Raw genomic sequence first — 129,829 nt, forward strand, 5'->3', positions numbered from 1 at the left:
TGTTGGCGAGTGGGAGTAGCGATGTCGGGTGTTCCGTTGTTAGTGGGAGTAGCGATGTCGGGTGTTCCGTTGTTAGTGGGAGTAGCGATGTCGGGTGTTCTGTTGTTAGTGGGAGTAGCGATGTCGGGTGTTCCGTTGTTAGTGGGAGTAGCGGTGTCGGGTGTTCGGTTGTTAGTGGGAGTAGCGGTGTCGGGTGTTCCGTTGTTAGTGGGAGTAGCGGTGTCGGGTGTTCCGTTGTTAGTGGGAGTAGCGGTGTCGGGTGTTCCGTTGTTAGTGGGAGTAGCGGTGTCGGGTGTTCCGTTGTTAGTGGGAGTAGCGGTGGCAGGTGTTTTGTTGTTAGTGGGAGTAGCGGTGTCGGGTGTTCCGTTGTTAGTGGGAGTAGCGGTGTCGGGTGTTCCGTTGTTAGTGGGAGTAGCGGTGTCGGGTGTTCTGTTGTTAGTGGGAGTAGCGGTGTCGGGTGTTCCGTTGTTAGTGGGAGTAGTGGTGTCGGGTGTTCCGTTGTTAGTGGGAGTGGCGGTGTCGGGTGTTCTGTTGTTAGTGGGAGTAGCGGTGGCAGGTGTTTTGTTGTTAGTGGGAGTAGCGGTGTCGGGTGTTCCGTTGTTAGTGGGAGTAGCGGTGTCGGGTGTTCCGTTGTTAGTGGGAGTAGAGGTGCCGGGTGTTCCGTTGTTAGTGGGAGTAGTGGTGTCGGGTGTTCCGTTGTTAGTGGGAGTAGTGGTGTCGGGTGTTCCGTTGTTAGTGGGAGTAACGGTGCCGAGTGTTCCATTGTTAGTGGGCGTCTGTTTTAATAAATCCATTGAATGCATTTGGAAAGTATTGAGACCCCTTCACATTTTCCACATTTTATAACGTTTCGGCTTTATTCTAAAATGGATGAAATGTTTTTTTTTTACCCTTATCAATCTACACACAATACCCCATAATGACAAAGCCAAAACAGTTTTAAATGTTTTTCTCCAAGTGTATTAAAAATAAAAACTGAAATATCACATTTACATAAGTATCCAGAACCTTTTCAGCGATTACAGCCTCGAGTATTCTTGGGTATGACGCTACAAGCTTGGCACACCTGTATTTGGGGAGTTGCTTCCATTCTTCTCTGCAGATCCTCAAGCTATGTCAGCTTGGATGGGGAACGTCGCTGCACAGCTATTTTCCTCACTCTCCAGAGATGTTTGATCGTCTTCAAGTCCGGGCTCTGGCTGGGACACTCAAGGACATTCACCGTACACCATCGCAAATAAATACATTATTTATTTATGTATTATTTGTTTAGGCAGGTCCTAAGAAACCTTATACAACTAATCACATTTATTTTGAGTTTAGTTATGTTACTAGCATAGAGCTACATGGCAGCACCATGCAAATGAAATTCAACAGACAAGACACACTTACATTCCACTGCCCTGATCAAAGTCAACACCCACAACGCAACTTGAATGTCACAGGAATGTGTGGAACCGCTGTCACTTAAAACAAAAGTGAGATTTTGAGATTTTGTAGGTACTTGTATGTGCTTTAGAAACCTTAAAATCTGCTCTGTCTGATCATGTACAGATAAAAAAAGCAAAAATCTGACCTGGATGAAACTCGGATTTGAAAAAGTCACTTTTCTATTTTCTTTCCTAGCCTCACTCCGCTTTGTTAGATATCATGCACATTGATCTAACAAAGCTAGCAAACGTCCTCGCCAACTGCTTTTTTAATACAGATGTAGCATCTTAATTAAGCAATAAGGCACAAGAGGTGTGCTGTGTCGTGAATACACGTGTAGGCCTAAATGGCTTTTTTCGGCCCGATGCTTGAGGGCAAGTCAACCCATTTACCTGTGACTGTATTCAGGATACAGCACTGCCTCGCGTGCCTTATTGCTTTTATAAAGCTGTTACCAACATACAGTATTATAACAACAATGAATGACACATTTTCATTATCTTTATTTTGATAAGTAAACGCATCCAATTCAATTCATCCATCAAATGAAATAGTCAGGACAGAAATCTGGTCCGAGTTCTTTTGGTCATGTTTTTACAGACAATCTCTATTCGTTAAAGGTGCTACACATAGGGGGCATAGAGGCATTACTACATACTCTGATTCAATTCTAGGCTGTATCACAACCGGCTGTGATTGGGAGTCCCATAGGGCAGTACACAATTGTTCCAGCGTCATCCGGGGTAGGGTTTGGCCGTCACTGTAAATAAGAATTAACTCAGACGACACTGGGCAAATTGTGCGTCACCTCATGGGTCTCCCGGTCACAGCCAGTGACAGTGAGTCTCCTGGGTCTCAAACCAGCATCTGTATCAACACAGTTTGCACTGCAATGCAGTGTCTTGGACCGCTGCACCACAAGTTTTTAATGCTTATCAATTGCCTTGCACAAAGTATAAAATGCTAAAATACTACACAGATACTACACAGGACTCTTAAAGAATTTAATTTCAATGTTCATTGTATTTTTTGATCACAGAGACAATTAGAAAATATGGAAAAATAAATAATGAAATGTTTATTATATAAAGCAGCCCGTATAATCATCTGCCAGAGTGTAGCCCCAGTCGGCCTAAGCCCCAAGTAATACATTTTGGCCAGGAAACTCACACCGGAATCTGCCCGATCTCAATCCCAGCAGCCTAGCCATAAGTAATACTGCCGAAGGCGGACCCAGACTGGGGGCCACATGACTTTGGCCGAGTCTGACTTTCAGCGGAGGGCCTCGACTCTCAGCCGGAATCGGCCCAGATCCACTGTGCTAGCTGGGTTACTAATATCACTAGGATTATGCCTTTGGCTGCTGGACAATAAAATAACCTTGATTTGAAAACCAATACATGAGAAGAATGCTGATTTCAATGGCATATTAAGTGTTTATAAAATAATTCCCTCAACATTTCTATGGTTGTATTTTGTCTACGCTACTTTGAAATAAGGTAAGACATGCTGCATGACATGAAATAGAACGTCCAGGTTTTAAACAATTAAGAGTTAAAAAGTTAAAAATGTTGACCGCCTCCCCTCAGATTCAAGGTGGGTGATGTTTAGTGAGCAACAGGGCATGCACTGTCCTTCACTCTCCAGCCGTTTGGCCATTTGATCTGAACAAGCTGTGCTTTGAGTAGGCCTCTGTCGACAAAATCAAGCCTTTAGACATTAATGTTAATCACCATTCATTATATTTGTAAAACATGTCAGGCGTTTAGCCTATATTTATGTAATTAAAAACTCATCAAAATTTGGCTAACTTTTCAGCATCGGTTTGGACGGACATGAGGCTGTAGCCAATAGGCCTATGCTGTAACGATTGTCGTCGGGAGAAGGAGAAAAGGACCAAAGTGCAGCATGGTACGTATTCATAATAATTTTAATAAAGATGAATACTGAACAAAAACAACAAACCGACAAACGAACAGTTCTGTAAGGTGCAACAAAAACACTACAGAAAATAACTACCCACAACCCATAGTGGGAAAACAGGCTACCTAAGTATGGTTCTCAATCAGAGACAACGATTGCCAGCTGCCTCTGATTGGGAACCATACCAGGCCAAACACATAGAAATAGAAAACATAGAATGCCCACCCCAACTCACGCCCTGACCAAACTAAAATAGAGACATAAAAAAGGAACTAAGGTCAGGACGTGACATATGCATATCACCTACACTTTGTCATGTAGCCTAGGCTTTTTTATTTATGTACATTTATGAAAAATAGATTTGAATATTATTCCAATGTTGGCCTCTGATCCAATTCTGATCTGAGTAATTGTTTGATATTGTGATTTTTGTGTGATTTCTTTTTTTACTTAAATGTATATTCTTCTTGTCTGATTATAATTTTTGGGGACTTTTCCTAGACAAGAGGACAAGGTTGAGTCCTGAGGAAGGTGCAGTACTGCTTTTCTAGCAGCTTCCCAGTCCCAGCACCAAAACCAGAGGAGAGAGGGAAGAAACGGTGTCCCCAGCGACGGTGAGCTCCCTAGCAAAAGTGCGGCCCGGCAACGGTGAGCCCTCCAGCAACGGTGACCAGCCCAGCGACTGTGACCCCAGTAGCGGTGACCCCAACAATGGTGAACACAGCGGCGGTGACCAGCCCAACAATGGTGACCCCAGTGGCGGTGTCCACAGAAACGGTGACCCCAGCAATGGTGTCCCCAGCAACGGTGACCCAACAGCGATGACCCCATTGGCAGTGACCCCAGTGGCAGTGACCCTAGCGGCGGTGAGCCCAGCAGCGTGGGTCTCGATACAGGGCAAGGCCACCACCCTGCTGCCTGCGCCAAGGTCCTCACCCTCAACACCGGGCAGAACCACCACCCCGCTGCCAGCATTAAGGGCCTCACCCTCAACGCCGGTCAGAGCCGCCACTCCTCTTCTGGTACCAAGGGCCTCGACACAGGCACCACAGACCTGTGCTTCAGCCAGCCCAAGGTGAAGAGAAGAAGTAGTGTGCCCTCACTGAACCTTGTGTGTTCCTGAACAACCCCAGTCCATAGTGTCAGGAAAGAGCCAACCAGATACCGGCTGCATCCTGAGAAAGACTTCCATGACACACCCCACTCACCAAACTTAAAGTGGTTTTGTCATGCCCTTTTCAGCTCAGCCGGGTGAAAGGATATTTTAAATAAATGACTGGACATGAAAGAAGACAGTTTTGGGTCCTGAGTTCACTTATCTAAGAACTGTTGTATTGTTGCCTTACATATGTTGAATATTTGAACAAGATATTCAGGATTCACTAGTAATGTTTACTTACATATTGTTCTTATAGCTTTAACCGTTTACTCTACAAAGTGTTTTTAGAAAATGTTTTATTTGTTCCTGCCTTTTTCGGCACTGCTGGAGCAGGGCTACAGTGCGACCGATTTACTTGCATATGCGCCTAAAAATAGATATATGAAAAAAATCAAGTATGAGCACTTGCGAGTTGTGATTTTGCCATTTTGTTTCATAGCTGGTAGCTAATCACACAAAGAAACTACAGAGTCCTATACATCTCAGTCTCATGCAGCAATAGTGCTTGGGGCGCTGTGCCCACCGGGAGACCAGTACGAATAAAAAGTATGAGAATGTATGCACTCACTACTGTAAGTTACTCTGGATAAGAGCGTCTGCTAAATGACTCAAATGTAAAAAATGTGCTGAAAGATACATTTTTAGAAGTGCACAGGCATAGAAGTTAGTCGAACTTACCCGAAAGGGTACTAAAGTGTGACTTAGTCCTCGAGTTTTTGGGCTATTTACAGTTTTGTTCACACACTAGGTTGTTTTTCAATGTTAGCTAAGCTTTGCTCAACTGCTAGCAAAGAAGGTACTGTATGTCGGAGAAAAGAGAGCAATAGTAATGCTGTCTTTTTGTAGGCACTAACTACGCCATGGTTCATTGGACAAAGCCTATGGGGTTTTGTAGCGTTTTAAGATAAATGCCAAAAATAAGTTAGCTGGTAAACATGCATAGGAGATCATATACGTTTTGTTCTATGAGATATTCTTCATCAGCTTTCATTTTTTGTGAATTTTGAAGCATTTATGTAAAAAAAAAAAAAGCACAAGGCTTCATAATTGATTAAGGTAATGTTAACTGACTGATATTATGTCATAGAACAAAACATATAAGATCTCCTAAGCCTGTGTTAACCCCAGACCTTATTTTCAGCATTTATCCCAAAAACCTATTATTTCCCCCATTCATTTCCCTCATAGGAATGGCTGAACGAACCAGCGGTAACTAATTTCCGGGTTTTAGGACTACAAGCTGGTTAGCTCTGTATCATCTCTCAAAGACAGACATCTCTGAGGCCCACCATTACCATGGTAACAGCCAGCCCCTTAAAGGGGCAGCTGAACATTGTTGTGTCACCTAAATTCACTTTATTGAGAATGGAACACTCCAAAACCTTTTAATTAACTTTTAGTCATTTATCATAAAAACACTCTTCCTCAAATACTTTCATTGTGCTCCAAAATGTCTTTGTGTGCTACTAATTTATTTGACTTAGGAGCACATATGAAAGTCAGCATAGAGCCCTCTGGAGGGGATAGTGTTGTGAATGCAGTTCTGCTCTTTTATGCCCCGCCTACTGGGTGGATTGATTGGCAGTGGTGTTGGCCAATCATCTGTCAGCCCCACATTGCCATGCTCTGTAACTGACAGTTTGCCTTCAGTTTTGTTGTATGGCCCCAGTATGGACACTGTGCTGTGTGATCTGTGCTGAAGCTCAACAGTAACTAAATGTGAAATTTGACTGTAATTAACATCCTAAAACAAGACATAAGGTTGTCATAGACCAGGGTTCCCCAACTGCCGGCCCGCGCTTTTATTTGGCCCTCCATGTTTTCTGAGCAAAAAAGTATATATTTTTATTTTCATTGTTGGACATAAAAGACTGTAAAAACAACAGGAAATCAGCGATTTTAATTTTAAAAATCTGTTCTCAAGTATAATAGAGAGACACGTGATAATATACAAATGTATGCAAGGTTTGATATGATTATGTTTTAGTCAAACATTCTGTTTGGGCTACTTGCGGTCAATTTGCAGTCTACAAATGATTTGTAATTGTGTTCCAGCCCCCCAAACATCCGCTCAACAAAAAAATCTGCCCACGGCTGAATCTAGTTGATGATCCCTGTTGTAGACCTTCCCACACATAAGGTCTGTGTAGATACAAGAGAATAGGCAGCTACAGTACTCTAACGATAGTTAGTTCAGCTTGCTAACTGTTAGCTAATGGTCATCTGGAGACTGAAGAGCCTATCTACACTAAGTGGACAAGACCAGCAAATCTCCAAACATGACAATAGCTAGGCGAGACCACCACATCACAGTCATTGTAAGTACATTTTTCCTCAATAAAGAAGTTACCAGCAAAGTCAGTGCCAGTAGAAAAAGTGCAAGGTTGTTGGTTTTTTTTGGAGGGGGGGGGGGGGGGGGGGGGGGGGGGGGGGGGGGGGGGAGACTGTTACGTCTTATTTAACATACTCTTTGAAGATGTAGGGCTTCAGACGTTTTTGGAAGATATGCAGGGACTCTTCTGTTCTAGCATCAGGGGGAAGCTGGTTCCACCTTTGGGGTGCCAGGACAGAGAAGAGTTTTCACTGGGCTGAAGCTGATCTCCCATAGCGGTGGGACAGCCAAAAGATCAGAGATGGCAGAACGGAGTGCTCAGGTTGGGATGTAGGGTTTGAGCATTGCCTGAAGGTAGGGAGGCGCAGTTCCACTTGTTGCTCCGTGGGCAAGCACCATGGTCTTGTCGTGGACGCGAGCTTCGACTGGAAGCCAGTGGAGTGGATGGAGGAGCGGGTGACATGGGAGAACTTGGGAAGGTTGAACACCAGACGGGCTGCGGCGTTCTGGATAGGTTGCAGGTTGAGTTTGATGGCATAAGCGGTGAGTCCAGCCCACAGAGAGTTACAGTAGTCCAGATGGGATATGACAAGTGCCCAGATTAGGACCTGCGCCACTTCCTGTGTGAGGAAAGGTCGTACTCTACGGATGTTGTAGAGGTCTTCCTATGAGGTCCAGAGCCTGCTGGTTTTCTGTTCTACCTGATAATTAATCAGTCCCTGATTAAAGGGGAACCATTTTAAAAAGCAGTGGAACTGGCTTCGAGGCCCAGAGTTGAGTTTGAGGGTTGAAGAGCATGAACCTGCAGGAGCGAGTCACTATTTTGATGTTTGCGGAGAACGACAGCGTCACGTCAGGATTCTTTGATGAAGGTGCTGCTGCCTCCAGATGTGGAGGTTCTGCTTTTTCTCCTGGCAGGTGATCTAAGGGTGGGACTGACCTCAATTTCAGGGCTGGTCAACATCAGGAAGAGAAAATCATAATTCCGTCCTCTGAATGGAGGCCTGTCAGCGGGGGCACAGAGAGGATCTGAGGCATGGAACACTTTTGTTTGTTAAGAGTGTGGTTATTAGGATAAGGAGTCCCATAAACAGTAATCCTCAAAGCAGTGAGGATAAGTGAAAACAATTACACAACTGAATGAATGTTATACAAGCTCTACTGTGTTGGAAGCTCACATTATCTGAGATGAAGGCAAAGTTACCTGGAAGTAGCCTAACATTCACTGCATGCAGTACTTGAACATTTCAGCAAGTATATTGAAAAATCAAGAGAACGACAGTCCCCATTCCCAATGTCTCTGTGTGTGATGTGAATTTGACTGATAAATCAATAATCCAATCAAAATCCAAATCATATCAAACTTAATTTGTCACATGCGCCGAATACAGTGTAGATTTTACCGTGAAATGCTTACTTACAAGCCCTTAACCAACAGTGCAGTTCAAGAAGAAGAAAATATATACCAAGTAGGCTAAAATAAAAATAAAATCATAAAAAGTAACACAATAAGAATAACAATAACAAAGCTATATACAGGGGGCACCGGGACCGAGTCAGTGTGAAGGGGTACAGGCTAGCTGAGGTAATCTGTACATGTAGGTGGGGGTGAAGTGACTATGCAAAGGTAACAAACAAACAGCGAGTAGCAGCAGTGTACAAGAGGGGGGGTGTCAATGTAAATTGTCCGGTGGCGATTTTTATGAATTGTTCAGCAGTCTAATGGCTTGGGGGTAGAAGCTGTTAAGGAGCCTTTTGGTACTAGACTTGGCACTCCGGTATGCTTGACCGTGCGGTAGCAGAGAAAACAGTCTATAACTTGGCTGACTGGAGTCTCTGACAATTTTATGGGCTTTCCTCTGACACCGCCTAGTATATAGGTCCTGGATGGCAGGAAGCTTGGCCCCAGTGATGTACAGGGTCATTCGCACTACCCTCTGTAGCGCCTTGCGGTCACATGCCGAGCAGTTACCATACCAGGCGATGATGCAACCGGTCAGGATGCTCTCGATGGTGCAGCTGTAGAACTTTGAGGATCTGGGGGCCCATGCCAAATCTTTTCAGTCTCCTGAGGGGGAAAATGTTTTGTTGTGACCTCTTCACGACTGTCTTGGTATGTTTGGACCATGATAGTTTGTTGGTGATGTGGACACCAAGGAACTTGAAATTCTCGACCCGCTCCACTACAGCCCAGTCGATGTTAATTGAGGCCTGTTTGGCCCACCTTTTCCTGTAGTTCACGATCAGCTCCTTTGTCTTGTTCACATTGAGGGAGAGATTGTTGTCCTGGCACCACACTGCCAGTTCTCTGATCTCCTCCCTATTGGCCGTCTCATTGTTGTCGGTGATCGGGCCTACCACTGTTATGTCGTCAGCAAACGTAATGATGGTGTTGGAGTCGTGTTTGGCCACGCAGTCGTGGGTGAACAGGGAATACAGGAAGGGACTAAGTATGCGAACTGGGGCGGTTCGCAAATTGGAGTGGGTCTATAGTATCCGGGAGGATGCTGTTGATGTGAGCCATGTCCAGCCTTTCAAAGCACTTCATGGCTACCGACGCGAGTGCTAGAGGGCGGTAACCATTTAGCCAGGTTACCTTCACTTCCTTGGGCACAGGGACCATGCAGGTCTGCTTGAAACATGTAGGTATTACAGACTCCGTCAGGGAGAGGTTGAGAATGTCAGTGAAGACACTTGACAGTTGGTCCGCGCATGCTTTGAGTACACGTCCTGCTAATCCATCTGGCCCAGGGGTTTTGTGAATATTGATCCGTTTAAAGGTCTTGCTCACATCGGCTACCGAGAGCGTTATCACACAGTCATCCAGAACAGCTGGTGCTTGTGTGCATGCTTCAGTGTTGCTTGCCTCGAGGCGAGCATATAAGGCATTTAGCTCGTCTGGTAGGCTCGCGTCACTGGACAGCTCTCGTCTGGGTTTCCCTTTGTAGTCCGTAATAGTTTTCAAGCCCTGCCACATCCGACGAGCATCAGAGCCGGTGTAGTAGGATTCAATCTTAATCCTGTATTGACACTTTTCTTGTTTGATGGTTCATCTGAGGGCATAGTGGGATTTCTTATAAGCGTCCGGATTAGTCTCCCGCTCCTTGAAAGCGGCAGCTCTAGCCTTTAGCTCGATGTGGATGTTGCCTGTAATCCATGGCTTCTGGTTGAGATGTGTATGTACAGTCACTGTGGGGACGAAGTCATCTATGCATTTATTTATGAAGCCAGTGACTGAGGTGGTGTATTCCTCAATGCCACTGGATGAATCCCGGAACATATTCCAGTCTGTGCTAGCAAAACAGTCCTGTAGTGTAGCATCCACGTCATCTGACCAGTTCCCTATTGAGTGAAATTACATAATGCCATTTCACTTTCAGATCGACTGAAAACAATGAACAAACAAGTTATTTTCTTCAGTTCAAAACAATGTGTGAATATCCTATGAACAAAACATACTGGCATAAGGAGTGCCCAATATACTGCCAACCAGACTCATAACAAAGAGCCTGGACTATCCTAATTTCGTGTTTCAAGGAGCTAATTACTGTTGAAGCCAAGGTCTTCCATTCACGTCACAGAGAGGACTTCCTAGTTCTAAATCCCCATCTATGAGAAGCTGATTGAAATATCTAATAAACCAAACATAAAAAGAGTTGAGGGGGAGGAAGAGCAGCTGGATGAGAGTTCTGAGAGAACGTCCTCAAGCTGCAGGTTCCTGTTACACTTTCAGCATCTGGTCTTTTTTGTCTTTTGGTCTAAAGAATATACTGTTAAAACAACGAACAAAACCAAGAGAAGAAGAAATGATCTTTAATTAGACCTTTTCCTTTTCTAACCACCACTTCATCTTGAAGTGTATGGTCAGAAGAAAGAGGTCCACAGGCCTTCATAAGAATGACATTTTACATTTACATTTTAGTAATTTAGTAGACACCTTTATCAAAAGCGATTTACAGTAAGTGCATTAAACTGAAGATAGCTAGGTGAGACAACCACATCACAGTACATTGTTCCTCAATACAGAAGTTATAGAGCAGATTCAGTGCTAATAGGAAAAGACAAGTGTACGCCTTTTAAAGGGAAAGGGGGGATACCTAGTCAGATGTCCAACAATCTATTCAATTGAAATGTTTCTTCCGCATTTAGGTGGATAAAACTGAGATGTCTTTAAGATGCTCTTTGACGAGGTAGGGTTTCAGTTGTTTTCGGAAGATGGGAACGGACTCTGCTGTCCTAGCTTCAGTGGGTGGATTCTCATGCTCTGAATGCAGAGTTGATAGCTATGTGGTCACGAAAATATTCAGACTCTAATCGAATGTTCATTTAATTCCCCCATTTGTTATACACAGTTCAAAGAGCAGGTTCTCAAACTCTCCCACACAATGGGAAACCTGCAGCCTTTTGGAAGACAACTCTCATCCCATTTTTATATCCCGTGGCCAACCATAATAAACAGATATGAGGGTCTGTTTGAATCAGGTTGAGACAAAACTCAAACCATGTTTCCTAACATATCTAAACATCCACACCCTGGCTCCATTCTCTGTTTTGTCTTCAAAGGTGCCGACTAGGTCTGGTGTGGGGTTATGGGTCCTGGAACCAGGTCCTTATTGCCTGCCCATGGGGAACAATGCACAGCACAACCATTCATTTATAGGGGACCTTTCTAACAACCCAGATCATTGTGACATCATGGTTGTTGCTACTGCAGATTTTACTGGCTTCTGAGCATTACTCAAGTAGAGACCAGCATGTCCCATAACAGACTTAACACCCCATTCCATATAAGCATTTTAATACCACCAGCAAGTCAAAATACTAAAACACAGGCATAGTGTACTCATTTCTTTAATATATTCATCTTTAAAATCTTCTATATAAACACTTGTCAGCAGTGGCTTCCTGGTTGTACGGCTGGACTGGGCCAATCAAGCACCTGGTACAACAGGCCTGTTGGGAGAGGAGCCCCAATCTAGCCCTTGAACCACAGACCCTCAATAGCAGTTTTCCTTCCGGCCCATGGGGCAGGAATGTGGCCACCAATTGATAAAAGAAATACAACATTTACGACAGCACAACAAACGTAGAACACTCCTCTAGCTCCAGGAAAACACCTGCTACGTGGCAAACAAAGCAAGGGGAAGCACTGTCAAGTTTCCATCTCAGGTGTTTTACCCAAAAGGCTCAGAATTGTGGGCCATGGCTCCAGCGGACCTGCTCTGACTTGGGCCCAATACCAGGCCACAGGAAGCTGGCATTTATACCAAACAAAAATATAAACACAACATATAAAGTGTTAGTTTCATGAGCTGAAATAAAAGATCCCAGAAATTTTCCATATGCACAAAAAGCATATTTCTCTCATATTTTGAGCACAAATTTGTTTATATTCCTGTTAGTGAGCATTTCTCATTTGCCAAGATAATCCATCCACCTGACAGGTGTGGCATATCAAGAAGCTGATTAAACAGCATGATCTTTACAAAGGTGCACCTTGTGCTGGGGAAAATAACTCTAAACAACTGCACTCTAAAATGTGCAGTTGTGTCACACAACACAATGCCACAGATGTCTCAAGTTTTTAGGGAGCGTGCAATTGGCATGCTGACTGCAGGAATGTCCACCAGCGCTGTTACCAGAGAATTGAATGTTAATTTCTCTACCATTAGCCACCTCCAACATAATTTTTTAAAATTTGGCACAGTATGCCCAACCGGCCTCACAACCACATGTAACCAGGACCTCCACATCCGGCTTCTTCACCTGTGGGATCATCTGAGGGAGTGCTGAGGAGTATTTCAGTCTGTTACGTCAATTGACCTATTTCCTTATATGAACTGTAACTCAGTAAAACTGTTGAAAATGTTCAGTTTAGATTTTTGTTCAGCACACATAACAATGGCTAACTGTGAACACCTCACAAAGAAACTGTCTTGATGCAGAGGTTGTTGATCCTGCTCACCCCAAGTCTTTAGTGTCACACTCCTGATGGAAACAATGATACTAGAGCTTACATCAACATAAAAACACTGGCAACACAATGGTGTAGGGCAAGTTAAGTGGAAGTTCCGCATAAGTCCCATTTATGTAAAACATGTACATCGATCTGGATCATTGTGTATGCTAAGTTTGACACGTTTAAAACAGTCACTGGTGGCATATACATGAAAATACAGCAGTTCACCATTGATGACAGATTAATCAAGACTAATGATCATGATTTAAAGTACAGTCATTACAGTTAAATCACATTCCAGTTACCATTTAGTATTTATAATTTGAAAACAAAAATACAGTTAAGTGAAAGGAAACATCCCACTGGAGATTAAAAAGGCAGAACATAACTAAAACAGATCAGGACAAATAGGAGGCAGAAAATAGGTCCCTTACCACAGTTACAGCAAAAAAAAAGTGAATCTCTGTCCTACCATCACTTACCCATAAAAATGCCCACATCAAACCAACACCTAAAATGTACAACTGTTTCGTAACCCCATTCAAATCCTCCCTGTACCCAAACATTGTTCCCCTAACCCATGGTGTGAAAAGGGGTCACCTTCAATTTCATAGGTAACGCAGTGAAACAGGCATAAGTGTCAAGTAGGTATGGAGGGCTGGAGTCTTGAACAGTGCTTTTCAGTTTTCAGAACATGTTATTGTCAAGCTACTTCTCTGCAATTGACCTATTGGGGAGAGGGCCAGGCCGTACAGAGAACAGTTTGTACAGGGACATTGTTATTGAAAAAAAAAATATATATATATATATATATATATATACACACACAAAAGACAACCGTCCTCTCACTTAATGCTTTATAGAACAATACCAAAGCTCCCTCTGTCTGCTCTCCCTTTCATTCCCTGTTCATAGAACAAACCAATCAATCATTTTCTCCTCCAATCTTTTTAGCACCCACTTCAAAGCTCTTCACTTTCTCTGAACATTGCACATACAGTGAGCTCCAAAAGCATTGGGACAGTGACAATTTGTTGTTGTTTTGTTGTTGTTTTTGGCTCTGTACTCCAGCACTTTGGATTTGAAATGATACAATGACTATGAGGTTACCTTTAATTTGATAGTATTGTCATCCATATCTAGTGAACGGTTTAGAAATGACAGCACTTTTTGTATACCCCCCCCCAATTTTAGGCGACTAAAAGTATTGGGACAAATTCACATATGTGTACTAAACTAGTAATTGGTCCCATAGTCATAGCACGCAATGAATACATCAAGCTCGTGACTACACATTTCTTGGATGCATTTGCTGTTTGTTTTGGTTGTTTCAGATTTTGTGCCCATTAGAAATAAATGGTAATTCATTGTCATTTTGGAGTCACTTATTGTAAATAAAAATAGAATATGTTTCTAAACACTTCTACATTCATGTGGATGCTACCACGATTATGTATAATACTGAATGAATCGTGAATAATGATGAGCGAGAAAGTTACAGACCCACAAATATCATACCCAAGACATGCTAAACTCACCATTACAATAACAGGGTATGATATGTGCATCTGTAACTGAAGTAGAGCCAAAACGACAACAACAAAAAATGTGTCACTGTCCCAATACTTTGAGCTCACAGTACATAAGACCCCCCTCTATTTTTCCCAGTCACTCTCTGACCAAGATGTCTTATTTAAAGATCTTTGAAGAAAACAGTGAAGCACTGCAAGGCACACCCATCAAACTGCAACGAGAAGTAGGCCAATGGAAAATAGGCAGCACGATACACGTGTGTGTAAGTATGTGGGTACCCCTTCAATTAGTGAATTTGGCTATTACAGCCACACCTGTGGCTGGCAGGTGTATGAAAGAAAGAAAAGAGAGTGACACAGCCATGCAAACTCCATAGACAAACATTGGCATTAGAATGGCCTTACTGAAGAGCTCAGTAACTTTCAACAGGGCATCGACATTGGATGCCACCTTTCCAACATTTTTTATTTATTTAACTAGGCAAGTCCTTCCCAAATTGTGCGCCACCCTATGGGACTCCCAATCACGACGGTTGTGATACAACCTGGAATTGAACTAGGGTCTGTAGTGACGCCTCTATCACTGAGAAACAATGCCTTACACCGCTGCGCCACTTGGGAGCCCCCAAAAACTCAGTTCATCAAATGTCTGCCCTGTTAGAGCTGTCCCGGTCAAATGTAAGTGCTGTTATTGTGAAGTGGAAACGTCTAGGAGCAACAACGGCTAAGTCGCGAAGTGGTAGACACACACGCCTAAGATCACCATGCGCCATGCCAAGCGTCGGCTGGAGTGGTCTACAGCTCGCCGCCATTGGACTCTGGAGCAGTGGAAATGCGTTCTCTGGAGTGATGAATCAAGCTTCACCATCTGGCAGGCCTACGGGCGAATCTGGGTTTGGTGGACGCCAGGAGAACGCTACCTGCCTGACTGCATAGTGCCAACTGTAAAGTTTGGTGGAGGAGGAATAATGGTCTGGGGCTGTTTTTCATGGTTCGGGCTAGGCCTCTTAGTTCTAGTGATGGGAAAACTTAACGCTACAGTATACAATGACATTCTAGACGATTCTGTGGTTCGAACTTGGTGGCAAAAGTTTGGGGAAGGCCCTTTCCTGTTTCAGTGTGTAAGAACTTGACTGGCCTGCACAGAGCCCTGACCTCAACCCCATCGAACATCCTTTGGGATGAATTGGAACGCTGACTGCGAGCCAGGCCTAACTAATTCTCTTGTTGCTCAATTCCCCACAGCAATGCCCCAACATCTAGTGGAAAGCCTTCCCAGAAGAGTGGAGGCTGTTATAGCAGCAAAGGGGGGGACTAACTCCATATCAATGCCCATGAGCTTGGAATGAGATGTTCGACAAGCAGGTGTCCACATACTTTTGGTCATATAGTGCATGTATTACAATTGCTATAATATCACTTATCATGGTTGTGTGTCAACACAGGGAATAGCAATGCTTATTTTACCGTAAACAACCTATTGGAATGCTATTAAAGCATAACATTAAGTTCAGGTATGTTTTCAAGTTGATACATGTAGTTGGTCCCACTGTAATCCCTGTCCAGCTACCTAGATATTTTGCATTTATGGATGGTTCCGCTGTAAACTTTAAAATCATCTCCAAATTATTGCAATAACAAGGTCTGAACAAATAGCAGTTTTCAGAGTGCAGTCGAAGCTAAACAGTCTCAAGAAATGACATACAACTATCAGGAGAATGATTCCTGTCGGTGTGCTGCTAGTGCTTCTAAAAGGCAAGTCAAATCCTTCTGACCTCCACCAATAAATAAATACAGAACCAACATGCTAATGATGTACATGTGACACCCTCTCTAAACTCTCCCACGGCTCCTGGATCAGAAATTGGCAAACAATCTACCAACTGACTGCCTGTTAAAAACCTGCGAGGGGCATAATATTGTCAATATTAATTAAACCAGCAGGCTCCAACATAACAGACACTGCAGTGAGCTATTGATCTATGAAAACAAAGGTGACCGTGTGTGTGAGTATTATGCATAACATGGAAGGCACTATGGTAGAGTCCTTTTTAGTACAACAGAAGAATTTGATTACAAGAGGAAAATAATCTTAGACACATGTAAAAAAAAAAAAAAAAAAGGTCAATATTTGCTATAGAATTCAACATATTAGTTGTAACAAATGCCCTGGTTTCCCTGTGCTTATAAGGCATAATGAAGCTGTACATCCTACACATTACTTTTACATCCAAGTTAAAGATACTGAGATGCACATTCTAGTCTACTCAAGACTATGTATTAAAATCCATCAAATCACCTAAAAACATATTGAGCAACAATCATGTGTGCAGTTTGGAGCCTGAGCTAGGCCTAAATAGAATGAACTAAACCTCTTCGCTTATATGCTGTAAACAAATTTAGAGCTTAAACCTTCAAACTAAACCCCCATTCATATATGATGCCCCTTCACCTCAAATACTTTGTCAAGTAAGAAAAAAATGACTGTAGAAGTACTCTTTCCACAAGAGGGTGATATTCATAATCTTTAGTTTACATAATAAGTGTTGATAGTACTTCAAATTATTCCTGCAGCATCAATCATTTGTTTCTGGATGCATGTAAAGTTTGACTGTTAATAAGGAGTGAATAAATAAGATTTACAACTTATAAACATTAAGAGGATTCATAAAAATCTCCAACCAGATTCACCTAAGACACATGATTTTCAAAAATATGTTAGCGTCGACTACAGCAATATACCTGCCATGTGTTGATGACTTTCAATTATTGACAGAACAGCAGACAGTGAGACAGATGTAAAAAAAACAAAAGAACATTTAAAAGCCTATAGATCATTGGTATTCTAACTTTCAGGGGGGACCAACCCTTTCTTTCGTAATCCTTTCGAGACCCCCCCACCCCAGAGCTAATGACATAACCTTAAAACAGAAACATTTCGATTTTTACATCAACAAATAAAAATGTAATGAATTTAAGTTTCTCTTATTAAAATTAAAAGAAACCATTAAATACATTTACTCAAAATAGTATTTTTCAAATTCTTTCTCAAAAACATTTGTATAATGTCAAATAAAATGATCTGTACTCTCAATTTGCTTACTTTTAATATTGGGGGGGGGGGGGACCCACAGCAGTTCCCACACAACCCAACTAACTAGAGGTCACAACCCTGACTTTGAATACCACAGCTTAGATGGTGACATTGGAATGCTAAAATCCCTGTCATTTAAGCGAAATCATTGAGTGCTTTCTGAATGCATAAGGCATTTGGAAAGAAGATGCCAGCAGTATGACTTCTGTAGAGTAAAAAAAAAAAAAAAAGGCTTCCTAGGGTAATTGCATAATTTTGGTTTGAAGGGTCCGAGTGAGTTAGTGTGTACCGGTCAGTGGCCTGTGTGTGGACCTTTTGCAGGTGGCTCCTGCTGCAGGAAGGGGGTGAACGAGGATCGCACAGTGCGGCCCCTCAGGGGCTGCTGCACGCGGAAGTTGTTGACCATGCTCTTCTGCACCTCCTCCTCTGCCGAGGTGAAGAGAAGGCTCCGGAACACTGCCAGCTGAGAAAGGGACAATGTGTTACGCAGACCTGAAACTACAGAGTTAAAATACCAAGGTGTAAACCGCTGGTAATGCCATTGATGTTCCCTCCCTGTTCTCCACTAGCAAACAAACACATACAAATCCACACTAACCTGGTCATGGCTGACTTCCATGTGCTGCTTCATGATAATCCAGGTCACTGCCTCAGTCAGAGGAGGAGTGGTAAGTGACCCTGCATACGTCCAGTAATCGTCAATGTTAGCAGGCAGTAGGCAGGCTGGGTCAAACCTAGTGAACTCAACAACACTGTCCTAGGGAGTGAAAACGGAAAGAGGAAAGGGTTACATGGTGCTGCCAACCATGTAATAATAATTATTATTATTGGCATTCCCCATCCATAATAACCTGATAGTAGTGGCATGTAATTTGACTCATGGCCACTAGATGGCAGTTAGTTGACCATCTTCCCATCTCTGATCATATTTCAGAATTGTTCTTTTGTGTAATAATTCTGTGGGAGGTAACAAATGGTGTTCTACCCTCTACCACTCCTGTATAGCTCCTACACTGTCGTCACTCTCCCCCTCACATACTATTGCCATACAAATGTCACATGTGCTCCACCTGAGACTTGTCCAGATTGCCCAACAGTACATGGACTATTTTTGTTCTTACACTTGGGCGGCCTTCTCAGAAACTCAGAGGCATATACCACCTGCTTGAAATGTGCTCTTTGAAACCTTGGTTTAAAAAAAAGAAAAAAAATCAACTTCATGATTTAAGTGGCCAATCATTGAACTCACCTTGTGTCTGACAGCAGGTAGGGCATCCACTAGTTTCTGCAGTCCCTCGTGTCTCTTCCCTATCTGAGGAGTAAAATAATCTGTGTCTGAGCACTGAGTCCATCGCTCAGGCATGGGGTGTGTGTGTGTGTGTGTGTGTGTGTGTGTGTGTGGTCAAGTGTGTATATGACAGTAGTGGTGGTGGGTTGCATATTGAAGGGATGCATCAATAGCTATGTTAACGAAGAGCAATAAATGACCTTGAGGAAGACTCCGATAACAGCCAGTCCATTCTCCTCCATCACAGCTTCCTCAAACCGCCTGTACTTATTAGAGTTCCAGTGGACCATGTGGAGCTAGGAACAGAAAAGACAGAGGATATGTAAATCAAAGTGTGCTTATCCCCACACCCAGAGTCAGGTTGTAGACTTTTTTTGACATATGTCATGATATACTGATTGCATTCAAATGCAATGTGTCACAAATGATATCTGTTGCTGAATAACGATGAACCTAATTCATGTTTAATATCATTCTCAAGATAAACAACAGCCAAAAAGCAGAAGTAAAACAAATTTGGGATCATATTCTGAACTTCAAAATACACCCCAAAATACCCATCCTTAACTGACAGGAATCAGTATCTATTAAACCAAACTGAGCATTGTCTGACCCCGAGGTCACATGTATCTCCTCTTTGTTTCACTCTTTCAGTTCCCAACAATGGCCCACAGTCACACTGGGATCAGGGGAGGTTTACATAAAGAAAAAAGGAGTTACAAACCAATAAATACTCAGACTGTGGTGTGCTCCTATTAGGCACACAGGGAGTTGTGTTGTAATCGTAACTTCAGCCTCTCTACACCTGGGGAATGTTGAGAACCCTGACATGGTCAGATTCTCACAGCCATTAACGACAGCTTGGCATGGCACCCTCCCCCAGACAGATAGTAGTACAGTAGTACTTCCTCTATTGTGTAAGTGTGCTTTAGGTGAGTGGAATAATATGAAAATAGATAACAAAAGGTGGGTCATGAGGATTGACCAGAATGCAGTTCACGCAGAGAATTCTGCTTCTATATGTAGAGGTTTCCAACAGCACAATACCCCACTGTCACAAAAATTCCATGCCAATATAGTCATGGATTGGCTGGGACAGCACTATGCCCTGATGTCTAAAAGCAGTCCTTCCACCATTCCATAGTCTCCTGAAGACTACAGCTCTACTAGACTTGACATGTTAGGAGGTTTTTCAAATTGCTTAGAGGCATTCAACAAAATTGACATTTAAAATACAACACACTAACTCTCAAGGAAGAGGATGTGCGGTAGCTACCTCAGCAGGGAAGAGGCGGCGGTCCACGGTATGCTCGGAACCCCACGCGTTGCTCTCCCCCCAATGGAAGTGGAACTGACACAGCCGGAAGTTATCTTCCAGAGGACCCCCTTTAAGTACTGAGTGAGGGATGGAGAAGAATAAATAGATCATTCGGTGTTATATTAGAGAGCCAAGCATGGGAAACAGTAGCTAGTACATAAATAACAGCTGAGTGGGGGTTAAAAAACATGATTGTATAAACATACATGCTAAAACATAAACAAGTATCCTCTGTCTCTTCACACACACAGGCAGATTATTAGTATTTATTTTTTTACACAATAAGCCTATTGTATAATTGGAATGAAAATATGTATAAAGTATATTATTAAAGCAGTGAAACAAAATATACATTTTGAAATAACATTCAATTGAAAATGAGAAATGTCTAAACAATACATTTCAAGACAGAGTGATGTTGAGAAATAAGACTAGGGCAGGGATACTTAAAAAGCTAATCAGTCACATTCCACGTGGTGGGCATTCTGGTTTTAATGAGGCATATTGCAGAGCAGAGAGTCCTTACTGGATTTGTCGGTGGTGTCGTCGTACTCAACCAGGAATGAGTACCCGTTGTTCCATATCTGTGAGCACGTCCCGGGGTCGTAATCCGGGGTCAGCGGCTTAAGGTGCGGATCAAAAACGCTCTTACGCACCCGAATATCGATAGGAGATTGTCTGTTACCCCCTGGAGCAACGAGTGGTCCCTGCCACATTGGATGCACTAGAGTCAAAGGATGAGAGAGGATTTCAATCTAGGCTGACAGTAACATTTGTGATGAATAAAGCCCAACCAGGAAATACAGGGCACATGTGTAAATCACATTTGGTCCTATTGCTTAGCCCACTAAAACAAAGACAAATGCTGACACTTACTTTTCATTGTGTACTCTCCAGCTTCCTGCATTATTATTTAGCTATTATAGTCAAAATGCCAAACATAAAATACGATTAAAATGTCTTACAGTATACCAGCAATTCAACAGACTTCGAGTTAGACCAGTAAGCCTCCTCCCTACATCCCATTTAAAGAAATGAGTAAAGCAGAGGAGGAATGAGACACTTGGGTTATTCCTCATGAAACTAGGCCAAAAAAAAAAAAACATGATTTGGCAGATTTTCACAACATTTAATATACAGAACAGTCCTTTGGAGGAAGGTTTGTTGACATATATTTAACATTTGTAATAAAGCACAATTGAGAAATAATTAATGAAAATGTGCATATTTATAACATTTTTGTCCTTACCCAGGCCTCCTTTAAGACTCCATAATTTATCTGTAGGTGCTACAAAGCAAACACTGGTATCATATGATTGTTTTCCCCACTTGCTCAGTAAGAGTAATAGCAGTAGTATTTTGATTTCAATAAAAGTCCTACATTAAATGTATACATATTGAAAAATCGAAACATGAATATAGAAAATACACCAGTTAAGACTTGGCACATTTTTTCAATATAGGGGGGGGGGGGGTCCTGGTTTCGTGAGGAATCACCCACTTCCTTCCTCTTACTCGTACTCAAAGGAAATTGCAGAATAAGTCAAATGTGGGTAGGTTACAGAAACTGACTCACGGAATGTATTGGCAGCCCAACAGGTCTTCTCCACAGAAGGAGAGACAGAAGTCGTTCAGTTCTGAACGCAAAGTTGATTAAATCTGCATTTTCTGGCATTACAATAAATCTACTAGGACCTCCTATATCTGTACAATGGTCCGTTGGAAAAGGTATTTTAAATGGGAACAATTATTTTTAAATGAACCTTTTTGCTACTGTAGCCATGGCTCTAATGTGCGTCGCTGCTGTGTAACCTGCAGTTTTAAATTGGGAACACCAATGCGACAACAAAAATGTATTTTTATTATAATTGTTGTAACAAGGCTTCGCTGTACCGTTGTTTCCTGAGCGCAGATTCGTTAGCTTCATGCTTGCACCCTTACTACAGCGAACACGGTTGTTTCCTACTAGCACACAGTTCAAAAGATCGGACTCATTAACCAGGGCAACGTTTCTTTTTCTTCCTGTCGAGGATTGGAAGTCGCATTTTACATTCCTAAAAACTGTCACCGGCCGTTAACCATTCGTTTTAAACCTTGTTTAGTCATGTTTGTCACTTGACTAACTAGCTAGCTAACAACCTGGTAACATTACCAGGATATACATTTTTCTAGGGCATAACGTGTTCCAGATTTAACTAGAATTCCTATAGGGCTGCTATATCTCAATAAATGCTATGTTGTGCTCCTAACCTTTTAAAGTTGTGAGCACCAGTGCTAACAATGCATTTACATTTAGAGCCCAGACTGTACCGGATTAAAATAAAAAGACTATTCTTACTACCATTTGTTTTTAATGCAGCCTAGTTTCCCATCATGTGTAATATAAATTGTGACAATGAAGATCATAAAATGTCTGAATTTAAAAAAAAGCTTACTTCCTGTACTGAAATGAGCTATGGATTTTTGTATAATGCACTCTTCATAATCCTCTATAGCTCATGTATAGACAATGTGTTCTAATTCTGTGGCCCAGTGGATCGCAGGGAGATACATCTGCCAAAGGTTTCTCAGTGAGGTATGCAGGGTCATGGGTAGTAAAAATAGGTTGAACACCAGTAGGACTCTTATAGCAGACATTAACATTGTGGTTCTCACCATAAAAATCAACCATGTTCATTATCTTCATCACGATTTGAGGCATAATGCCGATTACAGGACCTCCATGTGTTTCTCAGAAACATGACTGCTTTTTCTGTGCCCTAAACTGACTAATTTGCTCTTTTTACCATTTAATCCATAGAATGGTCCTTTAGAGCAAGGTTTCCCAAACTCGGTCCTGGGTCATCGTGAATCAGCTGTGTAGTGCTAGGGCAAAAACCAAAACGTGCACCCCGGGGTAAACAATTAATCAAAGTTGTTATATTGAGGACATTTTGGCCTTCTGGAGTCTTAAGGCCTGCGTAATGTTTGATCTGTAGGTGCTACAAAGCAAACTTTGATGTCAAATTAAGCTTTACCACTTGCTCTGTAATATGAGTAGTATTTTTCAGTAATAGTTCTTACATTCATTTATGAAGATTGAAAAATATAAAACATGAATATTGAAAATAACATTTTTGATTAAGCAAATATTTCAATACATTGTTGATATACTCTACGGCGGGGATCATCAACTAGATTCAGCCGTGGGACAATTTCTCTTGAGCAGATGGTCAGGAACATAATTACAAATCATTTGTAGAATGCAAAATTGACCGCAAGAAGCCCAAACAGATATAATATTTGACTAAAACAATTTAAAAGCATGCTTACATTTGTATATGATCACCTCTCTATTATGTTTGGGAATACTTTGGAACAGATTTTTTCCCCCAAGTATAATAATGTTCTATCACTTGGAGCCAGTTTGCTGCCATTTTACAGTTGTTTACATTTACACAAGGAGGGGCAAATACATTTAAAAACATTTATTTGTATTGTTTAAATCACCCGAAGGATAAATTCCCAGAGAGGGAAACTTGCTCTATGGCCATATCAAAGTTCCAGAGAGGGATATTTGCTACTTTTAGGAGTTATGATCATATTTTAATGCATGACCAACAGAGTGAATGTGAAAATGGATTTCCCTCTGAAGGTGATTTACAGGATGTCCAATTACACAAGTAAAAGAAGGGCTGTGAATGGTTACATTGCCTACTATACCAATTTCACTCCGAAATGGGCCATCACTTTGGAACTACCAGAGACTCCACTCTGGAACTTTGTTATGCCCATAGTAGAGTATATAATGGTTCAACAACATATAGAAAAATATGAATATAAACATTTATTTTAATATTTTTCTATATTCAATGAATGTAAGAAAATCCTCATCGAAATCAAAAAACCACTCATATTTCAGAGCAATCGGTAAAGGTTCATATGACACTGATTTTTGCTTTGTAGCACCTACATATGAAACATTATGGAGTCTTTAAAGGACTGAGTGAGGCCGAAATGTAATAAATATGCCAACTTTGATTCCTTATTTCACAATGAATAATGCTTTTAGATACAAATGTCAAATATGTCAACAATCCTTCCTCCAAAAAGGACCACTGTATGGATTAAATGTGGTCAAAATGCCCTAAATCATGGTGTATCTTTGGCCTGGTTTCGTGAGGAATCCCTCTTTTGAGAGCCCAAGCGTAGCTTCCCTGGAAGGAAAACGTTTTTACTTCCACTTTATTTTCCCAATGGATGTACCCCAAAAGAATGTATGGGTTTCCCACTTTATTTTCCCAATGGATGTACCCCAAAAGAATGTATGGGTTTCCCACTTTATTTTCCCAATGGATGTACCCCAAAAGAATGTATGGGTTTCCCACTTTATTTTCCCAATGGATGTACCCCAAAAGAATGTATGGGTTTCCCTGGGACTGAAGAAATTAAAACATAAAATGCAACTCAGTGGGGCAGCAGTTCTTGACAAACATCATTTTACAGTTGAAGTCGTAAGTTTACATACACCTAGGTTGGAGTCATTAAAACTCGTTTTTCAACTACTTCACAAATGTCTTGTTAACAAACTATAGTTTTGGCAAATCGGTTAGGACATCTACTTTGTGCATGGCAAGTAATTTTTCCAGTAATTATTTACAGGTTATTTCACTGTATCACAATTCCAGTGGGTCAGAAGTTTGCATATACCAAGTTACCTGTGCCTGTCAACAACTTGGAAAATTCCAGAAAATGATGTCATGGCTTTAGAAGCTTCGGATAAGCTAATTGACTTCATTTGAGTCAATTGGAAGTGTAGCTGTATTTCAAGGCCTACCTTCAAACTCAGTGCCTCTTTGCTTGACAGCATGGGAAAATCAAGAGATATCAGCCAATACCTCAGAAAAAACATGTAGACCTCCACAAGTCTGTTTCATCCTTGGGAGCAATTTCCAAACGCCTGAAGGTAGGTACCATGTTCATCTGTACAAACAATAGTACGCAAGTATAAATACCATGGGACCACGCAGCCATCATACCGCTCAAGGAGACGCATTCTGTCTCCTAGAGATGAAAGTACTTTGGTGCGAAAAGTGCAAATCAATCCCAGAACAGCAGCAAAGGACCTTGTGAAGATGCTGGAGGAAACGGGTACAAAAGTATCTATATCCACAGTAAAACGAGTCCTACATCGACATAACCTGAAAAGGCCGCTCAGCAAGGGAGAAGCCACTGCTCCAAAACCGCCATAAAAAAGCTAGACTACAGTTTGCAACTGCACATGGGGTCAAAGATGGTACTTTTGAGAAATGTCCTCTGGTCTGATGAAACAAAAATAGAACTGTTTGTCCATAATGACCATTATAGAAGAAAAGGGGGATGCTTGCAAGCCGAAGAACACCATCCCAACCGTGAAGCACAGGTGTGGCCGCATCATGTTGTGGGGGTGCTTTGCTGCAGGAGGGACTGGTGCACTTCAAAGTAGATGGCATCATGAGGCTGTAAAATTATGTTGATATATTGAAGCAACAGCTCAAGACTTCAGTCAGGAAGTTAAAGCTTGGTCGCAAATGGGTCTTCCAAATGGACCATGACCCCAAGCAAACTTCCAAAGTTGTGGCAAAATGGCTTAAGGACAACAAAGTTAAGGTATTGGAGTGGCCATCACAAAGCCCTGACCTCAATCCTAACGAAAATTTGTGGGCAGAACTGAAAAAACGTGTGCGAGCAAGGAGGCCAACAAACATGACTCAGTTAAAACCAGCTTCCTCAGGAGGAATAGGCTAAAATTCACCCAACTTATTGTGGGAAGCTTGTGGAAGGCTACCTGAAACATTTGACCCAAGTTAAAAATTTAAAAGGTAATGCTTCCAAATACACTCAATTAGTATGTAAACTTCTGACCCACTGGGAATGTGATGAAAGAAATAAAAGCTGAAATAAATCACTCTTCTATTATTATTATTTCACATTCTTAAAATAAAGTGGGCATTGACAGGGCATTTTTACTAGGATTAAATGTCAGGAATTGTGAAAAACTGAGTTTAAATGTCAAACACATCAAACTTCAACTGTATATGATGGCACTGGCAGGCTCAGTCTGCAAGGCCTTACGAATGTGGAAAGCTGACTTTCCGCTGTTTACTTGTCATGAAAAGGCTTTTTTTATTTTTCCCCTTTTTCTCCCCAATTTCGTAGTGTCCAATTGTTGAAGTAGCTAATATCTTGTCTCATCGCTACAACTCCCGTACGGGCTCGGGAGAGACGAAGGTTGAAAGTCATGCGTCCTCCGATACCCAGCCTAGCCCCATTCTTCTTAACACAGCGCGCATCCAACCCGGAAGCCAGCCGCACCAATGTGTCGGAGGAAACACCGTGCACCTGGCAACCTTGGTTAGCGCGCACTGCACCCGACCTGCCACAGCAGTCGCTGCGCCCTCCCTAACCCGGACGACGCTAGGACAATTGTGCGTCGCCCAACGGACCTCCCGGTCGCGGCCAGTTACGACAGACACGCGAACCCAGGGTATCTGATGGCACAGCTGGCGCTGCAGTACGGCGCCCTTAACCACTGCGCCACCCGGGAGGCCCTGTATAGGCTTTTACTATATTTTTGGAAGTGTAGTTTGTTGGATGATAAGTTCCGGTCCTTTTCTTGCTTACCAAGTGGCGGAAGCAAAGTCAGTGTTTTTGTAGCGTACCTCTCTGTAGTAATAACAAGCAAAAGCAGCCTTACTTTCAATGCTGTGAAAATAGTTGAAGGCTCTACGTTTAAAATACTCTGCAGTAGCAGCTTGGAATGTAGCCTACATTTCAACCAAACAGACTACACTGCTGGGACAAGGTTTACCTGAATACTTTAAAATAATGAAGAGAAAACTTTGTTAATATACAGTGGGGCAAAAAAGTATTTAGTCAGCCACCAATTGTGCAAGTTCTCCCACTTAAAAAGATGAGAGGCCTGTAATTTTCATCATAGGTACACTTCAACCATGACAGACAAAATGAGAGAAAAAAAAATCTGGAAAATCACATTGTAGGATTTTTAATAAATGTATTTGCAAGTTATGGTGGAAAATAAGTATTTGGTCATCTACAAACAAGCAAGATTTCTGGCTCTCACAGACATGTAACTTCTTCTTTAAGAGGCTCCTCTGTCCTCCACTCGTACCTGTATTTATGGCACCTGTTTGAACTTGTTATCAGTATAAAAGACACCTGTCCACAACCTCAAACAGTCACACTCCGAACTCCACTATGGCCAAGACCAAAGAGCTGTCAAAGGACACCAGAAACAAAATTGTAGACCTGCACCAGGCTGGGAAGACTGAATCTGCAGTAGGTAAGCAGCTTGGTTTGAAGAAATCAACTGTGGGAGCAATTATTAGGAAATGGAAGACATACAAGACCACTGATAATCTCCCTCGATCTGTGGCTCCACGCAAGATCTCACCCCGTGGGGTCAAAATGATCACAAGAACGGTGAGCAAAAATCCCAGAACCACACGGGGGGACCTAGTGAATGACCTGCAGATAGCTGGGACCAAAGTAACAAAGCCTACCATCAGTAACACACTACGCCGCCGGGGACTCAAATCCTGCAGTGCCAGACGTGTCCCCCTGCTGAAGCCAGTACATGTCCAGGCCCGTCTGAAATTTGCTAGAGAGCATTTGGATGATCCAGAAGAAGATTGGGAGAATGTCATATGGTCAGATGAAACCAAAATATAACTTTTTGATAAAAACTCAACTCGTCATGTTTGGAGGACAAAGAATGCTGAGTTGCATCCAAAAAACACCATACCTACTGTGAAGCATGGGGGTGAAAACATCATGCTTTGGGGCTGTTTTTCTGCAAAGGGATCAGGACGACTGATCCGTGTAAAGGAAAGAATGAATGGGGCCATGTATCGTGAGATTTTGAGTGAAAACCTCCTTCCATCAGCAAGGGCTTTGAAGATGAAACGTGGCTGGGTCTTTCAGCATGACAATGATCCCAAACACACCGCCCGGGCAACAAAGGAGTGGCTTCATAAGAAGCATTTCAAGGTCCTGGAGTTGCCTAGCCAGTCTCCAGATCTCAACCCCATAGAAAATCTTTGGAGGGAGTTGAAAGTCTGTGTTGCCCAGCAACAGCCCCAAAACATCACTGCTCTAGAGGAGATCTGCATGGAGGAATGGGCCAAAATACCAGCAACAGTGTGTGAAAACCTTTGTGAAGACTTACAGAAAACGTTTGACCTCTGTAATTGCCAACAAAGGGTATATAACAAAGTATTGAGAAACTTTTGTTTTTGACCAAATTTTTCCACCATAATTTGCAAATAAATTCATTAAAAATCCTACAATGTGATTTTCTGGATTTTTCCCCCCTCATTTTGTCTGTTATAGTTGAAGTGTACCTATGATGAAAATTACAGGCCTCTCATCGTTTTAAGTGGGATAACTTGCACAATTGGTGGCTGACTAAATGCTTTTTTGCCCAACTGTATGTATGTATAAAATATTACACACACACACTTTTGTTGATTTTTTATACTAGAACAAGGGGTCTTGGACACACACAGTTCCAGCAGTAAGTGTAAAGCTGCTGTTCTCATCCAAGTGCTGGGTGGCTAAAGATCAGTCACACCATCTGGCCTGGAGAAAAGTACACATTTCAGAGTACTGTTTTAACACATCTGGCTCTAGAGCCAAGCCCCTTTTCATTTGACTGGTTTGCCTTACCCAGTAGGGCTTGCCAGTGCCTGACCAGAGGACTCCACTGTCATGTGACATACTCCACAGAACCTGCTGGCTGTTACTCTTGGCCAACGCATTTGGCTCCATAGTGGGGACTCGATTGCCCTTCAGTACCTTCCTCGATCACAGCTGACAACTCGTGACCATTAAGCTCTCTAAAAATGGTAGAACTGGTGGCAGTTTGGGACAAAGTGTAATTTACTCTAACTTCCCATCTATATGGAGTTAGGGAAAGACTGGATTATCTGGGTGTTTGTCAAGCTTTCTTGTCATAACAGGGGGACATTTGTGAGACAGCACAGAACCACGGGGCAGAGATCCAAAACTGGAATCAAATAGAGACAGTTCAACTATGCTGTGCAGGACAGAGGAACTCAGGAATTGGGGTGTAATGCTCCTCAAAGCCTCTCCAGCAGAATGCACTGCCTGGTCAGGAAGGGGCCCTGAAATAAAAACGATGCATTAAGTTGGAGAAAGTGATAACTAAAACTATTGTGACGCGGTTGAGAAAGTGTTTGTATTCCTTGCAAAAAATTTTTTATTAAGAGCGTGACTGAAAATATATATTTTTCTCTCATCACAGAAAATTTATGTATGCTATGTAGATTTTAAGCCACTTCTTCCAGATGTCGTTGGTTCCGGGCGGCTCCCCTGAAAACAAGAACACTTGTGCAGAGATCCCATTTACCATTCCAAAATGATTACAGAAACAACATCTAGGCCTAGCTCTACAAAGTATATTACCACAGTCCTTGGCCTGTGCCATGTCTGCAGGAAACTTGTGCATGGTACATGTGGTAACACAGTCTTCATGCTCATCGTGCTGTCATTGTATTGTTTGGAAAAGCAAGGCAACCAGGTGGTTGCACACAGGACAGAAGGCTTCATGTTCGTGTACAAAGTGAACTACAGTACCAATATCAGTGTCAGTATGATTTATAAATCTGTTTCTATAGAAGACAAAGCAAAAAATGTAATGCACCTAATTGAAAGGGTTAGGCAGTGCTACAGTAGATAAACAAAGAGTATGGTCTTTATGAGAGTTATATTGTAGAGTTAAATGAAATCTGCAACCACAGTAAAACAAAAGCAATGAACTTGGTCAAATCTGAACTTTTCCTAATCTTATCTATGGGTAACCTGCAGTGAATGGGGCTCCTCGTTCTTGCTCATTGACCTGTAGCACCTAGCTCTCAAACAAACTCCCCGTTCCCTTGCTCAATACTGAACATTTACAGAAAAACAAACATTTAAAAAACTTAAATCATTAGTTGTCAAATCAAGGAAGGACTCACGTAATAAATTTGGTAGCACTTGAACTGAATTACTTGTTATAGCTAGCAACGTGTTATCTTTGGTCACAGGTTAAACAATGCCATAATGTTGTAGCTTGAGTTGGTAGCTAACATTACAGAGTTAGCTACAGCTAGCTAGCTGGTGATGGTAAATATAGCTGATGGTAAACTTACCTTCATAATTGAAAAGGTAGTTCTCGTGAAAGAACATATAATTTATCGAGCTTTGGCCTCAGTCGCCGAGTGGAGCGCAACAAGATTTGATCAGACAGATGTGGTTACTTTTGGCAGGTCAAGCAGGAGTGGTAAAAAAATAAAATAAATAACAGCTCCATTTTGCAGGATGTTGTGCTACGCAACTAATCACTGACCAGATGCAACCGTTATGGGTGTGATAAAGGCCTATTGACTAGAGGTCGACCGATTATGATTTTTCAACGCCGATACCGATTATTGGAGGACCAAAAAAGCCAATACCGATTAAAATCAGCCAATTTGTATTTATTTATAATAATGACAATTATAACAATACTGAATGAACACTTATTTTAACTTAATATAATACATCAATACAATCAATTTAGCCTCAAGTAAATAATGAAACATGTTCAATTGTTTAAATAATGCAAAAACAAAGGGTTGGAGAAGAAAGTAAAAGTGCAATATGTGCTATGTAAGAAAGCTAACGCTTCAGTTCCTTGCTCAGAACATGAGAACATATGAAAGCTGGTGGTTCCTTTTAACATGAGTCTTCAATATTAGTTTTAGGTTGTAGTTATTATTGGAATTATTGGACTATTTCCCTCTATACCATTTGTCTTTCATTAACCTTTGACTATTGGATGCTCTCATAGGCACTTTAGTATTGCCAGTGTAACAGTATAGCTTCCGTCCCTCTCCTCGCTCCTCTCTGGGCTCGAACCAGCAACACAACAACAACAGCCACCATCGAAGCAGCGTTACCCATGCAGAGCAAGGGGAACAACTACTAGAAGGCTCAGAGCGAGTGACGTTTGAAACGCTATTAGCGTGCGCTAACTAGCTAGCCATTTCACTTCGGTCACACCAGCCTCATCTCGGGAGTTGATAGGCTTGAAATCATAAACAGTGCAATGCTTGACGCACAACGAAGAGCTGTTTGAATGAATGTTTACGCGCCTGCTTCTGCCTACCACCGCTCAGTCAGACACTTAAATACTTGTATGCTCAGTCAGATGATATGCAACGCAGGACACGCTAGATAATATCAAGAAATATCATCAACCATGTGTAGTTAACTAGTGATTATGATTGATTGTTTTTTATAAGATAAGTTTAATGCTAGCTAGCAACTTACCTTGGCTTACTGCATTCGCGTAACAGGCAGTCTCCTTGTGGAGTGCAACGAGAGAGAGGCAGGTCGTTATTGCGTTGGACTAGTTAACTAAGGTTGCAAGATTGGATCCCCCGAGCTGACAAGGTGAAAATCTGTCGTTCTGCCCCTGAACAAGGCAGTTAACCCACCGTTCCTAGGCCGTCATTGAAAATAAGAATATGATCTTAACTGACTTGCCTAGTTAAATAAAGGTATTAAAAATAATTAAAAATAAATAGGCGCCCCAAAATACCGATTTCTGATTGTTATGAAAACTTGAAATTGGCCCTGATTAATCGGTCGACCTCTACTATTGACCAGTACACGCCCACACCATTCTGTTGTTCAGGTAAACCCATACAATTTAAAACAAAGAAAAGCTGCTTTTTATACAAACTATTTCACACATATTGTCATTAAAATGTAATATTTAATAGAAATCTGGACACACTGGACAGAATTTAAAGGGATTTTGGCAATGAGGCCTTTTATCTACAGTGCCTTGCGAAAGTATTCGGCCCCCTTGAACTTTGCGACCATTGCCACATTTCAAGCTTCAAACATAAAGATATAAAACTGTATTTTTTTGTGAAGAATCAACAACAAGTGGAACACAATCATGAAGTGGAACGACATTTATTGGATATTTCAAACTTTTTTAACAAATCAAAAACTGAAAAATTGGGCGTGCAAAATTATTCAGCCCCCTTAAGTTAATACTTTGTAGCGCCACCTTTTGCTGCGATTACAGCTATAAGTTGCTTGGGGTATGTCTCTATCAGTTTTGCACATTGAGAGACTGACATTTTTTTCCATTCCTCCTTGCAAAACAGTTAGAGCTCAGTGAGGTTGGATGGAGAGCATTTGTGAACAGCAGTTTTCAAGTTCTTTCCACAGATTCTCGATTGGATTCAGGTCTGGACTTTGACTTGGCCATTCTAACACCTGGATATGTTTATTTTTGAACCATTCCATTGTAGATTTTGCTTTATGTTTTGGATCATTGTCTTGTTGGAAGACAAATCTCCGTCCCTGTCTCAGGTATTTTGCAGACTCCATCAGGTTTTCTTCCAGAATGGTACTGTAGTTCGCTCCATCAATTTTAACCATCTTCCCTGTCCCTGCTGAAGAAAAGCAGGCCCAAACCATTGCCAAAAAGTTCAATTTTGGTTTCATCTGACCAGAGCACCTTCTTCCACATGTTTGGTGTGTCTCCCAGGTGGCTTGTGGCAAACTTTAAACAACACTTTTTATGGATATCTTTAAGAAATGGCTTTCTTCTTGCCACTCTTCCATAAAGGCCAGATAAGTGCAATATAAGACTGATTGTTGTCCTATGGTCAGAGTATCCCACCTCAGCTGTAGATCTCTGCAGTTCATCCAGTGATCATGGGCCTCTTGGCTGCATCTCTGATCAGTCTTCTCCTTGTATGAGCTGAAAGTTTAGAGGGACGGCCAGGTCTTGGTAGATTTGCAGTGGTCTGATACTCCTTCCATTTCAATTTTATCGCTTGCACAGTGCTCCTTGGGATGTTTAAAGCTTGGGAAATCTTTTTGTATCCAAATCCGGCTTTAAACTTCTTCACAACAGTATCTCGGACCTGCCTGGTGTGTTCCTTGTTCTTCATGATGCTCTCTGCGCTTTTAACAGACCTCTGAGACTATCACTGTGCAGGTGCATTTATACAGAGACTTGATTACACACAGGTGGATTGTATTTATCAGTCAGTCATTTAGGTCAACATTGGATCATTCAGAGATCCTCACTGAACTTCTGGAGAGAGTTTGCTGCACTGAAAGTAAAGGGGCTGAATAATTTTGCACGCCCAATTTTTCAGTTTTTGATTTGTTAAAAAAGTTTGATATATCCAATAAATGTCGTTCCACTTCATGATTGTGTCCCACTTGTTGTTGATTCTTCACAAAAAAATACAGTTTTATATCTTTATGTTTGAAGCCTGAAATGTGGCAAAAGGTCGCAAAGTTCAAGGGGGCCGAATACTTTCGCAAGGCACTGTACTTCCCCAGAGTCAGATGAACTCGTAGATACCATTTTTACACCTCTGCATGCAGTTTGAAGTAAGTTGCTAACTAGCGTTACCCATAGACTTCCAGTCATTGCTATCTGCTAGCACATAGACTTTGTCATTGTGCTAACGCTAGTTAGCATTGGCTCGTGAAAATACCTTAAACTTCCTTATTTGACACAGACATAAAAATGGTATCCACGAGTTAATCTGACTCTGTGGAAGTACATTATGGGATTTATTGCCAAAATCCCGGAGTATACATTTAAGATTTTTTTTGTATTACTATGTTTGTTTATCAGTAACAGTTTCCATCCACAGTTTGAGTGTAAAGTCATACCATATTAAAAAAACAGCTGTGATGGAAACAGGTAATTTCGGTATAATTTTATAAATGCCGACATTATTGGTTTGTTCGACATGGTGGTATCTTTTTGTGTCTGTATTATGCGAAAAATGGTGGCGGAAACAGCTTTATGCGCAAATATTTATACAATAACCATTATACTGAAGTAACCTTGGAGCCACGCAATGATATGGTGTGTGGTCCTCCCACTATAACTTGGGAAACAATGCAGTTTATTAGGATACAGATTAAATAAACGATTAATTTCACAGGGTGGTGAAAGAGCACGGTCTTTAGCGTGATGCTTCATGCCAATAAATATTGAGGGTCTTATTCTGGTGACATGATGGTCGATACTTAGCTGCTATTTAACAAATATATATTTTTTATATTTTGTCCATAATAATCTCATCACGTAGGCTATACCCACACTATCTGCAAACTGTTGGCTAAAACGCACGTGCCAACACCTGAGTGGGCACATTACCTATATAACGCTGCATTTGTGACAAAACCCTCAGTAGAGTTGAAAATGCACTGCAGCAAATTTATGGTTGGGCTGGTTGGGTTGTGTATCGGAGGACGCATGACTTTCAACCTTCGTCTCTCCCGAGCCCGTACGGGAGTTGTAGCGATGAGACAAGAAAGTAGCTACTACAACATTGGGGAGAAAAAAAATAAAGAGCATTTTCATTTTCTCACCAGAAAACAGCTTGCAGATACAATGCGGGTATAGTCTACATGAGATTATTATGGACAAAATAGCAAGAATATTTTTATTTGTCAAACAGCAGTCAAGCATCAATCATCATGTCACCAGAATAAGACCCTTGATATTCATTGGAATGGAGCATCAAGCTAAAGGCTGAGCACTTTCTCCACCCTGTGAAGTTCATAATTTCTTTCATCTGTAGCATAATAAACTGCATGCTTTGCCGAGTCGTAGTTGGCGTACAACACATTACATTAGTTTAACGACCCAGTCGAAAGACAGGGCAATGACTCCAATCACTGCCTTGGGATCATTTTTTAGACCTTAGGGAAGAGTGCCTACTACTACTACTGGCCCTCCAACACCACTTCCAGCTGCAAATGGTCCAGGGACTAACCAGGACCAACCCTGCTTAACTTCAGAGGCATTCCAGCAGTGAGATGCCGGATGGTATGCTGCTGGCATAATGAACCAGATTCACTCATGCAGAAATCCACTCCCTGGTTTCCATGTATTCTTTGTTTTCATCGCAATGCGTGCACAATGTCATTATCCCTTTAGTAATGTAGCAACCAAGGATTTATATACATAATTGGTAGCCATAGTGACGTTGATTAAAACGTTACCGCTGCTTGAGAGATTTAACAGTTATTTATCATGTGTGTGGAATGTGGCATGCCAGCTGGACTGAGTGACTAGTGGTGATCATAGCACTGACTGTTCTAGTCTTAAATATTAAATATATTGCCTACAACTAGCAACTGTACTTAATATAATGATACAAGATATGTAAAAAGTTTCGACACTTACAGGCAGAAAGCACATATTTGCTTGAACATGCGGTGAGGTTGCATCTTCTCACAGGTATCAAACGTTGCCCTTTAGTTTGCTTGATGAGATGTCTGTGCAGCTGCCGAGCAAGTGGCGTTAAAACCGATGAGAGAGCCACCATTATCTCGGATTCTTCGAATACGCTTCTCGAGGGTTGCGAGAGTCACAGTTAACTGTTATTTAATCGTTTAGGGTAAGGCAAAACGTCAACTGCTCATCTTGTCCCCCAGGTGTTACGGGTTGGTTTCATAGCTGTTTCCACCTAACGGGATTTGCTTTTTAGGGCCCCTCGTCTTCCACATTGTCGGCTGGATGGCTGGTCTCTCTCGCTTGACTGGTAGCAACGAAATGGGCAGGCTTTCACACGATTAAAACATTCACGAACTGACAGTAAATTCCATCCGGTTTTACAGCTTTTCACTAGTCCTGTTGATGCGTGCTCTTACTTGAACACCGCACCCATCTAATTTAGCTTCCTACAGATATTTCACGCGCCGCATCAACGAAAATAACAGATTGTAAATGTGTTTACAAAGCAATGTCATTAGTTTGCTGAGTGGGGGGTCGCAAAATTCCCATCCCGACCTATCAGCTTTATCGTCTGAGGGACGTTTCAATCCACATGCGCGAGACGATGCTGCGTTCATAGCATCTTGTAAATACGAGCATATGACTGGAAAATCCACTTGAACGCCTCTCCAACTCGTAATTACTTGAGGGAAACTCGTTTACACCCTTGAGCTCCGACTTCTTCCATACACCTAATCAAATTGTATTTGTCACATGCAAACAACATGGCTGCGTTCGGGTATGTTTTTACGTTCTGGCACGTTCAATTTAACGGAAATGGTGCTGAACTGAACGACCAGTTGGAACGCTGTCGCACACCATTTCTAAACCGAGGCACAACATTGCGAGACTTCTGGGAACGCTTGCAAAACAAACTAAACAGACCAGGCCAGGGTTTGGGGTTAAAGAAGTCAATGAGAGAAGTGAAAAGTTCTTCCTTAGTTGTTCATTTTCTCTAAATCTAAAGGCACAACCTCGATTCGAGACAATGTTTTTGGTAGTTCAACATGTTATTGCTCCAACCTCGTGAAAGTGACGTTTGACACGTTTTCATTTTCGTCAAAAACAACTTTATCGAAGGATTAGCTTTGACCTGCACATGCGCAGTTTTGCGCGAGACGACCGTTAGAAACATGTCATCGGATCTACACATGAGCTTAGCTAGCCAATGTCGCCATGGCATTGACTACAAGTGTTTTAGCATATCTTCATACGATATTACAAACCGGGTGGTTTGAGACCTGAATGCTGATTGGCTGAAACCGTGGTATATCAGACATCATAAACTGGGTGTTCGAGCCAAGAATGCTGATTGGCTGAACACTGTGTTATACCATGGGTATGACAAAACACTTATTTTTACTGCTCTAATTAAGTTGGTTAACAGTTTATAATAGCAATAAGGCACCTCTGGGTTTGTGGTATATGGCCAATATACCACAGCTACGGGCTGTGTCCAGGTACTCTGTTGTCATGCTTAAGAACAGCCCTTAGTATATTGGCCATATACCACACCTCCTCGGGCCTTATTGCTTATGTATACAACAGGTTGGTCTAATCCTGGATTCTGATTGGTTAAAACCGTATTCCAACTGGTGTCTATTCCACAAGTTACCACCGGCTAAAGATATGACGTTGAAATGCCTATTTACTCTGTTCCATCTCACTGCGCAATCCACTGTCTCATCAGCCCAGCCAGGCAATTTATAAACTTGATCTCCACTATAAAAAGCATCTAGATATTATCTCCGATTTCTTTTAGACTAGCATTTGATTTAACAGCGGAGATTAATATAAACCTTGTGGTCTGTCTGACATTTGAATTTCAATATTGAAACAATGTTGCAATCTCCAGCTGTCCTATAGTAATAAATGTGTTGGGACCAGACAGGCAGGCAGGCAGCTTTTCTCAGCAAGTTGAATTCATGAATCAGCTGGCATCATTTTTATGGATATATATATATATATATATATATATATATATATATATATATATATATTTCTTGATGCCTATTCAGATTCCTTGACTTTTTCCATATTTTGTTATGCTAGCCTTATTTTAAAATGGATATAAAACAATCTGCACACAATACCCCATAATGACAAAGCGAAAACCGGTTTATAGAGATGTTTCTACAACTTGATTGGAGTCCACTTGTGGTAAATTTAATTGATTGGAAATTATTTAGAAAGGCACACACCTGTCTATATAAAGTCCCATAGGTGACAGTGCATGGCAGAGCAAAAACCAAGCCATGAGGTCAAAATAATTGTCCATAGAGCTCCGAGACAGGATTCTCTAACCTTCATTTAACTAGTCAAGTCAGTTCAGAACAAATTCTTATTTACACTGATGGCCTACCCTGGCCAAACCCAGACGACGCTGGGCCAATTGTGCGCCACCCTATGGGACTCCCAATCACTAAAGTTTTTAGTGTCGATTGTGTCGAGGCACAGATCTGGGAAAGGGTACCAAAACATTTCTGCAGCATTGAAGGTACCCAAGAACACAGTGGCCTCCATCATTCTTAAATGGAAAATGTTTGGAACCACCAAGACTCTTCCTAGAGCTAGCCGCCTAGCCAAACTGAGCAATTGGGGGAGAAGGGCCTTGGTCAGGGAGGTGACCAAGAACATGATGATCACTCTGACTGAGCTCCAGAGTTCCTCTGTGGAGATGGGAGAATCTTACAAAAGGACAACAATCTCTGCAGCACTCCACCAATCAGGCCTTTATGGTAGAGTGACCAGACAGAAGCCACTCCTCAGTAAAAGACACATGACAGCCCACTTGGAGTTTGCCAAAAGGCACCAAAAGACTCTCAGACCATGAGAAGCAAGATTCTCTGATCTGATGAAACCAAGATTGAACTCTTTAGCCTGAATGCAAAGCGTCACATCTGGAGGACACCTGGCACCATCCCTACGGTGAAGCATGGTGGTGGTTGCATCAAGCTCTGGGGATGTTTTTCAGCAGCACGGACTGGGAGACTAGTTAAGATCAAGGCAAAGATGAACAGAGCAAAGTACTGAGAGATCCTTGATGATAACCTGCTCCAGAGCGCTCAGGACCTCAGACTGGGGAGCAGGTTCACCTTACAACAGGACAACGACCCTAAGCACACAGCCAAGACAACGCAGGAGTGGCTTCGGGACAAGTCTCCGAATGTTCTTGAGTGGCCCAGCCAGAGCCCGGACTTCAACCCGATCTAAACATCTCTGGAGAGCTGAAAATAGCTGTGCAGCAACGTTAACTTCCAACCTGGCAGAACTTGAGAGGATTTGCAGAGAAGAATGGGAGAAACTCTCCAAATAAAATACAGGTGTGCCGAGCTTGTAGCGTCATACCCAAGAAGACTTGATGCTGTAATCGCTGCCAAAGGTGCTGCAGCAAATTACTGAGTAAAGGGTCTGAATACTAGATTTTATTTTTTTTAATTTTTAAATTAGCAAACATTTCTAAAAAACTGTTATTACTTTGTCATTATGGGGTATTGTGTGTAGATTGATGAGGGGAATTTAGAATAAGGCTGTAACATAACAAATGTGGAAAAGGTCAACGGGTCTGAATACCTTCTGAAAGAACTGTATATCTGAAAGGGGCCATCTGTAGTTGCCATATCAATGTTTGGACTTATAAATATGTACCCATTGATCATTGAAGAATATAACCTATAAATGCCTCATGGTGAACTTAGTTCAATTGTCATACCTCATCAGAACCCAAAATATAGCTAATGTCTGTAAACAAAGTAAATGTAAACAAACACTATATAGCCTCAAAACGTACATTTTAATATCATGGATGATCAGTCTTTGCATCCATAGCTCTCTCTATGAATTTGAGTGGTTACATTTCTTCATCCCGATCCCCTTTAGCTTTTTTACCAAAACCGGCGCAATCGAGAATCGAGAATCCCAAATAAAACAGTATTGGACATGATCCAGAAATTAGGCGGGACTTGCAAAGCGTATAACAGCACAATACATCTGACAGTTTCATGCGCTACAATAGATGCAGCACATAGAGTTGAAGTCGGAAGTTTACAAACACTTAGGTTGAAGTCAATAATACTCGTTTATCAACCACTCCACAAATTTCTTGTTAACAAACTATAGTTTTGGCAAGTGAGTTAGGACATCTACTTTGTGCATGACAAAAGTAATTTTTCCAAAAATGGTTTACAGATGATTTCACTTATAATTCACTGTACCACAATTCCAGTGGGTCAGACGTTTACATACACGAAATTGACTGTGCCTTTAAACAGCTTGGAAAATTCCAGAAAATTATGTCATGGCATTAGAAGCTTCTGATAGGCTAATTAACATAATTTGAGTCAACTGGAGGTGTACCTGTGGATGTATTTCAAGACCTACCTTCAAACTCAGTGCCTCTTTGCTTGACATCATGAGAAAATCAACAGAAATCAGCCAAGACCTCAGAAAAAAAATTGTAGACCTCTACAAGTCTGGTTCATCCTTGGGAGCAATTTCCAAACGCCTGAAGGTACCACATTCATCTGTACAAACAATAGTACGCAAGTATAAATACCATGGGACCACGCAGCCATCATACCGCTCAAGAAGGAGACGCATTCTGTCTCCTAGAGATGAAAGTACTTTGGTGCGAAAAGTGCAAATCAATCCCAGAACAGCAGCAAAGGACCTTGTGAAGATGCTGGAGGAAATGGGTACAAAAGTATCTATATCCACAGTAAAACGAGTCCTATATCGACATAACCTGAAAAGTCCGCTCAGCAAGGGAGAAGCCACTGCTCCAAAACCACCATAAAAAAGCCAGACTACGGTTTGCAACTGCACATTGGGTCAAAGATGGTACTTTTGAGAAATGTCCTCTGGTCTGATGAAACAAAAACCATCATTATGTTTTGAGGAAAAAGGGGATGCTTGCAAGCTGAAGAACACCATCCCAACCGTGAAGCACAGGGGTGGCAGCATCATGTTGTGGGGGTGCTTTGCTGCAGGAGGGACTGGTACACTTCACAAAATAGATGGCATCATGAGCAAGGAAAATTATGTGGATATATTGAAGCAACGTCTCAAGTTAAAGCTTGGTTGCAAATGGGTCTTCCAAATGGACAATGACCCCAAGCATACTTCCAAAGTTGTGGCAAAATGGCATAAGAACAACAAAGTCAAGGTATTGGAGTGGCCATAAGAAAGCCCTGACCTCAATCCTATAGAAAATGTGTGGGCAGAACTGAAAAAAAGTGTGCGTGCAAGGAGGCCTACAAACCTGACTCAGTCACACCAGCTCTGTCAGGAGGAATGGGCCAAAATTCCCCCAATTTATTGTGGGAAGCTTGTGGAAGGCTGCCTAAAACATTTGACCCAAGTTAAACAATTTAAAGACAATGCTACCAAACACTAATTGAGTTTATGTAAACTTCTGACCCACTGGGAAAGTGATGAAAGAAATAAAAGCTGAAATAAATCATTATTCTGATATTTCACATTCTTCCAATAAAGTGGTGATCCTAACTGACCTAAGACAGGACATTTTTATTAGGATTAAATGTCAGGAATTGTGAAAAACTGAGTTTAAATGTATTTGGCTAAGGTGTATGTAAACTTCCATCTTCAACTGTATGGTAAAATGTACAGTGCTTTGTGTCTATAATAAAAATAGTAGTTTCCAATTGTGGTTGAGCACACAAATGCATCTTTACAAACAGCCCAAGTGTTATTTTCTGGTTTAATGTAAATAATTGGATGAGGTTATTTTGACTAACAGAGGTCTTGCAAATGTTATGCAAATGTTGTACTAGTACTTGACTGAGAATATGTTTAGCTAAAGCTCCTTAGGAATGGCATTATTGTAAACTTGCTAATGGCTTTGCAATTTTGTACTCCATTTAGGAGTGTCACTGACAGGACTGTGATTACTCTTTTGGACTTTAATCCCTACACACTCACCCACACACCTTCAATTACAAAATATTCGCCCTGGAAAAAAAGTTTTTCCTTGAGTCCTGGGACACCACGCTGGAAGTGGAAAACACAAAATACTATCTTGCTGTTCTGGAAATCATGGCTGTAAAAGTATCCAGTTGTAAATGTTATATAATGAGGTGTTTTCTCCATCTGAACCATTTATGAAGAACTGTGGCAAAAACAAGACATCACTTATTGTCAAACCAAAACCAAGCAATGAAAGGGCTTCACAGTAACACGTGTTGTATCCAGTAAAAACAACTGCAAAGTACGGAAGTTCCAAACATATACTTTCTGAAAGTATTCACACCCACTGACCTTTTACACATTTTGTCCCACTGAATTTAAAATGGATTCATCTAAGATTTTTTTTGTCACTGGCCTGCACAAAGTGGAATTATGTATTTATTGTTTAAAAAAATATCTATCTATATAAAAATAAAAAGCTGAAATATTTTGAGTCACTCGCTATTCATCCCCTTTGTTATGGCAAGCCTAAATAAGTTCAGGACTAAAATGTTGCCTAGTCACAGAATAAGTTGCATGGACATTGTGTGCAATATTAGTGTTTAACATGATTTCTGATCGACTACTTCATCTCTGTACCCAACACATACAATAATATGTATGGTCCCTCAGTGAATTTCAAACACAGATTCAACCACAAAGAAGGAGGTTTTCCAATGCTCAAAAAAAATTAAAATGAATCACCCATTGATGGGTAAAAATAAATAAAAGCAGACAATAAAAAAATATCCCTTTGAGAATGGTGAACTTATTGATTACACTTTGGAGGGTGTATCAATACACCCAGTCACTACAAAGGTACAGGCGTCCTTCCTAACTCAGTTGCCGGAGAGGAAGGAAACCACTCTGGGGATTTTTCCCGGTTAGGGTACGGTCTTTTGAATGGGATGTTAAATAGGTGTCTTGACTCTGTTGCCACTAAATATCCCATTGTGTCCTAACTAAATTCCCAATCTGGCCCTCATACCACCATGGCCACCTAATCATTCCCAGCTTCCAATTGGTTCATTCACCCCCCTCTCGCCTGTAACAATTCCCCAGGCCGTTAATGTAAATGATGTGTTCTCAGTCAACTTACCTTGTAAAATATGGGATCAAATAAAGCAAGACAGTGAATGTGGACAAGTTACAGTTTTGACATAAATCTATTTCATTTTCAATAAATCTGCACAAATTTCTAAAAACATGTTTTCACTTTGTCATTGTGGGACATTGTGTGTAAACGGGTGAGAAAAAAAGTATATTTAATCCATTTTGAATTCAGGCTGTAATACAACAAAATTGTGGAATAAGTCAAGGGTATGAATACTTTAAGGCACTGTATGTACAGTCGTGGCCAAAAGTTTTGAGAATGACACAAATATTAATTCCCACAAAGTTTGCTGCTTCAGTGTCTTTTTTAGATAAGGTGCTCCATCATGCTGGAAAAGGCATTGTTCATCACCAAACTATTCCTGGATGGCTGGGAGAAGTTGCTCTCGGAGGATGTGTTGGTACCATTCTTTATTCATGGCTGTGTTCTTAGGAATTGTGAGTGAGCCCACTCCCTTGGCTGAGAAGCAACCCCACACATAAATGGTCTCGAGATGCTTTACTGCTGGCATGACACAGGACTGATGGGTGCGCTCACCTTGTCTTCTCCGGACAAGCTTTTTTCCGAATGCCCCAAACAATCGGAAAAAGGATTCATCAGAGAAAATGACTTTACCCTAGTCCTCAGCAGTCCATTCCCTGTACCTTTTGCAGAATATCAGTTTGTCCCTGATGTTTTTCCTGGAGAGAAGTGGCTTCTTTGCTGCCCTTCTTGACACCAGGCCATCCTCCAAAAGTCCTTGCCTCACTGTGCATGCAGATATACTCACACTTGCCTGCTGCCAATCCTGAGCAAGCTCTGCACTTGTGGTGCCCCGATCCCACAGTAGAATCAACTTTAGGAGACAGTTCTGGCACTTGCTGGACTTTCTTGGGCTCCCTGAAGCCTTCTTCACAACCATTGAACCGCTCTCCTTGAAGTTCTTGATGATCCGATAAATGGTTGATTTAGGTGCAATCTTACTGGCAGCAATATCCTTTCCTGTGAAGCCCTTTTTGTGCAAAGCAATGATGATGGCACGTGTTTCCTTGCAGGTAACCTTGGTTGACAGAGGAAGAACAATGATTCCAAGGACCACCCTACTTTTGAAGCTTCCAGTCTGTTATTCGAACTGAATTAGCATGATAGAGTGATCTCCAGCCTTGTCCTCGTCAACCCTCACACCTGTGTTAACGAGAGAATCACTGACATGATGTCAGCTGGTCCTTTTGTGGCAGGGCTGAAATGCAGTGGAATTTTTTTTTTTGGGGGGGGGGTTCAGTTCATTTGCATGGCAATGAGAGACTTTGCAATTAATTGCAATTCATCTGATCACTCTTCATAACATTCTGGAGTATATGCAAATTGCCATCATACAAACTGAGGCAGCAGACTTTGAAAATTAATATTTGTGTCATTCTCAAAACTTTTGGCCACAATTGTACACTGTACTGGCCATCAGTGGTTGACACAGGCAGCGCAATTCTGATATATTATGTATGCTAGTAATACTGTGCATGCTAAAGCTTAAGAAAACAAGTTTTGGGTCATTAGATCTGTAAGCGTTTATTCTGTCGTTACCTACTTGGTCCAAAGGGAGGTCAAGGCCCAGCTATGATGGATCAAACTATAAACCACATGAAAAATGGAATGTATAAATAAAGTAACAAACACCAATACAATACATTTTTTAGCCAGCTGTGACAAAGCAACTCACCTTGCAAGTGGTCAATGGTCAACAATTACAAAGAAAATTGAGTCAATGCTAGACCCAAAGAAATAATTGGGTTTGATTATATATATTTTTTTACAATGATCTGGAGGAAATACCCTGAAAACATTTGGTATTAAAGGTGCTACACAGGATTTAGGGTGAAAAAATGTTAGCATTGTAATTTCAGAAAATGTCCAAAATATACAGTTGAAGTCGGAAGTTTACATACACCTTAGCCAAATACATTTAAACTCAGTTTTTCACCATTCCTGACATTTAATCCTAGTACAAATTCCCTGTTTTAGGTCAGTTAGGATTACCACTTTATTTGAAGAATGTGAAATGTCAGAATAATAGAAGAGAGAATTATTTATTTCAGCTTTTATTTATTTCATCACATTCCCAGTGGGTCAGAAGTTTACATAAACTCAATTATCAATTATTAAACTCATTGCCTTTAAATTGTTTAACTTGGGTCAAATGTTTTGGGCAGCCTTCCACAATAAAGTGAATTTTGGCCCATTCCTCCTGACAGAGCTGGTGTAACTGAGTCAGGTTTGGAGGCGTCCTTGCTCGCACAACATTTTTCAGTTCTGCCCACAAATTTTCTATAGGATTGAGGTCAGGGCTTTGTGATGGCAACTCCAATACCTTGACTTTGTTGTTCTTATGCCATTTTGCAACAACTTTGGAAGTATGCTTGGGGTCATGGTCCATTTGGAAGACCCATTTGCAACCAAGCTTTAACTTCCTGACTGATGTCTTGAGATGTTGCTTCAATATATCCACATAATTTTCCTACCCCATGATGCTCTCTATTTTGTGAAGTGCACCAGTCCCTCTTGTAGCAAAGCACCCCCACAACATGATGCTGCCACCCCCGTGCTTCACGGTTGGGATGGTGTTCTTCGGCTTGCAAGCCTCCCCCTTTTTCCTCGAAACATAACGATGGCCAATATGGCCGAACAGTTCTATTTTTGTTTCATCAGACCAGGACATTTCTCCAAAAAGTACGATCTTTGTCCCCATGTGCAGTTGCAAACCGTTGTCTGGCTCTTTTATGGCGGTTTTGGAGCAGTGGCATTCTTCCTTGCTGAGCGGCCTTTCAAGTATATCAATATAGGTCTCGTTTTTCTGTGGATATAGATACTCTTGTACCTGTTTCCGCCAATATCTTCACAAGGTCCTTTGCTGTTGTTCTAGGATTGATTTGCACTTTTCGCACCAAGTACATTCATCGCTAGGAGACAGGACGGATCTCCCTCCTGAGCGGTATGACGGCTGCGTGGTCCCATGGTGTTTATACTTGCGTACTATTGTTTGTACAGATGACGGTGGTACCTTCAGGCATTTTGGAAATTGCTCCCAAGGATGAACCAGACTTGTGGAGGTCTACAATTATTCTTCTGAGGTATTGGCTGATTTCTTTGGATTTTGCCATGTTGTCAAGCAGAGGCACTGAGTTTGAAGGTAGGCCTTGAAATACATCTACAGGTACACATCCAACTGACTGAAATTATGTCAATTAGCCTATCAGAAGCTTCTAAAGCCATGACATAATTTTCTGGAATTTTCCAAGCTGTTTAAAGGCACAGTCAACTTAGTGTATGTAAACTTCTGACCCACTGGAATTGTGATACAGTGAATTATAAGTGAAATGTCTGTAAACAATTGTTGGAAAACAACTTGTGTCATGCACAAAGTAATGTCCTAACCGACATGCCAAAACTATATTTTATTAATAAGACATTTGTGGAGTGGTTGAAAAACAAGTTTTAATGACTCCAACCTAAGTGTATGTAAACTTCCGACTAACTATCTGCAGTAATAGTGGAATGATAGTGTTTCCCAATATTACTTACTTGCCAGTGTTGTGATTGGCAGTGATATTCGCCTATTGATTTCTCCCACCAGAGCAGTATCTGTTGTCAGAATGGGAAAGCTAATTTGACTTTGGCTGTGTTATCTAGGATGGGTCAATTGGCCAATGTAGAAATCACTTTTCCTAGTTGCAAAAATTCTACTTGGTTCGCTCAATTTCAGTTTGTGAGAAAACAGAATAGTGTTGGGAAGCATTGTACCATCCCAAAATATATTTTTTTAATAGAACTATAGAACTGAAAGAAAAAGAAAAAAAAAAAAAAGGGGGGAAAAAAAATGCTGGAGACTCATATCGTATCTCTATTTGCACATCTATCACTCCAGTGTTTAATTGCTATATTGTAATTACTTTGCCAACATGGCCTATTTATTGCCTTACCTCCCTTATTTGCACACACTGTGTATAGACTTGTATGTTTGTTGATTCCATGTGTAACTGTTGTTGTATGTGTCAAACTGCTTTGCTTTATCTTGGCCAGGTTGCAGTTGTAAATGAGAACTTGTCCTCAACTAGCCTACCTGGTTAAATAAAGGTGAAAAAAATAAAAAAGCACGTTACTAATTCTACAGGGAAATGGGATGAATGGGAGGGGGAGATTTGCTTTGAATGCCTATTGCAGTTGCAATTCACCTGCTTCCATATAGGGGAGAAATTCTAGCTGTAGCACCTTTTAAAATGTTTCTTTCAATCTCCCCAAAATAACACACCCGACTTGTGACAAAACAAATACATTATTATTTTTAAAAAAAATCTTAAATATTTTATCACAAATAGATGCAATGTATCAAAATTTCCACTGTAAACATGTCCTCTGTTGACCCCAAATAACCAGAAAACGTAAGTTTTGTACATTATTATTTACAAATGTTTGGTAAGAGGAATGGCGCATGAAAATAGTTCCCTTCTTCTAACAGGGGGGGTGGGGGTTGAGAGACATGCTAGTCCAGCGCAATGATGTCATTATCATCATCAGCTGAGGGTTGACTCAGGTGTTGGCGCTTAGCTGAGGCCTCGCCTGTCTCAGCATCATGGAGCTTCCTCTTGTGGCCTCCTGACTCCATGCTGACAGCCATAGTGCTGGAGGACGGCGCCTCCTCGTCTGAATCAACTAGCAGAATGTCATTCTGTTCAGCAGGAGCTAAGAGGTGAAAGGAAAGCAAGAGGAAAACAAAGTCAGATTTACCTGTACCCCTTTAGAGTTTACATTCAACTACAGAAGAAACATTGCCTCATTCTCAGCACTATAAACAAATGGTTTAAGGACCGGACTGATTACTTATGACCAGGATTTGAATTATCAGATGTAGTCTAAAATAGTTCATTTCTGTAGACAATGTCAGTTTTGCTCACCTTCGGAAGAGGTGGACGGTTCTGAAGAATCTTTGTTGCCATTGGCAATGTTCTTTCCCTCTTTTTGTGACCTGGTTGGGGCCTTGTCAGGTGCATCACCCACCACCTCAAATTCCACATCCTTCTCCAAGTTTTCACTTTTTCAGCAGAAACACATTTACATTAGGGAAATACAAAGGCGAATACAGCACACAGAGAAATACATCCTTCTCTTACCAGTGAATCACATTAACCAGGAGTGTGTAATCCTGCAGAAAGTCATCCACTTGCAGACGGCTGCCATTTCGAATCGCAAAGTCAGACAGGAACTTGCAGTTGTTTGCTATGAGAAGAGAATGGTGCATGAAAATATTTGTATACTGATGATAATAAGAGAGTATACTGTTTAGGGGTGGGCACAGTTAATCAAATATCCCAACAGACGTTAGTATCGGATTATTTGCAAGAGTATTCATGTTGGTGATCGTGTGCCCACTGTTTTTAGCTGATAGAAGAAGTGCAACCCGGTGTGGTCTGCTGCAATAACCCTCTACAAGGTGTGGAAAACTTTCCACAGGGATGCTGGCATGTTGACTCCCAATACTTCCCACAGTTGTCAAGTTGGCTGGATGTCCTTTGGGTGGTTGACCATTCTTGATACACACGGGAAACTATTGAGCTTGAAAAACCCAGCAGTGTTGCATTTCTTGAAACAAACCAGTGCGCCAGCCTTGCACCTACTACCATACCCTGTTCAAAAGGAACTTAAATATTTTGTCTTGCCCATTCACCCTCTGAATGGCACACATACACAATCCATGTCTCAATTGTTTCAAGGCTTAAAAACTATTTAACCTGTCTCCTTGTTGTTCAGTCTGTTTAGGCTCTAAAGATCATATCACTCACCTATTTTAAGACACATATAGGCTGTGAAAACTGGTAAGAATCGGTTCTTGATTGTGTTAATGCTTTAAGGGAGTAGAGCTAAGAATCTCCTCTCATGTAAGCTTGCCTCCCTCTTGGAGGAGTAAGCAGTTCAGAGAGTGCCTCAATTAGCCTTGCTAGCTAGATACTTTGTCGATTTGACATAGTGTCAAGAAAAAGTATGTGAACGCTTTGGAATTATCTGGATTTCTGCATAAATTGGTAACAAAATTTGATCTGATCTTCATCAAAATGACAGACAAACAGTCTGCTTAAACTAAATCACACAAATCATTATATTTTTCTAATCTATACTGAATAGTATATTTAAACATTCACATTGTAGGTTGGAAAAAAGTATGTGAACCTTAGGCTAATAACTTCTCTAAAAGCTAATTGGAATCAGGAGTCAGCTAACCTGGAGTACAATCATTGAGACCAGATTGGAGATATTGGTTAGAGCTGCCTTGCCCTATAAAAACTCACAAAATTATGAGTTTGCTATTCACATGAAGCATTGCATGATGTGAACCATGCCTTGAACAAAAGAGATCTCAGAAGATTCAAGATTAAGAATCGCTGACTTGCATAAAGCTGGAAAGGGTTACAAAAGTATCTCTAAAAGCCTTGATGTTCATCAGTCCACAGTAACACAAATTGTCTAAAGTTGAGTTGTTTGGCAGGAACACATAACACTGTGGAAGAAAAAAGGCACAGCACACCAACATCCCAACTGTAAAGTATGGTGGAGGGAGCATCATGGTTTGGTGCTGCTTTGCTGCCTCAGGGCCTGGACACCTTGCTATCGTTGACAGAAATGAATTCCCAAGTTTATCAAGACATATCGCAGGAGAATATGGAAGGCTATCTGTCCACCAATTGAAGCTAAACAGAAGTTGGGTGATGTAACAGGATAACAACCCAAACACAGAAGTAAATCAACAACAGAATGGCTTCAACAGAAGAAAATACACCTTCTGGAGTGGCCCAGAGTCCTGACCTCAACCCGATTGAGATGCTGTGGCATGACCTCAAGAGAGCGCTTCACACCAGACATCCCAAGAATTTTGCTGAACTGAAACGGTTTTGTAAAGAGGACTGGTCAAAAATTCCTCCTGACCCGTTGTGCAGGTCTGAGCCACAACTACAGAGAACATTTGCTTGAGGATATTGCTGCCAAAGTAGGGTCAACCAGTTATTAAAACCAAGGGTTCACATACTTTCCCCACCCTGAGCTGTGAATGTTTACACAGTGTGTTCAATAAAGACATGAAAACGTATAGTGTTAGTTTAAGCAGACTGCGTTTGTCTATTGTTGTGACTTAGATAAAGATCAGATCATATTTTATGACCAATTTATGCAAAAGTCCAGGTAATTCCAAAGGGTTCACATACTTTTTCTTGCCACTGTAGGTAAAACAGGCACTACCAGATGGTATGGTATGATAACCTATAGCAGCAAGTTTGTCAAACTAGCATGACTATGGCTACTTTCACTCTCTGTCTATCCATCCCATCTCTCACATATACCGGCCCCTGCCCTTCCTCCACTCTGCTGCAGCTCTCCCGAGTCACGCAGCAAACAAAAGCTGTTTTACAAAAAACTATCCGAAAGAATGTCATGATATTATTCGAACAGTACAAATATTTCAAATGCAAACCCTTAACTGTTGAGTGCAATATGCAGTCCTCTACTGGTCTCCTTTGGGACAGTCTGATAATATTCTGTGATTGTCTCATACCTTCTGTTTCACCCTCCTCAGAGGAGATAAGGATTGTCCCTTTCCCATCCTCGATCTGCACATCTGGCGCCACCATCCCAAACTTCTCCTTTAATATCTAACAAAGAAACAAGTCTTTAGCTGAACACATGGTTATGGGGTGGCAGGTAGCCTAGTGGTTAGCGTGTTGGACTAGTAACCGAAAGGTCGCAAGTCGACAAGGTAAAAATATGTTGTTCTACCCCTGAACAAGGCAGTTAACCCACTGTTCTTAGGCCGTCATTGAAAATAAGAATTTGTTCTTAACCGACTTGCCTAGTTAAATAACAGTATTAAAAAAAGGTTAAATATATATATGCTGATCACATTTCACTCTGTCATGTTTGCAACAACGAAACAAGATTTGTTTTGTTTAGATTTTACATGCAACCCACTAGTCAATATCTACATGGCTTTATCTCTTCCTCCCTGGTCAAAAATGTCTATCAGTCTGTGCATTTATCTGGCTTTATCAGTATGATTGTAAGCATGGTTACATGAAAAAGGAGCCAGAAAGCCATGCATTACCTTGTCTTGTAGGGCCAGCACAAGAGTTTTGTGCACATTCAGTTTGACTGTGACTTCTGGCTTGATGGCGCACACATAACAGTTGGCACTGGGTGGGTCCAAAGCACACGGAACCAGCAACTTTTTCCTGGGGTTGGGCTGCTTGTTCAGGAAGATCTAGGAAGACAATACAGGAATGGACATTGGAATAGGTTTCAGATCACACTAGCTATACACTAAAACAGCACTAAGTTGCCATTAAATTATTCACAACCACAGGGTATCTGCAGGTTCAATGACGCTACATTTTTAATGGCACTTGGAATGCAAATTAATACCAACTTGATGTCTGCACGCACCACACACACGCCAATATTCCTCTCCAGAAATGAGCCCATATTGGCAAAAAGTAGTATTTTTTTGGGCTGACTTTCATCAGAAGGCTATAGCTTATATTATCAGGCAGGTGTGCCATTTTAGGCTTACTGATATAGCATAGTGGTTAGGTTATAGATGGGTAAAGCATAGTCATGCATTTGTTTAGGTTACCCCGATGGGCTAATCATTTTTATAACCTTTATTTAACTAGGCAAGTCAGTTAAGAACAAATTCTTATTTACAATGACAGCCTACCCTGGCCAAACCCTAACGACACTGGGTCAATTGTGTGCCGCCCTATGCGACTCCCAATCACAGCTGGTTGTGATAGAGCAGGGAATCGAACTAGGGTCTGTAGTGACACCTCTAGCACTGAGATGCAGTGTCTTAGACCACTGCGCCACTCGGGAGCCCTTTCATTAGCTAGATCACAAACTAAGTGTTCAGAATTTTGGGTTCAACACCAAAACCAGCCTAGTAAATAAAATTAAATTTTATTTGTCACATACACATGGTTAGCAGATGTTAATGCGAGTGTAGCGAAATGCTTGCGCTTCTAGTTCCGACAATGCAGTAATAACCAACGAGTAACCTAGCTAACAATTCCAAAACTACTACCTTATACACACACAAGTGTAAAGGGATAAAGAATATGTACATAAAGATATATGAATGAGTGATGGTACAGAGCAGCATAGGCAAGATGCAGTAGATGGAATCGAGTACAGTATATACATATGAGATGAGTATGTAAACAAAGTGGCATAGTTTAAAGTGGCTAGTGATACATGTATTACATAAAGATTCAGTAGATGATAGAGTACAGTATATATGTATACATATGAGATAAATAATGTAGGGTATGTAAACATTATATTAAGTAGCATTGTTTAAAGTGGCTAGTGATATATTTTACATCAATTCCCATCAATTCCCATTATTAAAGTGGCTGGAGTTGAGTCAGTGTGTTGGCAGCAGCCACTCAATGTTAGTGGTGGCTGTTAAACAGCTTCTATCTCAAGGCCATCAGACTGTTATTCAGTCTCTCGGTCCCAGCTTTGATGCACCTGTACTGACCTCGCCTTCTGGATGATAGCGAGGTGAACAGGCAGTGGCTCGGGTGGTTGTTGTCCTTGATGATCTTTATGGCCTTCCTGTGACATCGGGTGGTGTAGGTGTCCTGGAGGGCAGGTAGTTTGCCCCCGGTGATGCGTTGTGCAGACCTCACTACCCTCTGGAGAGCCTTACGGTTGTGGGCGGAGCAGTTGCCGTACCAGGCGGTGATACAGCCCGCCAGGATGCTCTCGATTGTGCATCTGTAGAAGTTTGTGAGTGCTTTTGGTGACAAGCCAAATTTCTTCAGCCTCCTGAGGTTGAAGAGGCGCTGCTGCGCCTTTTTCACGATGCTGTCTGTGTGAGTGGACCAATTCAGTTTCTCTGTGATGTGTACGCCGAGGAACTTAAACCTTACTACCCTCTCCACTACCGTTCCATCGATGTGGATAGGGGGGTCTGCTGTTTCCTGAAGTCCACAATCATCTCCTTAGTTTTGTTGACGTCGAGTGTGAAGTTATTTTCCTGACACCACACTCCGAGGGCCCTCACCTCCTCCCTGTAGGCCGTCTCGTCGTTGTTGGTAATCAAGCATACCACTATTGTGTCGTCCGCAAACTTGATGATTGAGTTGGAGGCGTGCGTGGCCACGCAGTCGTGGGTGAACAGGGAGTACAGGGGAGGGCTCAGAACGCACCCTTGTGGGGCCCCAGTGTTGAGGATCAGCGGGGTGGAGATGTTACCTACCCTCACCACCTGGGGGCGGCCCGTCAGGAAGTCCAGTACCCAGTTGCACAGGGCGGGGTCGAGACCCAGGGTCTCGAGCTTGATGACGAGTTTGGAGGGTACTATGGTGTTAAATGCTGAGCTGTAGTTGATGAATAGCATTCTCACATAGGTATTCCTCTTGTCCAGATGGGTTAGGGCAGTGTGCAGTGTGGTTGAGATTGCGTCGTCTGTGGACCTATTTGGGCGGTAAGCAAATTGGAGTGGGTCTAGGGTGTCAGGTAAGGTGGAGGTGATATGGTCCTCGACTAGTCTCTCAAAGCACTTCATGATGACGGAAGTGAGTGCTACGGGGCGGTAGTCGTTTAGCTCACTTACCTTAGCTTTCTTGGGAACAGGAGCAATGGTGGCCCTCTTGAAGCATGTGGGAACAGCAGACTGGGATAAGGATTGATTGAATATGTCCGTAAACACACCAGCCAGCAGGTCTGCGCATGCTCTGAGGGCGCGGCTGGGGATGCCGTCTGGGCCTGCAGCCTTGCGAGGGTTAACACGTTTAAATGTTTTACTCACCTCAGCTGCAGTGAAGGAGAGTCCGCATGTTTTGGTTGCGGGCCGTGTCAGTGGTACTGTATTGTCCTCAAAGCGGGCAAAAAAAGTTTAGTCTGCCTGGGAGCAAGGCATCCTGGTCCGTGACTGGGACGGTTTTCTTTTTGTAATCCGTGATTGACTGTAGACCCTGCCACATACCTCGTGTCTGAGCCGTTGAATTGCGATTCTACTTTGTCTCTATACTGACGCTTAACTTGTTTGATTGCCTTGGAGGGAATAGTTACACGGTTTGTATTCGGTCATGTTTCCGGTCACCTTGCCCTGATTAAAAGCAGTGGTTCGCACTTTCAGTTTCACGCAAATGCTGCCATCAATCCACGGTTTCTGGTTTGGGAATGTTTTAATCGTTGCTATGGGAACGACCTTCCCACGATCTTCAACGCACGTTCTAATGAACTCGCTCACCGAATCAGCGTATTCGTCAATGTTGTTGTTTGACGCAATACGAAACATATCCCAGTCCACGTGATGGAAGCAGTCTTGGAGTGTGGAATCATCTTGGTCGGACCAGCGTTGAACAGACCTCAGCGTGGGAGCTTCTTGTTTTAGCTTCTGTCTGTAGGCAGGGAGCAACAAAATGGTATCGTGGTCAGCTTTTCCGAAAGGAGGGTGGGGGAGGGCCTTATATGCATCGCGGAAGTTAGAATAGCAATGATCCAAGGTTTTACCAGCCCTGGTTGCGCAATCGATATGCTGATACAATTTAGGGAGTCTTGTTTTCAGATTAGCCTTGTTAAAATCCCCAGCTACAATGAATGCAGCCTCAGGATGTGTGGATTCCAGTTTGCAAAGTCAAAAAGTTCATTCAGAGCCAGTATAAGTATAGTATAATGACACTCAATATCATAATGATACCACTGAAAAAAATGCCTTAAAGTCAAATATACAGCACTGTTACTCTCCATCTGGAGAGCTAGGCCACATAGGAGTCAGATTAACAACGTCCCGTTGAGCAGTGTGCTAGAGTAGAGCTGGACCAAAAGTCTACACACTCAATAGCTCGCTCTGAGGTATTATGCTATAACATTAGCCTACAACCAAAAAGTCTAATAAATTCCTTAATTCCGTGAAACGGGTATAAAATGCCAATACTTTGAAGCAAAGTAACTAAGCAGGAGAGCTCTAGACTTACTTTTTCCCGGTACCAAGTAAGACCTGGCAAAAGTTAGATATTTCAACTAACATGTTCAGGGAACGCATTATGGATATTTTTATGTGCAGCATGTCAAAGCAGGATCCAGAATAATCACATTTATTTGTGGCTCTTTAGAGAGATTAACTTGCCGGCATTGTTTGTGCACATTGGCATAGGCCATGCCTATATGCTACATAACTCAAATCAAAAGTTATGGTCACATGCGCCAAATACAACAGGTGTAGAATTTACAGTGAAATGCTTGCTTACGATCTCTTTCAAACAATGCAGTTAAATTATAAAAATAGTAACAAGACGAATGATCAATGCCAAGCGTCGGCTGGATTGGTGTAAAGTTCACCGCCATTGGACTCTGGAGCAGTGGAAACGCATCCTCTGGGAGTGGTGGATCACACTCGGCCATCCGGCAGTCCAACAGACAATTCTGTGTTTGGTGGATGTCAGGAGAACGGCACCTGCCCGAATGCATATTGCCAACTGTAAAGTTTGGTGGAGGAGGAATAATGGTCTGGGGCTGTTTCGGGCTAGGCCCCTTAGTTCCAGCGAAGGGAAATCTTAACGCTACTGCATTCAATTACATTCTAGACAATTCTGTGATTCCAACTTTGTGGCAACACTTTGGGGAAGGCCCTATCCTGTTTCATGAAATTGCCCGTGCACAAAGCGAGGTTCATACAGAAATGGTTTGGCGAGATCGGTGTGGAAGAAGTTGACTGGCCTGCTGCGCCCTTGACTTTAGGGGCCCAGTTACACTGCAACCATCACAGCTACTATTACAGGGAATGATACAAAATGACAGGCAGGTAAGAGGGCTACAACAAAACCGTTCCGTCACCAAATGTATTTTGAAATAAATGCTGTGTTGTGTACTTAAAATTATATGAGTTTTGAAAATAGTTCCCCATTCCTACTGTCAAACTTCCCCTGGGGTGTATTCATTAGTTGCACACCATAGCAAAACGTTTAGCAACGGAAGCGGTTAGATCCAAATGGAAAATGGTATGCAACGAAAACAAGAGTTTGTATTGGACAAGTTCAGGTTCGTCCTGTTTGGTTCCTAGTTAATATGACAAAAAGTTTGAAGGCTTAGAACCACCCTTAGCAGAAAGGATCACTCCTGATTTCTCACCGTGTGACACTGCTCCACATCTCCTGAAATAATCTTCAGTGCCTCTAGCACTATGAGGCCAGCAATGACTGCATTGGTCGTGGCAATCGCCGGGATGATGTTCCCTGCCATGGCTGCAAGGAACAATTTACAACACGCCAAAACAGCTTACTAGGAAACAGACCTTGCTAAATTTTTATCAAAAGTAAAATCACTTATTTATAATACATCAAAATAACATGCATTTGTAAAAAATAATAATAAAAAAAATTAGACAGCTTTAACTCAAAATACCCACACTTGATGTCAAAACGGCTCTTCATATTCATGCTGAAAATATACATGCGCAGGTTGGCGGCTGCTGTCACAAAGTCCATCGCTGGAGGGTCATCCTAGCAACAAGAGGAAGACAATCAAATGGACTGCCAAAGAACTTGCAATGCAACTTTAAGCTTAAACTATGAGCGCATCATCTTCACCGTTCTGTTGTACCTTGATAATATATTGTGTTCCAGTTTAGACCCTGCACAGTTACCCATCCCCTGTGTGTCCTCACCTTGTCCCACACAAGCTCTGCTCCATCCCCTTTGTCAACCAGCATGAAGTGCAGGGTTTCCACGCTGCGGGAGAAGAGCTGGCAGTAGCCTGCCACACCCAACACCTGCTGGTCCTTCAATCCCGTCCCAGTCACCCCCTGGGGACACGCTATCACACAACCAGAGAGAATCAAACCTAAACCTCAAAGCTTCTATAACAAGACCAGAAAATTAATCAGAAAATATTCAAATTCAATTTGTATTAGAAGATTTTCTAATTAAATTTCTTTGAAAAAAAAAAAAAAAAAAAATTCAAATTGGAGCAATATAATATAGGATGCTAATATCTTACTAAGTTTCTGATGCTCAAGCCAATCCAGAGGCAGTGGGGCTTTCCTCTTCTTCCACAGCTTGTCCATGGTCAGGAGGTACTGGATGTCATCTTTAAAAAGCTGGAGGACCACACAAATATAGTCCTGGACTAGTAGCTATTTCTATACATTTTAATACCCATAGCTTAGGGTAATAAGCTGCTTGACAACAAGACATGTGACCACATTCAAGCAGTCCTCTAGTAAATGCTTGCTCACCATTAAGCCTACAGTACCTTATTGAAGAGTTTGACTGGGTCGTAGCCAGTGGAACGTGCCCAGTCCTTAGTGGACACACGTTTGATGTCTCCATCCTGGTCAGATGCTGTGGCTCGGGCTTCAGTGTCTGCAGGGTTCCCTGGGAATAGGCAACAAATATCCAATGGCATATATTATTATCCCAATGAAGCCCAGAGTACACACGACTTAGTCTCATGGAGTTTGTTATACTCACATGAAAGCTCTGGGTCAGCTGTGTCAGGGGACACCTCTTGATCTGCATCTTCCTCTCCAAAAAGCTGGCTGAGGTGGAGATAGAACTGGATTGTCAATACCATGGACGACAGCTCAACCAACCTGATCGCAATAACAGATCTACGCCAGGAATCCCATCATTGGGTAAAATGAAAAATCATCTACTTCGCAATTGTTTACTACGAGAGAGAAACAAGCACTTTTACTAGACTTACTTGAAAAGGTACTTGGCCCACACAATGCAATGTATGGGCTCAGATGGGGTGTTGCGAATGGTGCAGCCAGGGAATGTTTTCTGTGTGGGTTTGGGCTGGCACTCATAGCACTCAGTAAGACCCTGTAGTGTGTAAAAACAAGAAGAGGGAGGTGGTTGTTATGTGTTACATTGGTGCTCAACATTAACAATTGGATGAATGGTACTCACAGGTTGTAGTTGACAACTACACACGTGATTCACAATCAAATTGTTTCTTACCTTCTTAATAACGGTCACCTGCCCAAGGTAGCCAGCTGTGCCACTCTCAATAAGGGGAATGTCAGCTGCAAGACACATCCTGTTCACATGGTTACGAGCCACTGCAAGGAAGAAAAGATTCAGCTGGCAGCAATGTTCCACAAAATGTTTTTAAAAACATGTTTAATGCTCTTGTAGGAAGCAATCACTCCCCTATTGCTGACTACAAATTATCTATAACTGGACTAATAACTCACTAGCAAAAAATGAACAAAATGTGCACACGTGGCTACATGCAGCTCTTGCTTTGACCTCAAAACAAGCGCATCTACTCAGGACCGCTCATGCTGTCAACATAGTTCAGTTCAAAGTAAATGCCCCAGATCCATATATCGCATTGATCTATTTGCATATAGGCCTACTGCAGCTCTGATTGGTTATGCCGCACCGGTCTGTGTAGAGTACGGTCTGAGTAGTGCGTATCAATTCAATAGAATCCTACTCCGATGCGTTCTGCATACAACAAAATCTCTTGGATACTTAGTCTTGCATAGTTTGTTTTGTTTCAGTATGTCGCATTGAAAGGGGCTAATATTGCACTGAGTCAATCACAATTGCCAGAGTAATGGGAAACGTTGAGTGTTAACAGGGAAAACTCTAGAAAGTTGTGTGAAGTTCAATCTCGTGCTTCTCTCCATGGGCTTATATTTCTTCTGTGTGGCAGTCCACGGGAGCTGAACGGCAGTCTCGGGCTACTGCACGCAGCTTAGAGGGAACATTGGCTGGCGGTAAGACAAGGACCATAATAATTGGGAAAAGATACCAAATATACTCTACAAACAGACAAATTGACTAGGGATCGGTATTGAGGGTTTCATTAGGAAGGCATTGAGATTCCACTATACCTCGATTGTCCAAGGCATTCATTACAAGCATGAAGTTCCTGAAGAATTCCACATTGTAATCTGGACTGGGAAGTACAAACAGACCAAGGACATCTCAGTTTTCCCATCGGCAACTCATGGTGACAAACACACACAATATAATATCATATGCACAATGAACAATCATGCACATAACTACAGTAGCTAGTTGACTTACTTCATGATGCTGTCATGATAGGCCGTGATATTGGCAGTAGGACAGAATTGCAGCACACTCTCTTTGGCCACCTGCAAGACAGCCACAAGTTCATTTATAGCAGGAGTTGGCAACAGGCAGCCCCCAAGAGTTTTTAGTAACAAAATAAAAAATAGATAATAGATAAAAATAAACGTAGCTTTGGGTCAAAAAGCCTAGAAATCACCAGTTGTTCAGCTTAAAACTATTTTGATTTAGGAAATCTGCTCCCAAGTATTCCCACAAATAAAAAGAGGTGATTGTGTCTCAATGTAATCAAGGAATGAAATGTTCAAATACAATCTATTTGGGGCCTTAAATTGTGGTAATTTGCAATGTGCAAATTGTTATATTTATGTTCCGGCATCGTGACTATCGGCTCTGGGGGGATTTTTTTTAATTTATTTTTTATTTTTTTAAATCAGCCTGCGGTTGAATCTAGTTGCCTACCCCTGACATAGTATTTTGGTTGTATAGCTACATAGCCTACAGCAAAAGTGAGAATGGACCAAAAGGATCAAGCAGTGATGCATGTTTGTGAAAAGAAACATTGGGTCCCCTACCTGAGCCTTGGACTTTCCCACATGTTTCTTCTGGAACAGGAACTGTCTGTTCAGGTTGCTCACATCAATAATGTCCAGATCAATCTATAAGGAACACAGATACAGCCAATTAAAATCCAAATCCAAGTTAACAAGACAATTACTAATAGCTGCAACAACAAAAAAAATTTACATTTTGTCAGGTTCACTAAAAGTGTGAATGTATGAAAGAATTTGCTACAAGCAGCAATGTATCTAGCTACCTAACAGAAATGCACATTATAAAACACCTGAGGGGTAGAGTACAAAGCAAGATCAATGACTGACCAACCCTGCAGCTAAGCTTATTTACACTGAGCTACACATTTTGGAATGGCAGTGTAGGCCAACCAGCTCATTTGTTGTTCAACGCGACATGACATTCCATAATGGCCGTTGTGGCTACTGCCAGCTAGTATGAGGACGAAAAGGGCAGTTTTCCAGGAAAAAGCAACAGTATCTCAATCTTCGATGGAGCAGTGTCGATAAAGATAACATTTGGAGTGCAGTGGTATAATCCATCCCTGCATTGAGGTACATTTTCAGACCCATATCTCGCACCGGCTCTAAAGGTGCATTCGTAAATACTCTCTGACGCTCTACTCAGACATCAGAGCGCTCTCTTCTGAGAGGGTTGATCTGGGTGTTCTGGCCTCACAACTAGTCAAGCACCCAAGCTAACTGTCTCAAGTTAGCTAGACAACTGCTTCCAGGCACAATTAAGAGAACACTTCACTCTGACCATTTTTACAGAGGAAGAAAATTACAAAATTGTCAGACTCCAGTCACCCAAATCGTAGACTGTTCTCTCTGCTACTGCACGGAAAACTGTACTGGAGCGCCAAGTCTCGGTCCAAAAGGCTCCTTAACAGCTTCTACTCCAAAGCTATAAGACTGCTGAAGAATTAATCAAAAGGCTGTTTTTACACTGCTGCTACTCACTGCTGATTATCTATGCGTAGTAACTTTACCCCTACCTAAATGTGCAAATTAACTCAAATAACCTGTACTCCCGCACCTAGACTCGGTATGGGTACCCCCTGCATATAGCCTTGTTATTTTTTATGTCATTTTATTGTGTTGCTTTTTGTTTTAATTTTTTAAAACTTTATTTAAATATGTTCTTAACTCTATTTCTTGAACTACATTGTTGGTTAAGTGCTTGTAAGTAAGCGTTTCACGCTACATCTGTTGTATTCAGGACGTTAAAAATACATTTTGATTTGCCCTAGCAGAGCTGGTTAGGCTGTTTTCATGTTATCTAGGTCGTTAGTGATTAACTGTGCTGTTGAAAACAATTTCATTTAACATTGTTGCTGACGTTTATTGTCACCGGTCATATTCAACGGATGTTTTGTGTTGATAAATTAATCAGTTATTCTGCGCTCTGGCACACTCAGCCAAAACACCCAGATCAAACCTACTCCGAGGCCAGAGTCCAGTGTGCGCTCTGAACGCTAAGAGAGCGTAACGCTCGGAATTTACAAACGCCCCAAGGGCACTATGCCACTCCAGTTTGCATTTAGGAACGCCCCGAGGGCACTCTGCCACTCCAGACTGAATTTAGGAACGCCCCGAGGGCACTCTGCCACTCCAGACTGAATTTAGGAACGCCCCGAGGGCACTCTGCCACTCCAGACTGAATTTAGGAACGCCCCGAGGGCACTCTGCCACTCCAGACTGAATTTAGGTACGGGCGACATGGGTGGCATTTTACCGGGGCGGAACCGGGCACCGAGGGGGGTTTGCCCCAGGGCGCCATATTGAAACAAATAGCCAAACCGAAAACAGCAGACAAAAATGCTTTCTTCTAAGAACAGTGAAATTTAGGCTAAACTGACAACGGATTGAAGAGCAGAAATCTCAATTTGCAAGCAAATCGCAGCAATGAAGAACACGAAGGGGAGATTTTCGGCACAACACCGTGAAAGATGGGACTCCTTAGTTTTGTCTAACGTTACAGACCACAGCGTCAGAACATGGCGCGCAATTTACAATTAAGATGAAGTGACAACTGTTAACTAGGTAGTTATGTGCATTCATGACTATATCTAAAGAAAACGTCACCACTTAAATATAGACATGTTCGAATATAATTATTTTCAGATTAGCTAAATTTAGCTAGCTAGGCCTTTTATATCACCCCGGCAAGTGTCCGCCCCCTGCACGACTTACCACTTCTATATTTTTGAAACCGGTGAGAACAACATTTTTCAAGAGCTCACAGCCAATTCCTCCAGCTCCGACCACCAGCACCCGGCAAGTGGATAAGGAGTCAGCGAGCTCTTTTCGGAGAGACCCCACTAGTTGTAACGTTACCATTGTTGACCACTTTAAGATAGAAACTGTAGAGGACGAGATAGTAGCTTCTTCTTTTGTGGATTTTATATGGCGGTTGGCAACCAACTTTAGGGTACATTACCGCCACCAACTGGACAGGAGTGTGGACCAGAGACAGTGAAGGTCTAAATCCTATCCAATATCGGCCTGAGGAGCTCCCTGCCCCCACCTTTTCCTGGATTTTATACAGGTGTCTTCCCTTACTCTCCCTATTCCACAACTCTTGCCACTTATTTTTAAGCAGTGTTCTTATTAATCCATTGGCTTCTGCTTTACTGATTGACAATTCCATCTCAACATTAGGATGTTTAAGAGCCTGCTTAGCAATAATATCCACTTTTCTCCCACATGAGCTGGTACACAGAGGAACATCACAAATACCCCCATCTGTTTCAAATTAAATTGTATTTGTCACATGCTCCAAATACAACAGGTGTATTAAACCTTACTGTGAAATGCTTACTTACTCCACCCTATTCAAACACTGCAAAACCTCAAACAATACATCCTGTCTGCTTTGAGACACACTTGAATTTACACTCATCAGTGTAGCACAGGAGTCAGAGCAGATGACTACCCTGTCTGGCCTCACCTCCTCCACCCACTCTGCAGCCAACATTACGGCCAACAACTCCATTGTGTAAACAGATAAATTATTTGTTGCTCTTTTTGTCACTGCCACCTTAAACTCAGGAACACTAAAAGCTGCTCCTGTCCTCCCTGTTTTAGGGTCCCTAGATTCATCTGTGAATATATTCAAGAAAGTATTTTGTTCTTAAATGTTCACTTACAACTGAATCTACTCCTTCCTCAACATCTCTTACCCTCTCAAGCAACCCTAGATATATCACATGGTTGAGGGAAAAACCAAGGTGGGATAGCAGAAAGAACCACAGAGGGGCTAAACTCCCTCCAAAACCACCCCATCTCTCTCACCATCCGCTATCCACCCAAAGCTTGTATTCAGATTTTGTTCATGTTCCCAGCACTCAAGGAGCACCTTTTTTGTAGGATGTGTAACCTTATTTCCTTGTAGATTTACCCAATGTCATGGCTAGCTGTTGTCTTTTTATATTTAACGGCATCTCTACCTGCATTGCTGCCACCGGAGGCCCTTAGTGCTCCACAACATATTCTTAGGGCTTGGGCCTGAAAACATCTAGCTTTTTTAAAGATGTCTGAGCTGCTGATACATATGCTATACTTCCATAATCCATTGATGACCTTAATACCGCTATGTATATCATTTTCAATGCCATTCTATCTGTCCCCCACTCCATTCCTGACAAGCAACGCATCACATTCAATATTTTCTTTCCTTTGACAACTACTCTGTTAATATGCTCCACCCATGTCATTCATGTCAAACCAGACCCCCAGGAACATAAACCCTTGAGAGTAGCAGTGACCAAAGATTATGGCTATACTGACAAGGTACATGTCTCTCAACCCTAACAATGGGAGTCGTTGTCCATAAAGCGGCCCGGCTGGCTGAATAGCTCCCGCCTATCCTTTCTTTGGATTGGTGGATACATTTTATTATTCAAATTATGTTTTGAATATTCGATAAGGGTTGTTGACGTCAACCACCTGTATTCAATGGAAAGAGATGCTATGCTACTAGCATCATGTCATGAATATGCATAGCCATCTCAAAATATAGTGTTATTTTCTCAAAGTTACCGGGATGTCACGTGTCCTACTTATATCAGTACACCCGTAACAACTTAAACATTACGAAACTTCTATTCGATCAAATAAATCTCACATAGCAAATAAGTCATACATTTTTCTTGTAGACTGAATTTTGACACTCATTGACCTCCATTCAAAAAAGTCCTTGCTTTGTGGGCGAAACAACAAAAAGACGTGGCGTCTTTTCGTTGTTTCGCCCACAAAGCAAGGACTCTTCTTCTTCCTCTCTGTTGTTGATACAAGCTAGCTGGTAGCAGGCACCACCTCCTCACTCCAATAGGGGGTGTTCTGCCAAAAGCACACAGCGCGATCCAACTAGTGCCGCCTGCTGGAGAGGCAAGGTTTAGTTTACTTCTCCGATAGTGCAGTTCACAAGTTCACATCAAAACCATGACCAAAACAGCCTTGGTTGGCTTTTTCACTATGTGGGTGGGAAGATATTGTTGGATACCATTTTTTATTTAAATGTTCAAGATAGAGCCATGGCAAATTAACTCAATCCAGATGAACAAAAACATCCAGTCAATCGCGTTGTCAAGCTCAAACGAATAGTCATGATGAAAATGATTAAGAGCCAGAATATAACGAATATAAAACTAGTTTATTGCTTTAAGTGGTGGTATACCTAATCAAAACAGAGAAATTGAGGAGTGTCAGATTATGGAGTGGGGGAAAGATGTGATTAGGAAGCTGTACATGACCATGTTTATCACCACAGGTGATTGGCCAGTCTGGGGTCTCGTCTCAGTCTTTCATCCAGAGCCAGGTATTTCTGGGGGGCTTTGTCCTTATGCCTGAAACACAACCCAAGTCATCCTTCACAAATAATCTAACAAAATAACTATTGAAGTATGTAAACGTCTATACTAATTTCTATACCGATCGTAAATCAAGGCTTTGAAACTGAAACTTTTCAGTGCTTACCTGCTCAGTCGCAGTTTGAGAATATGGATCCTGAACATGGCATCAGAGCAGTAGGCAAGGTATTCATCTTCATCCTCCTTGGTCATAGTGAGCTGGTTCTTCTGGTACCACTGCTGTTTCTGCTGAAGCTCCTGGGTCTCCTAAACATACAGTATGCATTACAATACATGAATAGAGAAACATTACAAAATATAGAGATACCCATCAAGATTAAACCATTGTTTTTCTACCAGGAGTATTCCCAAACCTTGAACCTTTGCTTGTTTTGTGTATTTTAACATTACTGTACAGATATTCACAAAACGGTTTGTTCTTTTGATTCCACTTATCCTGTGCTTTGACACACCCTCTCAAAACGAGCCTGTATGAGGTTGGCCTTATCAATGAGCCGCTGCTTCAGGTCAGCCAGGCAGTCATTCCTCAGCTGTAGAGCAGCCTGTCTGGTCAGGTTCTCTGGGTCACCCAGCTGGGCCAGAAGAGGTGCTAAGAAGTCCAGCTCCTTCTCCTCCTGTCGGAGACGCTCCTCTTTGGCCGTCCGCTCCTGAACATAAGGTAGAGAGGAATTAGGTTAAGGAGGTTCCTGAGGGTCAGTCAGTCTTCTATGATAAGAGAGTGTGATGCTCACCAATGCCTCTCGGTGGCAGCGTGCTCTCTCATTTCTCGCTGTGTTGTAGATGGAGATGTGGAGCTCAATACTGCTCTCTTCTTGTTCCCTAACACCCAGTATCGCCCTCACCTAAGCAAAAATACAAATGCATATTAGCACTACCAACTACATACCTTGTATTACTTTTCGAATTCTCTCATTTTAAGACGTACTGGAAAAGGCATATCAATTCATGCCAGAATACCCACACAACACATGCATACCTCTTTTTCAGACTCCTTGACTCTGAGAGCAACACGCTCCTCCTCCTTCATCATATGGACTAGCATTTCATACAGAAAGAGATTCTTACTGGGCTTCTCAAATGGATCTACCTGAAAGCGCATACATAAAAACAATTGGAAAAACACCCTAGTTCACTCAAACCAATTAACAGAAGAATATGTTACCTCAAATTGATGGTGGCGCCAGTTGTAAATGAATGTGAATTGGTTGTTGTTTAGGTACTGTTTATTATCCCTGGTGATGTCTGACCTGGAAAGTGGAGGCCATTTGAGGGGTGAAGGAGTGTGGGTTCTGGGAATCGCCTGAATCTCTGGGCTTTATGAAGTTTCTCCAAGCAGGAATAATCCGGTCGTCCTCCCGGTGGTATGTCACTTGGATCCTGTCCTCAGACACTAGAAAGATACGCTCTGCTACGTCCTCCCCGGCTGGCTTGGACCGGTCTCGATTGAATCGCTCCACCACCTTCTTCTCATAGACCATCGGAGATATCGTCATGTTCAAATATTTAACCATATATTTTCCAGTGATGCAGACATGTGTATGACACATTATGGTGGTGTTAAGTTTACCCAAATGGAGTTATGGTAGTGCAACCAATTATTATCATGTAATGTAAGCAGTATTACCTGTAAAGGGCGTTGCCCCTGGTCAGGTGCCTCAGTATTACTGGGGCCGAACACTTTGATACGTTTGCCAAAAACGACATGACGATGGTACATAAAGTCTGGTCGATCCTCAAAGGTCTCTGTCATCTCAAAGGGCATCTCGACCCGTCTGGCCAGCCCGTCTGCTCGGGCATGGCTGTAGAAGTCCATCTGACGCTCCGTCTCCGGAGTCATAGTAATATACCTGTGGGCTTGACAGCAAAACACACATTTGTCATGTATGCACTCTTGTCACTTTTGTCTTTATGTTTAGATACATTATCTGATGTAAATGTTGTAACACGGTTAAGGCAGCTGTCATAAGCTGACACTAGCTGTTATGTCATGATTATGGCAGAGTCATGTAGCCCTTATGGGAGTGGGTTCAAGTTACAGTTACTGTTTTTCCACTTTGTCCAATTTTCTAACAGTTACATTTTAAAGCGTAGCTCCGTCCAGGTCTGAAATGCTCAATAGTGACATTGCTAGTCTTCTTCAGTTCCCGTTCCTCTAGGTGGTCATGCCTGTGTTGGTACCACTCCTTCACAGTGCTGGGCTGGGTACCTACAGAAACTCACCAGAGGGGGACAGGAGGGAACGGGAGTCAGTGTCTGAGGTAGGAGATAGATTAATCAAAGACAGACTCAAGTCAGAGTTCAGATACCAGAGAGAGGAGACATTATTGCTGATCATTTATCAGTGTGCTGGCTTTATCAGTCCACATTTAGGACTTTTACTGTAACACATATTAGGCAATCACAGCACCATGACTCAATATGTCAATAATATGCAACTCACAGTCGAGGTCTGAGTATGAGGTCAAGCGTGTCACAAGACCATCCGGGAGGAGGTAGGGTGCAAACTTTTCCAGCTTGGCCTTTCGATACTGGATAACTTTCATGCCCCCAGGGCAGCGTGTCTCCATGTCTGGACAAAGTCACAAAGGTCACTCAGGCCAGACAGATGGAGCATGTAACATTTGATAAGGATAGGAGACATGAGAGTGGGTTAGGCTGGTTAATCCATGCCAGAAGGTCCAGTTAGTTATGTAAGCTTATGAGGCTGAGTAAAGCGGAGGGCCAGTAGGTGGCACTCTTTCCTCTGGTCTAAAAAAATATCCCAATGCCTTAGGGCAGTGATTGGGGACACTGCCCTGTGTAGGGTGCCGTCTTTCGGATGGGACGTTAAACGGGTGTCCTGACTCTCGGAGGTCATTAAAGATCCCATGGCACTTATCGTAAGAGTATGGGTGTTAACCCCGGTGTCCTGGCTAAAATTCCCAATCTGGCCCTCAAACCATCACGGTCACCTAATAATCCCCAGTTTACAATTGGCTCATTAATCCCCCTCCTCTCCCCTGTAACTATTCCCCAGGTCGTTGCTGCAAATGAGAACGTCTTCTCAGTCAATTTACCTGGTAAAATAACGGATCAAAAAATAAAATTAAAATAAAGCAATGAATGACTTACCTTGTTGTGAGATGTTGATTTGATTCACCCAGGATGGAGGCATTTCAAACACCTTGGGCTCATCCACTTCTTCCTTCAGAAAAACAACAAAGTACACATGCTCATAGTGAATCATAGCACAAATATACACCCATGCATGAACTTCACTATTTATTCCCACACGGTCAATGCCATAGAGGGTGTGCAGAATCAAGGGTAAAGTGCACTAGAGCAGAGTTGAGCAAGAGAGTGAGCGAGGGAGTGCGAGATTGGGATTGCACCTCTTCATCATCCTCTGCCTCCTGCTGTTTTTTCATATCAGGGATGAGAAGCAGAGATTGGCCAGTTGTGCCATAGAGCAGATACTCCCACTTCACCGCATCCCCCAGGTCGAAATTCATCTCCTGCAAAAACATCCAGTCATTCCCCAATTTCAATAACACCTTGTCACTAATTCTGTGAGCAAGATATAATACATGTAGTACATGCATACAGTACAAATCACATTGTCACAGACAAGAGGGCATTACTAACCGCACAGCCGAACCGGCAGTCCTGCATGTTGACCCAGTAGTTCTGATGGTTCCAGATGCTCTCTATGCCCAGGAAGCATTTGTTGGTGGTGGATAAACTCTTCCCTGTGAGTGGGTTAATGAAGAAGTTCTCTGGAACCTCCCGGTTGCCAGACAGAATGAGAACCCAGCAGTGGACCCGCAGGCCCAACAGGGGATCTGGGGGTAGGCGCTCTCGCTCCTTAGGCACATAACAGAGGGACAGTCACAGACATATACACTGTGCTCAAAAAAGGACAATACATTGACAATTCATTTGTTTCTCAGAGAGTGTTTCTGGAGTTGCCTCCATACCTCTTGAAGTATCTCTGCCTCTTGCTGTTTCTTCAGGAGGATAGCCTGTGCATCAGCCTGTCTGCGTTCCTCCTGACGCTGCTCAAAGCCACTGCGAAGGTCCCGTGGTGGTTTCACTGAGTACTTCTTCACCTGCCGCCTCTGCTCAGTAGCCTTTCCCTGAAACACACAAACCCGCAGGAAAACCACAAGAGTGATGCAATTGTGCTATAAGGGACGGATGCAGTGAAATTACATACTGTAATTTGAACATGAAATGAAAGCAGATATACCAGTTCAGTGGTACTGGAGGGCAATGTACAGGCCGTGTAGCCAGGTTGCTATAGGTCACTCACCTTAACATGTGTAACCAGTAGGGGACATTCCTGGAGGGACTGGTTGAGGAGACACATTTCCTTCACAGCGTATCCACTAACACAGTAGGCATTGTAGCCTGCACCCAACAACAGGCTACACAGCAGAGTAGAGAAATCAAAGCAGGAGCCTTGCTGAGTCTGCATCAACCAGGTTGGAGAGTAGAGGTGTCTTGGCTAGAGATAAAGAACATTACTCCTTGCGTCTCTTATATACAAAAGTAAATGCACCAAATCTTCTATTAGTATTATATCATTTTTAGGACAAGCGAAAAGATGTCTCTCTCCCTTACCGGGTCAATGGGAGGATCCAGTGGCTCTAAAGACAAGAACTCTGACACAAAGCTTGCACATCCCTCCCAGCTGTACAGCTCCGGGTATGAGAGCAAGGTGGGCCTCAAGGTTGTACTGACAAATTTCTATTTTGGCCGTTAGAAAGATAAGAGTGACAAAAATGCCCATTCAAAGATGGGATGTTGGAGGAACATAGGAAGTATGGGTGTCAGTGTGCACAACAAACATGTCACAGAGAAAACAAAGTCAAAGGTGAGTGTAATTGTGTATGCTGTGGAGTTTACCTGGACTCCACACTCATTGAGTGGGCTCAGCAGAAGGGGTTTTCGGTCAGGGTAAAGGTGCACATACTGGCAGCAGAAGTTGTCGGCGATGGCAAGCAGCAGCTTTTCCTGTGGTGAGTTTTCTTTATAAGAGGTTGGGTATTGGGACAGGTCAACCTCCTGTGCCCGTTCTGGCCTGTTAGGATTGGATTTGAGCATGAGTGTTGATGCAGCTGTCTAAGCATGTAGTAGGGATGTGAATACAATAAGATTATGTATGTATGCGAGAACACTCTACGTCATTGTGCAAGTAATCATGACATTGAACATAAACATCCTGTATGTTTATACTTTTTGGTAGAAAGCCAAATGAATCAATAACCATGTGCCCTAGTTAAACATGACTAAAAGTGTAACAAAAGTAACCTCACAGGGAACACGGTGTTGGGGTTATTTGTATGTTGCAGAGGGTCTCCTCTAGTTTAAGCAGATCCTCGTTAACCTCATCCTGTCGATCCTCTTCAGCTTCATCAATGGCAACCTCTTTGCCAGACTCCACTTTAGGCAATACCTCCATCTAGAGGTATTTATTTAGGCATATCAATAACTAACATTCACATTTTCTCATAACTAATATAGTGGGTTATTTATGGGTGCGTTCGTAAATTAATTTTGGCTATCTAATCCGATTTCAGAGCACTCGTTTGAGTGTGCCGGGCGCAGAATAACTGATGAATTTACGAGCATGCAACGGCCGTTGAATATGACAGGTGTCCGTAAAGGTTGGCAAAAACAATTAATTAAATTGTTGCTAGCAGCAGCTACAGTCACTAACGCTCTAGATAACATTAAAAATAAAACGTCAGGGAGTTATGAACGCTCGGAACAACCCTACTCCTCCGTCCGGTGTGCGCTCCGAGAGCGAAACGCTCTGAATATACGAACGGCCCAGAGTGGACTCTGACACACTGGAGGCAATTCACGAACGGCCCAGAGCACACTCTGACACACTGGGGGAAATTTATGAACGGACAATCTGAAAACGCTCAATATTTACGAACGGCCCATAGCGGACTCTGACACACTGGAGGCAATTTACGAACGCACCCTATTTTGACGCTTAGTTGACGTCAACATCCATGTGAGCTAACGAGAGCTAGCTTGCAAAACTAGCAGCGTTTAACGTTAGCTACCAAACAGGTGACAGACATCCGCAATCCAGAGAATAACACTTTTCCAAACTTCTTCTATGTAGAAATATTCTACATAGCAACTATTACCAGATTAAACAGTTTATTGAGAACGATAAACGTTTCTTTATGCCGGTTACCTTGGATTAGACAAGATGTTTGTTGTCGTCTGCCTGTCGTTTACCGTCTATCTCCATAGTAACGGAAATTGTTTGACGTGTTCAATTCTGGATTCCTACCCACGATTTCGCGCAGCTAGAGATGTAATTCCCGGAATCATGGTCGATTAAATAAAGTAGCCAAACATTTAATAAATTATATTTGTTAATGATATTATTAATAGGAAATGTGGAGTTATGTCACATGTGCAGCTAACAAAAATATATGGAAATGTGTGCTCTATCCAAAATTAAACCAACTGATTTAAGCATTAGACTACTGCAAAAATGGAGGAGAAAGTGGAAAGGGAGAAGGTAAGAAATGTTTGTCTGCTCTTTATTAAATACCAAAATTGGGTAAACAAATTAATAAAAATCGTCATAAATAGAAAAATATAGCCTATCAGTTATATGGTTTATAAATGTATATTTATACACACGTCATTGATCTAGAGCGATTTACAGGAGGGCATGACAGATTTTTCACTTAGTTGGCTCGGGAATTAATCCCAATCCCCTGTCCCCGCAGGAGGCCTTTTGCCTCTTGGTAGGCTGTCATTGTACATACGAATTTGTTCTTAATTGACTTGCCTAGTTAAATAAAGTTTCAATAAAAAAATGTGTGACTGTAACTGTGCTGCTGGCAACAATTTAATAAAACATTTTTGTTGCCAATGTTTACCTTCTGACACCGGTCACATTCAACAGGTGCTGCTCATGTATCGGCTGCAGATACGCAAAACAACGCTTGATTTAAAACGTATTTTTTTAATAGAATTATTATAAAAAATTGCCACCAACAGAATGTTACACTATATATACAAAGTATGTGGACACCCCTTCAAATTAGTGGATCTTGCTATTTCAGCCACACCCGTTGCTAACAGGTGTATACAATCGAGCACACAGCCATGCAATCACCATAGACAAACATTGTCAATAGAATGGCCTTACTGAAGAGCTTTCAATGTGGCACTGTCATAGGATGCCACCTTTCCAACAAGTCAGTTTGTCAAATTTCTGCCCTGCTAGAGCTTCCCCGGTCAACTGTAAGTGCTGTTATTGTGAAGTGGAAATGTCTAGGAGCAACAATGGCACAGCCACGAAGTGGTAGGCCACACAAGCTCACAGAACAAGTGCTGAAGCACGTGGCGCGTGGCGCGTAAAATCGTCTGTCCTAAATTGTAACACTCACTAACGAGTTCCAAACTGCGTCTTACAGCCTTATTCCAAAATGTATCAAACTGTTTTTCCCCGCATCAATCTACACACAATACCCCATAATGTCAATGCAAAAACAGGTTTCTAGAAATGTTTGAAAATGTATAAAAATAAAAAAACTGAAATATTATATTTACATAAGTATTCAGACCATTTAACCCAGTACTTTGTTGAAGCATCTTGTAACATAGAAGCTGAGAGTCGGAACCAAGTACAGGTGGTGAGTTTAATAATAAACGGAACATGAAACAAAACAAGACACACGAGAAGCGTACAGACATGAAACACAGAGTCAATCCTGCCTGGGGAATGGAACTAAGGGAGTGACAGATATAGGGGAGGTAATCAGTGAAGTGATGGAGTTCAGGTGTGCCTAATGATGAAGCGGTGGTAAACCGGCGACGTCGAACACCGGAGGGGAGGAGCAGGAGTAGACGTGACACACCTTTAGCAGCGATTACAGCCTTGAGGCTTCTTGGGTATGACGCTTCAAGCTTGGCGCACCTGTATTTGGGGAGTTCATCCCATTCTTCTCTGCAGATCCTTCAAGCTCTGTCAGGTTGGGTGGGGAGCATCACTGCACAGCTATTCTCAGGTCTCTCCAGAGATGTTCGATTGGGTTCAAGTCCAGGCTCTTGCTGGGCCACTCAAGGACATTGAGACTTGTCCCGAAGCCACTCCTGCGTTGTCCTGTTGAAAGGTCAACCTTCGCCCCAGTCTGAGGTCCTGAGCCCTCTGGATTAGGTTTTCATCAAGGATCTTCTCAGTACTTCGTTCCGTTCATCTTTCCCTCGATCCTGACTAATCTCCCAGTCCCTGCCGCTGAAAAACATCCCCACAGCATGATGCTCCCACCACCATGCTTTACCGTAGGGATGGTGCCAGGTTTCCTCAAAACATGGTGCTTGGCATTCAGGCCAAAGAGTTCAATCTTGGTTTCGTCAGACCAGAGAATCCTATTTCTCATGGTCTGAGAGTCCTTTAGGTGCCTTTTGGCAAACTCCAAACGGACTGACGTGCCTTTTACTGAAGAGTGTGGCCACTCTAACAAAAGGCCTAATTGGTGGAGTGCTGCAGAGATGGTTGTCCTTCTGGAAGGCTGCCCCATCTCCAAAGAGGAACACTGGAGCTCTGTCAGAGTGACCATCGGGTTCTTGGTCACCTCCCTGATGAAGGCCCTTCTCTTGACACGATCCTATCTCGGAGCTCTACAAACAATTTCTTCAACCTCATGGCTTGGTTTTTGCTCTGACATGCTCTGTCAACTGTGGAACCTTATATAGACAGGTGGGTGCCTTTCCAAATCATGTCCAATCAATTGAATGTACCACTGGTGGACTCCAATCAAGTTGCAGAAACATCTCAAGGATGAGAAACAGGGTCTGAATGATGGGGTATTGTGTGTAGATTGATGAGGGAAAAAAGTTATTTCATAAATTTTAGAATAAGGCTGTAACGCACATATGTCAGAGTCAAGGCCCGCGGGCCACATCCGGCCCGCAAGAAGGTTTTTTACGGCCCCTGGGATGATCTTGATTTATTATTAGAACCGGCCCGCAGCAAGCCGGCAGCCCGCAGATCTTTTACACGCACCAATACTACATTTCCCACAATGCAAAGGTGACGCACCGAGCAGTAGGCTGCTTCATTTCAATATTTATTGGCACAGCAGTCGTCAGCATCACAGTAAAATTAACTTTCAGATACCCATCAAAAATGGCAAAACGGAAGGTGGATACTGAGAACCGGGGGTTTCAAACAAGGTGGGAGTCGGAGTATATGTTCACGAAGGTAGCTGGAAAACCTGTGTGTCTTCTGTGTGGAGAAAGTGTGGCGGTACTGAAAGAGTATAATCTGAGACGACATTATGAAACGAAACACGCGGACAAAAACAAGAATATGGACATGGAACAAAGGCTACAAAAGGCAGAGGAATTAAAACGAGGCCTCAAATCTCGACAGGCTCTGTTCAAAAAAGCCAAATCACAAGGCCAGGCTGCTGTCAAGGCCAGTTTTATTTTGGCAGAAGAGATCGCTAAATCAGCCCGGCCATTTACGGAGGGGGATTTCATCAAAAACTGCATGATTAAAGTTTGTGACGAAGTTTGCCCAGAAAAAAGGCAACTCTTTTTAAATGTGAGTCTGAGCAGAAACACCATTGCCGAGAGAGTAGACCAGTTGTCCATCAATCTAAAAGAGCAGCTTGTGAAAAAGGGAAAAGATTTTATTGCATATTCCTTGGCTGTGGATGAGAGCACCGACATTTCTGACATTGCCCAGTTGTCAATTTTCATCCGCGGAGTGGACTCCAACCTAAGCGTGACAGAGGAGTTTTTGGCTTTACGTCCTATGCATGGCACAACTACGGGGCATGATTTGTATGAAGAGGTGTCAAGATGTGTAAATGAGATGGAGCTGCCTTGGGAAAAACTCGTGGGTTTGACAACCGACGGAGCACCTGCGATGTGTGGACACAGGAGCGGACTGGTGGCGAAGATACGGGAAAAGATGCAAGAGGAAAACGCGACAGGTGAGCTGACAGCTTATCATTGTATCATACACCAGGAAGCGTTGTGCGGTAAAGCCTTGAAAATGGAGCATGTAATGAGCATCATCACGCGCACAGTTAACTTTATCAGAGCCAAAGGTTTGAATCACCGCCAGTTCAAGGCATTTCTGACGGAGTTAGAAACGGAGCATGGTGATTTGCCTTATCACACAGAGGTGCGATGGCTAAGCCAGGGAAAGGTGCTTCAAAGATGTTTCGAGCTTCGTGAGGAGATTTGTCTGTTCTTGGACAGCAAAGGGAAAGACACAACACAACTCCGAGACGAAATGTTTCTGTGTGAAATGGCTTTTCTGTGTGACATTACGAGTCATCTGAATGCAATAAACTTGCAGCTGCAGGGTCGGGATCGTGTCATCTCTGATATGTACAGTACAGTGAAGGCATTTAAAACCAAACTGACTCTGTGGGAGACGCAGATGCGGAAAGAAAATTTGAGCCACTTTCCCAGCTGCCAGACCATGAAAGAGAAGCTCTCTACCAGTGCGTTCCCGAGCACACAGTTGGCTGATAAAATAGGTATGCTTGCCGCTGACTTTCGACGCCGATTTGCTGACTTTGAAGCACAAAAAAGCAGGTTGGAACTGCTCGGTAACCCATTTGCTGTTGACGTGGAAAGCTCACCACCAAACCTCCAAATGGAGTTGATTGACCTCCAATGCAATGATGCACTGAGGGCAAAATATGCGGCAGTGGGTGCTGCGGAGTTCGCCCGTTTCCTCCCCGGCACAATGCCCCAGCTGCGCATCCAGGCTGCTCAAACGTTGTCTATGTTTGGCAGCACATACCTGTGTGAACAACTGTTTTCTTTGATGAACCTGAACAAAACATCACACAGAAGTCGACTTACTGCTGAACACCTCCACTCAATTCTGAGGATTTCTTCAGCTCAGAGCCTTACCCCGAACATTGATGAACTTGTGGAAAAGATGGGACACCACCAAGTATCACCCTCAACCTCAAACAAGTGAACATTACTGTGCAATCACATATTTAGAGTTTTTACTCAGTTCAAGTTTAAAAGTTAAAATTTAATATTTGTTTTCACTGCATGTTACTTCTCCTTAAACAAAGTGTTGTTTTTGATTAATAGATTTTTGCACTTTATTTTTTTGTATTTCAATCCAATTATATTTTAAAAATATTTCAGTTGAGTGGATGATAGAAAATTGCTATTATTGTTTTTTCTTTGAAGTAAATTTAGCCCACTTTTGCTAAAATAGAAAATATAGTCTACTGATGGTGCCTTGAATACCGGTTTCTTTCATTTAATGTTCATGTTATGGGGATATTTATATAAAGGAAATTTGTCTTTTGTGTCTGTTGAAAATTAAAGATTACTGACAGAGCCATAAGAAAATATTGCTTTATTTATCTGATCATATTGTAATATATTTGTTAGGTTTTCAGTAGGTTCAATTAGGTTCACTAGACTATATGCGTCATTTAAAAATTTTTCAATGAACATTCGAACAGTCCGGCCCTCGTCTTGTAGCTGATTTTTTTATTTGGCCCTCCGTCCATTTGACTTTGACACCCCTGCTGTAACGTAACAAATTTGGAAAAAGTCATGGGCTCTGAATACATTCTGAATGCACTGTAAATCTTACCAAATGCTGCTTTTTTCTGTCAGAAAATAGACATTTCCCTTAAGAGGGTGGCGTTTTCCCACAAATTACCCAATGTGTTTAAGTACTATCTATCCAGATGTAATGTACATTAAATAACTATATTCTTGCTATGGAACTACTGTGAAAAAAATGCAATGTATGTAAAAATGTGTGTAGGATGTACATGTAACAAAAAAAATTGCCAACAATTTCAAAAGTAAAATAATAAGTAACCAAACCAGAAGAAAGGGCAATAGTCTTACTACCTTTTTTTTTTCTTTCCAAAATGAATAAAAAATAAAAATGATGCTGACATCTAAAATGTAATTTCCCAGCCAGAAATGAGGCCATTAACATATTGTTTCATATTACCAGGCAGGTGTGCTATTTAACAATACTCATTGTCAATTGATTAAGCATCGTGGTTAGAAATAAATAGGCTTGAGGGTTTCGCATCTGCATTTACCCTATTAGGCTAATCATTAGCTAGATAAGAACTCTGAAGTCTAAACCTTAGGCTATCTTGTTGCTAGTTAGCAACATATTGATTACTTGAATGTCCTCCCAAAAATAACGTTCCACTGGCCCTCAGCCAACCAAGGATCATGTACTGTGAATATATTTTAGGCCTGTTACAGCGGACCCTTGTTACATTTAGCCCTGGTCTTCCATATGCATTCAACGCCATTGGCGAGCGAATACACCATGCTGCTGCTGAAAACCCAGGCTCTAAAATTGTGCATTTTAGCCAACTAATTTATTGGATTTAAGAAATAAGTGTAGCCTAGTGTTACTGGCTACACTTGAATGCGACAGGCGGAACAATTTCACCATGGAATTGTCTAATTGTAATGTTGTTTACTCGTTTTTTTTACTGTGGAAAATTTTAATGTGGACAATAATTTTTCATTAGATAATTCAAATAATCAAAGCAGATTCCGGATCTCAGCTCAGCCTACATGGCTATCATTTGGGTCATATAGGTACCGGGTCTCGGACCCAGGTGGACCCGTCCCAATTTAACCTCTGTGTGTAGGTTATAATAAGGGCTAATTGTAGACGTAGCCTCTATAAAAATGCATTGGCTATATCAACAGGCCTATATTTTATATAACATTGTAAAAAGCCAAAACATGTATTGCATGATAATCAAAATATGATATTCAGCAAACCAGCTAACTTTTTTTTCTTCTAAATGTTTTTTTTGGTATAATCAATAGAAATCTCTAAATGCCGGACTGTAATGAATAATTTACCTTGGGACCATAGCGCAAACAGCCTTGACGGAATGGGACTTGTACAACAATCAATAGGGCAGTGGGTATGTGGTAGGCTACACGTTGTGTTTGTCCTTCTCTGTGTGTGTGTGTGTGTGTGCTTAAATTTCCATATAAATTCAGTTAAACTATAACCCGTCGGCCTTTTACGTTTACTACACGGTAGAAGCACACAGCTGCTCTTATAGAAGGACAGATGCGCATCATGTTGATGTTGTTTATAACGTTACCTGATTTGAGATGCACTTTGAAAGTGCGGTCCAACGATGGTCGAGTAACTGACCTCACATTTTCCCTCTGATTTCGCGCCCCACCTCTTTCACACACAGCATTAATAGGCCAGTTCTCCTCCTCCTGACCTAGTGAGAGACAAGACAACACTGTCAAGATTTGGACAGAATGGGATATGCGCACTGCTGTACCGTGCTCCTTATAGTATTCATTGCGCTACAGCAATCTGCTGGATTTTGGCTCTTCGATGTGGTATTCCCACCAAGTGCCAAACCGCAAAACAAAGTGGCAAACAATAGCACTCCGCCGGTTCTTATAGGTAAGCGTTTTTATTTCTTGATTAGTTTGCTGTGATGTGATTCCACCGTGTTATTTATCATGGAATTCGATGTATGTTTTATGTGATTGTAATATCAGTTGGCTTAATTGCATACTGAAAGTCCAAAATGTATTTCACAAGACAGGTCGATTTTCTGTCTGGAACTTGAAGCCAGCTCCAGGCCGTTTTCTATGGTATCTGCAGGTGTTGGTATGAATGCTAAGTGAATCCTATGGTCCTAGGCCAGGGATATATATATTTGATTCCTAATGGCATTGGCTGGGATTTGGACTTGGGTGAAGAAGCATACCCAAATTCAGCATAATGGGAGGACAGCCAGCCTATATCTGTCTGGAGAGGAAATCATTTGGGGCCTTGGGGTTCAGGAATAGTTCTGGTAATACTTCATTTTAAGGAGTCATTATTACAGTGTAAATATATGTGTAATTACACTGTAACAAGTCTTGTAGTTAATTGTAATAACTCATAGTTACACTGTAATAACAAAATGTAGCTGACGGGAATTGCAGTCTGTAATTACAGAGGTGTAACAACAAATGCGTGTTACTAATGGGCAAGTTTCCACTAAATTCACCAAATGTAGTGTTTAGTTTCTTCTGAGTTGCATCTGATTCAGTAATAACTGTCACAAGGTTGTAGTCTCTTGTGGACAAATGGGTGTCCGAGATTACAAAGTTTGGAGGCTCAATAGGCTCTAATTACCTCCTGTGAATGCGCACTCTTCAAAATTTCTACTCAATGTTGTTGCTGCTATCACTTGCCCCCAATAAGTGTAACATCTGGGTTAACTTGATTTACTTTACAATAACAGATCAGATATAGGCCAGTCTCACTGACTGAAGTCTACCATACGGGAGTCATTCCACATTATAATACAAAAATAACTTGTAATGTATGTGCACGTTATCGATGATGACAACCTGAACCTCCTTGCCACCCAAGTGAGAGGATAAACCCACAAGTACACCGCAGAGTACATGTAATATCTGCATAAGTACAATGTAATTACTAGGTGTTTACACAGGATATAACTTGTGTATCTTGAGGGGTACTTACTTGTAATTATTGTGTACCTACAAAGCTCGTTACCCAATTTGACAATCTAATTGTCAGCTTCTGAGAGCACCATCCAAGTGAGAAAATAAACACACTAGTACTAAACAGAGTATCTGTAATAGCTGCATAAGGACACGGTTGTCGCTAGTTACACTGCAAAATTACTGCAGTACAAAAACATTTTTGGGGGAGGATGCAGTATTTGCAGAATACTGGAGTTATACTGCACTCTAACTGCAATCTATTTTCGTAAGGGAAGTGAAGTGTAACTTTATAGTTACCCATGAGCAATTTCTATATAATTACTTATTACTCATTACCAAATGAAAATGCCTACAAACAAAAGATGAGCTTCTACTTTAGTCAACTTTATTGCAAAAATACATTACATTTCATACAAATAATAACTTGGTGTATTGTTTGTTTAATCTAATTAGTCAAATTATTAATCTAAGATATACAGACCTACTCAATAACATAAAAATAACTATTCTAGTGGTGACTCAAATCTGTAGCCTATATAATGGTGAGTAACCTAGATATCTAGCTAATACAAAAATGGGATGGTCTTTTTATACCCTTTTTAACATTACAAGTAACAATGGAAATTGACAACTCTGTCTCTGACTCTGTCTTCATCCGTTTATTTCTTGTCAACATTTTCCGATCCCGGAGTCTGAGATCTTGTGGGAATCAGTGGTAGAGAAGAATAATGTATAACAACTTAGCATAGGCACTATATATTACCCCTATTTCTCATCATCATGATTTCTAGGCATGTAGCCAGCTAAGCTTAGCTAGTTGTTGTGTTATCCAGCTAGCAATAATAGTGCTTGTGTTGACACAAGTAGCTAACTAGCTAGATAATGTTAACATGCTTGGTGTCTCACGTAATACAGTGCATTCGGAAAGTATTCAGACCCCTTGACTTTTTCCACATTTTGTTACGTTACAGTCCTCTTCTAAAATGGGTTAAATAAAACATTTTCCTCACCACCTATGGTAGTCCACCTGTGGTAAATTCAATTGATTGGACATGATTTGTAGAGGCACACACCTGTCTATATAAGGTCCCACAGTTGACAGTGCATGAATTGTCCATAGAGCTCCAAGACAGGTATGTGTCGAGGCACAGATTTGGGGAAAGGTACCAAAACATTTCTGCAGCATTGAAGGTCCTCAAGAACACAGTGGCCTCCATCATTCTGAAATGGAAGAAGTTTGGAACCCCCAAGACACATCATAGAGCTCGCCGCCCAGCCAAACTGAGCAATCAGGGGAGAAGGGCCTTGGTCAGGGAGGTGACCAAGAACACGATGGTCACTGACAGACCTCCAGAGTTCCTCTTTTTAAGATGGGAGAAACTTCCAGAAGGACAACCATCTCTGCAGCATTCCACCAATCAGGCCTTTATTGTAGAGTGGCCAGACAGAATCCACTCCTTAGTAAAAGGCACATGACAACCTGCGTGGCTTCGAGAAAAGTCTTTGAATGTCCTTGAGTGGCCCAGTCATAGCCCGGACTTGAACCCTGTTGAACATCTCTAGAGAGACCTGAATATAGCTGTGCAGTGACGCTTCCCATCCAACCTGACAGAGCTTGAGGTTTTGCAGAGAAAAACGGGAGAAACTCCCCAAATACAGGTGTGCCAAGCCTGTGGCGTCATACCCAAGAAGCCTCGAGGCTGTAATCGCTGCCAAAGGTGCTTCAACAAAGTACTGAGTAAAGGGTCTGAATACTTATCTAAATGTGATATTTCAGTTTGTTATATACATTTGCAAAAATGCATATTTTTGGGGGGTTCGTCATTATGAGGCCATTATTTAATCCATTTTAGAATAAAGCTGTAACGTAACAAAATGTGGAAAAGGTCAAGTGGTCTGAATACTTTATGAAAGGACTGTACCCTTGGGGTACGGATATCTTGAGAACAAGGTTCAGGGAAGATAAGACCATTGAGCCTAGCTAACGTTAGCTAGTGAGTAGCAACCATAGTCCACTTTTTGCCAGCTTTAGGTAGCTAGTTAGCTAGTCAAGGTTAGAAAACTAGCTAGCTAGCTAAAGTGCTAGCTAATTTTAAAAACGCTAGCTAACTGCCTATGCTAAATTGTCCCGCAGAATTAATGTATCCAAAAATTGTATGGGAAACTTACTTTCTCTTTCCTGTGTTGACGATTTTGGCCTACAACACTTTGTTTCGTTCACTGAAATCTTTAATGTCTGGATTTTGCACACTGAGCGTGTACTCCAGGGGTTGACAAACTTTTCAACTCAGGCCTCCCCTTCCATCATTTGGGCAAAAAAATCTAGCTTTCAATTTATAAATAGCTCTCTAACATATATTTAACCTTTATTTAACTAGAACAAATTCTTATTTTCAATGGCAGCCTAGGAACAGTGGATTAACTGCCTTGTTTAGGGGCAGAACGACAGATTTTTACCTAGTCAGTTTGAGGATTTGATCTTGCAACCTTCAAGGTACTAGTCCACTAGTAACTAGGCTACCCTGCCGCCCCAAATGCATTGACCAATTTCGAAAATGCACCTTGTGCATTCTACTATTACAACTTTCAAGAGTAAGTTGAAACCTGGACTGAGTGCCTTAAATATATACAGTACCAGTCAAAAGTTTGGACACACCTACTCATTCTCGGGTTTTTCTTTATTTTTACTATGTTCTACAATGTAGAATAATATTGAAGACATCAAAACTGTGGAATAACACATTTAGAATCATGTAGTAACCAAAAAAGTGTTAAACAAATCAAAATATATTTTATATTTGAAATGTTTGAAAGTAGCCACCCTTTCCCTTGATGACAACTTTGCACACTCTTAGGCATTCTCTCAACCAGCTCCATGAAGTAGTCACCTGGAATGCATTTACATTAACAGGTATGCCTTGTTAAAAGTTAATTTGTGGAATTTCTTATCTTCTTAATGCGTTTGAGCCAATCAGTTGTGTTGTTACAAGTTAGGGGTGGTATTCAGAAGATAGCCCTATTTGGTAAAAGACCAAGTCCATATTATTATTAGGCCTCCCGGGTGGCACAGTTAAGGGCGCTGTATTGCAGCGCTAGTTCTGCCATCAGAGAATCTGGGTTCGCACCCAGGCTCTGTCGTAACCGGCCGCGACCGGTAGGGATGTCCTTGTCTCATCGCGCACCAGTGACTCCTGGGGGGCCAGGCGCAGTGTACGCTAACCAAGGTTGTCAGGTGCACGGTGTTCCCTCCGACACATTGGTGCGACTGACTTCCGGGTTGGATGCGTGCTGTGATAAGAAGCAGTGCGGCTTGGTTGGGTTGTATATCGGAGGACGCATGACTTTCAACCTTCGTCTCTCCCGAGCCCGTACGGGAGTTGTAGCGATGAGACAAGATAGTAGCTACTAAAAAACAATTGAAAACTAGCTAGCTAGCTAAATGGCAATCACTTATCCTCTGCAGCAGAGGTAACTCTACGCCTTCCTTTCCTCTAGCGATCCTCATGCGAGCCAGTTTCATCATTGCACTTGATGGTTTTTGCGACTTGAAATTTTCCATATGGACTGTTGTTTCTCTTTGCTTATTTGAGCTGTTCTTGAACGGATGATCTACGCATGTGTGGTTCCCACCGTGAAACATGGAGGAGGAGGTGTGATGGTGCTTTGCTGTCTGTGATTTATTTAGGAATCAAGGCACACTTAACCAGCATGGCTACCACAGCATTCTGCGGCAATACGCCATCCCATCTGGTTTGTGCTGCATCAGATGAACTGGCCTTCAAAATCACCCGACCTCAACCCAATTGAGATGGTTTGGGATGAGTTGGAATGCAGAGTGAAGGAAAAGCAGCCAACAAGTGCTCAGCATATGTGGGAACTCCTTCAAGACTTTTGGAAAAGCATTCCAGGTGCAGCTGGTTGAGAGAATGCCAAGTGTGCAAAGCTGTCATCAAGGCAAAGGGTGGCTACTTTGAAGAATCTCAAATCTGAAATATATTTCGATTTTTTAAATATTTTTTTTGCTTACTACATGATTCCATATGTGTTATTTCATAGTCTTGATATCTTCACTATTATTCTCCAATGTAGAAATGTAGAAATGAACCCCGCACCCGCCCTGCCGACTCCTTTTTATTTTATGTGAACTGTTGGTGTCACACCCTGACCTTAGTTATCTATGTGACGAGGGTGGGTATGTGTGTATTTGTCCTGTCTAGGGTTTTTGTATATCTATGGGTTTTATGTATGTCTAGGTAATGTAGGTCTATGGTGGCCTGAATTTGTTCCCAATCAGAGGCAGCTGTTTATCATTGTCTCTGATTGGGGATCCTATTTAGGTTGCCATTTTACATTTTGGTTTTGTGGGTTATTGTCTATGTGTAGTTGAATGTCAGCACTCGGTCGATATAGTGTCACGGTTGTTTAGTTGTCTTGCTTTATTTAAAGAAGGATGTATTCATATCACGCTGCGCCTTGGTCTCCTCTATACGATGAACGTGACAATTGGGCCAGGGCATCAGACTCCAGCTCTGTATTGCAAAATTGTGTCAATGAATTGGTCAGTGTTCAATTGGTTTACACTTATCACGTGGTTTGTGCAGGCTGAAATATGGTGCGTTGGGATGCTATTGGAAACTTTAACATTTGTAACAAACAGAATCAAGCATTTGTTGTTACAGCCCTGTAATTAGACTCCAATTACCACATGTTGTTATTAATGTTACTAGTATTACAATTAATTAGCCTTAAATGAAGTGTAACCATTATTTTTATTGGTCAATGTCTTGTGTCTGTTTGATGGGACAAATCACATTGACAGTTGTGAAACAAGGGAAAACACAAATCTCTACGTTGACTTTGTCTTGTCATCCTTTTCTTCATCTACCCTTGTTGTATCCTCTTTTTAAACTACTTTATTGTAAACTGTGATGATTGTCTCTACATTTTCTAAACTTGCCTCCTTGCTCATCTGGCTTCTAAGTTCTAACATTTTTCCACTTTTGACCAGTACCTGGGAACCTAGGAAACCAGCTTGAGGCCAAGATTGACAAGCCAAGCCTTGTGCATTGGATGTGCTACAAAAAGACAGATGACTTTTTCACACTTTGGATTGACCTGAATATGTTCATGCCAATTGGGCTTGACTGTTGGATCGATAATATAAGGTGAGGGGGAGAATGAATCTGATCTATGTCAAAATAATTCTGTTTATATCTTATAAATTCAATCATTTCAATTAGCAAATTTGCTAATTGTTCTTTGATGTATTAATGAATAATGCACTGTAATAGAAGAGAGAAGCATACAACCGCAACTCTATCTTCACAAGTCTGGTTTTGAGTGCGAGGCATTTTAGTGGTTGGGATCATTTCCTTATGCAATAACATCCTGTACATACTGAATATTTCCTGCTACAGAATTGTATACAATAGGACAACTCGCAAGACCTCCAATTCTGCAGGGGTGACGGTGAGAGTGCCTGGTTTTGGACAGACCTATTCTGTTGAGTTCTTGGACACAAACAAGTTGTCAGGTGAGAACAACCATAATGAGGACATCTGTTCCTATAATAGTTTTCTTTTTGATTATGATTTCATTAAATGAAACCTGTCCTTTTCCAGGATATTTTCACACTATGGTTACACATTTGGTCAACATGGGATATGTCCGTAATGAGACTGTCCGAGCAGCACCATACGACTGGAGGGTAGCTCCAAGTAAGTGACATCATGGACACACACACACCATCCAACTGACAATAACATTCCTGTAAAACAAAAGTACAACTCATTCATTGTTTATGCATACATGCTTTCTCATTATGTGGCCTATTTGTCTCTCCTTATCAGACGAGCAGGAGGAATACTTTGCACGACTGAAGAAGCTGATTGAGGATATGTACGAGCAGTATCAACAACCACTTTACCTCTTGGGACACAGCATGGGAAGCAATTATGTCCTCTACTTCTTATATCAGCAGACCCAGACTTGGAAAGACCAATACATCAAAGGCTTCATTTCACTTGGAGCACCCTGGGGTGGGGCAGTCAAGCCTATTCGAGTGCTAGCATCAGGTACTATAAGTCAAAGTCTGGTGGACAGATTGAAACAACCTTACCTATAGTAGAAACATAACCTAAAAAAAAATACTGATAACCGTGTGGAAGTAGTTTTTACTGTCCTGTAAATCACATTGACAGTAATCGGTACATATTGCAAAATCATTTTACTAGTGATGATGCCCACATCTTCATTTTCCTGAAAGGGTGGTAGGACTGGTTTGTCTGGATTACTTTGGCGAGTCACACATTGATGAAAGATTGCCAAGAGAAAATCATTTATGATAACAATTGTTTCTGCAGGTGAAAATGATGGCATCCCAATGGTATCCAACATCAAGATCCGGGAGGAGCAACGCATGACCACAACAAACCCCTGGATGCTTCCATTTGAAGAGGCATGGCCTGCAGACCACGCCTTCATCTCCACACCCTCATTCAACTATACCCACCAGGACTACCAGCGCTTCTTCAAAGACATCGACTTTGAGGATGGCTGGTTCATGTGGGAAGACACCAGAAACCTGACAGCTGGTCTGCCCCCTCCTGGTGTTGAGGTATACTGCTTCTATGGTGTGGGGCTGCCCACACCGGTTACCTATATTTATGACGACCAGTTCCCAAATGTAGACCCTATAGACTATGTGTATGCTGATGGGGATGATACAGTGGACAGTCTTAGCATGAGTTTATGTAAGCGTTGGATAGGAAAGCAAGCACAGCCTGTCTATGTCAAGGAGTTCAGGGCCATTCCCCACTTGGAAATAGTATTCAATAGCAAGGTTCTCAACGTGGTCCAGAGTATCCTGGAAGGAAGATATGGGGAAGAGGATTCTACATTCCATGAGACTGATGAACGTCCCATTGGCTCTGCAGTCATGCAAGATCAAGTCCAGCCGGACAAGGCTCCCAAATCTACACTGTAAGCTTTTGGGGAGAAAATAATTCACTCTCCCAATGTACATACGATTACTGATGTAGTAGCTACTGAGTTGGACTTACACACTGAGTGTACAAAACATTAAGAACACCTGCTCTTTTCATGACGTAGACTGAACAGGTGAATCCAGGTGAAAGCTATGATCCCTTATTGATGTCACTTGTTAAATCCACTTCAATCAGTGTAGATGAAGGTGAGGGTTAATTAAAGAAGGATTTTTAAGCCTTGAGACATGGATTGTGTATGTGTGCAACTCAATATTAGGTGTTCCTAATGTTTGGTATACTCAGTGTCTATGTACACACATCCTAACTAGTATTACTAATGAGATGTGATATAGTATGCATATGCCTCTTGTTTCATTATGCTTATCTTTTCCTCTTAGCATGATAGGAAATCAAAAAATAAATATGTATTTGGTCAGTGTACGTTTCCTTATTTTGATTTTCGAGTCAAAACAGAGTGGAAAAACAAGACGGCTAAAAACATTTTGAATTTAAAAAAATAAAATCATAAATTGACTTTCCCATCTATTGTGTCAAAATTGGACATGGAATAATGGCAAACAAATAACAACAAATTGTATTAAATGTTTTTGTTTTTTTCATACATGGAAGTACACACCCCCTCAGAGTATTCACAGGGTTGGGGAGGGGGGTGGGGTTTAACAGCCTATGTTGGCAGCTAAAAGAAAGGATTAGACTGAAAAAGATAAAATAATAATGTTAGCTAACATGCAGAACTTATTATGAAGTTCGCATGCCAATAGCACAAACTTAATAACAACTGAACAAAGTTGGCTTGGACTAGCTGGCTAGATAGCACTAGCCCTACCTGGTTACTGGATATAGTCATGCTAGATAGTAGTAGCTAGTGGAAGTAAGTTGGTCCCTTCACTTGCAACAAGATGAAGCTGCCCAGTTAGAGCTAACTGCTGCAGAAATGTCAGACTCCTCCAATACTTAGCTAGCTCTTCTGTTGGCTAATAGTCAAACACTAAGTAATGATGAACAGCAGTTACTGTAAATGGATACCTTATCTGGCACATTGCATAGCTATTGCTAAATGGGCAAATAGTTAAAGTTCTAAAGGGAAAATAAACATAAATATGGGTTGTATTTACAATGGTGTTTGTTCTTCACGGATTGCCCTTTTCTTGTGGCTACAGGTCACAAATCTTGCTGCTGTGATGGCACACTGGGGTACTTCACCCAGTAGATATGGGAGTTTATCAAAATTGGATGTGTGTAATCTGTGTCTCTAATATGGTCATGCATTTGCCAGGAGGTTAGGAAGCGCAGCTCAGTTTACACCTCATTTTGTGGGCAGTGTGCACATAGCCTGTCTGCTCTTGAGAGCCAGGTCAGACTACGGCGGCCTTTCTCAATAGCAAGGCTATGCTCACTGAGTCTGTACATATTCAAAGCTTTCCTTAAGTTTAGGTCAGTCACAGCGGTCAGGTATTCTGCCACTGTGTCCTCTGTTAAGGCCAAATAGCATTATAGTTTGCTCAGTTTTTTTGTTAATTCTCAAGTTGTTTTGCTGTAGACACCAATCCCATGTTGCCAGAGCAACTACTTTATCCCCTAATACTAAACTTTGCTCACTCTTATTAAACTGCCTTTTGATTATATCGGTTTATTTCAATGTTTAAATTTGCTTCAAGTGTGTTTTTTTTACTAAAAGTTGACAGATGGCACTTGTATGGAGGAATGTGGGTGGCAGGAGAGAGTGGATACATGTTTGTTTTTAAGAAACTCCCTCTCTCCTTACATCCCCTCCTTCTCTTGATGAGTAATAAAAGTACATGTAATTGCTGCATTTGACCTGTGATCCAAAATCGAATAAAATTGAAGACAAAATGAGATTTCATATTGCGTTGTCTTTACACATCTATTCCCTACTTGCCAAATGCAGACCCCATTTTAGCTCTGTTTAATTTTAAGGTCAAGCACTTTGGATGAAATGTCAAAAATGTGACAGGCTGTATTATCATACTTATGTATGTGTTGGTACTGTATGTACAATAAGGTCTCCAATATTCTTAAATCTGACAAATATTCCCATTAGTTCTCTCTGCTATAAAATAAAGATGCCACAGATATATGTTAAATACTCAAGCACTGGCTCATTGGAAGAAACATCAATTTTATTTGTATCCAGTCAGGGTCTCAATTTACTGTTGAGAGGTCGAACAGTAGAATAGACAAGGTGCAATTTCACAAGCTGGTTGCGCATCAGCACTTTCTCTCGTTATGTCAGTCACTGACACACTTAATTAGCCCATGTCAGCTAACGTTTTTACATTGGTCAATTAGTCTAGCGGCCCTCTACGAAAACACTACGAAAAACTTTTTAATGTTAAATGTTGGTCAGGATCACCCTAGACCCTAGACACCATGCAGATGAGGAGATCTGAGGTGTGTGTGTGTGTGTGTGTGTGTGTGTGTGTGTGTGTGTGTGTGTGTGTGTGTGTGTGTGTGTGTGTGTGTGTGTGTGAGAGAGAGAGAGAGAGAGGGAGAGAGAGATGAGAGGAAAGGAAGATTACTTTCTCACAGCAGGAAAAATAATCCTGCAGCAACAGGAAATGTGAATTATTGTGTAGATTATAATGAAATTACAAAACTTTAGATGCCTTTTTATACCTTGAATATTCAGAGAAGTAGGTCAATTGTCACAGCAATAGTAGTGTTCACAACTGAAGAGTATAGCCTTTCAGTAAGCAAGAAAGGATGTTGGTGAAGTATACCCATACCAATAAAAATGCTCATTTTAAGTTACTGTATTGACTGATGTAACTACATGAAGTTCATGATGATCAGCTAAGATGCCATGCTGTGCTTTTCTCCTGTGGGAACATTCAGAACTCACAGGCACACACACACACAGAATAGCTCAATTGAATATTGTTGTATGTGTAAGTACTAGCTAAGTCAGCTATTCAAAGAGCCAGGTAGGTAACCATTTAGAGTAACTGATGTTCATTATTACTCAGTCAATAAACACCCTCAGCTGACAAAGCTACAGTAGCTACAGAAATGAATGGAGAAATCTGACCTTTCTGCTGCAGGTAGCTCTGGCTGGGCGGCTTCATCTTGTAGCATGTTGAGGGAATAATTTACTTCCACTATCTACTACTAGCTAGCATGACTATAGCCAGTAACCAGGTAGGGTAACCAGGTAGGGCTAGCTTTGTTTTACACTTTTTTTGGTTACACATGATTCCATATGTGTTATTTCATAGTTTTGATGTCTTCACTATTATTCTACAATGTGGAAAATAGTACAAATAAAGAAAAACCCAACATTTTGACTGGTACTGTATGTAAATGACATATTTCTGTTTTCAATACATTTGCAAACGTTTCTAAAAACATGTTTTCAGTTTGTCATTATGGGGTATTATGTGTAGATGGGTGAGAACAAAAAATATTGAATCCATTTTGAATTCAGGCTGTAATGCAACAATGTGGATTAAGTCAAGGGGTACTTTCTGAAGGCACTGTGTGTTACCATCCACTTAGACCCCAGTCTCACACTTCTTGTTAGAGGTTTTTGAGCATATTACTCCAGTGCTAGCCTCACTACACTGGCCTTCTGTTAAGGCTAGGGCTGATTTCAAGGTTTTACTGTTTACCTACAAAGCATTGCATGGACTTTCTCCTTCTTATCTCTTTGATTTGGTCCTATGGTACATAATGTACCTACACGTACGCTATGATCACAAGACCCAGGCGTCCTTTTTGTCCCTATAGTTTCAAAGGAAACAGCTGAAGGCAGGGCTTTCTCCTATAGAGCTCCTATTTTATGGAATGGTGTGCCGATCCATGTGAGAGAAGCAGACTCGGTCTCAACCTTTAAGTCTTTACTGAATATTTATCTCTTCAGTAGGTCCTATGATTGAGTGGCTCAGGGGTATGAAGGTGAATGACATGGCACTTGCAAGAGGAACCACCCTTTCTGTCTCTGCCTGGCCGGCTCCCCGCTCTCTCCTGGGATTCTCTGCCTCTGATCCTATTATGGAGGCTGAGTCACTGGCCTGCTGTCGCTCTCCCATGCCATTCCTATGAGGGCGCATCAGATCATGCTAGGCTTTGTTAACTATACTCGACTACCTTGGGTGGGTTGAGTCACTGACATAATCTTCCTGTCCTGTTTTGCGCCCCCTAGGGGTAGTGGGGTGTGGGAGATCTTCCTCGGTTATACTCAACCTTGTCTCATGGTAGTAAGTTAGTGGTCTGTTGATTTCCCTTGAGTGGTGTGGGGGCTGCGCTTTGGCAAAGATGGGTGTTGCTTAATCATGCCTGATTTGCACTGTCCGGGAGTAATTTTGGAAGGGGCCACGGTGTTGCCCAATCCCCCTGTTTCTGTCCCCATTGATTATGTTGCAATAGCTTATGTGTTGGGGGATATGATCAGTCTGTCCTATCTGGTATACTGTGTGATCTTAGGCATGCTCCCTCTGATCTTCCTCTATCTCTCTGTGTCCCTGTGTGTGTGTGTCCCTGTGTGTGTCTCTCTCTCTCTCTCTCTCTCTCTGTACAACAATAATTCACTCTCATTTGTCATTCAGTTCTTGTGTTGTGATGAGTTCAGTGTGTTGCTTGAATTATGTAATTTGTCATAGCTTGTCAAATGTTTTGTTAAATGAAATTGAATATTTAAATCCAGTTTCTAGTGGTACATTTCTCTTTCTTTTCAAAGTTTCTAATGTCATGATAAATGTGTCCCATGATTTAACTGGCCGGAATAGACCCATTTTTTTTAATGTCAATGAACATCCTGTTTTCTCAAAACAGTTATTGATGGATAACTGTTTTGATAAAGTGTGAGTGTTACGAAGGGGGGGGGGGGGGGGGGGGGGATTATTATTAGGTAGGGTTTCAGATGTTTTTTCAATTGATGGGCAGGGACTCTGCTGTCCTAGATTAAGGGGAATGCTGGTACCACCATTGGGGAGTGGGGTGACATGGGAGAATTTGGTACGGCTGAATACCAGGCAGGCTGCGGCCTTCTGGATAAATTGCAGGGGTTTGATGCCACAAGCAGGGAGCCCAGCCAACAGCGAGTTGCAGTAGTCCAGACGGGAGATGACAAGTGCTTGGATTAGGACCTGCGCTGCTTTCTGTATGAGGTAGGGTCGTACTCTACGGATGTTGTAGAGCATGAACTTGCAGGAGCGAGTCACTGCTTTGATGTTTGCATAGAACGACAGGGTGTTGTCCACGGTCACGCCAAGGTTCTTTGCACTCTGGCAGGGGGACACCGTGGATTTGTCAACTGTGATGGAGAGCTGGCAGGCCTTACCCGGGAGGAACAGCAGCTCCGTCTTGTTGAGGTTGAGCTTGAGGTGTTGGGCCGACATCCAAGCTGAGATATCAGCCAGGCATGCAGAGATGTGTGTCGCCAACCTGGATGTCAGAAGGGGGGAAGGAGAAAAGTAGTTGAGTGTCATCCACATAGCAATGTTAGGAGAGACCATGTGTGGTTATGACAGAGCTGTGAGAGAAGAGGATAGGGCCTAGAACCGAGCCCTGGGGGACACCAGTAGTGAGAGTAGTTGGTGCAGACAGATCCTCTCCACGTCACCTGGTAGGAGTGCCCTGCAGGGTAGGATGCAATCCAAGAGTGTCCAGAGCCTGAGGCGCCCAGCCCTAAGAGGGTGGAGAGGAGGATCTGATGGTTCACGGTGTCAAAGGCAGCGGACAGATCTAGGATAATGAGAACAGAGGAGAGAGAGTCAGCTATGGCAGTGCGGAGAGTCTCTGTGACACAAAGGAAAACAGCCTCAGTTGAGTAGCCCGTCTTGACTGGTTAGGGTCAAGAAGATCGTTCTGAGAGAGATAGCGAGAGAGTTGTCCAGAGACAGCACGCTCAAGTGTTTTGGAAAGAAAAGAAAGAAGGGATACCGGCCAGTAGTTTTTTGATGTCATAGGGTTCGAGTGTTGGTTTCTTGAGGAGGGGAGCGACTCTGGATATTTTGAAGTCAGAGCGGATTGGCAAAAAGTGGTTTATAAATAATAAACATTAAAAAAAGAATAGGAATCATTTTATGAGAAAATAAAAAGGTGTGCAACCTGCCTCTCTATATAAGGAATAATGGACAGTTGAAATGAGATTGCTTTGTCACGTGGTTGAAGAGCTATTACATTTGAACATTTTCAAATATTGACATAAAATTGTGTAAGTGCTTTATGGGAAAATCAAATGATGTGTAATGTGTATCCCTACCCTATGAACAATACATTGTTGGTTTAAGGTGCCTAGATCATGTGATCTAGTAGCTATTGAAATTCTACATCAAGAATTTTACTTATAAATTAAGGTAAGGGGGAAAAAATTAATTTTTCAAAAAAACAAAGCGTGTGCAAAGTGTGTCCCTACCCTCTGAACATGCCAAAGTTGGTTTAAGGTGTCTAGGTCATGTGATCAAGGAGCTATTGAATTTGAAGTATTTGTTTGTAAACATACATATATTTAAAACATGTAGGGATCCTTTTATGAGAAAATTAAAGGGTGGGCAACATGCCTCTCTAGATAAGGAAAATGGACAGTTGAAATTAGATTGGTAAATCACATGGTTGAAAAGCTACGGAAATTCTCAATTTGTTTATATTTCTATAAAAATCTTGTAAGCGCTTTATAGGACAACCAAAGGGTGTACAATGTGTTTCCGGAGCCTGTGAACAATAGAAAGTTGGTTTAAGGTGCCTAGGTCATGTGATGAAGTAGCTATTGAAATTCTAAGTAAAACATGTAATTCATAAATTAAGGTAAAGGAAAATGTAAATTAAAATCAGAAAACCAAAGAGGGTGTCCTTACACACTGAACATTCCAAAGTTGGTTTGAGGTGTCTAGGTCATGTGATCAAGGAGCTGTTGAAATGTAATTGATATATTTTAAATGTAGGAATAACTTTATGAGAAAACTAAAGGGTATGCAACATGCCTCTCTGTATGAGGGATAATGGACAGCTGAAATGAGGTTGGTGGACAGAGAAAATGGGTTTCCAGGAGGTGGAGGAGAGGTACCTATGACGGACTGGTCCAATAATGCATTTGCTATTGGACTGCGTTTTTTGGACAAGGAGGTAAATTGGGAAATCCATTTTTACTATCAAGGGCTGTGAAGAGAGCAGTGGGAAAGGTGGATTCAATCAAGGTGACTAGATGTGGCCTTGTTTTGGTTAATTGTGTTGATGAAAATCTCTGAAACAGGAAACACTTATCTCCCTCACTAGCTTTAAGCACCAGCTGTCAGAGCAGCTCACAGATTACTGCACCTGTACATAGACCACCTATAATTTAGCCCAAACAACTACCTCTTTCCCTACTGTATTTATTTAGTTTTATTTATTTATTTTGCTCCTTTGCACCCCATTATTTTTATTTCTACTTTGCACATTCTTCCACTGCAAATCTACCATTCCAGTGTTTTACTTGCTATATTGTATTTACTTTGCCACCATGGACTTTTTTTGCCTTTACCTCCCTTATCTCACCTCATTTGCTCACATCGTATATAGACTTGTTTCTACTGTATTATTGACTGTATGTTTGTTTTACTCCATGTGGAACTCTGTGTCGTTGTATGTGTCGAACTGCTTTGCTTTATCTTGGCCAGGTCGCAATTGTAAATGAGAACTTGTTCTCAACTTGCCTACCTGGTTAGATAAAGGTGAAATAAAAAATAAATGAAGAATAGAAGAAGCGTGCACTGGATTTGGCTAAATTGCCACATCAGAACATGTGTTGATCTACGGAGCAGGGCGCCTGCCAAAGGAGTTATAGCTGGAGTCTCGTTAGATATACTGTAGATGACGAGTACCTTATTCAGAAAGTGGTCAGTACACGTCACTTGACCCGTATGGTAAATGGAAGGAAGGAGAAAAGCCTATCGCTACTATTGTTGTTTAGGGAGATTCTACATGTGAACATGTGAGGTATGCTGTGAGAGTATTTGTGTCCAAACCACTACAGTGTGGGAATTGTAAAATATATGGTCATGTGTCAAATGTTTGGAGATGGGAGAAATATGGTATTGAAGAATCTTTGAATGGAAAATGTTGCAACTGCGGTGGGGATCTTACTCCAGAGTTCCTTGAGTTGCCCTGTTAGGGTGAAAGCGGTTGAGGTGTCAAGGATCAGGGCTGTTCAGCAGATCTCCTATGTGGAGGAGATGAAGAGAGTCGAAGGGGCTAGAGGCCACAGTGTTGAAGAAGATATGGAGGTGGATGCATTTCTGGCCACAGTGATTAATTGTACAGCAGTGTCCAAGAAGCTGGACATCATTATATCTGCAGCCAAGAAGTTTTGGGGGCTCCAAGACTTCATGGCAGAAGCACTGCAAGGACAATTGTTGCTTGGAAATGTCCTGCCCTCACAGGAGTCTTCTGAGCCTGTGTAGGGACCTGATTATAATTTGTTGTTTTTTTGTTAGAGAAAAGCAGGTTGATTTTGTTTAGTAAAAAAATAGTTGAATAGTTTGTATGATATTTTCAAAAAAATGCATCCACATTATTTCCTTTTTGGGATCCTTATTATCCACTAGCACAGTAGGTGGCATAATCCATAAAACTCAAATGCATGCTTTTCAACCGTTCGCTGCCTGCACCCGCACGCCCGACTAGCATCACCACCCTGGATGGTTCCGACCTAGAATATGTGGACATCTATAAGTACCTAGGTGTCTGGCTAGACTGTAAACTCTCCTTCCAGACTCATATCAAACATCTCCAATCTAAAATCAAATCTAGAATCGGCTTTCTATTCCGCAACAAAGCCTCCTTCACTCACGCCGCCAAACTTACCCTAGTAAAACTGACTATCCTACCGATCCTCGACTTCGGCGATGTCATCTACAAATCAGCTTCCAATACTCTACTCAGCAAACTGGATGCAGTTTATCAGTGCCATCCGTTTTGTTACTAAAGCACCTTATACCACCCACCACTGCAACCTGTATGCTCTAGTCGGCTGGCCCTCGCTACATATTCGTTGCCAGACTCACTGGTTCCAGGTCATCTACAAGTCCATGCTAGGTAAAGCTCCGCCTTATCTCAGTTTACTGGTCACGATGGCAACACCCACCCGTAGCACGCGCTCCAGCAGGTGTATCTCACTGATCATCCCTAAAGCCAACAACTCATTTGGCCGCCTTTCGTTCCAGTTCTCTGCTGCCTGTGACTGGAACGAATTGCAAAAATCTCTAAAGTTGGAGACTTTTATCTCCCTCACGAACTTCAAACATCTGCTATCTGAGCAGCTAACCGATCGCTGCAGCTGTACATAGTCTATCGGTAAATAGCCCACCCAATTTTACCTACCTCATCCCCATACTGTTTATATTTATTTACTTTTCTGCTCTTTTGCACACCAATATCTCTACCTGTACATGACCATCTGATCATTTATCACTCCAGTGTTAATCTGCAAAATTGTAATTATTCGCCTACCTCCTCATGCCTTTTTTTGCACACAATGTATATAGACTCTCTTTTTTTTCTACTGTGTTGTTGACTTGTTAATTGTTTACTCCATGTGTAACTCTGTGTTGTCTGTTCACACTGCTATGCTTTATCTTGGCCAGATCCCAGTTGCAAATGAGAACTTGTTCTCAACTAGCCTACCTGGTTAAATAAAGGTGAAATTTAAAAAAATGTAAAAAGATAATGCACATTCAATTGTTGCAAATAGTATTATATCATAGAAGAATAAGATATTAGGTTGCTAAGTCACTTGGTGTAAGAGCTATTGAAATGTGAATATTGTGATCATGCACTTTGTTGAAGATCCCTAACTAGTTGCATTGACGGGGTGCCAGGGTGTCTCCACAATTGCCATGTGATTACTTAACTCGGGTCAGAATCGGGAAAATAAGACTTGTGCAATGTAAACCCTTTGTCCTTCACAAAAGGGACCAATCTGAGGTGTGTAGCTCAAGTCGTTCGCCAGCTATTGAAGTTTGGAGGTCCGAATGTCTGGCGAATAGCGAATCTCAAGCCAACTTTTCCAGGGTGGGGGACTAGTGTTATGAGTGAATGGGAGAAATGGTATCCTGTGGGTTGACTAGCCCAGCGCTCTTCCAGCTGTGTTTGTTGTTGATTTTGGTACCATACATCAAAGGCAGAACATTTGAGAAATGTCTCCCGGGCAATGCATGTCGATCGGAAAAACCTCCAGTAGTTCTAAGTAAGTGGTCATTGTTTATCCTTGATTTTTTTAAGTTAGCTAGCTCGCTCTTCTATTTTCAGCTGTTCATTATTGTGAAACAGATTGTCAGACAGCGAACAAGGCTAGTTAGGATAAACTCGTGCGTCCAAAAAAAACTCATGCATCATGTTTCTCAAAATATATATATATATATATTTTTTTTTAGATCCGAGTTGAACCGTGTATTATTTCATTACATAAAGGGGATTTAAAAAAAACGAGCTAATATACAAATCAACTAAACTGTTGTTGGTCGATGCATGCTTAATAAGGCTACATTGTTGTCTCCAACATTACAATGTAGCATCTGTCTCCAATTGTTTGAAATGGAACTTAATTTGACTTGGACATTTTGTTTCCCATGCGCTACAATGTCTCTAGCGACCGGTCTATCTAGCTGCTGTTACTATGTAACAGAAATGTAACCACATTGTAGTAATTCTGTTTTCTGTCATTGAGAACAGAAAATGATCAGTCCTATCACCATTTTAATTATACTCAGTTATACAGTTAATCATGAAAATAATTATAGCAGCCTAGAAATTAGTAGTATGATTTGTATGTTTCAACAAAGGTTGTCTCACTGCCGTATCTAGAGTTTGGCAAGTTACATTTAACGGTACCCTAGCAGTATTTGTAAGTCTACATGCATGTGATAGCAGTCAGTAAAGTTTTCCCTAGGTCAGTGTTTCTCAAAATCTGTTCACGTTTCGTGTTTTTGCCCTAGCACTGCACAGCTGATACAAATCATCAAGCTTTGATTGTTTTAATCAACTGTGTAGTAATGGGGCATAAACCAAAACGTGCACCTCTTGGGGTCCCAAGGGCTGAGTTTGGGAAATGCTGCCCTAGGGTTTCCTTTCTGGTTTCAGCTTTTAACTTGTGGTTGACTCAGGGTCACAAAGGGTTGTATGTAATCACAGACTCACATGTTGAAATTTTAATCTGGCAGGTTTTCAGTGATTGACCACTAATCTCTACATTAACCCCCCCCCCTCCCCCCAACCATGAGTTTGTCTCAAATAGTTCAAGAAATGGGGGTAGGGGGGTAGGAAAAGATGGGAGGTACACTCAGTGGTTTTTCTAGTACATTGGGCTAATAAATGGCAACTGATCACCTTTATCACACTCTAAATTGATAATGTCTTTGATTGGCAATCCTCATCATATTGTCTTGTCCCACAGTTCCTGGGGACCTGGGGAACCAGCTGGAGGCCAAGCTGGACAAGCCCAGCGTGGTTCACTACATCTGCTACAAAAAGACTGACGCCTACTTCACATTATGGCTCAACCTGGAACTGATGGTGCCGGTGGCCATTGACTGCTGGATTGACAACATAAGGTCAGTGCTTAGTGTTGTGTGAGGTGGAAAATAGGGTGATTGGTGCCAGGAGGGGTTGGGGGTATCTGATTTAGTATGAGCTCTGTATAAAGCTACTGTCAGAATCTCTACTGGCAACTTGACATTAATAATAAAATAATTGTAATACTATTACGTAGCTGGCTGGGTAGGCATGAGAGAGAGGGATCTGTTTTTCTAGAGATCTGTTTTTCTGTAGCCTAGGTTGAATAGGTTATCTTCTGACCTTTGAATCCCCTTTGTAATCAATATGTTTTCAACAATTAGTCGGTCTCAGAGCGTATAGTTCATTTAATAGTGAAGCCATAGTTCACAACCAGTTGGGTCTTTCTTTTCTCCCCGATTAGGACTAGTTCCTCTTGAAATGCAGAAATTCTACTGAAAAATCATTCAAACAGGTGCTTCCAGATGGGTCACTAACCAAGTAACTACATGTCATTGTGCTGTGGCTTTATTCCAGGAACAGCTCATGAATTAAGGGAAGAAGTGAAAGTTTCCAATTCTATCCCATATCATCTTCACAATACTTATATTGTAAACTGTAATGTCATTGTAATTAAAGGTAGACTCAGCTAAATGACTGCCATGAGCAACACTGCAGATATTGAGTGAGATGCAACCCTTTGCTCTCACAGTATCTGTGCCTGTGCAAGGGTTTGCTTCATGCTATTACAGCACGCTAGCCACGGGACTAAAAAGTGCAGAGAAGTTGAGCCTTGCGCGTCAACGCTCTTAGTAGTTTTGGAAATTGACCCACTATGCTGTTTTTCCTGCATCCACATCATATCGCCGAGTCCATCTTGAACTTTTCTAATATTCTGGGATGTCTGTCTGCATTAGACTGATTTATAACCGTACAACAAGGCAGACAGAAGCACCTCCGGGGGTAGATGTCAGAGTGCCTGGCTTTGGACAGACCTTCCCTCTGGAATACCTTGACCCTAGCAAGGGCGACGTTGGTGAGTGGACCCATCACCCTAGCGTGCCTAAAGTATCTATTCAACAGTCTCCCTAATAGTGTGCGAGTATGTCAGTCTTTGCTTGTGTGTGGGTTTAAGTGAGCTACTATTGTTTTTGTTGCAGGTGTGTATTTCTTCAACATAGTGCAGGCACTGGTGGAGTGGGGATACACCAGAGATGACGATGTTCGAGGAGCGCCGTATGACTGGCGTAAAGCTCCAAGTAAATCAGTCTCTTTTCATTTTCTTACACACACATTTTAATGTAGATGCATGTCTGTCAAAGAAACATTTGTGGTCTGATGAACAGAGCTTGGTCTTTGGATGGATTGTATGTCCTTGCAAGGAGCTAGCAATGTTATTGACACCCCCTAGAACTCTCAAACTCAACTCTGGACCTCGAAGCCAGTCCCACTGCTTTTTTTTCATTGGTCCCCTCTAATCAGGGACTCATTTAGACCTTGGACAACAGGTGGGTGAAATTAATGATCAGGTAGAACAGAGAACCAGCAGGCTCTGGATCTTGTAGGTTATAGGGATGGCTCCCTTTTTTTTTCTTCAATTTTTGCCTAAAATTACATACCCAAATCTAACTGCCTGTAGCTCAGGCCCTGAAGCGAGGATATGCATATTCTTGGTACCATTTGAAAATAAACACTTTGAAGTTTATGGAAATGTAGGAGAATATAACAACAGATCTGGTAGAAGGAAATACAAAGGGAAAAAAATGTTGTTTTTTTTACCACCATCTTTGAAATGCAACAGAAAGGTCACAGTTCTAGCCATCACTCTGGTTGTAATTTCGATGGTGTCCATAAGATGGCAGCAGTGTATGTGCTTTAATTGAGCTTTTCCAGTATTAGTAGCCATATTAAGTCCATATTAAGTTCAACAATTGCAAAACACCCAGTTTTCACAACTCTCCATATTCTTACTTTTTGTCCAAAAGGAAAGGCTTGCTGTCGCACAAGGTTAGCAGCTACATTTTGCCACAGACACAGGGTTTCCAGATAATCCCGTAAAGCCAAGCTCATTGGCTATCTAGCTAACTTTGTTTGACCCCGATTGGTGCTAATTTAACAAAGTTACAGTCGATCAAATGAAGACCGCTCGAGTCATCGGCGTGCCATAAAGGCGTCGCTCTCTGACCAAATTTGGTGTCTTATAGGATATACTACACCCCTAATGATATAGTGAAGTCTGGTTTATGTTCTAGGATCTCTGAGGAATAAATACGAACATGATTTGACCGGTTGAAACAATGTTTAGGGTTAGATTTTCACAGATTCCGTTCTTTGCAAGTTGAACGAGTGGAAATGCAAAATCGATCGTGCATGCTATATGGACCTTTTTAGGATATGAAAAATGATTTTATCTGACAAAACTACACTTCATGTTATCTCTGGGACCCTTTGGATGAAAAATCAGAGCAAGATTTCAGAATGTAAGTACACATTTCACCTTCAGAGGTGAATTTATCAAACCTATCGCAGTGAGAACATTTGTTGTTGTTTCTCTAAAATCTGCGATTGTGACAAGGCGCTGCATGATTTACAACTGTCCTGTTGACAGGACGCCTATCCCGAAGAAGTTGTAAGAGTTAAATGCCCTAGACTAGAGTCTACGGGTCCGGGGCTGGGTTTCTACTAAGCTAACATATGGAATTCTTTTAAGACGGTCATACCGAGGATCATTTCGCTATTTTATTTTGAATTATAGGACCCCTGTAGGAATAAAATATATATTTTACAAACTCTTCCGTTCAAAAGTTTGGGGTCACTTAGAATTATATATTTTTTTGTCCCATTAAAATAACATTAAATTGATCAGAAGTACAGTGTAGACATTAATGTTGTAAATGACTATTGTAGCTGGAAAATGCATTATTTTAATGGAATATCTACATAGGTGTACAGAGGCCCATCAGCAACCATCACTCTGTTCCAATGACAGATTGTGTTAGCTAATCCAAATATCATTTTAAAAGGTCAATTGATCATTAGAAAACCTTCCCTTGTCACAACTCACCTGATTGGCTCTAACACATTAAGTTAAAACCTTTCGTGACTTGGGGGCAGTATTTTCATTTTTGGAAAAATAACATTCCCGTAGTAAACGGGATATTTTGTCAGGATAAGATGCTAGAATATGCATATAATTGACAGCTTAGGATAGAAAACACTCTAAAGTTTCCAAAACTGTAAAAATATTGTCTGTGAGTATAACAGAACTGATATTGCAGGCGAAAGCCTGAGAAAAATCCAATCCGGAAGTGACTCACGCGGGATGGGGAATCACTAAAGGTTTTAAGAAATTCCACAAATGAACTTTTAACAAGGTATACCTGTTAATTGAAATGCATTCCAGGTGACTACCTCATGAAGCTGGTTGAGAGAATACCAATAGGGTGCAAAGCTGTCGAAGGCCAAAGGGTGGCTACTTTGAAGAATATAAATTATATTTAGATTTGTTTAACACTTTTTTTGGGGGGGGGGGGACTACATGATTTCATATGTGTTATTTCAGTTTTCACAATTCTACAATGTAGAAAGTAGTACAAATAAAGAAACCCTTGAATGAGTAGGTGTCCAAACTTTTGACTGGTACTGTATATATTTTTGGGAATGTGGAAATGCCTTATTCACTTCCATAAAAATGGTTTGGCCCGGTACATTACAGCACTTGTAAGGGTTGTAGAGCAAAAAAGAGTACATGTTCGTGAGTCATCTCGCCATAAGAGTGGTCATATTAGTTTGTACCCAAAACCTACAGATATTTTTCGGGATCTGGTCTGACAAACACCGCTGTAGCTCTTCCATTGCAGATGCGTTAGGCTGACATCTGTAGCTTAAAACATATTTTTTTATCATTACACTAATTAGATTTTTGCGGGGGCGCGGACATCGACTATAGGTTGATAGTCTTCGTTGTCAGGTTGTTTTTAGCCTTCTATTGTAAGATTTATTACCTGACTTCGGTCCAGTCATTATGGGCGACATTTAAGAGGAAAGGGAAAGATGGGTGTTAAGACCTTTTTAGTGTATTGAATATATACTGAACACAAATATAAATACAACAATTTTCCCATGACTTTACTGAGTTATAGTTCATATAAGGAAATTAGTCAATTGAAATAAATTAATTAGGCCCTCATCTATGGATTTCACATGACTGGGCAGGGGCACAGCCATGGGCGGGCCTGGGAGGCCATAGGCTCACCCATTCCGGAGCAAGGCCTACCCACTGGGGATCCAGGCCCAGCCAATTTTTCCCTACAAAAGGGCTTTATTACAGACAGAAATAGTCTTCAGTTTCATCAGCTGTCCAGGTGGCTAGTCTCATGATCCCACAGGTAAAGAAGCCAGATGTGGAGGTCCTGGGCTGGCTTGGTTATTCGTGGTCTGCGGTTGTGTGGCCGGTTAGACATATTGCAAAATTCTCGTCTAAAATAACGTTGGAGGCGACTTATGGTAGAGAAATTAACATGAAATTCTCTGGCAACAGCTCTGGTGGACATTCCTGCAGTCATCATGCCAATTGCACACTCCCTCAAAATGTTTGAGTGGCCTTTTATTGTCCCCAGCAGAAGGTGCACCTGTGTAATGATCATGCTGTTTAATCAGTTTCTTGTTATACCACACCTGTCAGGTGGATGGATTATCTTGGCAAATGATAAATGCTCACTAACAGGGATGTAAACAAATTTGTGCACAAATGAGAGAAGCTTTTTGTGCATATGGAACATTTGTGATCTTTTATTTCAGCTCATGAAACATGGAACCAACACATTACACGTTGCGTTTTATATTTTTGTTCTAATAACAATATTTAATTGCAGTAGTTTGGAATGATCAGTCTCATGCATGTTTTCCCCCATTTTTAATAGATGAGAACAAAGCCTACTTTTTGAGACTGCAACATATGATTGAGGAGATGGCCGTGAAGGCTAGGGGTCCGGTTGTCCTGATAGCCCACAGCATGGGGAACATGTACACCCTGTATTTCCTGAACCATCAGCCCCAGGCCTGGAAGGATCGCTACATCAAGGCCTTTGTGTCCCTGGGTGCACCTTGGGCTGGTGTGGCTAAAACCCTGAGAGTTGTGGCTTCTGGTAAGCGTTTGCATATGCTTTTCTGCATGAATTACATAGGTGTCAGAACCACAATAGTAAAGTTACTGTGGGCTGCATACTATTTAATGTTTAGCAACCATGTATTTTATATCTACACTATTGCATTGGATTATAATGTCTCTTTCCTTGCAGGTGATAATAACCGTATCCCAGTCATCAGTTCACTAGAGATCCGCTCACAGCAGCGCTCTGCGGTCTCAACCACATGGCTGTTCCCATACGCACATTCCTGGCCTGCTGACAAGGTGCTAATCCAAACACCCACCACCAACTACACAGTGAAGGACTACCAACGCTTCTTCAAGGATATCGACTTTGAAGATGGCTGGGAGATGCGTCAAGACACTGAACCACTGGTCAGTGCACTAGAGCCCCCTGGGGTGGCCATACACTGTCTTTATGGCAGCGGAGTGCCCACAGCAGAGGGTTTTCTCTACACCATCTTTCCTGATACAGACCCCACACTGATTCTCGGAGATGGGGATGGGACGGTCAACCTGCTGAGTGCCACCCAGTGCAAGCGTTGGATAGGCCACCAGACACAGCCTGTCCATATGTTTGAACTGGAGGGGAATGAGCATGTGGCCATGTTGCGCAACTTTACCACAGTAACCTACATCAAGACTGTGCTCTTTGGCCCTTGAGCAACCTTAACCAACTACTGCCCCTCGTCTTGCTGTCTTATGTGACAAATTCACAAAGATAAAGAACGGGGATAGTACAAAGAGAGAACTGATAGGCATTTGGACACATGACGGTCTCAGAGCCTGAGGAGGAATTGATGACGGCACTGAATGTTTTATCCTATTTTAAATTATCCCCTCAGCAGACATTTGCTGTTTTTCCAAATTTGTACTATGTTAATTGATAATATTTGTAAAGGTCTTTCCCCAATTAACTCAGATTCCCAGGTTGTAACAGTTTAATAGGTGAATTAGCAGCAGTAAGCTGTGATGAATTAATAAAATCAGGGTCTTGTTGTCGATGCTGGATTGCTTACAGGACAGGAAGACATGGTCTGATCACCTTGATTGTAACTATGCCATTGCGCTATGGTTGGACTTGAACAATATATTGCTGGAACTATCATGACCTGTGTGTTGTGACGATTAAGTAAAATATAATGTTAAACATTGCATTAAGCCAGCCTTCTGTGTGAGCTCTTTGTTATTAAAGTAAGAAGGGGTGACACTCAATATTAGCCTCATCATAGGTTCCTCTTCCCTAGTCTCTTCTCACATCTGCTGTGGAGCGTGCCTGCAGAGCGCCTAGAGTCTGGCAAAAACAAACTACCTCTTTCCCTCGGTCTTAACACATCTATCATATCAACATGCAACACTTAATCAGGGTTTCTGTATTCATCAATTCTAGTCATTGCATTTTATCGTCTGGATTATAATTTTTGGATTATTCCATCCTCTCTTAAATAAAAGCTTAACGGGTCTATCCTACTAGTTCACATCAAGTCGAGCTCTTTATAAAGAATGGATTAAGGGCTGTGAAGATTAATGGAACAGATTAAAGCTTTAGCTGACAACTGTGTCATAGGTCAATAAGTATTTGAAATACTCTTAATCTCAGGTCTAGGGTCAGTGTCTTGTCATACAGGAACTGTAGCAGAAATGCTTGAACACATGTTTTAGCAAAACAAGCCTCACGTACGAAGATATGCGCAACCTTCAAAGGAAGTTGCTTGATCAATATCGCATCACTGCCGTTTTCTAGATTGAATCAAATAACCTTTCACTCATTTAAAAATATACTTTTTTCACATTTTACTGTTGAGGTATCCAACATTACAGACTGAATGACAACTGGTTTTGTCAGTGTAGTGGAATGGAAAAGGTCTTGTTCCCAGCCTTACAACGCAGCTCTTGACAATCCAGCCTCAAGAGAAAGGGTCCATCCTCATGGGAGTCGACCAGACCCTGATGGGCGAGAGAACACAATGTGTGCATTCAGTTAAATAGAGCGTTCACTACGTGGCATAACAGCTTGTACTGAATGACACATTTCCCCAAAACGTTCAACATTCTTAAAACAGACACTGAGGTACGTTTGCTCCGTTTGGTGGGTGTGGCTTGAAGCAATGAGTGATGTATTTAATATTTATTATTTAACTAGGCAAGTCAGTTAAGAACAAATTCTTACTTACGACGGCCTACGGGAACGGGGGCTTGGATTTAAAATAATAGGACAAAACATCACAACAAGAGACACCACAACACTACATAAAGAGACCTTCGATGACAACAGCACGGCAGCAGCACATGTTAGCAACACAAAAGATGGTACAAACATTGGGCAAAGACAACAGCACAAAAACAATACATCACGCAAAGCAGCAACAACTTTCAGTAAGTGTCCATGATTGAGTCTTTGAATGAAGAGATGGAGATACAGTGCCTTGCGAAAGTATTCGGCCCCCTTGAACTTTGCGACCTTTTGCCACATTTCAGGCTTCAAACATAAAGATATAAAACTGTATTTTTTTGTGAAGAATCAACAACAAGTGGGACAACATTTATTGGATATTTCAAACTTTTTTAACAAATCAAAAACTGAAAAAGTGGGCGTGCAAAATTATTCAGCCCCTTTACTTTCAGTGCAGCAAACTCTCTCCAGAAGTTCAGTGAGGATCTCTGAATGATCCAATGTTGACCTAAATGACTAATGATGATAAATACAATCCACCTGTGTGTAATCAAGTCTCCGTATAAATGCACCTGCACTGTGATAGTCTCAGAGGTCCGTTAAAAGCGCAGAGAGCATCATGAAGAACAAGGAACACACCAGGCAGGTCCGAGATACTGTTGTGAAGAAGTTTAAAGCCGGATTTGGATACAAAAAGATTTCCCAAGCTTTAAACATCCCAAGGAGCACTGTGCAAGCGATAATATTGAAATGGAAGGAGTATCAGACCACTGCAAATCTACCAAGACCTGGCCGTCCCTCTAAACTTTCAGCTCATACAAGGAGAAGACTGATCAGAGATGCAGCCAAGATCACTCTGGATGAACTGCAGAGATCTACAGCTGAGGTGGGAGACTCTGTCCATAGGACAACAATCAGTCGTATATTGCACAAATCTGGCCTTTATGGAAGAGTGGCAAGAAAGCCATTTCTTAAAGATATCCATAAAAAGTGTCGTTTAAAGTTTGCCACAAGCCACCTGGGAGACACACCAAACATGTGGAAGAAGGTGCTCTGGTCAGATGAAACCAAAATTGAACTTTTTGGCAACAATGCAAAACGTTATGTTTGGCGTAAAAGCAACACCCTGAACACACCATCCCCATTGTCAAACATGGTGGTGGCAGCATCATGGTTTGGGCCTGCTTTTCTTCAGCAGGGACAGGGAAGATGGTTAAAATTGATGGGAAGATGGATGGAGCCAAATACAGGACCATTCTGGAAGAAAACCTGATGGAGTCTGCAAAAGACCTGAGACTGGGAAGGAGATTTGTCTTCCAACAAGACAATGATCCAAAACATAAAGCAGAATCTACAATGGAATGGTTCAAAAATAAACATATCCAGGTGTTAGAATGGCCAAGTCAAAGTCCAGACCTTAATCCAATCGAGAATCTGTGGAAAGAACTGAAAACTGCTGTTCACAAATGCTCTCCATCCAACCTCACTGAGCTCGAGCTGTTTTGCAAGGAGGAATGGGAAAAAATTTCAGTCTCTCGATGTGCAAAACTGATAGAGACATACCCCAAGCGACTTACAGCTGTAATCGCAGCAAAAGGTGGCGCTACAAAGTATTAACTTAAGGGGGCTGAATAATTTTACACGCCCAATTTTTCAGTTTTTGAATTGTTAAAAAAGTTTGAAATATCCAATAAATGTCGTTCCACTTCATGATTGTGTCCCACTTGTTGTTGATTCTTCACAAAAAAAACAGTTTTATATCTTTATGTTTGAAGCCTGAAATGTGGCAAAAGGTCGCAAAGTTCAAGGGGGCCGAATACTTTCGCAAGGCACTGTACCTGTCCAGTTTGAGTGTTTTTTGCAGCTTGTTCCAGTCGCTAGCTGTAGCGAACTGAAAAGAGGAGCGACCCAGGTATGTGTGCTTTGGGGACCTTTAACAGAATGTGACTGGCAGAACGGGTGTTGTATGTGGAGGATGAGGGCTGCAGTAGATATCTCAGATAGGGGGGAGTGAGGCCTAAGAGGGCTTTATAAACAAGCATCAACAAGTGGGTCTTGCGACGGATATACAGATCCAGTTTACAGAGCAGTATATAGTGCAGTGATGTGTCCTATAAAGGAGCATTGGTGGCAAATCTGATGGCCGAATGGTAAAGAACATTTTGCCGCTCTAGAGCACCCTTACCTGCCAATCTATAAAATACGTCTCTGTAATCTAGCATGGGTAGGATGGTCATCTGAATCAGGGTTAGCTTGGCAGCTGGGATGAAAAAGGAGCGATTACAATAGAGGGAACCAAGTCTAGATTTAACCCTTGCCTGCAGCTTTGATATATGCTGAGAGAAGGACAGTGTACCGTCTAGCTATACTCCCAAGTACTTGTAGGTGACTACCTCAAGCTTTAAACCCTCAGAGGTAGTAATCACACCGGTGGGGAGAGGGGCATTCTTCTTACCAAACCACATGACCTTTATTTTGGAGGTGTTCAGAACAAGGATATGGACAGAAAGCTTGTTGGACACTGAGAAAGATTTGTTGTAGAGCGTTTAACACAAAATCTGGGGAAGGGCCAGCTGAGTATAAGACTATCATCTGCATATACAGTGGCTTGCAAAAGTATTCACCCCCTTAGGCATTTTTCCTATTTTGTTGCCTTACAACCTGGAATTAAAATAGATGTTTTGGGGGTTTGTTTCATTTGATTTACAAAACATGCCTACCACTTTGAAGAAGTAAAATCTTTTTTGTGAAACAAGACAAAAAAAAAAAAACTTGAGTGTGCATAACTATTCACCCCCTCAAAGTTAATACTTTGTAGAGCCACCTTTAGCAGCAATTACAGCTGCAAATATCTTGGTGTGTCACTATAAGCTTGGCACATCTAGCCACTGGGATTTTTGCCCATTCTTCAAGGCAAAACTGCTCCGGCTCCTTCAAGTCGGATGGGTTCCGCTGGTGTACAACAATCTTTTAGTCATACCACAGATTCTCAATTGGATTGAGGTCTGAGCTTTGACTAGGCCATTCCAACACATTTAAAATGTTTTCCCTTAAACCACTCAGGTGTTGCTTTAGCAGTATGCTTAGGGTCATTGTCCTGCTGGAAGGTGAACATCCGTCCCAGTGTCAAATCTCTGGAAGACAAACAGGATTCCCTTAAGAATTTCCCTGTATTTAGCGCCATCCATCATTCCTTCAATTTGGACCAGTTTCCCAGTCCCTGCTGATGAAAAACATCCCCACAGCATGATGCTGCCACCACCATGCTTCACTGTGGGGATGGTGTTATCGAGGTGATGAGAGGTGTTGGGTTTGCGTCAGACGTAGCGTTTTCCTTGATGGCCAAAAAGCTACATTTCTGACCAAAGTACCTTCTTCCATATGTTTGGGGAGTCTCCCACATGCCTTTTGGCGAACACCAAACATGTTCGCTTATTTTTTTCTTTATGCAATGGCTTTTTTCTAGTCACTCTTTCGTAAAGCCCAGCTCTGTAGAGTGTACGGCTTAAAGTGGTCCTATGGACAGATACGCCAATCTCTGCTGTGGAGCTTTGCAGCTCCTTCAGGGTTATCTTTGGTCTCTTTGTTGCCTCTCTGATTAATGCCCTCCTTGCCTGGTCCGTGAGATTTGGTGGGCGGCCCAATCTTGGCAGGTTTGTTGTGGTGCCATATTAATTCCATTTTTTAATAATGGATTTAAATGGTGCTCTGTGGGATGTTCAAAGTTTCTGATATTTTTTTATAACCCAACCCTGATCTGTACTTCTCCACAACTTTGTCCCTGACCTGTTTGGAGAGCTCCTGGTCTTCATGGTGACTCTTGCTTTTCATGGTGACCCTTGCTTGGTGGTGCCCCTTGCTTAATGGTGTTGCAGATTCTGGGGCCTTTCAGAACAGGTGTATATATATATATACTGAGATCATGTGACACAGATTGCACACAGGTGGACTTTAACTAATTATGTGACTTCTGAAGGTAACTGGTTGCACCATATCTTATTTAGGGGCTTCATAGCAAAGGGGGTGAATACATATGCACACATCACTTTTCAATTTTTTTTTTCTCCAGAATTTTTTTCACTTCACCAATTTGGAATATTTTGTGTGTGTCCATTATATGAAATCCAAATAAAAATATATTTAAATTACAGGTTGTAATGCAACAAAATAGGAAGGATGAATACTTTTGCAAGGCACTGTACATGGATGGGAGAGCTTCCTACTGCCTGAGCGATGTTGTTGTTGTAAATTGAGAAGAGCATGGGGCCTAGGATCGAGCCTTGGCGTACTCCCTTGGTGACAGGCAGTGGCTGAGACAGCAGATGTTCTGTCTTTATACGCTGCATTCTTTGAGAGAGGTAGTTAGCAAACCAGGCCAAAGGCCCCTCAGACACCAATACTCCTTAGTTGGCTCACAAGAATGGAATGGTCTACCTTATCAAAAGCTTTGGCCAAGTCAATAAAAATAGCAGCACAACATTGCTTAGAATCAAGGGTGACATAATTTAGGACCTGTAAGGTTGCAGTGACACATCCATAACCTAAGCAGAAACCAGATTACATACCAGAGAGAATACTATAGACATCAAGAAAGCCAGTCAGTTGATTATTGACAAGTTTTTCCTTTTGATAAACAGGGCTAAACAGAAATTGGCCTATAACAGTTAGGATCAGCTTGAACTACCCCTTTAAATAAAGGACACACTGTGGCTGCCTTCCAAGCAATAGGAACCTCCCCAGAGAGGAGAGGCAGGTTAGAAAGGTCAGAGATAGGTTTGGCGATGATAGGGGCAGCAACCTTGAAGAAGAAAGGGTATAAACTATCTGAACCAGATGTTTTTTGGGGGTCAAGTTTAAGGAGCTCCTTTAGCACCTCGGACTCAGTGACCGCCTGCAAGGAGAAACTTCGTAGCGGGGGGGGGGGGGGGGGGGGGGGGAAGAGGGAGGAGCATCTGCCTAGTCGCATTAGAAAGGTTGGGAGATGAGGAAATGTTGGACGGGCAAGGAGGCATGGCCGTTTTCCAGAACTTCTTGGGGTTAGACCCATAGAGGGAGAACTGCTCCTTAAAGTAACTAACTTTGGCCTTCCGGATAGCCTGAGAGCACTTATTTCTCATTTGCCTGATCGAGAGCCAGTCAGCCTGAGCATGCGTGTGCCGAGCCTTTCACCAAATGGAATTCTTGAGGTGGAGTAACTCTGCCAGATCACAGTTGAACGAGGGACTGAACCTGTTTTTAATTCTAATTTTATTTACGGAGGCATGTTTGTTAACAATACCACTGAAACCATCAAAAAATAAAGTCCAAGTGTCTTCCACAGAGGGGATCAAGCTGATTCTATACCAATTTAGAGGCCAGGTCATGAAGGAAGCCTTGCTCATTCAAGTTTTTTAGCAAATCAGAACAGGTCGTTTCACTGAGCAGCCATTACGAACACAGGCTGGAAAACAGTGATCACTAAGGTCATTACAGAGAACACCAGACTGATTCCTATCAGGATTATTTGTGAGGATAACATCAAGGAGAGTATACTTTTCTGGGTGTTTGGAGTCATACATTATGGGATTGGTAATAATCTGAGAAAGAGTTACGGAGTCCCATTGCCTTAGGACTTGGTCAGGTGGTTTAAGCATGTCCCAGTTTAGGTCACCTAGCACAACAAATTCAGACTGCTGATCAGGTGCTGATGGTGGACGATAACACCCAGCAACAGTCAACAAAGAGCTATTTGAAAGTGAAATGCTTAAAACCAGCAAATCAAAATTGTTTGGAGACAAACTTGGTGGAGACAACCGAGCACTGAAGGTGATCCTTGGTAAAAAATTGCCACACCACCACCTTTGGAAGATCAGTCTTGCCAAAAAATGTTATAACCAGAAAGGTTAACAGTGTTCAAAACACTCTTTCTTAACCACGTCTCAGTAATGACCAACACATCTGGATTGGAGCTGTATTTATAGGGCAGCGGTGTATTTTGAACCCACAAACCAACTCCTCTACGTTTCTCAAATTGTCATTCAGAACAGCACAGTTTAATTTAATGTTGCATTACATTTTTTCATGCTGAACGCAGGTCAGGCTTTAGGCTCTGAGTGAGACACTGGGGCTGTTTCATTCCCGATAGGATTAGATAGCCGATGAGATCAACATGGCAGAAACTAGACGAAGTTAGCCTATGGTTTGCATCTATCAAGTCCTCTCAAAGCCACAGGTGGAGGAAACAGCCATAGATGTTATTAAAACAGATACATGGACAGAATAAACATATAGGAAGAGGTCATACCTGCAACTCCTGCAGACACTTTTTGCGAATGTGTTCAGTGCAGTCACCAACACACCAGGCCAGACTTATATGGAAGGAAGGATTCTAGAAGAAAAGTGAAAGTTCAGTATTCACTCTTCATCTTATGCAATACTGTTTATTTGTTTATCAATTCCTTGCTCAACAGTGCTACTAGTGTCTGAAACATGCTCCTGCAGTGACCAAATCCTATGTCAATGCACCTAACAGATATTTGAGAGATGTCAGAAGAATTGTGAGAGAGATAGAACAGTGATGGGTTGATAATCGAGTGTATTTTTAATACGCTAAATTGTTTTGTGTTCAGACCTTGTAAAACGTGTCAAGGTTGAACTCCTCCATAGTGCTGTCCACTGCTTTCACAAGCTCTAGTAGCTGAGCCTGTCCTGTGGAGACTTCCATAGCCAGGAACATCCTGTCGGGGAGAGCAGAAGACTAGACCATAAGACTAGCTGCAAAATAAACCATAAGTCTAAGCACTTTAGAATGCACTTCTTCATTCATGCTGTCAATGATCGTGATAAGAGATCCTACTGTACCTGGTTCTCTCATCATTAGAGTAGACCTTCAGCTTCTCAGCCAAACAAATGAACCTATAAACAAGATCATAATCATTTTACCTCATCCAGACTATAGTATTTGTTTGCTGCCTGCGTACTTCTGGTGACATGCATCCTCTAACCAAAATATAACAACAGAGAATAGTAACTCCACTTCCACATAAACAAAGGGACTAAACATAATAGCTGGGTGTACTGAGAAGAATAGCATACCTCCTGCTGTGTGTCAAGCCTGTTCTGAGGGACTGTATGAAAGGCTGGATCCAGTGATGCCTCAGAACCACTGTCTTAGATAAACTGAGGTGAAACTCATCTGTATGAGTGAGGGAGAAGCTGTGGGATGCTGCTACTTCAGTCATCTCATCAAGCAGCTCCAAGAACCCTTCCTCTGGGATGTCTAAGGAAGGAAATAAGAAGAAGTGGCAGGATGTTAAAACCGACAGCAAGCAATCCTTCAAGACAAAAACATTGTGTATGTGAGTGTATGCAGCTCTGAAGATAAGGCATTTACATGGAAAGTACACGTAAGTTGCCCAGTTTCCCCTCTCGTGTTTGAAGGAGCGAATCCGTCCACCATGTTGCATGCTGTCGTCAGTCAGTGGGTCCTCATCTTCCTCCGTGAACATGTCCAGCACACTGCCAGGAACAGGCAGTCTCGACTTGGAGTCATCTTGCTCCCTATTCACAGATACACTTACTGAGATGTGATTAAAGATATCAATCAAGGAACAAATCAACTTATAACAATGAGACATACTCGTTTGGGAGATGTCATAGGCTATCTAGCTGACGATAGAGAACAGTTGAAACAATATTTGGGAAAGGAAGTTACCTTGCATTGAGGGTGTGCTCTTCTGATTTGTGCTTCTTCCTCAATGAGTTGTCATCTTTGTGCCAACTTTGCTTCCTTTTTGTTACATTCCCTCCTAATCGTAAATGTTCTGTCTCCTCTTCAGAGCTGCTACTATAACTGACTAACATTCTTCTAAATAAAGGTCATACATCAATCCTTATATCAAGTTTCTTGATTCGTATCTAAAATCAATTTAAAAAAAAATGTGCAGTGAAGTTACAGAAACGTTGACTAACGAATGGCTTGCGATATTCTTCCGAGAAAAACACAGTTGTTGTGGGTAATTTATGTCCCCCTGAAACAAGAACGTTCAAATAGGTTCCATATTCAGTGACATATCGTACAGAATTAATTTTGACAGTAGCCTATATTTAATCATAATTTACTTAATGTTAGTATCATTTAACTAGCTACTTATGTGGAGTATGTCAAATTCAATATGATTGTCTTGTCAGAAGTGATTATTTGAAACATCCTCCCTTTATAGCAGCATGATCTTCTAGATAGCATAGCAAGGCAGCCACACACCCTTACTTAAAATCAAATAACATTATTTGTGAAAATTCACAAGTGTATTACTGTAATGCATAGTTATACTCATTGACGAAAGATAAACGCTATTCGTTGCAGGTTCCGGGTATATGTTGTGAGCATGCCAATTAAAACTTGGATCATTCATGTTCCCGTGCCTGGGCAGGATCTCTGAGGCTAGCCAGTTAGCTAGCTAACGTTTTATTCCAAATACTCTCGCCTTTTTAAACGGGAGGAGAATGGCCCTGGCCTAGCTATCACACATTGACAGGGTGTTAAGGAAGTTACCCCTCTGGGCTGAATAGAATATTAGAAATGTAGTGCGGTCATTTGGAACGACACAAAAGCTCTGAATTCGTCGGACCCGGAGTGGCTCTTGTGGAAACCCGCCGCGCCACAGCTTCGACAGGCCGAGGCTGCGGAGATGAAGGAACAGATTCTACGGCCTACGAATCATTTTCCATTTCTGGAAAAATTATCAGACGCTACAAAGAACTTTCAGTGAAACGTTAAAGGTATGTTACCAGTAATACTGTCCTCAATATGTCACAAGTATCCTACTTCTGTAGATCAGTTAGCTAACGACATCAATAACCAAATATTTTCCGAGCCCAGCATTAGCAAATGCTAACTAGCTACCTCGCCATACAGATTTATGCTGCTGCAATCTGAGACAGACTGTCGCCCGCCACTGTAAAAATGATGGGCCGTATACTTTTCTCCCTTTTGTGGCAAATGGCGTAGTTAGCTAGGTTTGCGTTACTGCATGAACACCCCCAATGGATGCGTATTGATTGTGTTCACGCTGTGGATGATTTGCATACAACCAATACTGCAATCATGGGGGGATGGGGGTGAAGGATTTCTTCAAATGGGATGGCAGAGAAACGGATGGGTCAAATAGTCGTCACCGAAAGCCTGCCAACACAGACAGCTCGTTGATCACCCCAAACCAATATGATTGACCCATTCTGGAAAGGGTAGTGGCGTTCTGCTGACCAGATAGAATGTTGAAAAAATAGACTGGTACTCGGACTCACAAGTTTAGATATTGTCTGCCTACTTATAATACGACTGATATGAGGGCATTTGTTTGGATATATTTTAGTGTGTTTGTAGTGATGGATCATTAGGCAGGTAAACGGAACTGATGTAGCCTATCCCTCTAGAGCTTTAATCTGATGGATGGATAGGGTAATTTCCGTGTAAAACCCATGAGCACCAACATGTGAAATTTTATAGGAGCATATCACATTTGGTGTTAAACGAAAGCTAAGAGTATGTTTTGGGGAAATGGAGGCATAGATATGTTTTTCAAACATTTTCCATCCTAAAAATGTATTTAGGAATAAGCAAAAGCTTTGGTCACACAGATAGAAAAGGGGTCTTAAAAAACATCTACTAGGAAAAAGTCTTAAAAGGGGTTAGAAATACATCACAACACATGAATGTTAAAGTAAAGGCTCCTGCCAATTAATATTTAGTTTGACACATTATTTACCTTAAATATTGCCTAGTGTCTATTCATTCTGTTACCAAAAACCTACATACAGTTGCATTCGGAAAGTATTCAGACCCCTTTACTTTTTCCACATTTTGTTTTCCGTTACAGCCTTATTCTAAAATTGATTTGGAAAATAACAATCTACACACAATACCCCATAATGACAAAGCAAAAACTGTTTTTTAAACATTTTTGCAAATGTATTACAAGTTGAAAAGGGAAATCACATTTACATAAGTATTCAGACCCTTTACTCAGTACTATGTTGAAACACCTTTGGCAGCAATTACAGCCTCAAGTCTTCTTGGGTACTAGCTTGGCACAACTGTATTTGTGGACGTTCCCCCATTATTCTCTGCAGATCCTCTCAAATTCTGTCAGGTTGGATGGGGAGCGTCGCTGCACAGCTATTTTCAGGTCTCTCCAGAGGGTTCAAGTGTGGGCTCTGGCTGGGCCACTCAAAGACATTCAGAGACTTGTTCCCGAAGGCACGCCTACATTGTCTTGACTGTGTGCTTAGGGTCTTTGTCCTGTTGGCAGGTGAACCTTCACACCATTCTAAGGTCCTGAGCACTCTGGAGCAGGCTTTCATCAAAGATCTCTCTGTGCTTTGCTCTGTTCACCTTTCCCGTATGGATGGTGCCAGGTTTCCTCCAGATGTGACGCTTGGCTTTCAGGCCAAAGGGTTCAATCTTGGTTTAATCAGACCAGAGAATCTTGTTTCTCGTGGTCTAAGTCCTTTAGGTACCTTTTGGCAAACTCCAAGCAGGCTGTCATGTGCCTTTTACTGAGGAGTGGCTTCTGTCTGGCCACTCCATACAGGCCTGATTGGTGGAGTGCTGCAGAGATGGTTGCCCTTCTGGAAGGTTCTCCCATCTCCACAGAGGAACTCTGGAGCTCTGCCAGAGGAACCATTGGGTTCTTGGTCACCTCCCTGACCAAGGCCGTTCTCCCCAGATTGCTCAGTTTGGCAAGTGGTGGCCAGATCTAGGAAGAGTCTTGGTGGTTCCATATTTGTTCCATTTTAGAATGATGGAAGCCAGTGTGTTCTTGGACTTTCAATGCTACACTTTTTTTTGGTACCTTTCCCCAGATCTGTTCTTCGACACAATCCTGTCTCGGAGCTGTACAGACAATTCCTTCAACCTCATGTCTTGGTTTTTGCTCTGACATGCACCGTCAACCCTAGGACCTTATATAGACAGGTCTGTGCCTTTCCTAATCATGTCCAATCAATTGAATTTACCTCAGATGGACTCCAATCAAGTTGTAGAAACATCTCAAGTATGATCAATGTAAACAAGATGCATCAGAGCTCAATTTTTTTATTCTCTTAGCAAAATGTCTGAATACTTATTTAAATAAGGTATTTCTGTTTGTTTTTTTGCCCCCATTTTTTTTTCTCACTTTGTCATTATGGGGTATTTTGTGCACTGTTCCTCAAATAAATGTGTTTTAGTAACATTTTCAGTGGCAATTGTTAAAAGTAGACTACATATTTATCTAGGCAAGTCAGTTAAGAACAAATTCTTATTTACAATGACGGCCAAACTCTCCCCTAACTCGGACGATGCTGGGCCAATTGTGCACCGCCCTATGGGACTCATGATCACGGCCGGTTGTGATACAGCCCAGGATCGAACCCGGGTCTGTAGTGACGTCTCTAGCACTGCGATGCAGTTTCTTAGACCATCACTCGGGAGTCTGTTTGTTCAACTTTGCAATACATTTTTTTTTTGCTTGGCATACATTTTAAAGTGAAAAAGTGAGTGCCAGCCTCACTCTGTTACGTGGAATTGCCCATATAGTCGTAGCAGTGTTGTCTTCTGACCTGCTTCCTCTGAAGTCTATACTTTTGGGCTCTGATAATTATTCTGTTGTCTAAGGGGAAGTCTCTGTGAAACTGAGATTTTGCACATCTTCTAGGAAGCCATAACACACACTGTAGTAATGAATAGTTGAATAATAATTGTTTCCTTTTTCTGCAGTTATCAGAAGAGGACTTGAAGACAGGTGGAGACGGTGTATTTTCTTTTTTCTAAATTTAAATGTCTTTGCAGCAGGTGTTATTCCTCTGCACATTATTTTCAGACACAATCTATTGCATCCTAGAAACAAGCCCTTTGTCATATTTTCTACGTGCTTATGTTCGTCACTGACATGGCAGACTAAGTTACTGAGATTTTCCACCCCGTCCACCGATCAATGTACCTTTGATTTTTCTTCATAAAAAGACCCAGTACAATATAAAACTGAATCCCTACACGAGAGCCAGGATGTCCGAGGCGTGGCAGCAGCACGCTGTTGCTCCTCCTCCGGTGGTGCACACCATACCACCAGGGGCGGAGAACGCGTTGGGCTGTGCTGTCTACGGTATCGTCCTGCAGCCTGACCCTGCTCTGCAGCAGTCACAGCAGCAGCACCAGCATGGCCAGCAGCACAGCCAGCAGCATGGGCAGCAGCAGCAGCAGCACCCTGCCCAGGTACAGCAGCCTTCTCTGCAGGTAGGGGGCGAGGGCGGCCACAAGTGTGGGGCATGCGGCCACGACATCTCCCACCTGGCCAACCCACATGAGCACCAGTGTATGGTGAGCCAGGACCGCTCCTTCCAATGCACCCAGTGCATGAAGATCTTCCACCAGGCCACTGATCTGCTGGAGCACCAATGTGTGCAGGTAGAACAGAAGCCCTTTGTGTGTGGTGTGTGTAAGATGGGCTTCTCCCTCCTCACCTCGCTGGCACAGCACCACACCTCACACAACAGCACCAACCCCATGAAATGCTCCATTTGTGAGAAGACCTACCGACCGGGCTCCTCTGGAAACACCACGCCCAGCTCCTCTGCCACCAACCCTCAGCAGCCGTCTGCTGATGGAGCCTCTTCCAGTGGGAGTGCAACAGTGGGATCCTCTTCCTCAATTACATTTCCATCGGCCCGTGACAGGCCCTACAAGTGCTCTGTCTGCCAGAAGGGCTTCAGGCACCTGTCAGAGCTGGCCCGCCACGAGCGTGTGCACACCGGAGAGAAGCCCTTCAAGTGTGACACGTGTGACAAGAGCTTCAGCCAGTCCTCTCACCTGGCCCATCACCAGCGCACCCACAGCTCTGAGCGCCCATACAAGTGTGCTGTGTGTGACAAGAGCTTCAAGCACCGCTCCCACCTGGTGCGCCACATGTACGCCCATTCCGGAGAGCACCTGTTCAAGTGCAACCTGTGTGAACTGCACTTCAAGGAGTCTTCTGAACTGCTGCATCATCCATGCCACCCACAAGGGGCACGCCCCTTCCGCTGTGCCACCTGTGGAAAGGGCTTCAAGCGTCCATCAGACCTGCGGCAGCATGAGCGCACTCACTCTGAGGAGCGTCCCTTCCACTGTGAGGAGTGCCAGATGAGTTTCAAACAACAGTATGCCCTGGTGCGCCACAGGCGCACACACAAAAACCCTTCTGACCGCCCTTTCAAATGCAACCTTTGCGACAAAGGCTTCCTGCAGCCATCCCATCTGCTGTACCACCAGCACGTCCACGGCATGGAGAACCTGTTCAAGTGCGCGTCCTGCCAGAAGGAATTCAGTCAGTCAGGAGAGCTGCTGCGCCACAAGTGCGGTGAGTCGTCCTCTTCATCTAGGGACACAGACAAGCCCTACAAATGTGACGTGTGCGGCAAGGGATACAAAAAGAGTTCGACACTGCAGCGACATCAGAACTCGCACTGCCAAGAGAAGCCCCTAAAGTGCTCCCTATGTGACCGCCGCTTCCTGTCATCCTCAGAGTTCGTGCAGCACCGCTGCGACCCGTCCCGAGAGAAGCCCCTCAAGTGCCCCGACTGCGAGAAGCGCTTCAAGTACTCGTCTGACCTGAATCGGCACAGGCGCGTCCACACCGGGGAGAAGCCCTACAAATGTGCTAGCTGTGACAAAGGCTTCAAGCAACGGGAGCACCTGGCCAAGCATCAGAGTGTGCATTCCAGAGATGCCCAGTTCAAGTGTGTTTGGTGTGGAGAGCGCTTTGGAGACCTGGGAGCTTTGCAGGAGCACACAGTCCAGCACACAGCTGAAGGAGGGGGTTACCCTGTGCCACCTTGCATATAGTTATGCCCCTCCATTCTGTACAAGTTCATAGCAAACGTCCCTGTCTACCATTAATTTGCAGCACCCAGCTTAACACACTTGAACTGGGCATCTCTGGAGTGCACACTCTGGTGCTTTCCAGAGATGCCCAGTTCAAATGCTTTGGAGACCTGGGAGCCTTGCAGGAGCACACAGTCCAGCACACATCTGAAGGAGGGGGTTACCCGATGGTAGGTTACTCTGTGCCAACTTGCATATAGTCACGCCCCTCCCTTATTTTCCAGTTCATAGCAAATGTCCCTGGCTAGCCCTAATTTGCCCCCAGCATATAGAATCCCTAACCTCACTTCCCATCTGAAACTGTTATCAGTCTCCCCTACCCCCAAAATCCCATACAAATGATCATTGTCTCATAAAATGGAAGTCACAGCTTGTCATTGTACTGCCAAGTGTCACTGCTTTAGGGCTACCATCTGAAGGACAGAGGAGAAGAAACCATCAAGGATATGTCTTTCACTTCAAACTCTAGGGTGGATGTTCTAGTCCAGGGCCCAGTTTCTGAAAAGCATCTTAAGGCTAAGTTAATCGTTAGAACCTTTTGTAGGAGCATCGTTCAATCTCTGAGCTGTTTCCCAAAGCCATCGTTATTGGCGGTGCACTTGAAAACGCTCGTAATCTAACTCCTGCCTCAGACCACTCGTAGAACAGCGAAGTGCGACGTTAAATGCTTTTTTCGTCTTCCCGCGTCACTTTATATACACAAGATCTCCACTAAACTTAGAATCACATGGTTTATCCCTCTCTGTGAACAAAGTTAACTACAAATGCACAGTTGCCAATATCTTTGCAATTGATACAAACAAGCAACGTATAAAAAGATGCTTCAAATGAAAACTGAGATTACTGCACTCAAATATACATACAGTAGGCTATAGTCCTATTTCAACCATATTGAAATACATTTGATGTTCAGTAAATTCAGTTCTATTTTGCTAGCTGTACACTACTGTCTCATTTGTCTCAGTATACTGTATTTCATGATGTGTAGCCTAACGTGTGCAGTGATGTGCCAAATCAGTGATGTTTTTTTTTGGGGGGGGGGGGGCATTTTTATTGGCATTAGAATAAGCCGCCTCAATATTTGCAGCGGTAGGTAATAATATCTCTCTAGGAACTCATCCGTAGTCAGTATTGTGGAATACTTCTGTTTCGATCCTATCAGTATCGACACATGCTCCAACGATGCACTTAGCGACTCTTCTCTCTGTGTGGTGTTTTGCGTAACACATGTTATGTCTTCGGCCATTGAAAGAAAGAAGAATCGTTAAAACACTCAGAAGCCTAAGTTCCACTGCTTTCGGGGAAACTGGGCCCAGGTCAATTACCTTCTCCTCTATCCTTGAATCAACTGCCCAAGAAGGAAAAAAGGAAAGAAATGTACATCACCACATTAGCCTACATTTCTGTCTATGAAAAGCTTTGTATTTGTACATAAGTAACCTTGTAGACTTGTATAGGAAAGGGAATGTGGACCAGTTCCCCTCAACCTGCTCGACAGGTCTGTAAGTGTTAAGGGTTGCACCATGACCCAGAACTCTTCTCTTGCCAAAAGTGGTTGTCACTCTAGAACCCATCTACAGAGTTGCTGCATGCAGTAATGTTCCATACTCTTACCCAGGATAGACTTGAATTATTGCTAAGTTTCAGCAGTTGCTACAGTCTGCTGATGGCCTCTTGCTTTTTTTTATTATTTAGGAATCAATTACGCTGTATCAACGCTGATATAAAATGTTTTTGTTGGGTGGGTAGTGGGTCGAGATTATTGTGTATTGGTTACTTTTCCACAACCTCATATCACTGTAGTAGCAGTGTATGTATATACACTAAAATCAGACACCTCTTTACCCTTTGTGCTTTAGTATTTTTAAGCTTTTTATGTATAAGTATCAACTCCACAACTATTAGTGTGTTTTTTTTTGTGTGTTTTTTTTTAAACATGAGGGTTTATTGTGCTATTGTGAAATATTACATATGCTTGTGAGTGTATTTGGAAGTATATGTTTGTATCAAAACACCATTGTACTGCACCAGAATCCCAAAGGTGTGGAGATTAACCAGCTGAAGTTTCATCTCACTGCTATATAGAAATTGTATAGAAATCTATATTTCACACTAATATACAGTTGATATTCCTACCGAGATCAGTGTAGACTCTGCTGAAAACGTGTAAAAACCTGATCAAGCACCCTCTTACGACGTGTGTGTGTGTATATAGTACAGTATGTATGTTTACCAGCTCCACTGTCTGTTTCTAAAACGGCATTAGCTGTTTTGTATGTTACTATTTTTTATCATATGGGGACTGAAATGTTTTTTCTTCTTCATTAAAGTCATAGTTATGATAGATTGTATGTCAAGTTTCCAAGGAGAACATTGTCTGTAAGCCCTACAAGGATTCTGACCCCTTCGTGCTCCTTTTGACATTTTAGGATGAATGATTGTTGAATCATGTCTGTGAAAATGGAATCCTGGCTGTGAAGTGGATTGTATAATACATACATTTGGGGTAGAATTTGGGCAGGTCTGTAGTTTTAGTTAACCCAATTTATGTCAGAGAAACTTATCTGCAGTATATTTGTGCAGGTCATGCTAACTTCTGGTTTGTATAGCCTTTAAAAAATATAAATAAAAGCTAGCATCCTTACCAAAATGGGCTGCTACAGCTTAATTGCAAAAATTATGGATTTACCCTCTCGTCTAAGTAGTAGACTTTTAAGTCAAATTCAGAATGGCTCAAATTGACCTCGATTTGGGTTTTTGATGTGTGCAGGTGTTTTTTAAAACATTTTTTGCAAGTGAAGCATTTCAAGTGGTCATGTTTTGTCCCATTTGGTGGTGGATTTGTGGTTTGAGTGCAGTATTGACAGTGTTTTATGATGGGAGAAGGTAATGATCATTTTGAGGAAGGTTCTTTTTATAATCAGATTCAGTTAAGACTGTTTGGCCTTAATCTGGGGTCAGGGTTAATTAGAAACCCATTCTACTCCAGATCTGACTGCCTCCATGTTGTTGATCTGTTCCTTGTACTCTGTTTTGTTTTCCTCCATTGGCATCTGATGTAGGCTAACATTTGGTGTCATTTGTCTTTTGTCTGTATTTTCTTAAATGTGTTCATGTCTTTCATCCGGCATTAAGACAACATAAAAGAGCAGTTAGGAATTTATTATTTTTGTAAAAGTACTGTATACGTTTTTGTCTTTCTCTTCAGTTTATTAATACCAAATTTATATAAACATTGTTTAAAATCTATATAAATATCTATATTCTTGGAAGGAGTTAACAGGGCCTTTTGGGATGTAGGGGGGGTGTTTGTTTGATTGATGGGTCATTAGGAATGTGATTGACATGAATTTTGATCTAGTGTAGTGCAGAACAGTTAGCCCCTGCCTGTTGACCCTGTTTTCTCTGTTCTGTGCATGCTTGCTGTGTTAGTTCCTGTAATCTGTCCCAGGTATTAGTGCTTCAGATAGTACTTATTCCTCTTATCGCTTTTTTTCAAATTGTAGTATGTGAATGATGTTAAAAAAAAAATAATTACGTGACAACGTACAGTATGTGTACATTCATGCTAAGATATCTGTATGTAGCATTCAATACACACAGCACTAACAAATAAACTTTTTTCATTTATAAAGGGGGTGTGTCATGCGTGTTTAATTGCAGAGGGAACTGACCGGTATTATTTTTGAAGTATGTAGATTAGGTACATTCAATAAAATCACAAAATGTTCTCATTTGTAATAGGGTCTATAATGCTTGTTCAAATGCAGGTTATGACCTGTCCTTTATGCTACACGGTAGAAAGATGGCATTTACCATTTCATAATGTAGTACAGAAATATAACACATTTTCTGGTTAATAGTGACTTGATGCATGATTGTTCAACCATTTTATAAACATGTTCCATATACTGCAAGTTAAACAAAAAAACAGCTATATTTATATGCAGTTTTATCTCAGTTTACAAAAGAGTGATGGATTTATGACTGGTTTTGGGCTGCTTTGGATTATTGAATAAAGTATTAGGAAGCACGTGAGGGTTCACCGGGCATAAACTGGTCCCGCTCTTCAATCATCAATCAAATGTATTTATAAAACCCTTCTTACATCAGCTGATGTCACAAAGTGCTGTACAGAAACCCAGCCTAAAACCCCAAACAGCAAGCAATGCAGGTGTAGAAACACGGTGGCTGGGGAAAAACTCCCTTGAAAGGCCAGAACCTAGGAAGAAACCTAGAGGATCCAGGCTATGAGGGGTGGCCAGTCCTCTTCTGGCTGTGCCGGGTGGAGATTATAACAGAACATGGCCAAGATGTTCAAATGTTCATAGATGACCAGCAGGGTCAAATAATAATAATCACAGTGGTTGTAGAGGGTGCAACAGGAGTAAATGTCAGTTGGCTTTTCATAGCCGATCATTCAGAGTATCTCTACCGCTCTTGCTGTCTCTAGAGAGTTAAAAACAGCAGGTCTGGGACAGGTAGCACGTCCAGTGATTAGGTCAGGGTTCCATAGCCACAGGCAAAACAGTTGAAACTGGCGCAGCAGCACGACCAGGTGGACTGGGAACAGCAAGGAGTCATCAGGCCAGGTAGTCCTGAGGCATGGTCCTAGGGCTCAGTTCCTCCGAGAGAGAGAGAAAGAGAGAGAATTAGAGAGAGCATACTTAAATTAACACAGGACACCGGATAAGACAGGAGAAATACTCCAGATATAACAGACTGACCCTAGCCCACGACACATAAACTATTGCAGCATAAATACTGGAGGCTGAGACAGGAGGGGTCGGGAGACACTGTGGCCCCGTCTGACAATACCCCCGGTCTCGCAGCTGACTTCACATTGCACAACACAAATTCATAAGCAGTACAGAAGCCATCGTAATACAGCTGGCTGGCTACGAGAGGCCTTAGCTGTGATGTATTGCAGCACATAGGGTACGTGGAAGTCTTTCAGCTGGCCTCACAGTTTCCTGTTTAGGGTTCTGTCTGCACAAATGGTAAAGGTCAGAGATTTGGATATAATGACGAGATACTCATGTCTCCACCCTAACACGCTGACTACACCATCCTCGTTGCGTGCACTAGTGTTGCAAAAATAAATTGACATGTTATTCAATCATTTTTATCCAAACTGCTCGTGGGCGTCAACGAGCATCTGCATGGCCAGGCGCTAAAATAGAACTAGATCTCCTTATTAGTTTTTAGGAGCATATACCCACGTGTGTGGGATTGAAAGATAAACTGAGGTCCACACTCCCGTCCAGTTGGTGGTGGTAATGCATCTTAAAGTTGGTTGCCAACTGCCATAAAAAGTCCACAGAAGAAGACTGAAGGAGGTGCGATTACTGGAAACGAACTAGGTTTCCCCTTTTATCTGTATATTAATTGTCGGAGAAGAGAACACGATTTTGTGTCTCAAAATGGGTAAAATTCTAGATATATCCACATAAAAGGACCTTGTACATTTCAGGTAAAATAACAAGCCAATGTGTATATCCCAGGAAAAATTAGCTAGCAACCGCAAGCTAGTTAAATGTCTTTGAATGTTTCATGTGTTTTGACCTGTCCCCAAATTAATATAGTTGGTTCAGTGTTCGTTTTGATGTTTCAACCTGCGTGTCCTGATTGCGTCTGGTGTGGATGGACGCATGCACGTGCCCGGTCTAGTCAGCATGTAACAACTGGATTGGTTGTTACACAGCGGAATGGTGGGCTGTTAAACTCCTGCCTATTCCTCTCTTTGGATTGGTGGATACATCTCATTAATATTTTTTGAATATTCGATGAGGGGTGTTGACGTCAATGGAGATATATGCTATGCTACGAGCCCGATGTCATGTCATGAATATGCATAGGTATCTCGAGACAACAACAATATAGTGTTTTTTCTCAAAGTTGTCGGGATATCACGTGTCCTACTTATGTCAGTACACTCGTAACAACTTAAGCATTACGAAACTTCTTTTCAAATACACCTCACGTAGCAGGTAAACCATTACATTTTTTGTTGACCAAATTCGACCCTCACATTGACCTCCATACGAAAACAGATTTCTGGCGGAGTTATTTCTCTCGTGTGCCCTCTTCCTCTCTGTAAAGGTGCCTTGTGTCTCCGCCCATTCTTTCCCATCAACCAATCAAAGTCAAATTGCAGACGAGCCACTTGTGCTTTCTGCCTTTTCTCGCTCCTGCCCAAGGAATACAGGTATAGGTAGCTGTGTCCCGGACTGGTCTCGGGAGTAGTGGGTGTGTCAAAAGGAGGAGATGTGTCAATGCGCTCTGCCAATGGGACGCTATTGATTGAACGGCTTTGTCTAGAAAGAGTTCACATTGGTCAATTCTAGACCATTCTCTATCTGATGTTGAGGAAACTACTGACATGCTGCATTGTTTTGTAGCTAATATATTTCCTTTGCTTTTGCCTATTTTAAAGTCCCTCACTGTCCATAAAAACTGCATCACCAGATTAGCATAAACAGTGGGTAACACTTACAATAGCTTTTTCCATGTGATAACCAACGTATCAGTAGTTATAGCACACGCAGTGGCGACCCGTCAATCAGGGTTTTGAGCCCCACATTTTTAGCAATTTTTCATTTAAAAAAAAATATATATATATATATATTTTTAGGCTTAACTGTTTTGCATGTTATTTTAGAATTAATATGTGCAAACAATGTAAAAAAAAAAGTGAATGACTTAATAAAGCCGCATACAAACATGGTCTCTTGTTTGCATTCTTGAGTAATGCAGGTGTTTGAGCCTAGCTCAGTGATTTCTGTGGTGGTGGGGCAGCCAGCGGAAAATACGGAGGGTAGGTGTTGGTAATGTTCTCTAGTTGCGCCATGATTAGCTCAGTGTTCTGTCACTCGTGGGGACAGTATGTCACTGCCATGTTTAAAGGTAGACCTCGAAAATTCAATCCCCTTGGGTGCTGCCATAGAGTTACATTACAAGTGCCCAAGCAAGGTCATTGGCCATTGATACAATTACGTCAAATCACATTATATCATTATCTACAGTAGCTTTGATTGGACTGAGCATGTCAACATCATACTTTCAAAATCTTAGCTAGCAGTCATCATCATGAATCAAGTCGAGAATCTACTGGCAAATCCTTTTTAATCCTTGTCATATGAAGAGAAATAATGAAGAGAAATTACAGATAAATCATATCGGAGCCTTTTTATTTCTCTATTTGGTTAGGTCAGGGTGTGATTTGGGTGGGGATTCTAGTTTTCTATTTCTTTGTTGGCCGGGTATGGTTCCCAATCAGAGGCAGCTGTCTATCGTTATCTCTGATTGGGAATCATACTTAGGCAGCCTGTTTTCCACCCTAGTTTGTGGGATGTTGTTTTTGCACAGTAGCTGTATAGCCCTGCAGAACTTTTTTTTCTCTTCATTCTAATAAAGTACGATGAACACTTTCCGCGCTGCGCTTTGGTCTCATTCCGACAATGGACGTAACAGTGCCTTGCAAAAGTATTCATCCCCCTTGCCGTTTTTCCTATTTTGTTGCATTACAACCTGTAATTTAAATTGATTTTTATTTAAATGTTATGTAGACATACACAAAATAGTCCAAATTGGTAAAGTGAAATTTAAAAAATTACTTGTTGAAATGTATTTTTAAAAACTGAAAAGTGGTGCATGCATATGTATTCATCCCCTTTGCTTTGGAGCCTCTAAATAAGATCTGGTGCAACCAACTACCTTCAGAAGTCACATAACTAGTTAAATAAAGTCCACCTGTGTGCAATCTCAGTGTCACATGATCTGTCACATGATCTCAGTATATATACACCTGTTCTGAAAGGCCCCAGAGTCTGCAACACCACTAAGCAAGGGGCACCACCAAGCAAGGGTCACCATGAAGACCAAGGAGCTCTCCAAACAGGTCAGGAACAAAGTTGTGGAGAAGTACAGATCAGGGTTGGGTTCTTAAAAAATATCAGAAGCTTTGATCATCCCACGGAGCACCATTAAATCCATTATTAAAAAATGGAAAGAATATGGCACCACAACAAACCTGCTATGAGAGGGCCACCCACCAAAACTTACGGACCAGGCAAGGAGGGAATTCATCAGAGAGGCCACAAAGAGACCAAAGATAACCCTGAAGGAGCTGCAAAGCTCCACAGCGGAGATTGGAGTATCTGTCCATAGGACAACTTTAAGCCGTACACTCCACAGAGCTGAGCTTTACGGAAGAGTAGCCACAAAAAAGCCATTGCTTAAAGAAAAAAATAAGCAAACACGTTTGGTGTTCGCCAAAAGGCATGTGGGAGACTCCCCAAACATATGGAAGAAGGTACTCTGGTCAGATGAGACTAAAATTAAGCTTTTTGGCCATCAAGGAAAACGCTAAGTCTGGAATAAACCCAACACCTCTCATCACCCCGAGAACACCATCCCCACAGTGAAGCATGGTGGTGGTGGCATCATGCTGTGGGGATGTTTGTCATTGGCAGGGACTGGGAACCTGGTCAGGATTTAAGGAATGATAGATGACGCTAAATACAGGGAAATTCTTAAGAGAATCCATTTTCAATCTTCCAAAGATTTGAGACTGGAACGGATGTTCACCTTCCAGCAGGACAATGACCCTAAGCATACTGCTAAAGCAACACTTGAGTGGTTTAAGGGGAAATTTTTAAATGTCTTGGAATGGTCTAGTCAAAGCCCAGATTTCAATCCAATTGAGAATCTGTGGTATGACTTAAAGATTGTTGTACACCAGTGAAACCCATCCAATCCAGCAGTTTTGTCTTGAAGAATGGGCAAAAGTCCCAGTGGTTAGATGTGCCAAGCTTATAGAGACATACCGCAAGAAACTTGCAGCTGTAACAAAGTATTGACTTAGGGGAGGGGGTGAATAGTTATGCACGCTCAAGTTTTCTGTTTTTTTTGTTGTTGTCTTATATCTTGTTTGTTTCACAATAAAAATGATTTAGCATCTTTAAAGTGGTAGGCATGTTGTGTAAATCAAATGATACAAACCCCCAATAAATCAATTTTAATTCCAGGTTGTAAGGCAACAAAAATGGGAAAAATGCCTAAGGGGGTGAATACTTTCACAAGCCACTGTAACCCATCTGAACAGTAGGCTAACGTTCCCTTGATGTGCCATAGGCCTATTACCTGGATTTCTGCATAAATTGGATATTATCCTACACAACCAAAACAGTAGACAAACACAGGCTGCTTAAATTAATAACACACAAACAATTATACATTTTAATGTCTTTATTTAACACACCATGTCAACATTCACAGTGCAGGGTGGGAAAGTATGTGAACCCTTGGATTTTATAACTGGTTGACCCTCCTTTGGAGGCAATAACCAAACATTTTCTGTAGTTGCCGATCAGACCTGAACAACAGTCAGGAGGTCCGAACTCTGACTGGGCCTCTCCAGAAGTCATATTTCCTTCTCTTGAAGCCATTTTGTTGTTGATTTACTTCTGTGTTTTGGGTCATTGCCCTGTTGCATCACCCAGCCTCTTTTGAGCTTCAATTGGGCTCCTGATCGCCTTACATTCTCCTGCAAAATGTCTTGATAAACTTGGGAATTCATTTTTCTGTCGAAGATAGCAAGCTGTACAGGCCCTGAGGCAGCAAAGCAGACCCAAATCATGATGCTCCCTCCACTATACTTTACAGTTGGATGCGGTTTTGATGTTGGTGTGCTGTGCCTTTTTTCTCCACACATAGTGTTGTGTGTTCCTTCCAAACAACTGAAATTTAGATTAATCTGTCCACAGAATATTTTGCCAGTAGCACTGTAGCACTGTAGAACATCCACTGGCTTCTCTTGGCATGCATGCCACTGGGTCTACTTTAACCACTTCACCAAATCTTTGCCAAACATGACTTTTCTGGCCCTCCCTTCATTTGCAACTCTTCATTTAGCAGATTTTCTCTTATTGAATTAAACTCCAACATTTTCCTTTTTCCCTCTGTGGATCAACGTTAACTTTTTCTGCCTGTCCCCAAAAGCATTTGGCAATTTGCATGTAGGCTATTTGTTAGGCCCTAAAGTTGAGGTTAGGCCCTAAAGTTCAGGTTTATGCACTAATGCCAAAATAATGAATGAAAAAAATTACATGAAGCCGATAGATATAAATTGCACAATAATTATACAGCCTCTGTGTCTGTGGATACTTTCCCCTTAATGTATTTTTCATGTCAGCCAGGCCCATCTTTTCAAAGAAACACCATTTATTTCAACCTCTAGTTGAGTAAAATAAGTCGTTTTGTTTAGATCACAAGAAAATCTTAACAAATTAGCAAAAAAATCAATGTTCATCATAAAATGGGGACAATTCGTTTCCCTGGCTGTTATATGGTTTATAATTAGAAATACTAAAACAGTAAATGAATAGATGACATTCACTGCTATAAACCTGTCTCCAATATGATCACATAGTTTACACAGGCCCACGGCGGACCTTTGACAAATACACCCCCGTGTGAAAAGTCGTCCCATGGTGTTTTTTTAACGAGCTCAATGTATTCCAAACACTGGTGGTAACCAGAGTATCCCGATAATTTAGGTAGTAAACGATGCCCACCTCTGATATGTTTTATTGCGAACTGTCTGGGACTCTATGTTTTTTTCTTGTATACTACTCAAAGATATTTGACTAATTAAGTCAAATTCGAAATTAACTGCAATACACTGGGGTCAAATATATTAGCATAACTAAGCTACACAGAACCCCGGTGGACGCATAATAAAATGAGAGGCTATTCTCCATGTAAAACCTGTCCCAGTCACTGAAGTACACTAAGGTCCCAGTGCAATATTCCTAGCACTGCCCATTGTGGCGTGGCATACATAGAGCTCTAAGAAATATATGTATTGGACTGTCATACATATACAGCTAGACAATGTGTTTGATAGGTCTAAATACAAGGACAAAATTGTTACCACTTAAAATCTTAATAATCATTATGATCATGTTCCTGCACAAACACAGTCACTTTTTTATAGTATTTTTCTTTAAAAACAAGGCAATATTTCTAGCAACTAAATTACATTTCCCATTATTTATGAATAAGTATATCTTTCTAGTCTCTAGACAAATGTTAATGCTTTGATATCATGAAATTGTCAATGATCAATGATGGGAGTAATTATTTGCAATGCATTGACACACTAGACGGCACTGCAGCCTTTTCTAAACCTGGAGCCACGTGGCCGTTCCACAAATTTATCCAGAGATATTAAAGAAAAGAGGAGATAGAAATCCCATTGCGAAAAGAATGGAGGAACGTATAACGCCCCACCCAGCAGACTGTTGTCAAATCGGATTCACGTTGTCATGCTGCGTCACGCCGTTGCTAAAATAATTCAGATTGTCGGTTTCGCTCTCGGAGCGCACACCGGACGCTCTGGCCAAGGAGTAGGCTTGATTTTAGCATTCTGACCTCACAACGGCAGTCAAGCACCCAAGATAACTGGCTAAAGTTACCCCCTAGCTCGATTGTCCATTGTTTGTAATCTATGTATGCTTGTGTTCCCTCATGTGCTTTATGTATTGATTTGTTGTTAATAAAAATATAAAAAAATATATAAAATAAATAAATAACTGGCTACAGTTAGCAACTTCCAAACACAAATGAGAGAACACCTCACTGACCA

At 41.9% G+C, this 129,829-nt stretch overlaps 7 protein-coding genes and 1 pseudogene across 11 annotated transcripts; 3 read left to right on the forward strand and 5 right to left on the reverse strand.

Moving 5' to 3' along the window:
- Window positions 1–6,967: 6,967 nt before the first annotated feature.
- Window positions 6,968–91,642, reverse strand: LOC139377763 (uncharacterized; annotated as a pseudogene).
- On the reverse strand, window positions 11,624–36,147 carry LOC139370633 (carbonic anhydrase Va). 3 transcript variants are annotated; one of them, XM_071110229.1, is made up of 7 exons: window positions 35,302–36,147; window positions 20,563–20,760; window positions 19,995–20,113; window positions 18,919–19,014; window positions 18,680–18,742; window positions 18,029–18,187; window positions 11,624–17,893 (listed from the first exon to the last, which is right to left on the reverse strand). In XM_071110229.1, exons 1-7 carry the CDS (start codon window positions 35,441–35,443, stop codon window positions 17,723–17,725), a joined length of 948 nt encoding a protein of 315 aa, XP_070966330.1. In that variant the 5' UTR covers window positions 35,444–36,147; the 3' UTR covers window positions 11,624–17,722. The 3 variants fall into 3 exon arrangements, with proteins under 3 accessions (XP_070966330.1, XP_070966343.1, XP_070966337.1); XM_071110242.1 differs by lacking the exon at window positions 35,302–36,147 and adding an exon at window positions 21,286–21,305; XM_071110236.1 differs by lacking the exon at window positions 35,302–36,147 and adding an exon at window positions 20,913–21,208.
- On the reverse strand, window positions 43,995–61,505 carry LOC139370651 (SUMO-activating enzyme subunit 2-like). 2 transcript variants are annotated; one of them, XR_011627159.1, is made up of 18 exons: window positions 61,308–61,505; window positions 59,115–59,198; window positions 58,534–58,604; window positions 58,338–58,402; window positions 57,454–57,554; window positions 57,194–57,315; window positions 56,959–57,026; window positions 56,741–56,862; window positions 56,486–56,585; window positions 56,154–56,302; window positions 55,896–55,989; window positions 55,619–55,731; window positions 50,586–50,741; window positions 50,040–50,136; window positions 47,611–47,716; window positions 47,395–47,531; window positions 46,563–47,182; window positions 45,883–46,499 (listed from the first exon to the last, which is right to left on the reverse strand). XR_011627159.1 is itself a non-coding variant. In XM_071110254.1 (17 exons), the coding sequence occupies exons 1-17, from the start codon at window positions 61,452–61,454 to the stop codon at window positions 46,983–46,985; spliced, it is 1,932 nt and encodes a 643-aa protein (XP_070966355.1). In that variant the 5' UTR covers window positions 61,455–61,505; the 3' UTR covers window positions 43,995–46,982. The 2 variants fall into 2 exon arrangements, 1 of the variants encoding a protein (XP_070966355.1); XM_071110254.1 differs by having other exon boundaries at window positions 43,995–47,182.
- LOC139370659 (coiled-coil domain containing 135) lies at window positions 63,750–70,289 on the reverse strand. Its single transcript, XM_071110269.1, has 18 exons — window positions 70,182–70,289; window positions 69,283–69,428; window positions 68,873–69,047; window positions 68,588–68,713; window positions 68,277–68,471; window positions 67,942–68,100; window positions 67,610–67,828; window positions 67,357–67,479; window positions 67,097–67,169; window positions 66,426–66,554; window positions 66,063–66,191; window positions 65,610–65,839; window positions 65,233–65,448; window positions 64,962–65,072; window positions 64,717–64,827; window positions 64,438–64,632; window positions 64,092–64,231; window positions 63,750–63,961 (listed from the first exon to the last, which is right to left on the reverse strand). Exons 2-18 carry the CDS (start codon window positions 69,426–69,428, stop codon window positions 63,877–63,879), a joined length of 2,562 nt encoding a protein of 853 aa, XP_070966370.1. The 5' UTR covers window positions 70,182–70,289; the 3' UTR covers window positions 63,750–63,876.
- Window positions 76,901–87,345, forward strand: LOC139370664 (lecithin-cholesterol acyltransferase). The gene is made up of 6 exons (XM_071110282.1): window positions 76,901–77,423; window positions 83,493–83,649; window positions 83,902–84,017; window positions 84,106–84,201; window positions 84,334–84,558; window positions 84,847–87,345. Exons 1-6 carry the CDS (start codon window positions 77,273–77,275, stop codon window positions 85,467–85,469), a joined length of 1,368 nt encoding a protein of 455 aa, XP_070966383.1. The 5' UTR covers window positions 76,901–77,272; the 3' UTR covers window positions 85,470–87,345.
- Window positions 91,643–95,284: 3,642 nt separating the features above from the next.
- LOC139370681 (phospholipase A2, group XV) lies at window positions 95,285–103,292 on the forward strand. The gene is made up of 6 exons (XM_071110307.1): window positions 95,285–95,674; window positions 96,881–97,037; window positions 97,896–98,014; window positions 98,139–98,237; window positions 101,901–102,125; window positions 102,279–103,292. Exons 1-6 carry the CDS (start codon window positions 95,524–95,526, stop codon window positions 102,788–102,790), a joined length of 1,263 nt encoding a protein of 420 aa, XP_070966408.1. The 5' UTR covers window positions 95,285–95,523; the 3' UTR covers window positions 102,791–103,292.
- Window positions 101,740–112,731, reverse strand: LOC139370690 (U6 snRNA biogenesis 1). 2 transcript variants are annotated; one of them, XM_071110330.1, is made up of 7 exons: window positions 111,994–112,731; window positions 111,673–111,839; window positions 111,375–111,558; window positions 111,141–111,194; window positions 110,911–111,016; window positions 110,584–110,667; window positions 101,740–104,074 (listed from the first exon to the last, which is right to left on the reverse strand). In XM_071110330.1, the coding sequence occupies exons 1-7, from the start codon at window positions 112,140–112,142 to the stop codon at window positions 103,970–103,972; spliced, it is 849 nt and encodes a 282-aa protein (XP_070966431.1). In that variant the 5' UTR covers window positions 112,143–112,731; the 3' UTR covers window positions 101,740–103,969. The 2 variants fall into 2 exon arrangements, with proteins under 2 accessions (XP_070966431.1, XP_070966420.1); XM_071110319.1 differs by having other exon boundaries at window positions 111,673–111,854; window positions 111,994–112,295.
- A 104-nt stretch (window positions 112,732–112,835) lies between these two features.
- On the forward strand, window positions 112,836–119,546 carry LOC139370673 (zinc finger protein 319b). Its single transcript, XM_071110295.1, has 2 exons — window positions 112,836–113,060; window positions 116,038–119,546. The coding sequence occupies exon 2, from the start codon at window positions 116,326–116,328 to the stop codon at window positions 118,138–118,140; it is 1,815 nt and encodes a 604-aa protein (XP_070966396.1). The 5' UTR covers window positions 112,836–113,060; window positions 116,038–116,325; the 3' UTR covers window positions 118,141–119,546.
- Window positions 119,547–129,829: the final 10,283 nt, after the last annotated feature.

This window comes from Oncorhynchus clarkii, chromosome 2 (assembly GCF_045791955.1).
Source record: "Oncorhynchus clarkii lewisi isolate Uvic-CL-2024 chromosome 2, UVic_Ocla_1.0, whole genome shotgun sequence".
Classification (NCBI taxonomy): domain Eukaryota; kingdom Metazoa; phylum Chordata; class Actinopteri; order Salmoniformes; family Salmonidae; genus Oncorhynchus; species Oncorhynchus clarkii.

Bases quoted from the DNA above. Each gene is read 5' to 3' on its own strand.
- LOC139370681 (XM_071110307.1), top strand. From the start codon at position 95,524: ATGGGAGAAATGGTATCCTGTGGGTTGACTAGCCCAGCGCTCTTCCAG. The intron at 95,675-96,880 runs GTAAGTGGTCAT...CTTGTCCCACAG, and splicing joins AAAACCTCCAGTAGTTCTAA to TTCCTGGGGACCTGGGGAAC. The intron at 98,238-101,900 runs GTAAATCAGTCT...CATTTTTAATAG, and splicing joins TGACTGGCGTAAAGCTCCAA to ATGAGAACAAAGCCTACTTT.
- LOC139370651 (XM_071110254.1), bottom strand. From the start codon at position 61,454: ATGGTAACGTTACAACTAGTGGGGTCTCTCCGAAAAGAGCTCGCTGAC. The intron at 57,555-58,337 runs GTATAGTGGAAT...TCTTCCTTGCAG, and splicing joins GAATGCCTTGGACAATCGAG to TGGCTCGTAACCATGTGAAC. The intron at 56,586-56,740 runs GTACTGTAGGCT...GTGGTCCTCCAG, and splicing joins CAGTCAAACTCTTCAATAAG to CTTTTTAAAGATGACATCCA.
- LOC139370673 (XM_071110295.1), top strand. From the start codon at position 116,326: ATGTCCGAGGCGTGGCAGCAGCACGCTGTTGCTCCTCCTCCGGTGGTG.
- LOC139370633 (XM_071110229.1), bottom strand. From the start codon at position 35,443: ATGGTGGCTCTCTCATCGGTTTTAACGCCACTTGCTCGGCAGCTGCAC. The intron at 18,743-18,918 runs GTCATTTATTGC...TTTACTCCTCAG, and splicing joins TTATCGGAGTCTTCCTCAAG to ATAGGGAAGAGACACGAGGG. The intron at 17,894-18,028 runs GTTAGTGTGGAT...TCCCTTTCTCAG, and splicing joins TGGAAGTCAGCCATGACCAG to CTGGCAGTGTTCCGGAGCCT.
- LOC139370664 (XM_071110282.1), top strand. From the start codon at position 77,273: ATGGGATATGCGCACTGCTGTACCGTGCTCCTTATAGTATTCATTGCG. The intron at 83,650-83,901 runs GTGAGGGGGAGA...TTCCTGCTACAG, and splicing joins TGTTGGATCGATAATATAAG to AATTGTATACAATAGGACAA. The intron at 84,018-84,105 runs GTGAGAACAACC...GTCCTTTTCCAG, and splicing joins GGACACAAACAAGTTGTCAG to GATATTTTCACACTATGGTT.
- LOC139370690 (XM_071110319.1), bottom strand. From the start codon at position 112,142: ATGTTAGTCAGTTATAGTAGCAGCTCTGAAGAGGAGACAGAACATTTA. The intron at 111,855-111,993 runs GTAACTTCCTTT...CATCTCAGTAAG, and splicing joins GAGCACACCCTCAATGCAAG to TGTATCTGTGAATAGGGAGC. The intron at 111,559-111,672 runs GTAAATGCCTTA...TTCCTTCCTTAG, and splicing joins AACTTACGTGTACTTTCCAT to ACATCCCAGAGGAAGGGTTC.
- LOC139370659 (XM_071110269.1), bottom strand. From the start codon at position 69,428: ATGGAGGTATTGCCTAAAGTGGAGTCTGGCAAAGAGGTTGCCATTGAT. The intron at 69,048-69,282 runs GTGAGGTTACTT...CAATCCTAACAG, and splicing joins ACCCCAACACCGTGTTCCCT to GCCAGAACGGGCACAGGAGG. The intron at 68,472-68,587 runs GTAAGGGAGAGA...CTTTATCTCTAG, and splicing joins TGGATCCTCCCATTGACCCG to CCAAGACACCTCTACTCTCC.